The sequence below is a fragment of the Falco punctatus genome, assembly GCF_963210335.1.
Source record: "Falco punctatus genome assembly, chromosome: Z".
In the NCBI taxonomy this organism is placed as follows: Eukaryota; Metazoa; Chordata; class Aves; order Falconiformes; family Falconidae; genus Falco; species Falco punctatus.
In genome coordinates, this window is record NC_137586.1 from 80,914,856 (window position 1) to 81,059,034 (window position 144,179).

Below are 144,179 nucleotides of genomic sequence, written 5' to 3' on the forward strand. Positions count from 1 at the left end.
TATCTGCTAACTCCTGTATCTCATATTAAACTGTGAAGGTTGCAAGAAAGAGACCCCCCCTTCAATGAGGACTGTTTTCAGTTGGTAAGTTAAACACACACCCCACACACGTGCTGGCTGCTGTGAACCCAGATCTGAAACCTCCCACACTGTCCACAAACATCAGGGCAGCGTGGCTAATGGTTTTGGGGTCAGGAATGACAAATCTTACCACGGCGATGGCCAGGCAGCGCAGAGCCAGGACACAAACGTCCTACCCATGGGCTTTACCTGAGGCACCTGCTTGGCCCCACTGACTGCAGATGCTTGAGCGCTTCCTTAAGGTTAAGCAAGTCCTCACACACCGTTCCCAAAACAGGGATGCTCTCCTGAGTTGGAGTCTTAACCTATTGAAAGCAAACCTTGACAGTATTGCAAAAAAAAAAAAAATAATTTATGGGATGATGTGCATTATGTAGTTTAAATTACTTTCTGCTTCCCCAGGCATAACATATTCATGGGTCCCTTCTTTTTCTCAGATTATCTGAGGAAGGCAGACCAGACTGCAGCCTGATGGACTAGTAATTCAATTGTTTGAATATTGATTATTTCTTACATAAAGGGAAAAAAACAAACCAAAACAGTTCTGAGGATCTACACATTCCTTGTACTGCAAGGTGGGCAAAATAATATAAGGAAGCAAGGTTTCTCAAAAAAAAAAAAAAAAAAAAAGAAAAATTGTAAAAGCGTCTTCTCATAAGGAGTTGAAGATGTTTTGCCTGAAGGTACCAACCAAGGCAGGTGCAAGAACCCGGTCAGTCTCAGCTCCCTTCCACGCGTGTTCCTCCTTCGCAGTCCTACGCAGGCTCCCACAGCCACTGTCATATGCAGAAAAATCGATGGGCGGCAGGAAGGACTGAAATAACATGTTCATCTCCCTGCTAATTCAGGGTTATTGTCTACTGGCTGGCGGTCTGTTTTTTCTCCTTCTGGTTCGTTGCTTTTTAAAAGGGTATAAGAAAGTGGCCTTTTGTAGCCCTTCTTGAAAGTGGAGTAAATTCAATAGCACAGAATGCATAACTGAGAAAATATCTTTTTTTAATGGTTTCCAAGATAACTGCAAAGCAACATTCACACACACACACACACACACACAAAAAAAAAAGCTAAATGACATTTTTTTTATGTTTTGGGTATAAAATTTATGTCTTTGGTTCCTATAAAGTCAGAATGTTACTATGATTTCCATTCATCATAACTAGGAAACTGAAAAATCGAAATTTTCTGAGGGAAATTAATTGTCATTTACTTTTATCTGTTATTTTAGATGTATGCATATTTAAATATTATTTCATAATATTAATTAATATTAATATATTAATTTTATATCCAAAATCAACCAGAATTATACGCAATCACAGGTACAAAGGGGAAATATCTCCTTGCACAGCTGAAAGTCTACAAGCAGGTAACACACTCCACGATTGGTGCAGTGGCCAATGCTTTTTAAACAAGAAAAGCTTAATGAAAACTTTGATGTACTCCTAAAACAGAATGGTCCTTGGTTCCTAGGCTGGAGAAATCCCCATCATACATACACCAAAAATTCCCCAAAGTCTAAACCAACCAAGCAAAAAAACCATTTCTTTTCCATGTTGTGGAAAATGATTGGTAATAGTTGGTAATGACTGCCAACTCATTCGTAACCCGTGTCAAATCACACAGTATTTATTCGTAGCCCTCTGTTATATTAGATATGCTAACCATTCATGTAAAAGAAACAACTGCGTTCAGCTCAGCACAGGGAGTAAAATTCATGGGCCAAATTCAGGTCTGAATTACCAAGCGTGGTTATTTGGGACTGCACCCGTTTCACTCCACTGTAAATGCACGCAGCTAATCCTAACTTACACCATCTTCACCACTAGGTAACTACCAGTTTTAATTGAAACAAGCCAACCTTATGTTAACATGATGAGGATCAGACTCTGGACCAAATAATCACTGTTAGATGTAGGGTTTAGAGATAAAAATCTCCTGAATTTCCTTCACCAGAGAGGGAAAAAAGGAACCATTTTGCCATATGGTCTCCAATTACAAATTCAATTCTAGTTCCAAACAAGCAAACTGATAAACTGCATTACTCTCTTAAATAAATGTAGCCAAAAGTGGGCATTTTATCTTAAGAAGAAGGAAAGAGATAGAGAGAATAAGTTATTTCCTTTAGGAGATCAAAACATGATGTGGAAAACAAGAAGATCAACTTAAATGGTGGTGTAATCCCAAAGAAAACCTTCAGTAATACTGTGCCCACAACAGATAGCTCACAAACATGTAAATCATTTTATCTATAAATAACTGAAGATTACAAGAAACTGATTTAAATAATTTTATTCTAACCTGAACAAACAGGGTGATTGGAAAAAGAGAATTACGACAGACTCGGGGTCCAGCTTGATAAAAACTCTATTAGCTGCGCTGATGTGAAAGGATTATTTTAGGAATGAGAAAGAGGAAAGGAAGAGAGGCAGAAAGGAGAGAGAACTGCTGCTGGGTGATGGGGAAGTGGAGGTGGACAAGATGGCTGTGCACCATGCCTGCTTTCTTAGTTTCAGCCTTGTCACATTAAAGGATCGCCATATGGAAAGGGGCACATTATACACATATTCCTCAAGTCAGGTTAAGGCTCGTGAAGGCTTCTGAGCTATTTATGAGAACAATGGTTGCTGGTGCAGGTTGTCGCAATTGGACAATTGGTTGTGTGGTGATGGGAACCCTTACCGGCAAACAGCTGTGATGCTTGTAGCAGACGAGCTAGAATGTGCAGGGTAGCATGCCACCACGCTGGGCAAGGGGCCCTTATCTTGTTTGTTTATTTATTTATTGTCACGGAGATAGCAGGCTGCCCAGGTGGGCTGCAGCCTCTCCATCCCTGGAGCTGTTCTGAACCCAGCTGGAGGTGGCCCCGCACAGCCTGACCCACCTGGACGGCTCTGAGAGCACGGCTGGACGACGTGGCCTCCAGAGGTGCCTCTCGGTGTAACACAGTGTGCGATGCGGTGAATGAAGTTAACAGGAGTTGTGTGTGTGCGGCACTCTCGGGTGGCATTCGCATGTAAAAGATGTACAACCCACTGGGCAGCACCACACATGGGTTTTCCCACTTCTCCTCACGTTACAGCCCTCAACGGCTAAGCTACATCTCAGGCCATGAACAGGGCAGGGGTATCAAGCCATGAGTATTTTTTGCTTGGGAGTCAGCTGAAATTACCCTGTACCTAGGCAAAGCTGACCACTAACTACACATGCCAACCGCCCTGGCTCCTGATGCCCGCCCCACCACCGGCAGCTGCTTTACTCTGCCCCAAAGTGGCTTTTCCTTCGTGAAGCCCTCAGCAGGACAGCCTGGCAGCATGCACGGCGGTACCCAGCCTGACACCCCTGGTTATGGCCATCTGGGACACTGAACTGGGCTTTTTTTTTCCAGCCACAGAGTCCTGTAACTGCAATCGGAATTCCACGACCATTTAACTTGCCTGAGGTGCCAAGAATAAGCAGTAAATCACTCCACAGGTTTGTACAATCTTGGTTCACCAAAACCTGGAAACAAATTTCTTCTTCTTTTCTTTTGAGATCAGAGCGTAATTTTCCCCCAGGAGGAGACACTAGGATAGGCCCTGAGGGAAGGAGGAGAGCTGGGGCATCGCGGCTTGGAAAACCAGAGAAGTGGCTGTTTATCCACAGGCCAAGAACAGTGCGCCCAGTTAAGATGTAGGTGCCCTCTTGTACTTTTGCTTTCAACTTCAGAGACAGTCAGGCAGGGGGAGTGGAAAGAGGAGAAGGAGAGAAAAGGAGAGAGCAAGCAGAAAGATGGTTTTGCATGCCTTATATGAACAGCATGTATATATATAAGCACCTTACAGGGACAGGGTAACTGCTCTCAGAGACGCAGTGATGGTAATAGGAGATCACCTATTGGCTGTTATATACTGGTAATATATATATACATATATATATATAGGTAATATAAGGTTGGTGGTTGTTAGGCTCTAACCAAAGTCTCATAGGTTAATTTCAATTAACATGATTATTTTAATCTGGTGGTGCTCCATTTGCAAAAGTCAACTCACAGCTTTATTTTTCTACGAGATCTCACCAGCCCTCCACTTCCCTCCACTGACATGCATTTGGTGAGGTCACCCTTTCCGCACGCCTGCTTCCAAGCCATCTGATGCAGCTCCTGAGCCCTGCAAGGCCCTTGTCAAAAACGCCATATGAAAAGACATCTGCAGGCACATGGAGTGAGAAATGCTATGCAGCAAATGACCTTCTCTCCAGGGACGGTCGATGCTGTCGTGAAGATTTCTGTCCCTTTCCTTCTCCTTGTGCCAGGCCAAGAAGGGACGGGGCGATTCCACACCGTGACCCCCCTTCACGCAGTACTGGTTACCGGGCTTTCCACACTGCAGAGCAGAAGAGCATGCAATCCCTGGTCGTAAAACCATCACATCTCACTTCCAGGGATGCTTTAGGAGTCGCACTATCAGTTTAAGTACAGAGTGTTTCCTTGTGGCACATCTGCAAGGATGGGTGGGCTCCAAAAGCAGGTGGTCTGAACCAGTGCAGGAGGACTATGGCAAAGCCACCCTTGGCGGGAAGAGAGAGAAGTTTGCAATTAAGCGTGTTATCAAGAAGTCCATCATTATCAATGCCTCAGTCTAACCCAGATTAGAATTTTTTAAAAATATTAAAAATAACCCAAACATTTCCCCACTGAGTTTCCAATTTAAAACAGAAAGGGGAGAAATAAACAACAAAAAAAATAATGGGCACAGGCAGGTGAGCGAAAAAGGAGCCGTTGTGGCTCAGCCTCATTACCAAGGCCAAACAGAATCATCTTGGGGAGTACCTACCCATGGACTGCCGTTTTCAGATGATAAAGATGCAAACATAGAAAGTCTATAGATTTTTCCTAGACTGTGTGTGGTGCAGTTCCTCAGACTTCTTCAGCGTAGTATCTTGAGAGGTTTTGGGTTGTGTTTTTTTTTTTTTTTTGTTTTGTTTTGTTTTGTTTTTTTTTAGCAATCAGTAGCTGTTTCTGGCTGAAATGACTTCTAGCTATCTGTGGCAAAAAATCCCTTTGTGACACAGTGGCAAGATGTGTATTAATCAACAAGATACCTTCTTCTCTCTCCTAGGTTTCTGATGCTTCCTCATTCAAAAAACAAAAACAAAAACCCCACCCCAAAACAAAACAAAACAAAACCTTAAAATGGTCCTACAAGCCTTTAACACAGGTGTGATTCCAGCTCCAGTATCACCTTCAGTAAGTGAAAAGCTGAGCAGTCTGCACTACTAATTACAGTGTAAACATTTAATAAATATTCCTTCTTTTTATCCTTTGCCCTTTTCAAAAATGAAAGGCTGTAATTTACGTGTATGGTGGCCCCTAATTGCTTCTTTATAAAAACCTGCTTGTTTTAATTATTGTCTACCTCCTTTTGGAAGGGGGTGGAGCACATCAAAGGAGAAGAACCTTTCTACCCCCATCCACATGTCATCTGTAAAACAATGCTCCCTCCAAAAGCACCCACAGCTCCCTCCCCACAGAAATCTGCAGACCCCCGGCCAGGATCTCCTACGCACCCACCTGTGATCTCAAGTGATAATTCTACTGAATTGCATTTTTAATTACAGCATAGTTATCTGCAAGCATATGTCTGCCTATACGGGCACACAGCTACATATTTGGTGCAAAAGCAGAGTTTGTTTCTGATGTAGTGCGAACTAACTTTAGAATAGAATTAAATAATAACCATTATAATGTTTGTTAACCACTGTAACAATTGTAGATATCATGTACCGCCATATGTTACTCATCTACCTTCGGTGTCTGTTCTGTTATCCTTTGTTGGACATCCGCCTATCTGCTGACCTTCTATGCTAAAACTTTAGCAGAACGCTCCCGCAGAGGAGGACAGATAAGGGTAAAAGAAACAATTAAGCAAAAAAGCAGATGGCCAGCAAGGGCATAAATTACCTCAGACTGATAAGAACACTGCAAATGTGTAAGACCATCACATAATGAGCAAGAGGTGAAAAGTACACCATGAGGAAGACCTACGGCCTTCCTCCCAGAGACCACTGCCCATGTCTCGGAGACCCCTGCCCACAATTCTTGGAAGCATTTGCGCAAGCGCGAAGGACGGATAAGCTAATTAACATACGAAGCGAGAGTAGGCGGGATTAGATAATGAATATGTATAGATATTAGTTGAATAATCATTATTTCACTGTATAAATATGGAATTACTAGCAACCTTAAACATGCACGTTTGGTGGAAGGATCCCCCGTGCATCCAGCGCTGCCAATAAAGGATACTTAGTCACTAAGAAATTCTGACTTCGTTCTTTAAATCATTTGCTTCTCTCTTTTATAACTATTCTGAAAGGGACGTGTTTGCATGGTGCATTCGGCTTGAGAGGGTTTTGTTTGTTTTTTACAGCGAAGTATGGCTGCAGGAATCATTATGTTTGGGCTCCATATGCAGGTTCCAGCCATATATACAAGCTGGACAATAAAGCAGGGAAAAAACAGCTGATACACAAAAGGGACCGTCTAGACAGTGCCCCATCAGTCTGGCTAAATTTGGTGCTGGCATTCCCAATGGGGTTGTAATATAATTGTTCTGGTGTCTGTGTTCATTCCCCCTGTCAAACACCATCCCAAATATACATCCTTTTTTTCAATGCAATAGGCCCAAACTGTACCATTAGATGGAAGCAGTTTTGAAACAACCACATAAGCAAATATCTTGTAATACGCAGAAACCCTGTTTTTTAATTGCTGAAAGAAAAAGAAAACAACCCCAAACCAAAACCAAATAAAACCCACACAATTCTGAATCAGACTGGAATTAATTTGACTTTAATTTTTTTCCCTAAGAGTCTAAACATTTTTGGGGAAATATGTGAAAATACCCTTTTCTTGTAGGTGCGAATAAAAGGCATCTTTTCCTGTAAGTTTATTAATCGCTCAAAGAAAATTTAACAGAAATTCAGAGACATGAAAGTGAAATGATAGCTATGGATCATAAATTGTAATGACGGAACAGTTTAATGGAAAAAAAAAAAAGCATTAAGGATCACAAAGTAAGGAAAAAAATGCTGTCATTTTTTTACCTTCTCACAATTAGAATAAACCAGTGGTTCTTGAATTTCTGTGGAGTGACTACCTTATTTATTAGTTTTTGATTGTTCAAAAGATGTTTCACAAATATTAGAAGCACAAACTTATCTCAATTAAAACTTGTTCTATATATTTCAGAAAAACCTGTGAAAAAACTGAAATCTATCTAAATTTTACAAAGGAAATCAAGCACAAAAGAAAAAAAAAAAAAAGGAATTAAGAACATTGACTGTGTCACTGATGTCCACAGACACAATGGCAGAAGTCAAAACATGCAAATAAAATGCAAAGACATAAACCCCCTGCCTTAGGAAAGTAAACCACAGAAGATGTGTTTCTGATTTGTCCGTCTTCACTGTTATGTGCTAACACCGTTAACACACTTCAACGCTGTTTTGTCTCGAGAACAAATTAGCCCAAGGCCTTTAGATATAAGTTGGACTCTGGCATGATTTTAAACGCTTTAAGGAAACGTTACCCTGGCTAACTTTGTTTCGCAAGTGATGCTCTCAGCAGGCAGCGATATTTATTTACTTGGTGCATCAGGAGCCCATGCACACTGCAGCTCCGGCCCATGGAAGAAGCCACACCACCTCATGCCAGGCAGCGCCTGGACCATATCCTTGGCATGAGCGTGTTGCTCCCACTGCAAGCAGATGACACAGATTTCTTCCCCATCGTTTCCCCATTCTGACAAACTAGCCAGAAGTCGGAGGTATGCCAATAACCCAGACACCAGGTCAGGCTGCAAACACACAGCCAAACAGTCTTCCCGCCCAAACAAACATTGGTGCCTCTTGTTCCCTAAGTTTTCTCTGCAGAAACTTTGGTCCTAGCAACTTTTTGCAGAATGAGTGGTGAAAAGGAGAGAGAGGAAACCTCAAGTAACAGGAGGGGAATTAAATCTCCCCCATTTCTGCCCAGAAATGCTTTGAAGGAGCTGGCCAAGCTGCGGCTCACACCAGGGGGAGAAAAAACACCTAGAAACAAGAGGATGGGGAGAAAATATATAAATACAATGACAAAAGCATTAAGTAAATCAAGTGTAGGTTTAACGTCGAGGTCACCGGCTCTGCTGGAGGAGGGAGTGCAATGCCGAGGTGCTGTGAGGGGAGGGTGTTGGGTTTGGGGGTGCTGTCAGTGCTGGAGGGGGGGTGCACCTCTGGGTCGCCTCCGGCCCGTTGCCCTCTGGGCCGGGGGGATGTGGAGGGCTGGGAGGGGCAGGACTCTGCAGCTGCCCCTCTCGCACTTGAATAAAGAACATTTCTTTTGGGAGGGGGCAAGATCCCTGAATACCTTACCCAATAAGAGATGGGGCATATTGAAAACTATATTAAATTACCCTGATTAACAATTTAGCCACGAACAGGGGAGCTTTGGGAGATCTCTATAGGCAGGGCTGGGGGCTATTCATGCCAGGAGCTAAGAGGTCGAAAGGTTTCTGAAGTTCACAGGCTCAGAGCCTTTGTTATGCTAACAGACAATCTCAAATCAGCTGCCTGCTGGAGTGTGAAATATAAATGATTCCTTGAGAACTTCCAATAAGTTGTCACTCTTGTTCTCCAAATACCAGGACAGGCTGCTAATTTCTAGCAGGGCCCTTTTCTGGTGGCATGGCGAGCCCTAAGCAAACGTCTTTGGGGTCCAACCCACCTTTCTAAGGACGCTGCCCTGCTGCAACAGCCCAAGCGCGTCTTGGGTTTTGGCTGCACAACAAGTAATCGGGATTTCTCTGAACTTGACTTTCCCCGTGCCGGGGGTCTTTGGGGTGGGTGGGTGGGAGAGATGCTCGCCCAGACCCCAAGCCAGCACCGGGGAGGGGGGGGGGGGGCATCAACGAGGAGTGATAGCCTGGGAGCTGCCGGGAGCCCCCCACCCCCCCTTGTTCTGAACAAAGCTCAGGGCGAGATTTAGGGCTGCAAAGCTGCTTGACACCGCCCCACACACACCCGTCCCCCCACACCCCCAACCGTTAGGTGTGACTTAGGGCGTGCAGGCCCACCCCCCCAGCCCCGGGGCAGGGGTTGAGTTACCTGGGGCCCTCTTGCCCGGGGCAAGGCGAGGAGGGGGCTGCACCAGCAGCCCTAGGAGGTGGCGGCGGGGAGTGGGGGGGCGCGGGGGCTGGGACTGGGGTCCGGGCACAAAGAGGAATACTCATACGCTTCTGTGAGACGTCGGTGCTAATGCATTAAGAGGAGAAGAATGAGTTAATTATCTTTACCAGAAGGAAATCCATCTATTAGAGGATGTGATCTGCTCCTACCCGGGGAGGGGAAGAAAGCCTCCCCCCCGCCAGCCCCCACCGCCCCGGAGGACGCGGGGCAACTTCTCCCCACCGGAGAGCAGCCGTGGCCATTACCGCAAAACCGGCACGGATTTAGCTTGCTTGCACTGGAAATAAATGTACTGCCCTCCCCCCCCACCCCCGCTCCCCACGCAAGGAAAGCGCACACGCGAGTTATTTGGGGCTGGGGTCGGTTAGCGAAGGGGCTGCGGGTGCCACCAGCTCCGGGATTCTCTGGCACAGGCAGCGCCAAAAAATGATGCCCTTGTGCCGGCTCCTGCCCTCAGCGGGCTGGACGGTGCTTGATTTCGGGGGCGGGGAGGCGGTAATTGTTTTCCTCCTAATCAGCATTTATTTTCCCTTTTGGAAATGGATCTCTCCAACTGCCGTCTACAAAGCTTTTAGAAAAATTCTCCGGAAACAGGGGAAACAAAAGTTTGGTTTATGCTGTTTACAAGGGGACAAAGAAGAGGGGTGGGTTTTGTGGGTTTTTTGGTTTGTCTTTTTTTTTTTTTTTTTTTTTTTGGTGTGTGCGCGCATGTGAGCAGATGTACGTATGGGGGTTATAATCCTGAAACACGAGAGTCACAAACTGTCCGTATCCTCAGAGTTATTGATAACACTTAGCACTTCCAACGCGCTTTTCCTTTACAAAGAGCTGACGAAACGCACGCTGCTTAATGTTGCTATTTCATTTTGAACTTCGAGACTTTTTTTTTTTTTAGTAAGGGAAAAATTTTTTCCATTTCGCCTGCAGGTTTTCAAACAAATTAAAACCCGCTACGTACAAGCTAATATTGAAAGTTTGTTAGTAAATTGCCAATAGTGGCATAATAAATAACGTCTGTAACAGCTAATCCTAAACAGAACAGTCTGCAAGTTAATGACAGTGTTGCTGACGGCAATTATTTCGTCGACAAATAGCTTCACATCCCTATTCTCACGTTTTTGGTGGTGGGGTTTTGAATTTCAGATTTTAGCTCTCCTTTTTAAAAGCTATGACAAGGTAGGAACTGCATAATGCTCGTGGGTGCAATTATTAAGTTACAATAAGCAGATTATGGGGTTTTTTTAGGGACATTTTATTTTTGAACCGGTATCTTTAAACTGCACAATACTTTAAGTACCAAGTTAAGAATTGCATTAAATACTTCTTTTGTTGAAATAATATCTACGTATTGAAATAGAATCGACGTTGACGGGAACCAAAGCTCTTAAACCTCCCAAAGAGACCATGTGAACGATTAAAACAGTAAATAGCTCTTTCAGTAAATACCAGCAATACTAGCTAGAACGAGGTTAATTTGGGAGAGGGAGCATCCAGGAGATTTCCTATTTTATCATTCCTGAATGCTATACCTGGACGTTAGTTTGCAGACAAGTGAATCTTGTTCGCCAGAATTATATGTTGCTTACATATTTGCTTTTGGTAAATACATCTCCACAAAGAGCCATAAAATGCAAAAATTACATTTCATTCATATGTATGAATAAATATGAAGGCAGTCGTAGTTTCCTTGTAACCACTAGGCAGCGATTGCCTGAAGTGCCAAAGGGGAATGAAACTTTTCTATAGTATATGGAGTGGTGAAAATATCTTTTTGCATATCAAGTACTCTCTTGGAGGTTAATTAGGGTGGAAGGCAATAAGACAACAAAAAGAAAGACGGGGTGGAAAAGAACCAAGGAGAAAAAGTGCGGTATGACACCCACAAGATGGCTGCCTTTGCATTCTTTCTGTATGATTACAGTCCAATTTCTATAGGAAAACTAATGGAGAATGTTCTTTAGCACATCAGCCAGACGAACTACAGTTGCGTTCTCCTAACGCGTCACGCAAACGGTAGTAAAACCTATTGCACACCGCGGAGCTGGTACAAACGCAGCAGATCATCATACACGCTCGCCTGGAGCAACGCCTACCGCACATGTAGTAGTAGTCAACCCACCGATACCGACAGGTCTGGTGCCTGAGGAGGACAGCAAGGTACAGGCGAATATGTAAGGTAAAAGAGACCGCTTCAATGCCAAAGAAGGAATTGGAGTAGATGTATGCAATGGCCAAGTCGTTTTAGCAGAGGAGAAAATACGATGAGAATAATATATCTGAATATTTAAAACATCTTGAGGCTTTCTGTATGAGAGGCTTCTCAAATTCGGGTAAAAAAAGTATCTTTGTATGGTGGAATTAGCTCCTCTCCGTCGAAATTTACAATTATTTAAGACTATGGTTATAAAATAATGTTTAACATTGCATTAGAAACTTAATAAACAAGACCAAACTATATCACAAAGCATTAGTTCCATCCCAGCGAGTCTGGACAAAAACAAGGCTTCCTGTGAACTGTAAATAGTTTGGATTTTAGTCTATTCAGCAAAAATTGGTAGGTTACGAGGTTACTATGTGGGCTGAGACTACAGACGAAGAACAAAGCAAATGGTTCAGTTTCAATAGGAAATATAATAAAACCCCCTTTATCTAAAAGCCATCAGGGACAAGCATTCAATACAAGTTAACAAGCAGGAACTGATAAGATAACATTTATATGAGGTCAGAAGTCAAATGCCAGTCAAAGGCTTTTAACCTCTTGGGTCATAAACAGGAATAGTTAAAACACATAGATAGTTATTTATCGGATTTTAAAGGTATCTGATCATTGCGAGTGAATAACGCGGTGATTTAACTAATTGGGATTTATAGAAGAGGAACTTTGTCGTCGTCAACAAAAAATGCAAAGCTTCTAGCCTATAATTCTTAATTTTTAAATTTGTTACACACACACATATATATTTCTTAAAAAATACATTTTTCCTTTCTGTCCCTCTTAAATCCGTAAGACCAAAGCAGACCGGCGACCAAAACGATAAACATTGTCTTAAACCAGGCGCATACTCAGTCAATACGTGGATTGATCTGTGCAATCCGAGGCTTGTCTGAGGATTCATTAGGCTAAATATTTACAGTCAACATACATAAAAGAACAATAAACACCCTCCCTATTGTGGTGTTAATGCCACTGGAGTTTTGTTCTGTTGCTTTCCTTCGAGTCCACTAAACAAAAAAGCCATCTCGCCCCACAGTAAGAACGAAGGGATTTCCCTTCATAAAAAAACCAGCATCTGATATTGAGAAATTACCCAATTTTAAGTGCATGAATGTTGCGGGTGGATTTAGAAAAGCTTTAATTACACTTCTAACCTAGCCGAGAACACTGATTTCTCCTTTGAATAGTCTCTATTTCCTTTTGCAGATTGGGTCCCCAAATTCTGCAGCTTGCCTACGTTTCTGCCCAAACATTCATTTCGAATGTAAAGCTAAAAAAATACATATATATATATCAGAGAATAAAAGATTATATCCGTCGTCCAAGACAGAAACAGGGATTGATAGAAGGCCTTTCTAGGCCCACTGTTTCGTTAAACAGGATTCAAAACACACTAGGCGAACATTATGGATTTAAAGCGCTTTTAAATATTTATCACACGTATTTTATCACCATATTCAAATAACACCTGGAGTGCACTCACCTTTATTGACAATCTCTGTTCTGAAAGTCCATTTGCTTCACGAAAGCCCCCCAAGCAGAACAACAAGGACTAACCGTTTTCATTCAGTTAATGTTTAGTAAAAAACCAAGCAACCTTAATCAGCATGCTGATTGCATCGTCAACTAACAAATAATTTACTACTCTGAGCATTGCATTCCATTAAAAGCTCATTAAATTTTCTGTTCTCCAATGGGAGCTTTAGCTTTTGAACTGCATGCTTTTGCTCCGAATTATCACTTTTTCCTTTTTATTTGCCCCCCCCCCCCCTTTTTTTTTCCCCAAAGTATAGGCGAGAATTTCGATACCTAGATACACGAAACCCATGGGAAAATAGATTTCAGATTTTGATTTCTGTTGTAAATTCAAGACCCTTGGGTGTCAGGGGCGGGAGGTGCACAGGGAAACTACTTCGTTAGATTCTCACTCAAGTAGTTGAACTTCGGTGAAGCACCCCTCTCCCACGGAGAGGAATGGTGGGTGATTTAGTTGCGGGTATGCTTTGAACAACTGCGGGGTGGTGGTGGGGAGGGGGCAATATAGCACGGCAATATTTTGTGTTTTAAGTTGGAAGCGATCGCTTAACGAAAAAGGAAAGAAAAAAAATGTATAAAAATTCCAAGCCCCTTCTGTTTTATTTCTGTAAATGAACAAATGAAAAAAAAAAAAGAAACAAAAAACCCCACAACAACACACGCACACACACAAATCCACCACCGTTTGGGTTACGGAGTACAAAACTTCTTGCCTGTCCTAAATACCAAGGACTGTAGTTAGGATGCTTTGGGGGCTCATGGGGAAAGTAAAAAGCTCATCTTGCCCAGCCTTGCATACTAAGCTGCACATAATCGTTATATTTAATAAGTAAAACGCAGGAAAATGCCAGCCCCTAAATTAACATGCATCTTCGGATAGCTAATTGTGCTCATTGCAAATTTGGGTCATTTTGCATGAGTGACTCTAATGTAGGGCTGAGATTGCCGTATAGCGCAGTGGATTCCTGATTCCCTGTGCTAATCCTGAACTCGGTGATTGTGTCAGGTGCAGTTCTGTATGCTCCAGCAGCTGGTTCATCCTTATCAATGCAAATAAGGCAACTCCTACAATCAAAGCCCCGTGAGTATAAAGCCTGATTGCTGAGGGCAGGCTGAAGCGCTGCACGGGCTCACTTTCAAATCACAATATCTAACAAGACAACTATAATGTCCCTCCCGTTCAAAAAACAGACTTTTGGCAAGCAAAACAAACCAACGGCGAAGAAAAAAAAAATACAGGGACGTGCATCAGTTTGTTGTTTGGGGTTTTTTTGGGGCGGCGGGGAGGCCGTACAAAATGTAATCAGGTGTTCTGTGATAGGTGGGTGTAACAAAATAGGTATATATACCCGCTGAACTTGAATAAAAGTCTGCGGTGGCGGTAATTAACTAATATTTGAATACTTATGAGGAAGAGGGCAGTCAGTGATGACACGCAAAGCGCAGGCCGCCTCTTTTTCCCAGGGACGTTTCCTCAGGACTCTTCCAAAGCGCCCGTTCATTTCCAGGAGAGCAGCTGGAAGCCACCACCCACCCCCACCCACCCCGCCGCCCCCCCGGGCTCTGCCCCCACAGGGGAGGAGGGTTTGGGGTGTCCCACACCCACCCACTCACCTCTTCCTCCCGGCTGTGGAGAAAACCCTGGAGAAACCCCTCACTGAAACCTCCCCCTGCCTGCCCCCAGCTCCGGGTGTTGTCCCGGCTGCCTTTCCAGGGAGCCCCCAAACGTGAGCAAAACTTTGCCTGAAAACGATTAAGGGGCTGTAAAAACGCAAAGGCCACTCCAGGGATCCGAATCAACATATATAAATACGTGCATATGCCGTAATTACAATACATGCAATAATGAAAGTACAAGAGACGGGGGTGGGGAAAAAGCGAGGCTTTGCGGCAGGAGGGTGCAAACCCTCACGGGCAGCGGAAAGCGGCGACCTGCAGCTCCAGCAGCAACGCCCAGGGGATGGGAACCCGGCGCGGGCAGTATTTGGTGCTGGAAAACCGCTTCCAGGCAGCGGGATCCGCGCCGCATCCCGCCCGCCGAGCGGCATCAGGCGGGGATACGGGGATGGGTGCAGGGATGGATGCGGGGATGCGGGCGCCGGCAGTTCTGGCCGGAGACGGAGCTCCGAGGGAACCCCCCGACGGGGAAAGGGGGAAATCAAACGTCCCCTGCAAAGTTTGCGGAAGGAAACACCACATTTCCCTTTCCTCTTCCCTCCGCATGCCATCCCTCCTGCCGCCCGCGCTCACAGGGTTTGACGAGGGTAGGTGGGGGTGGGTGGGTGTGTGCGCAGCGCCCAAAGATGCGACACGTAAACCCGATCCCAAAATCCAGGATTCCCACAGCGGCTGCAGACATACACACAGCCCGCGCCCACTCTCCCCCTCGCTTCCCCATAGGATTAACAGACATTTTCCTAAAAGCAAACCGGAATTTGTCAAATCGTGTGTGACAGTCCATTTGCTCACAATATCCTCTTTCCTCCGGAGCGGAGGCAGCACCGGCCGCGGACAGTTTGATCCTGGCTGACACCGGGCATCTTCCAGGCAAATGTTTGACTCGGCAAAGCACCTACACCCTCCCGGATTCTGCGCATCTCCTCCAAGCACTCCGGCGGGGGGTCCCGGGGCCCCCGGCATGCTGATGAGGCAATCGTTATATACCGTGAAAGGATACTTTTAAAAATTATTATTATTTATTTGCTTTCTCCTCTGTCCCAAGTTCAATAACGCTTTTGGGGCCCCCGAGCCCTGCCGGCGGGGGGAACCCTGGGACCCTCCAACCCTTCCCTCCTGCGCTAGCCTTCGGGCACCGCGCGGCTCCCACCCGCTGCAGGTGGAAAGCAAGCTCTGCCCATCCAGAACGGGACTGAATCCTGCAAATTAAACCACCTGGAGCCCGGCTTCAGGCCGTCGCCGCTCGAAACCCCGGCCCTGGGCTAGCGGCAGGGCGGCGCGGCTCGCCACGGACCCGGCGGGCTGCTCCGCTCCCCACCGCTGCTGCAGCTGCGCCTCCATCCTCTTGCAGGGGTCTTAGAAAGAAAAACCCTGTTCCACTCCGAAATTCCCCTTACCTTAGGTGTTTCGAGTTTGTTTCTTCAGTTTTAGGGTTTCCCCCCCCTTCTTCTTCTCTCTCTCTTTTTTTTTTTTTTTTTTTTTCCCCTCCCCGAGCAGGAAGATTTTCTGGCTCTCTTTTTATAAACAGGCGTGATTAGGCAGCAGAGAACTCCCAAAGACAGCTCTCTTACACAGACACCCACGCAAAGTCTCTCACCGCTGTTGACATGACAGATAAACTTTCTTAGGTTGATCCGAGCTCTCATTTTGCTACGTGCTGTGAGGACAGAATGAGGAGTCTGTGATTCTTTCACTTCCAATATCTAAATATCTATAGGTTTGTGCTGTTTTCTCTGGTTTTTACAGGTGAGGATGTCAAGTTTGAATCAAGGGTTACTTGACATTTCAGTAACCTTATAAACGAATTAGAACTTGGTGAAAACAACTGTAAAAATATTTTAGAAGATAATTATTTTAGGTTTTCCACCAGTCTTATTATAACGTCATTCTCCCTTCTTTTCAAAGCATTTCCTTTATTTGCAACTCATGATCTTTGAAGAGTTGCAGGGGGTATGCATAATGAAAATGATACACTAACTTGATAAACAAACAGAAAAATAGAGTGAGCCACATATCCTGAGTAATTCAGAGTGACCTGATGGGAGCAGCAGCTCCACAGTTAGCTGTTGTGAAGACGCCAGCGCAAAAGCTTTAACTGTGTCCAGAGTAAACGACACTGCATATGCAAATAATCTTTACAGCCAGGGACTCCCCAGGCAGCAACAACCTGCTAAATCCATTTGACCAGACACATAAGCAGCTCTTCCCAACACAACCCGAGAGCTGTTTGGCTAACAGCTTCCCAGGACGAGGCAACAGATTGAGAATCAGATAAATTCTTCCCCTCTTAGAAAGACTAAAAGCTACCTTACACTCATTTCTACAAGACTCCTGATCGGCTTGAGAAGCTCGTTGCAGCGTGATCTAACCTCTCACCTTCTTCCCGACCACAGCAGAAATAAAGTCTCCCTGCTTTTTTTTATTTCTGACTTGTTTGACAGCAAGGGCCATACATTTCTTCTTCACCGAGGGAAAAGTTGTGACAGAGGTTCATACCATTATAAACACACAAAAATACTTCAAGAGCCTGCTCCTGATCTGTGACTGTCCTTGAAAAGGTTATTTAAGTATCTACTGTTAACTGACCTGTTCTAATATGGCTCAGCTGTTGCTTACACTCCTTAGAGCCACCCTGTGCAGGTGATTTTGTAGCAAATACTCACTATGGTATTATGGTGTCCTTACATGCCATGAGTTATCACAGCCATTACGTTTTATGAGTCAGGATGTCCATTCAGTACAGGCTGAACAAATAAACCACCTCGGTGAATAAAAAAAGCAATGTAGCTCAAAAAAAGCTAATAATGAATACATTAAGACGATATAATGTTGAAACGGCTCAGCGATACATATTAATCACACATTTTCTAGATTACAATAGCATATTCCGTGGTAAGAGTCACGGTTTTGGTTATAGAATCATAGAATGGGTTGGGTTGGAAGGGAACTTAAAGATCATCTAGTTCCAACCCCCTGCCATGTGCAGGGACACCTTCCACTAGACCAGGTTGCTCAAAGCCACATCCAACTTGCCCTTGAACCTGGTCAACACAGGCTATCGAACCGATAGTGCCTGTAGGGAGACACCAGTCCTAAAGCTAAATTTAAGAAGCCAGCCACATGGACAGAAATTGTACTAAACGCAGTTTTCCTTGTTGGTCCAGTGCAGAGAGGGATATATAGCAGGGTATACACAAGAAAAGCTAAATGGGAGGCAGGTTGCAAGACAGCAGGGAAAAGACAGAATGACCCAGGCTAGCAAACAGGTGAGAAACCTCCCAGCAGAGCTGCTGGGGACATGTGTCAGAGGGGATGTAAAGCTTGGTGCCAATGACTGCCTAAAAGCCCATGTACACGATACCACCCCTCAGCCAGCCACAAGTAACTGAGCCCTGTAGAAGACAAGAGGGAAAAAGGAGATGCCAGAACATAAAGTAATTTTAGGTACATGCTGTAACCTTCCACGTTTATAATTCCATCTTTATTCTGGGTACCAACCTTGGTTTGAAAGCACAGCCATGACCCTTACACATTCACATGACTATCATGCTGTTCCACGACTGGTTCTCTAGTGTCTTGAATTTATCTTATTTGTACACCAAAATGCCTTTGCCCATGTTCATATAAAAACTGGAAAATGATCATTTAATGTTTAAAGTGACAACTCTGACCCTAAAGGCAACACCTAAGGTACTCTGCTGGTAAACAAAGAAGAACAATTCTTGCTATGAAGGAACAATGTGCCAAACCAGAGCTATCAAATAAATTTCATTTTCCATTAGTTCCTGATTTTCCGCTCTTTCATTGCACTGACAACTAGCTAGTATTTAAAGGAACATGGGAGGGTGGAGCTGGTTCTAACATATTTACTCAAGTAAGTACTTGGGTGTAGTAATGAGTTTGTTCTAAAATATTCATATTATATAAATGTTAGTTGAAGTTGACAGTAAATATTGAATAGAGGTATCAAAAGGGCAGCATGTCATCTTCACTTCTCCTGCATTGCCTAACACTCAAGCAGCTGTTTGCTCTGTTTGTATCAATTTTCTTAGAGAAAATTAATTTTTGAAAATTATACCAAAATGATAATTGAGTATGACAGAAGAAGAAAGAAGGAGTGAGTTTAGAGATCGTGTTGCTCACAAGAGATTATAACAAAATTCCCAGGACTACTGTTTGATTTGTAATTAGTACTTAGTTATTAGTCTCTTTTTCAGGACGTTAAAATGAAAGACACATGAAGAGCAAGGTCTAAAGCTGTTGCAATTTTTCAGCACAAGGGAAGCATCAGGAAAGTACTGTTACCAAAAAAACCCTTCAGTCAGTTTTTTCTAAGTGATGCACAACAAATAACTGTCCCATAAGCATTCACGCAGCTATGGCAAAAATCAAAACCACTCCTGAGACAGGGACAGAAAGAAGAAAACAAGACTAAAAGTGGTGTGAGGGAATGTCTCAGCAACATGTTCATCATGTCTAAATGCAAAATGCTCTGATTCCCTCCTGTCTTTTACAATATAGTTTCTAAAAATGGCATTACTTACCAAAAGAACTGATACTGTTTACACACTTTTAAAGCGAAAACAATTCTCCCACACCCAAAAGGCCTTAGCGTATATGTTTCCATGATACTTGGACTCCTAAAGATGCTACATACAGGAGTCTGCAGTGGAGGATGAGTCTACTGGACTACTCAAAGTAGTGCTTGTGTGATGTGGACAGAGATTTGAAGAGGGAAGAGAAATTTCATATTGACATAATTCTGTCTGCTACTAGAGGGTTACAGGGGGTGGAGCTGACATTCCTCATGTCCTCTACAATCCTTCAGAATTTATATGGGTAGATTGTATTAAGCATATGTAAATGCAAATGTGTTCATGAGTACATTTCTATACTTTCATTACTAAAATTACATTAAATTACTAAAATACTTTTTGTTTGTCTTTTGGCCTTGTTTGCACTTGTGCATAACTGATGCTGCTATTTGCAAGGCACTTCTGCACTAATATCCTGTTATGAATGCTTCTTTATTCAGTAGCCAGACTGAGTTCAAACAACTGTGTAGAGAACTTTTAAGTGTTTGTCGTTTTTTTTTCTCTGTAGACAACCTAACCAAAATGCTTTGAAATATTTATAAAACACTCACAAAGGGGGAATAAGCCTTAATTGCTTGCAATGAATGAATCATTTTGAAAGCCAAGGAGCTATTTAAGCATTATCTTAGCTCTTCTTTTTTCCCCTCATAGTCAGCAAAGCCTTTCTGCAGAAAAAAACCCTGTAAGAATCTTTCATTGCTAAGCTGCCATGTGCAGTTTTGGTTAAAAAAATTGCTATTAACCTGTGGTTTTCCAACAGTCTTACAGCAATACAGGATATGGAAACATATATGTGCCAGGAAATGAAGACACATGAAGGAAAAAATATTTTTCTTGGGAGGCCTTTGCCACCAGCACTTTCACGATTTTTAAGTCTCAGGTTTAACCAATTTATCATTTGACATAGATTGTCATAGTCTTTGGGCTGTAATTGAGAAAATACACTTTCTTTTGCAAGTGCTTTTGTGCCACAGGTATGCTGGACTCATTCTTCCCAACTTACACAAAGGTTCCACTCCTCATAGAAGAGGTAGAAGACAAGGGGAGGGAAGGGAAGCATTTGCCTGATGCAGTCCTCTGGTCTGAAGACCAATATTTGCAGAAAAGGTACATAAACTCATTTTGATAAATTCATTTTTTGGTCATCTAAGTGGCTCACTTTTCAAAGATTCAACTCAGCAGTATCCACTGCAGTCTAAGTGCAAACTCCTCACCCAAGACACTTACTCTCAAAACCTTAACCGAGAATGTAGTGACTGCATTTTGTCTAGTTTTCTGTAAATATAAACATATATAGTATACAGACACACGTATATGTCTACATAAACACACAGATATGTATATATGTTTTGGGGCTTTTCATATACACATGGATATATACACACACATAGATATCATACATAAGATATGATACATAAAAACATAATATTTATCTCTATGTACTTCTGAGTATCTGCAAGGCTAGGTGCAGAACTGCCTTTAGCATTTGTGAAGAACACTTCACAGATTATTGTATAAAAGACAGTGCATGTAGTCAAAAAAACCCACTTCAAAACAGGCAACTTTCTTTTCCAGGGTGCTATTAAATGACAGACTCAAATTTGCCTGAGCACAAATATCACACTAGCAGTGGAGCTAATGAAGCCTGCTCCCCTTTGTATTTGTGTCTTGTGCTTGGATTTGCTAATGTCTTAATAAGATATAGCTGATGCTTTGCCTGCATGTAGTGTGCTCTTCCATGCAGATTTTAATAAGGCGTGAGTTCACACTGTAGCGCTACCCTTGATTATAGCAGTAATGAGGGTCTCCTCTTCACTCTGGCTTCACATTTTCATAAGACTTAAGAACTTAGTGTCCCTTCAGGCAGGTTTGGTAGGAAGTAGACAACAGGCTCTAGAGTATCCCAGTGAAATGACTGTGAAACTATCACACACACATCCACATGCAAACATAGAGTGATTACAAGTGGTTTAGTTCCTTAGGAAAACAGGCTGAAATATTTAAGAATGAAAAAAACCAAGCTTGCTTCCAATATGTTTGAGTTTTCCTGTGTTCCATCATATTGACAGATGTTAGAGAATTATTAAAGGAGGGGCACCAACAGCAGAGAGTTTGCCAGCAGAACTATTTTTACTTTTTGTAAATACATTTCAATTTTTATTTTCTTATTCCCTTTTAATGTCCACAAACTAAAAGAGCATGACTGAAAACATTCAGCTTTTTCAAGAAAACATGTCCCAAAACTCAAGGGTCCTGGCGTTCAGAATGGTGTATTGCTGGTTAATGCCAAAACACTCACTATTTCAGCATCATTCACCTGAAGCCACTTCATAGAACTCATTGATGTCTCCTTTGCACACTGGAGAACAGGTGCTAACTCTGGCTCTGAGACACTTCACATTACAGATGGATGGCAGAGTTCCTCATACTTTTACCTCGGGGCTGTGCTGGAATCACAGTAAGGCACATGAGGGCATAGTTGAAAACACTCAACAGATGTGTTGTCCTGTTCCACGTTTTAATTTGAGCCTTATGTCTTGACTACATTTATTTTAGACACTTTTTGATCCAGATTCATCCTTAGTGTGGCTGAGCTGAAATGAATGGATTTACACTGAGGATTAATTTGGCCTGTTATGCTAACATCCCTATTTCTTCCTAGTCAGCCTGTATCAAGATATTTTCAAGTTTTGGTTTTTTTTTTTTTTTTAATTTTAAACTGAGTGATGAATTGTTCCTATAAACAACAATCTGATAGGGTAAGAAAGAGAAAAAAAATTACAGAGGTAAGTAAGTACAAGCAACAAAACTCCTTGATAGCTTTTATTCTGTCATCACAGAGCATCATTTCTAGCTAATGCTACTGAGGCAATGCAAGACTTTACTGTTGGGTATAAACAACACATAATGAGCATCTATGGGACACTGGATAACTCCCACTAGTGAGGGAAGGCCTTCCTAACGCACACGTTGGTTTACCACTTCATTTTATTAACACTCACTTGCTCATTAGACAGCAGAGGTGCTTTCTGCTATGATGACAGGTAACTTCTTCAGGGCCCACTGTATGACAGGTTTGCTGACACTGGCCTTTAGGGGATTCTTCCAAAGAGGGGATCACACATGTGATTTGCCTGGGTGTTGTTGAAAAGGCAGCAAAAGCTGACAAATAAAAATGAAGGGCTGCTTTGTTTTCTGTGCATGCAGCCCCCTGTATATTGCTGACAGCCAGCCCTGGTCTTCCCTACCAGCATGGGGAAGTGGAAAATCTGTCACTGACCTGCATCTCCTCTTCTAGCAGAGGGCCTGCGATGGGGGAAAACTTCTCTCCTGACCCTCCTCTCCCCTTTGGCAACATGGGACTAGAACAAGGTATTGCCTGATCCCCATCCACTCACGGTAATTCCTCCTGGGACCCCTTCAACGGTTTAAAGCTCTACAAATCATCATCCTTGTGAGGAAGGCACAGGCATGCGCTCAGAGTATCAATAAGTGTGGAGGATTCTTGATCCTGATCCTTACAAACACAGCTTACTTCATGTGATTCATAGAAGTGGAGAAAAATACAAAATACTCCTGGAGTGCCAATTCTTTCTTTCTTTTCTTCCTTTCTCCCTTTCTCCCTTTCTTCCTTTCTTCCTTTCTTCCTTTCTTCCTTTCTTCCTTTCTTTCTTTCTTTCTTTCTTTCTTTTTCTTTCTTTCTTTCTTTCTTTCTTTCTTTCCTTTCTTTCTTTCTTTCTTTCTTTCTTTCTTTCTTTCTTTCTTTCTTTCTTTCTTTCTTTCTTTCTTTCTTTCTTTTTTAATTTATTTTACAAACAGAATCGGCTGCAAGGCTTGTAATAATACTTGCAAGCACTCAGAGTACATTTCTGGATGCCCAAGGAGCTGAGACACTGAACAGAGGCCTACAGCACTTTCACCAAGTGTTTGAAGAATGCTCCTGTCAGGTTGTAACTTGCTTCCAAGCTTCTAAACATACTGGAGTTACTTTGTTCATTTTGTTGCTTCCCTGTGAAGCAGAGGATTGATTTTAAAATTCTCTTTCTGACCTGCAAGAAATTCAGTGGTCCAGTTCCTGCGAACAAGCTCTTTTCCTCACTTCCACTGCAGATTTGAGTGTGCTGTTCATCATCTGCTTCTAGCTCTAATACCAAAACACCACAGAACTTCACCTTTTTTTGTGTTACACATCTGGAACACTTTGCCAATTTGTAGTCTGCTCGCTCATGGAAAGACTTTTTACAGACGAATGTTGGTCCATGAAACTGTAGTATGTACTGGCCCAAAGCTGATAAAATTACATTTCGATTGCTGCTCTTACAACTTCATTTTTCAAAAGCTTTAGTGTGTATTAAAACAGTGTAAATGAAACTTGAAGGTACAGTACAAAGAAAAAAACATCAAAACCACTCAGTGCTTTTTAAAATGAAATACGACTGTCAAAGACAATTATTTAAAAATTCTTTTAACATGTACTGGTTAAGCAAAGTCACAACACACCACAGGCCTTTCCAGCCCTACTGCAGAGCTCAGCAATAAGGCACTTGCTGCTCCGTAACTTGATTTTTTAGGAAAAACAGGAAATGTGTGCTGACTATCAGAAAGTGCATTTCAAGTTAGCTTAATTGAACAAAACAGTAACCACTCAGAATCGACACATGGTAGATAAAATGAGGAGTACTTTGTTTTAAGTGGCAAATTTGGAGCCTACAGCTTGATTAGTCTGTTGCCTATTCAGAAGGGCATGTGTTTTAGATAATACAAGTTTTCTATAAATATAAATGTACGTGTGAATGTGTGTGCCCATGGCATAGCCACAGGAACCAATATATAAAAAGACGTACTTTAATGCATAGTTAAAACAATTCACTCATAATTTCAAAATACGATAGAGAGGTTGGGGGTGGGAATTAATATCTAGAAAACTTAGGCCAGACCTAGGTCCTGTGAGGCAGCTGACCACACACGTGTGCACACACACAAAAATGAACTTCAACCTTTGTAGCTGCAACTTTCTGTCTTATGGCAAGGTGAAACAGGTGAAATGAACATGCTTCTGGCACAGATACAAGTGGATTTTTTTGGGTCTGATTCGCTATGGAAATAAGGCATATATGTTCTTCTAGTGTGGCTGTATGTAAACTCATATGGATGTGAGGATCCGTCTGCTTGTATGCCAGCAATTTTTCAGTAGTTTGGAACCTACTGGCCTGTATCAAACACATTCGTCAAGTACAGTTCTCAAGTACAATTACATTGCCTGTGTGCAGGCCAGAAACATCGTAAATGCCCCAAACAGACACACTCTTAAAACAGAAACTTGCATTTCTAATCTATGAATCATGAAATGGAAATCCACAGGAAACCAAGATTCATTAGCCCCACTATTCAAAAAAACTCATTTAAACTGAGTGACCACCTATATAATTCAAAGGAATGACCAAGCAAACCCCCTCCTATTTTGTATGCTAAATGCCAAATGCCAATGTTTTCACTTAACAATCCTGGGAAATATTTTTATTTTACTTGGAAGATTCAGAATTATTAATCTAAATGGAAACTTTCCAGTCTGGCACGCTGTTTTCCAAAAAAGAAACTAATGAGCCCTCTCTGGAACAGATTTTGATGGTTTTGTGCACCATTTTTCTTCAACATCCTCTCATGTGTCAAATTAGGCTTTTACTTTACTATGAAGTCTCTTCATAGTCTTCACCTTCCAAAAATGGAAAGCATCCCCAAAAATGGAAAGTTAAGTATAAACAGAACACATTGCAATGACATGTGTCCTCATTGTTCCCCTCATAAATAAATCTGTACTGATGTAGGACTGTATATTTTCACATCTTTACCCGCAGAGAAATCCAGTGATTTTAACAGAACGCAACATACTAGTTGGCCCTGGCTTTATCTCAGATTCCTGTCCATAAAATAATAGCAACTTCCCTTACCTCGTGGTTAAGCTCTAATGTCAAATCCATGAGAGATCCCCATACTGCGGTACTGGTAAGGGAGAGTAACTCCTATTGGTGTATTCAGGGCCTTAGCAGGACCAGAGAAAACCAGGGAAAATTTTCAGGTGGCCAAAATTGCACCCCAGTTTCAGTGGGTGAGTAGGGGACAGACTGACCGGTACCTGATTCAGATCCCTGAATGACTGTCAAAGGCAGTTAAAACTCCTCAATAATTACTCAGAGAGCATCAGGAGTTATTTAAGCTATCCAAATGTGAACATTCACAGATATACTGTAAGTGATAAACATGGTGTTACAGTTCATATTAGCTTTCAGAAGTCTTAAAGCTGGCTCTGCTACACTAAGTGGAACAAATTCTTCAGGACAAGAAAAGATGCCCTTTAATTTTTCTCATAGATTCGATGAGAGGCAGAACTTCCACAAATCTGGGAAAAGAGACAGGAACGTTCATTTCTTCATGCAGTTCTTGTTCATCCTTTGTGGATTAACAATGGTGCAGCTGGAAGAATAGGTTCCTTAAACATATATCTGTGCTTGATTCAGAACACAGAAAATTTCTATTATGTTTTATGTTTTGGCTTGTGCTAGACAACTCAAATCCCAGCATACTGTAGGAAGGGGAGCTCTTATTCTTTCCAGCAAGTTGCTCTAAAATGTTGCTAAGTAACTGTATTCTATTTTTTTTTTCATTGGGTGACTTGGCCTTTGTTGATCTAAACTTCTCTTCTGCTTACTGTCCTGTCATCTAGGGACTATAGACGGTATTATAATTAAATATTCTCTTTTAAGTTTCATTTCAGCAGCTTGGTTCCCTTGCTTTAACATTACATTGCAGACTTTTCAAGTGTCTGTAAGCGTTTCAACTCCTTCCAGGCTCATTTTCCAGAGGAAAGATTTCTTGGGCTTTTTGCCATGTGGGAAGCTGTGAGATAAAATATATCTTCAAAAACTTTTATAATATTTTATCACTTTCAAATTATAAGGATCAGACGGGAGTCATTGAAACCCCCCCAACTCCAGACAGCGAAGTACTGTTCCACAAAGAGCCACAGGATTAGATCTCCTTACCACCTCATTTGAAAAAGGAATCTCTTTGAGAGTTTTCCTCCTGTTTCCTTGAGACTCTGCCTTTGTCCAGAGGAAGACTGCTGCCGTATCAGAGAGTGCAAAGTTATTTCATACCGTAGTTATGTCGGAGATCTGAAATAACTGTGCCACAGCCCTGCTAAGCTTCCTTTCTAGCCCCAGTGATGTAAAGGTCTGCTGGATACAAAAGTGAGCACAATCCTTGACAACACATTACCTTTGACATCATGAGGAACTTTGAAGGCTGAGGACCCCATTTCAACATTTTCTCACTAAATCTGGTTAAGATGATGTTGTTTCCCTCACTGTCTTTGCTGGAAAGAAAACTTCTCTCTGGCCACAGCAGCACAGCTTCACTGCAGTCACATGCACTTAAATCTCTGATGAAACAGCTCATCTCAAATCACTGCATGAAAGCCCTCTTCATAAAGAAGGTGGGACAGTGAGCATCTCTCATACCAAGCTTCAGGAAGGAGACCAAAGAGATTGTAACGAAAACATTCTCAGAGCCCATGAGCATTGTGAGACCTGCTGCTCTCTACATGCGGTAGATTTTTCTGAACCCCTAACGATGTGGTCTGTGATGTGATCTCAGCATACATTTGGCAAAACTGGCAAGCTTATGTATGCTTAGACCTAAAGTAGAGCTTAAGTCATGCTAGTTGACATATGTTGTACATTAAGTAAAAATGGATTTTTTTCCTGTGGAGGTGAAAGAACACTTGGTGTGGGGGAAGAAACATAACCTGGAGGAAAAGAAAGTTTTGTGATGTGGAATGAAGAGAACAGAGAGGCTACTGAGACCACATTTGACAGTCTAGAAATTGCTAGGTATTTTGAGGAGCCTTGCCTGTGTCCTGAAGAGTGAGGCATACATGGTCTACTTCACTCAGCCTTGCATCCAGGCAGCACAGGCTGCAAGGCTGTGCCTGCTCTAATGGCTTTCTTAAAACTTGCTCACTGTATGAGATGAGGAGGTCTAGGAAAGCACCAGCATAGGTGAGATGGTGTTTGTATCAGCAGCACTTAATAATGCATGGGAAAATTGTTCTTGGCTTGCTCACTGCAAAGGTCCTATTCTGCCCATATAAAGCCTTCCAAAAAAATCAATTTTTGCATAGTGATTACAGCAACTTTAGCTGGTTTTGTGTGGATATTGTTTTTGCTCAACACTCTTCAAGCAATACTAGAATTAAAATACTAGGGCTCTAAACTCCTGCTTGTTAGAGTTCAAGCCAACCAATACGTAATTCTTGTTTAAATAATAACTCTGCTTGTTATCAATTTTGATTGCTTATTTTTATATAAAATGCCACTAAATTCGTATCAGTGATGAAGATCTCATGCCAAAAGTTTCCACAGGTAAGTTATTAATTTCCTTTAGAAGAGACACACTTTTCGAGATTTTACATTCAGAAGCGTTAAATGTGTCTCAAACCAGTTACTCTCCAAATGCATCTGATGTCTTTACTATTCCTACACTAACATTGGTGCTTTTCCGTTGTAACTTCAAGAACTTGCTTCAGTAGCCTCTGTATGCCAGGAATGCATGATTAATGGTGTAAACAGAATGCCTTTTTTTCCATTAACTTGACAGTGCTCTTCTCTACCATGCTACATGTGCCACAAACATTACCAAATTAGCGTTACTAAATTGGGAAGCCAAAGACTTGGCTAAAATGAAATGGTCTGAATAGATCAAAACTGCCTTGTCCTTGGTACTATAATCCCTGGGATCTCAGAGGATTTACTTTGAAGTCTGTTTGCTCTGCTATTTTTGTGATGTTGAGCGGGTTTTGTCGTGTTTGTCTTTTACCCACCACATATGTCACAGGAACAATTAAAAATGTCAGAATGCCAGAGTTCATAAATCTCCATGACAGTCGTTGAGATGCTACTCAACCTTTTCCAAGGTATTTCAGGGTGGAGCGAGATTTAGGTTTCACTGTGAATGCCTGTCTTGGGATCCTCTGAGAGGCAGGTGAAGTTTGTCAAAGTACCAACAGATGTAGGGAAGTATTTTCGACAAAAACGCCATTTACCCGTTCAAGCAGAATGCTTACGCTTCAGTTCCAGCTCACGCATGACAGATCGCAGCTGTGCATTTAAAGCAGCAGGATTTACGAGAAAGCCGTTTTGTTATTTCAGTTAGGGATAGGACAATTTGCTGTCGCTCCTTTGGGACGACAGCGGGGCCGGCTGTCGAGGCATGTCCTCTTATGACAGGAACTACGCGGTGAGCGGCCCAGAGACCAAAGGGCGAACGCCGTTTTGCCACGGAGGAGCTGCGGGAAGGCAGGCGCGGGGAACATTTACCTCAGATGAAACGGCTCCGCGCCGCTTCCCGCCTCCGCAGCACGGCGGCAGGCCCGTGAGGAGGCGGTAGGCCCCGCTCCCCCCAGGGCCACCTACGGGTCCCTCCAGGAAGGGAGAGCTGTTCAGATGGCCTCACTAACATCTTCCCACCCCTCAGCGACCACTGTTAACCGCCGCTCCTTCACGGACCAGCGACTCCATGGCCGCGCAAGGAGGTGACATCCCCCCTGCCCCACTTCCGGCTTAAGCTCCCAGCTCTGCGCATGCGCCTCGCCACTGCCAGCCGGCGGGGGGGAAGGGCCTGTGCGCATGCGCAAGTGAGCCGCCGGCCTAGCTCCCCGCCGCCGCCGAACCACCTCCCTGCGCCGCCCCCCGTCCCTGTGTCTCCCCCGGTGCCCAGCGACCGCCCCGCCCTGCGCCGCAGGGCCCCCCTCCGCGGCGCCAGGCAGGGCAGCCGGCCCTCGGGGCGACCTCTCCCGTCATGCGGGCTGGGGTCGCGCCGGTGCCCTGCCTGGGGCCGGCTGCCCTCGCAGCGCCTGACGGGACCCGCGCAAAGAGGCCGGGCGGGCGCCGTGCCGCAGGCGGGCGCCTCCGCCGCCGCTTTCCTCTCCGCCCGCCGGGGCGGAACGGCAGGCGCGGGAGTGTGCGCGGAGGCGCGGGTGGGCGCGGCGCGGCGCCGTTCGCGCAGGCAGTCGTGCGGCCACCTCAGGCGGGCCTCGGGCTGGCGGGGTCCTGACGTGGTCCTGGCGTGACCTCCGCGGCGAGGCGTGCGCCGGGCGGGAGCCGGCGCGGCGGGGCCTGGCGGGGCGGCGGGAGCGGCGGATTTATGAGCTGGGAGCGGGGCCAGGCCGGGCGGCTGGAGCGGCGGCGGGCGGGGCCGGCTCAAGCACCATGGTGAGCGGAGGGCCTGCGGGGGGCTGCGGGTGAGGCCGCCCTGGCGCTCCCTCCCGGGGCTGGGGGCCTGCCGGCCCGGCCTGCCTGGCCGTGGGGGCAGCTCCTGGGCTTGGGGACGGTGGGGCGGGGAGGAAGCGGGGGCGGGGTGCAGGGATATTGTTCTCTCTTGCTGGTACTCGTTAAGAACATACTGTGCCGCTTGTTGCCTTGCTGCGATTTTACATCGACGCATTTTTACTTCCTGGTGGTTGTTTCCCTCTTTGGTGTTTCTGCACAGAGGGGTGAGCCACTGCAGTTTACTGTGGTTTGCATCGGTCTGAAGATGTATTTTTATAGCTATGTAGAGCTGCTTATTCACTTCTTCCGTAGGCCCCCTGTAAATAGATCATTTAATTAGCAGTGGTCTTGAATGTGTCTAGGAACCTTGATCGGATGCTTTGGTTTACATTACCACTAGTTACATCGCAGTTGTAGTATATGCTGTGGCAGTGTGCAGATACGTTGGTGTCACATAAAGGAGAGGGGTTTCCTTGAACCGTTTATACATGATTGGCCTGTCAGTTTGCCATGCTGGGACTCTGTTCACCTGCCAGTTGTTGGCTGCCCAGTGCCCTGTCCACTCAGTGGCTTCTTTGGAAACAGCGTATGCAACTGTGTAGATATGGTTAGCCCCGTGTTGCGCAGCTAGTAAAACTGCTCCGAGTTCTCCTACTTGCGCACTCCCTTTGCCTGTTTCACTTAACCTTTCCCCTGTGCCCACTTATAATGCCATAGCTTTATAATGCCATTCATTGTCCTGTCTGTAAGACTATGCATCCATATTGATCAAGCCATATTGATCAGAAAGCCTTGAGATTACCAGCGTCTTTTAGTGAAGGTGCCTCCAGGATCAGGGAGGGCTTACTTGGTGTTGGTTGGAATGCCAGTGTACTCCTTATGTCCTATTGTAATTTAGATTCTTTAACATTACCTTCAGTCATTGGCATAATTTAATTGATACCTTCCAGATAGGCACGATACTTTTGGGCTGTAGGTTTCTGAGCAATACCTGCAGGTGGTGTCATACCCTATGGACTGCACCTAGGAGGTGGAGGGTCCCTGAACAACCATACTGTGCCCTCTCCTTATCAGCTCCACTTGTTTCACCACTTGCACCAGGTGAACAAACTTTTCTCAAGGTCTGAGTATCTCATCTCCCTGTCACTGAAGGAATGGGAGCTAAATTCCAGTGGTCTTTCTGGCCCTCCTGGTGTTTTCTCCTCCTCCTGCTCCTTTCTGCCATGAGTTGCAATGGGAGCTGTGCTTGTTAAGCTCCAATTCTATGTGGATAGGATTGGTTGGGTGCATAGATCAAAGCCATTGGAATAATCTTAATTCTTTTGTCAATAAGTCTTATGTGTTGCTATGTTGTTCTGTCCATTCACATGATTTCCACTTTTTTTTTCTTGTACAAAGGACAAGCAATGGTGGAATATGGTTATGCCAGTAATTCAGAGTTCAGGGATTTTTGTGGTTCCTTTGTACTAGTTGGATTCTGCCCAGATTCTATGCTTTGCAGTGTGTCTGGGGGGACAGAAGCAGCTCCTTTAACCCACCAGACTCCTAGGAGTTTAACTTCTTGTGCTGGCCCTTGGCACTTTGATTCCAAGACTTCCAATCCCAATTTGATTAGTGTTTTCCAAATGGTTTTCATTGTATCTCTAGTGCTTTGTGGCTTTTCTCCCCCAGTCAGGATGTGATTGATGTAATAATACACTGTGATGCCATGTGGGATGGGGACCTCTGCTAAGACTTTAGCCCGGGCATTATGAGCAATAGTAGGGGTGTGTCTGTGTCCTTGTGGAATATGAAAACGTACTGAGTCCCTCCCCAGGTAAAGGCAAACTACACTTTATCTTGTTTGTGGAGCAGAATCATGAAGAACATATCTCTTAACATCTAAAGCAGCCATCCAAATGTGGGAGGCTCCCTGTATTTGTGTCACCAGTTTGGCAAAGTTGGGCACTGCCACAGTCAAAGGGAAAGTATTGGCATTTAATTTTCTGTAATCAATAGTTAGGCTCCATTGCCCATAGGCTTTTTGACTGGCCAAACAGGAGAATTGTGTGGAGAGTGGGCTCAAGTGAGGATACCTCTCTTTTCTAAATCTGCCACCACCCTGTCAATACTCAAGTTTGCCGCTGCTGACAAGGGGTGTTGTTTTATGTTGGTAACTTGAGAGTGAGGAAGAGGTGTGGATGGTTTTTAAAGACCAATTAATTTCACCGGTCCCATTTTTCTCCACATCGCTCAGAAGTTATGTGGGGGTCCCCATAATCTTTCTCATCTCCTGTCCCTGGAGCGGCAAAACTCCGTACAGTCTCATCCGGCATTTCCCAAAGCTGACTATATAGCAGATCAAATATCAAAATGTTAGATTCAGCTACTCTGACCAATACTTCAGCGTAGGTAATTTGTTTTCCCTTGGGTAGTCATAAATTAATTTTTGCCACTGGGCTTTCCTTAATCACTCCCTCTATTCTGGTGTATTTTACTTTGCGCTTGGCATGTCATATATTTAATGCTTTGGCCATTTCAGCAGTGGTTACTGACATTTGGGCTTCTGTGTTCATTACAAAGTCCACACAAATTCTTTTAGGTCCAGTTGGAATACTGAGAAGGGGTTCGGGACATTTATCAGAGAACCAGTATACTGGTAGTATCCACCAGCTAGGGTGGCTCACTGTTCTACCCGGCAATATGAGTTTTTTGCTGAGGATTCTGTCAGATCAGTTAAGTTCTATCTTGGTGCAGAAGGTATGCACCCTTTCAGAGGCAGAGACTTTTCCTGGGGTTGTTTTTCCTCATTCCCACTATTTTTCTTTGCCTTAACTAAGGATTGAACTAGCTTGTGGAGATCATTAATGGTAACACTATTTAGCCAATAGTAAATCACTAATTTTTTAATAAATAAATAGGTACTCCCAGTTCTCTGGCTTGATGCCATAGGTCAGTCTGCTCTTTGCTAAATTTGGATTTTTAATCGCTTTTAGATTGCATGGGATATTAAGTTGGCAGTCTCACTGTGGGCAGTGTGGAGACTTCTGTGAATGAATTGGTCCAGCCCATGCAGCACCCGTAATTAACTATTTCTTGTATGAACTCACACCAAGTGGTTATGTGGTCAGGGGCTCACTGACCCCATCTATTGCAATTACCCTGATTGTGAACCTCTCGCAAATGATTTTTAATATTGACTATGGACATTTTAAGACAATCAGGAAGCCCACAAAAAAGAGGGGACAACTGTGCTGGCTCAATAGGAGCTAGCATTGGGGATATCCTTGTCAGACCTCTCTTACATTGCTTGTAAGCATGCCACCTTCTGTGCGGACTCCTAAGTCTGATAAGCCTGCAGTTCTAATTACAAGCAGGTCTTCTCTCTCCAGAGGATCTGTGCTACTGCCCTGTATGCACCCGTGCTGTTAGAGGGTAATTTTGATCTGGCATGGTGGTTAGAAATACTCCTGGTCCCCAACAGCCTCTTGCTTCCTCCCCATTTAACAAAATTCAGCCTCCCCCTGTGAGCGAAACTCACCATACAAACTTCACTTCAAATTCGCCTGGTCATCTCAAATACTTTTCCTGTAATTTTATCGGTTTTGCTCGTGACCAGAGGACTGTATGGGCAACAGTTTGAATTTCCTCATCACTATCAACAGCAGCCTCAGTCTTAACCTGCAGTTGCAAGGAAACTGGCCGAGGGTCTCCCATGATTTCATCATTACTGTCACACCAAATGTCCCTGTCTTGGGTCTCAGGGTCTGCATAATGCACTGACTCCTGAATCTGCTTGATGGAAACAGAGGTTTGCAGAAGAATGGCTGCAGAAGCATGGCTTTAGAATCTCTGAAGATCTGCACAATCCAGGCCTGGTATTAGAATAGGCCTGTAATCAGAATTGTACTGAAGTTGCTGTGCTGAAGTTAACAAGAAAGGTAGCCTTGAGCTATTCTTGAATCCTGAGACCAAGTAATTATGTTGTGCCAACAGGCCGTGGCTGTAACAAGCTACAGCTGCTGGGAAAGCAGGTGCAGGGCCAAGAAAGAGTAACAAACTACAAGGCTGAAGCACAGCAACACAATTAGCTACATGGATAGAATGCTTATTTTAGTCATGATAATTAGGGGTGTGAGAACCACGTGTGTTTAGAGACTACTAACAAATTATATTTCTGCTTTATGAATATGCATGTGTATCGGTTCTATATAAGTAGTGTTAGAAACTAATAAAGTTGAGCAAGATGCATAACTCATGTTGAGCGTCTTCTTGACTCTGGCGAACCCTTCTTCCAACAGAGGTTTGCTTTTCCAACAGCTGTTTGTGCTCTGCTAAATCAAGCAGCATTTTAAGGTGGGGTATAGCTCAGTTTTAAGGTGGTTATTCTCAATCACAATTTTATCTCTTGTCTCCCTCTCAGAGGCCAATGACTTCAAGACATCATCCTCTGATTTCAAAGAAGCATATTCTACATTTGCAGCCTCTTTGGGAGCAAGGCTTTAGCTTCTTCTTCTTTAGCTTCTTTCTGTGCACAGGATAAATGGGCTCCTAACAGTACACAAATGGCACCTTTACCTTTTCCTTCTTTAAATCTCTGCTCAGCCTGACACTGCTTAAAGCATTCTACCACTTTCTCTTTGTCTTTCCAAAACTTTTGAGCCCACCCCTTCTCAATATGGGAAAGGGCACATTTATGTTTTTGCAGTAGCTTATCCATTGACATTGATAATCCTGTTGACTATACCAATTTTTCTATCACGTTAAGAAGGGGGGGGTGTCTCCAACACTTTATATTTAATTGGCTCAGTTTCCCAGGAAAGATGAGACCCTTGTATCCAACCAGCCCATCCACTACCTGCCTTTTGACAGCTTACTGTATGGGAGGGTGATTTGACTAAACTAGTCAGGGATCCCCACTGACAGTGTCACTGAGTCAAATCTCTTGTAACAACTACTCAAATCTCTGGAGATTTATACAAAATGAACTTAAGCTGAAGACTTTTATTATACAAAATGCAAGTTTGTGATGGGGTAAGGTTCAAAGATTTCTTATGCGAAGATAATACACTGATGGCAAAGTAAGCTTAGAACAGTACACAGTAACAGCTAGCATGAGTTAGTCACAGAATAAAGTTCTTCCCCAGTAGGCATCCTTATGGGGGAGAGGACAGGTTGAGCCCGTAGACCGGTCCCAGAAGTTACGATGGAGCCTTCCCTAACTTCTCCATTCCTTTGCTTACTTTTTGTTCTTCATAGTAAGTTGCATATTCATTATCATACACAGGATTAGTTACAGGTTTCTCGCTTCTAATGCAAATTCATGCGCATCCTCAGATAGCACCACTGAAGTTCTTTACTAACTACTCATGTTCCTCAAGCAGGGGTTTGCCCTCTCCTGGGGTGGCTATTTGAGTAAGAGGTTGCAATCTCCCATTACCACAATCATCTTTGTCCTATTTTCAATGAAGTTTCTGTTGACATCTGTGGATTGCAACGTCTTATGAGCCCGTCTCCTCTTCTAGCCAGAACTTTCCTCACTTGAAGGCATCTTTCTGTGTAACTTAGACAATGGTTCTCTTTTCACTACCTGTTTCTCATCCTCCCCAAGGCTGACTCCCTTGATTACAAGTCCTTTAATTCATAACAACTTTAGGTACTGGGTCAGCTTGACCTAACTTTATGCACAGTTTGCATATAGTTAAAACACTAAATCAGAGTGTGGTGGTAATTTGGGAGTTTGCACAACAATTCCTGCCCCTCCTCCCCCGTTGTACTTATTTCAGTCCAAGACCAGTCTGTTTTCTTTACATTTAGGTGGAGCTTGGGTGACTCCAGTCAGGCAGGTAACTTTGAGATGGAGCTGTGCGTTAGTGTTACGATGAGTTTTTTTCACCTGAGGAAAGTAATTTTGCCGCAATGGTTGGCTCAGCCACAGACATCTCATGGATCCTTTGTGTGACAACCACTGTGCAGCTGATCAGCTGTGTGGTGCCATCGAGTTCCTGTTCCTGCAGGGAGCACAACAGAGCCTGGCCGTGGGGTCTCCACTCTGCTCTGCTCCATCCTCCATTACCGCTGTCAGCAGGTGCTGACTTGGCTTAAAGAGCTGTGGTAAAGTAGCTTCTGTGCATACCAACCATCCTGAAAATTGTATTTGTGTTTTACCCTAAAAAAGCTTTCTGTAATACTGTTCTCCTTTATGTCCCAGTTTTTTTCTAATCCTCCACCCCAAGTAATTTTTCCACAGTTGGGTTTATGAAAAATCCTGGCTCAGATTAATTTTCTCAACAGATGTTTTAGCACAGACACAACTTGCAACGCACAGTAAATGGACATGTAATATAGATAGTAGTGGAAGGGTGAAGCTTGACTGGTGTAATTGCTGTTAATGGCATCAGCTTGCTGGATATATGTAGCCTGAATAGTGGTGGCTATGTTGTGACTGGACCTCCATCACTATGAAGACAAGTTGAATTTTGTATTTAGGTCTTAGTTATCGATTAAAGCACCAGAGTTGATTGGTTCTGCTTTTAACCTACTTACTTTACAGAGATGAGATACATGGGGCACTGTAGGGATACATGAGTGCAGGTATAAAACCATTGTATGTGCCATTAATACATGTATTTCTCTTCTATATGGATATAAATGTCATGTCATTTTAACTGTGGTGACATAGTGTTTGTTCAAATGATGGAAGTCTTGCTTAGGGAATACAGTTTATACTTTCAGTAAAATCTGACTTTTAACACTTCTAATACTTGAAGATATAATCACCTGATTCTACCAAGGTATTTTTGAATAGCGATATGTATTGAAATCTGAAAGGAGCTGTGTAGTTTTTTTTCTCATGTCTTTTCCTCCATTCTTTTTTTTTTCCTTTTTCTTTTCTGTAGAGGTTAGAATATTAATCAAGAGGTCTTGAAAGACTCCTGTCATTTGTAGGAGTGCATGGGTGGTGATGTCTAGGTCTGTATTTGAAGATAGTTTTGGAAAGTTGCAAGCAAATACAGCCATTCCTCTCAGTGTAGGTCCTTATTTAAATAAACTGAGTCTTTGCCTGATGGGGTTGAAAAATCAGGTCCAATTTCCTTTGCTGCTTGCTGGCAGTGTGGACAAATAATCTTTGTGTGTGATTCCATGACGTAAGCAAAGTGAAGAGATGATAGTCTACTTCTGTGCTGCTTGGAAGCTGTATCCTCCAGTTCCAAAGCAACAGGAGAATTAAATGTTCATCAGTTTCTTTTGCTTGTAAATCAAGTTGTCAAAACAATTTACTGGCAGCATTCTGCCAAGTTGGTACTGCCAGGACTCGTGTATGTAGTTGCAATGCCAGTTATGCTCACAAGTTTAAACTTTGCACAGATATCTGTAGGGCTGTGGTGTTTTAGACTGTTCAGCAGAGGCATTAAAGACTTTTAGCTTTTTATACTTGGAAAGATTCCTGTAATGGAAAACTCTGCGATTTAAAAAGCAAATGTCCTGGAGATTGAGAGCTTCCATAGTTCCTACTTGTGTTAATTGAGGAAGTATGGGTAAACTAGATTTTAAAAATCTTGAATAGCAATAATAGAATACGACCTTGTTCTTCCCTTTGTAGTAAATTAGTCATCTGAACTAGTTTTACTTGTAATTTAATAATACGTTGGATATGTGTCAATGTTCTGTACAACAGATACTCTATTGTTTTCTTCAGTAATAATGATAATTCTGCGATTTTATAAATGCTTTTGTTCTGGTCACGAGATTTGTGTGGCAGTAACTTGGTTTGCCTAATGATAACTAGTTCTGTAATTTTTGTGCTTAGAGAGTGTTGGTGGAAAAAGAAGCAGAACTGCCAGGTAAAATGCAGTGTGGCTGACTGGAACGTACTGTTGGTTTTAAACAAAACATATGTTTCAGAGTGTTGTGCTGCTGGTGACTGCTTCCATCTAGCAGTTTATGGCTGTCCTTTAAGTATATTGAAAGACACTGGTCAGGAGAGAAGTGACCTTTGGGTGGGAAAGATCTGCAAAGGTGAGCAGTTTGGTGGTAGTCCCAGACTCTTTGTATGTTCTTTGTGCCACTCTGCATCTTTTGTTGTCTGTGCTATGTTGTAAACAGTGGCAGGTGTAGGAAAATACAAATTCAGGGAAAACTCGGTGTGGAAAAAGAAACAAAAAATCTGCTTTTTGAAGAAGTCTCTTTGCACAGATTTCTTTCCCAAAAGTAGCTTTATGAATGTGTGATTTTTACAAGTCATAAGATTTGAACTTGCTCAGATTGCTGACAATACTGGATAACAGCCTCAAGTTACATGGGAGGTTTAGATTGGACATTAGGAAAACTTTCTTCGCTGAAAGGGTGGTGAAGCATGGAAACAGGCTGCCCAGGGAGGTGGCCTCACCATGGAGGTTTTTAAAGACCTTGGAGGCCTTTAAAAAAAGGCATAGATGTGGTGCTTAGAGGCATGGTTTAGTGATAGTCTTGGCAGTCCTGGGTTATGTTTGATGATCTCAAAGCTCTTTTCCAACCTAAATGTTTCTATGATTCTATCATTCTGAGTACGGGAATTTTGTGAAAGTAGTCTTTTCACAGGAAGCATTCATTTTAAGATGTTGCACAGTAAGCTCATTTTTCTTTGGCCATCCTGTATAATGTTTTGTACTGTTTAGCAAACAAATCTGAATTGCATTTCTGTTTCAGGAGAGCACTGTCTTGCTTTTACAAGCTGCAGCTTGAACATGGATGTATACATATGGAAAAAATTTTGCATATGGAAAAGTCTCATCTAATAGCAAGAGCAATAACCTGTCACTGATGCAATGGCATTTCTAACAGGTTGTATTGATTTAGCGCCTAGGTTTCACAAGTATCACTACACTTTTGAAATTGTGGAAGATAAGAGTATTTGCTATATTCTCCTACAGATCTTGCTGTTAGCTGATAATACAAAAGCTTTTCAATTTCTTACTTGAAAATTCTCAACCCTGTTAGTATGGTTGTGTGCTACCATTGAAAGAGATTGATATGCCCTGAATTAACATCTATATAATATTCCAGTGCACTTGTGTAAAACTCTTGTTTTTACAAGACTTGCCACTTCAGAAAGTAAGTAGCTGGCATTGCATTTCTGAAGGTGAAGTTATAAATTGGATTCTACTAGCTGCTTTTTCAGGCATGCAGTTGTAGTGCTACTGCAGTCCTGGTGTGTACAGCAGCTGGCTTCAGCTCAAGGCCCTTGTCTTGCGATGGAGGAGACAATTATTGTTAGAGAACAGGTAGTTTCAGAGTCCCCTGTAAGGCTAAGTTTTGAATGATCTGTGATGTCTAGGTATGTGGCAAAGCAAAAAAGGGGAAAACCCTGACCTGTTACTACAGGCATGGGAGAATAACCTTGGGCAAGGTTAAAATGGGGAGACTGGAATGGTGTCTTGGCATAACATTATTAACCTTGGCTATCTTTGCTATGCATGTTCTGTAAATCAATTCACAGTGAAAAGAAAAATATCCTTTCATCAGAAGTACTTCTAAATTTTTTTTTGTTGTTACTATTCCAAGATAGCTGTCAGTGTATTATAAGTACATTGAACTTGTAGATAAGAGTATCGTTACTTTATCTTAATTGCTTATTCTTACTTTGTTCTCCTAATTATCAGCAACTGTGTCTCCAAATATGTACTATAAAAGGTATAGACTGTGAAAACTAAAGTTAGGTTGTACTCTATTCAAGCTTATACTCTTGCCTTTTGGACCTGTCGCCTTTCTTTTCCAGATTTCTTAAAATCATGAATTGATGTAGCTGCTAACACATTTTTTGTAGAGCACTTACTCATTCTCCTCTATGTTTTATTAAAAGTTTCCTTGTATGAAACATGTGCAGTGTTGCACAAGCAAAAGTAAGAATGCTGTACTTACTGAAGGACCTGGAACTGAGCACGGTGCTCAAGACACCTCTAACAAAAGACCTTCCTCTGTCACAGAAACACAGATGGACTGCAGTTTATTAGCATAGTCCCTACCTCGTTGTATTATTTCAGTATCTTCTTTGACTGCGAGGTTTCTTGCCAGCCTCTGTTTTGCAGAGAAACTGACTGAACTGTCTTACGCAGTCATCTTTCCTTTGGGCAGAGTGCTTCTCAGTGTTACACAGGCTGACAGAAATGTCTCTGATCAGCAAGGTACTGGCTTCTCTTTCCAGTGTCTTGAATTTGGATTTCAAATTCCAAGCTGTGAAGCTGAAGCGTGTAGGTATGTGGGATCAGAGAGTGCCAAAGGTCTTATGAAATGGATTCAAATAATGTCATTTTCCACAAACTGTTCTGTAACTGCAGACACTTATTTGATCTGTGTAGCCGTTCCTCATCTCGAAGAGGTGAATAATGCTTCTGTTACTTTTGAGTCAAGCCTGTCAATGATTACGTGCTCAGTTACTCTACCAAAGATCATATGATTTGATGGGTTGCAGGTTTTCCTCACCAGAGGCTCTCAAAACCCCCATAGTGGACTTTGGCCTTGAGCATCTCCTTCAAACGCGTATCATGCTCTGTTAAGCATGGCTATGTTTTTTATGTTGTGGATTTCTGGCTAATTTCTAAACTCTTGTGTTTTGTACATGAGAGTATGGCTAGTAGAAGATATAAGATATTGGTGGGAACCAACACATAATCTTTATTGAGGTTTCTGAAATGAGTGGTTTTGAATTTAAACTGATATTAATGGTAACGGGAAGACTAAAAGTATATAGGAGACTTGATCTAGAGAGAGTCTGAATCGGAATGAACCCTGTATTTTGTGGCTTGGGGGCTGGGGGGTGTGGAGAGATGTGTTTGAGTGCAATAATATGAGGTGTTCTGGGTTTTTGTAGATTCTTCCAGAGTGTATTAATAGATGTGTAAGTAGCGTGTAATCACGTACAGTAGCAAAAGAGTGGAGTTGGCAAAATGTGCTTTGCACATAGCATGTAGTTTTGAGTGGGCATATTACCTACTGTATTCCTGTGCCATGTGTTCTTGGCTGATTGTGAGAAGGTTAATGCAGTGGAATATTTAAATCTCATGTGGCAGCTTTACGCTGTTAATGTATTGCTCGTGATTGATTACTAACCTTCAGAAGTCAAGAGAAAAATGCCCTGATCAAGTGAGTGGGTATATCCGTTTTTTAATTGCTTGAAGTGTAGAAAAATGCCAGAAGGATATTTCCACCACAGTCATGTTTAAAATTATGATTAGAGATACCATTGTTGTTTTTTAAAATTTTTTAAATGACTTAAAATTTCCTAAGTTGTTTTCAGTTGTAAGCTTACATGTTTTTGTAGATGTTTCTGTGTTTAAGAAGTATAGCAGTAACCTTTGTGGGAGTGAGTACGGTGAATTTCTGCTGAAAGAGAGCAAGGAGGATGCAGGGCATTCAGTGGCTTAAGACCAAATGACCAAAATGATTGTGATGGGTTCAGTTACAGCTTGCACCCTTCACGTGAGTAAGGAAATGGGTTTCTGTAGGTGCACTTTTAAATGGTCTGCTGAATTGTAAGTATTTTAGTTCAGCTAGTGGACCTGCTGCCCTGTATTAAAAATAAAAATATTGCCTTGATTTGCATAATTTTCCCTCTTGTTGTCTTGAATTGAAAAGGCATTTTCTTTCCTTTACAAATAGGAAGCCCTAGGAGTAATTGCATCATAGAATCACAGAATGGTTTGGGTTGGAAGGGACCTTCAGGATCACCTGGTCCCAACCCCCCTGCCATGGGCAGTGTTTGCATATGCTGAAAGGTAATTTATGCTACCTTAGTCTCCCTCAATCATGTTACCTTAAGGATAATACTGGTCATCACCTGTGACACTTCATCTGCCTGTAATTTTTCATAAAAGCAGTATTGACCCAATTTTTGATTTATTTAAATGAAAAAAAAAAAGCAGCATTCAAGGGAGAAAAGAGAACTTTTCCCTTAGTACAATATTTAAGACTAACAAAGCTACTGCTGGCGAGGAGGGGAAAGATTGACAAAGGGTAGTGGATCCTGTAGGTTAACAGCTGGTTGCATAGCAGGTGTTGACAGCAAGGACTCTGCTTTTATGACCATAGGACCCTCTCAGAGGTGCAAGGACTGCTAGGAAGGGACAGCATCCACCTGACAAAGTGGGGTAGAAGCATCTTTGCCAACAAGCTGGCCAAACTGGTGTGGAGAGCTTTATGTTAGGACTAAGGGAGGAGGGAGGTAACTCACAAATTGAGAGGAAAATGTCATGGACTGAGTTGGTAAGCAAAGGATGCAGGGTGACATGTAGAGGAGTCCTTGAAAACAACTAGGTGGGACGGAGGGAGGCATACACAAATATATGAACACAAACAAGGGAATGCCTGTACACAGATAATGAGGCCAGCATTTTGAGGGAGAAGGTCTTACACCTTTGCTGAGAAACTGGTGCACATGGATGCATCTCTGACCTGCCTGTACTCTAATGCATGCAGCATGGGGAAAAATGGGAAAGTAGGAGGCTGTATGAAGTTGCAGAGCAATGATTTCATTGGGATAACAAAGATGTGATGGGGTAGCTGGTACAACTGGAGTGCTGCCATGGATGGATACAGGCCCTTCAGAAGGACTGGCTGAGATAGTGTGTAGGGAGACTTGCTCTTAAGTGAGAGCACAGCAGGGATGCATGGAAGTCTGCCATAAGGTGCATAATGAACCATCTGTGAGCTTATGGGTAAAGGATAGAGGGCATAGCAACGTGGGTGATGTTGCAGGTGTCTGCTATAGATAGGCTTAATCATGAAGAAGTAGAAGATAAGGCCTTCTTCAGACAGGGGGAAGGATCTTCAGATTTCCAGGCACTGGTCCTATAGGGTACTTCAGCTTTCCCAGTATCTTCTGAAGAGACATCAAGCAATCCAGGAATTTTTTTGTGTGCTTTTGATGGCCATTTTGTAACACAGGTGATTGAGGACCTGATGAGGAGAAGTGCTCTGCTGGACCTGAGACTTGCAAACAAGACAGAACTGGCTGGTGATGTGAAAGTTGTGCAGCCTTTGTCGCAGTGACAGTCAGGTGGTATAGTGCAGGATCCTGAGAGAAGGAAATGAGGCAAGTAGCAGGTTCATAATTCTAGACTTTTAAGACAGCAGGCTTTGGCACGAACAAGCCTCAGCTTGGAAGATTCCCATGGGATGTGCACTTGTAGAGAAGAGGGGTCTGGGAAGACTAGTTGACTTTCAAGGATCACCTCCTCCAAGCTCAAGAGCAATCCACACTGATGTGCATGGATGAGCATGGAGCTCATGACAAAGCTCAGATGTAGAAAGGAAGTATGCAGGAGGTGGAAAATGAATATGGAGAAACTGTCTGAGCCTGCAGAGGGAGGGTTAGGGAAGCCAAAGAAGCCCACCTGGAATTCAGTTTGACACAGAACATGAATGACAACAAGAAGACCTTTTACAAATACATCAGCAGCAAGGTATTGTGACAGAAAATGTGGGCCTGCTGCTGGCTGAGGCAGGAGACCTGATGGCAAAGGACAAGGGAAGAATAAAGAAGATGGAGCAAGACTTCTCAGTAGTGCCCAATTAAAGAACAAGAGGCAGTGGGCACAATACAGAATATTCCATTTAAACATAAGAAAGAAACTATTTAAGGTGAGGATGGTCCAACACTGGCACAAGTTGCCCAGAGAGGTTGTGGAGTCTCTGTCCTTCAGGACACACAAAACCTGACTGAACACGTGGCTCTGGTCCAGCTGCTTTAATTGACCCTCCTCTTAGCAGGGAAAGTTGGACTAGTTTATCTCCAGAGGACCCTTCCAACATCAGCTCTTTCACCATTCTATAAGAATTGCTCTTTGCTTTTCCAGATTATCTTTATATTGAGAGAAACTTCTGGGAAAAATAACGCATGGTTAACTTTCCTTCAAGAGAACAGGTATGCTATGTGGGAGAGGACGTATTTGAACAGTGCCAGTACTGCATGCTGTGCTGCTAGTGGGGTGTTCTTGAGGGATGAATCTTACCTCTTCCTTTGGAGGATATTGGAGAAAATGTTTATCAAGTGTATGAGATGATCTGTGTTTTATCTGCCAATGGTTAATTGCACACTGCTTCTGTATGCAGAAATACTTTTGTTTCCTGACCTTCTATAGCACATTGCGTTAGTGCAAAGCTAGTCAAGTGCAGTTCCCAACTTCTACAACTATAGAGGGAAATGTTTTATCTTCAAAATCTTGTTACTAACTAGCAGTATCAAAAATTTTACATCTCAGAGAGAAAGTGAATATGAAGTTTTATATGCCACTACTTGAATGAGGCATTTTTGTGCTGATTGAAAAAGTGCCTGTATTCCTTTCCATGAGAGAGTGTTCTGAAAAACAGTTAAAAGAGTGGAAATAGCTATTTGGTTGGTTTTTGGTGTCTTTTCACTGACATGTTTATCTAAGCTTCCCTTGCATGTCTGTGTTTGATACTTTTTACTATTGCTTGTGATATTTTAAGCATGAAAATCTTGCCTCTAAACAGAGCAAGTACAGTGCGTATATGGTGTGTTCTTTAACATGGTGTTAGTACTAGCTGATAGAATTTCATGTGCACAATAAAGTAATACAATGCCACGTTTCACTGGTTGTTATTTAGCTTTAGAAGCTTAAAGTTGCTTTATTAAAAATAAAAACAAACAACAGCAGCCACTGATAGTCAGAATTAAAGCTTGCTGAGTGACTGGGAATAAGGTTACTGCTGGCCGTGCTGAAGTGCCAAATCCTGATGAAGAGTTGGGCGTTCAAGTGATGCTGATTTGTGTGTGCTCTCCCTTGCCCACCTGTGCCTGGAGTTCAGCGAGGAGTAAATGCTCTGCACTAGTCAAAGGCTGAAATTTCACGATGTAGATGTTGTAAGTTATTGTAATTCCAGGGGATTTGTATGTTGACAGCTGTTAAATAGTCTCAGAACTGAAGAGACCACAAAACCCAAGATTGTAATCAGTGATGTAATTTTAAGGCAAAATGTCTTATGAAATGCCATGTCCACATGTGGCCTTAAAGTCTGTGAAACAGGGGACGTACATTACCGGCCTCATGACCTGGCAGTGCCTTTTATCTTCAGTGAAGAACCTAACTGGCTATAGCAAGTTCCAGGGGATTTCTTGAAAACTAATAAAGCAGTTCCCCCCATTGTCCACCTCTGTGGTTTAAAAAGAACCAAAAAATGTTTATCCTTACCATAAAAGTTTTAATTCTTATTTTATAAAGGTACATTACTTTTCTAAAATACATATTGACTTGTTATTAACTTATTCCTCTACAGGGTGTGATAGGTGTACAGTTGGTGGTTACCATGGTAATGGCCAGTGTCATACAGAAGATCATACCTCACTATTCTCTTGCTCGCTGGCTTCTCTGTAGTGGCAGGTAAGATAAGAAATGTTTGCTATATGGTGTGTGAACATGGTAATGCAATTATTTGTTACAGTAGTAAAAGTAAAACATACAAATTTAATTTTCTTGAAAAATAATCTTCTGTTCTTTAAATTTATTATCATAGTATTGTGACACCTGACCTACGGGCTCAAGGTATAAAGATGTTGCTACAAAAGAACAGACTTATTTGTTGCTATTAGTTGTATCAATCATAAAGTTAATTGTTGTCCATCTCTTACATTATTAAAGACACAAGCTACGTACTTTAATATTAAAAAGCTAAACTGCATACAAGACACTGAAGAACAGAAGGGTTTTTTTGTTAGCGTTGTTCTTGGTAATCCACCTGCTGATTAGCCTTGCATATAAAGAGTGCTTAGGTATTTATTAAAAATTCTATTTTTTCAAATGCTTCATAAAACAGGATTAGTATAAATTTCAATACACTACTTCCTCATAACAGTAGATCAAACAGACATAATGAGTTGCAAGGGGACCATTCCCTGTGTGGCTGTATCCATAATAACAACAAAACCAGCAGCTGTTTTGAACATAAATCGGTATCTTAAATATTAAAATAATCATAGACACTCTGTTTTTTCATTTGGGAAGAAAAACACTTTGTATGTTTAGAAGATAGTGTGCTGTCTTTTGAATTGTTAAAATTTTGAGAATACAGAATCTCCACTCCCGGTTTTCTGAAGGAGTATCCTTGAATGACAGTGTGCTCCATAGGAGTCTTAACCAGTCTTGTATAATTTTCCATTGCCTTTTTTTTCTCTGCATCTTAGCGTGACCAGCTTTTTCTTTAATTTTTCCCATTTCATCACCCAAAGAATTACTAATGAAAAATGACTGCAAATGTTGGTTAGATGCCTGTTAGGTACGTAAACCAGTAATTGTCAGGTGAATAATATGAACAGGAATCGTACTTGCAATTGTGTGAAGTTTCATTGTTGACCACATCTGCAGGGTATTGATCACCTTTTTTGTGCTCTAAAAATAATTTTACATTAATGAATATGAAACTGCATATTATTTATTTTTTGGTGTGTTACTACAATTGTGTTTATCAGTGATTCTTCAAATGACATTTTCTACTTTTTATATCTTATTTGAACTTTTGTTTCAAGATTTAGATATTTAATTGCTTTTTAAAAAAATTGTTCAATATTGTGGCTGTGTTCTTCATTCTTGTCGAGTTTTCACTTTCTGTATCCTTGTTCTAAGGCGTGGCCTGTGCCAATGATAAGGAAGGTTTTGATGTTCAAATATTCATCATTGTTGTCTCTTTTTATCTTCCCTTGCCTGCGGATTGATAAATACATAAAGCAGGATTTTTGTGCTCCTGTTTATGGAATTCTGCTCCTGCTGAAGTCAGTGGGAGTCTTATTGCCTTGTTAAGAGCCTTGAAAATCTCATTGTTGCTTTTCAGTATTCCTCTATTTATGTGCTAACTATTTTAGTGCATTGTAATTTCAGTCATTGTGAATAACTTCCGGAATACAAGAATTATGTAAAGAGCCAGAAATAACTCTGTGTTCCAGAAATAAAAACAAATCAGAAGCATCACTACAACAAGAATCTGAATTTTAATGGCAGAAAGGAAAACAGTTCTCTTCTTAGTTTAGCTGACAAACTCTTTTGTGTTGAACCCATTTTCTGCAGTACTGTCTTTTTGTCAGCAGTATTTTCTTTGACAGACCTGTGTGGGTGGGGTGGTAGAGGTTTTACACAGAAGTGGACAGGTAGAAGCAGACATAGTTTCTTGCAAGCAGTTCAGCATTCGGAGGAAAAGTCCACCTGCTTCTCCTTTCCTTTGTCAATATACTTCAACTAGTCTTTGGTTCCCAAAACTGTTTAAGTTATTTGGCTAAATGCCTTTCTTCCCAAGGGTTGGGTGGCTTTCCTGAGTGAGATAGTCTGAAATGCCTGTAGATAGCCCTTGCCGCATGGGAGGGAGGGAAAACACACTACCAGACAAGCCAGAAACCCTTAAGTGGCTAGATGGTTTAAAGATACCTGTACGTGTGTATTCAAAGCATATTGAAAGGAACATAGACATTTCAAAATGGGAAAGAATTGTTAGAATAGCTAGACATAAGATAATTATTCAATTACAGAATGTACAACCATCATTAACTTTTGAAAAACTATTTACTTAAATTGGTAAAGAAATACAAACTTTTTCAATCAATGCTATTTTCAGAGCTTGACCAAAATTTGAATATTTTTATTTATTGAAGTCAATGAATTCGCAGCTTAAGTATCGGCATAGGCCTTTGCATTTTTAACTAATAAATTCTCTACCAAAACGTTGCTTTTAAGTTGCACAGCTACTTCAGTTCTGTTTTCAGATCACTTTAGGAAGACAGGAGAAAACGAAACTTTTTGTTGTCCATTTGTTAATGACCTTCATTCATATTTACTGGGACATATCTGTGCTGCTGTGCTATGCAGACTAACTTGGGTATGTCAAAGCTACAGAATAATTGTTGTGGGATCTCAGTTTTAAGCATATATAAGCTAAAGCAGATACAAACTATTTTTTTTTCTCTCTACCTTTAGGAAAATATTTATTTAGATCTCTTGATTTTGAGATTTTAAATGCAAAGTACGTAGGATTTATTAACTAAAAATTTCCCAAACTCCTATACCTATTAGTTATAATTAGGAATCACTTGCAACATAATTCTGTAGCGTAATCAAGAGCAAGTTGTGACTGAAGCATTTCATTTGTGTTAGTGTGTTACACAGAGCAAGACTTTTGTCTTTTCTGCTGTATTAGGTACTATCTCTCCGTCTGCAGTAAAGATTTTGAAAAATTAGCTTTCCAACACAGGAAATTTTCGTCATTACAGAACTGCTTGTGGTACACTCAGCATGCCAAATTCGGATCTGGGAGATGGTGAATGACAAAGCAGATTACTATTTCTCTGCTTTCTCTTACCTTCTCTGCGTTGTGTGAAAGATAGGAAGAAGTTAGTACTTTCAGTGTAGTTTGTCTTGCATGAAAAGGTTGTCGCTCTGGTTGCTGTGTGATTCTCAGCCTTAACAGAGTCTCTTTTGCAGGGAAGTTGCAGCCATCACATGTTTCATCTGGGACCACACATGAAAAAAAGAAATTAATTAAATAACTTTCACTCCTACTGATGCCACAAAAAAAAAAACCCAAACAAAATTCAGCCCCTCTTCTGCCCCCCACCCTATCCTTGTTCATGCAAAGTCTGTATTATTTGCCATTTTTAATTTTTTAACACAGTGAATTTCTTCAAGGGAAAATCTGCATTGTGCAATGGTTTGGATCTCTGTGATGTATTACTGGCTGGTAGTGAAGTTCTTTTCTCTTGAAGAAACACCAGCATCAGCTGATTCTTTAGCACAGCAGCGCCTCCTGACAGGCTTGTGGAACCCTCTATCAACCAAATTGTATTCTTTGTAATACTGCTGGTTTGAACTCCTACGTATCCATTAGGCCAATTTTTAAGTTATTTTAGGATGATCTCTGTGAGCTCTGTGCAGCTGGCTGTTTAGTGCTTCATTATATTAGCAATTAAACTGCTGAAATTGGGAGGTCTTCCTGAAACATTCTTGGCACACCATTTTTCTTCATTCCCACCTCCCTGGCCTCAGACAAGTTTAGTGTAGTGTCAAGGACAGTGTCAGGATGGAAATGGCTGTCTGTCCTGTTTAAGGTATGCCAGGTAGGCATATGCTCAGTGGTATGTACATTTCGTTAAAATTTTACCTATTCTTTCTTGTAGTCTCTATTCAGTGTCTCGAAGCATGTGTGCACACATGAAGTGTCAGTTGTAAGGAAGGCAGAAGATGTATAATGTTTGTTTGTAATAATGTTTGTTGTGGCTGCTTGCATTCAGGACTGTTTCTCCTTTTAGCACGCATCTTGTATCAGTGGCCTTCCCTTAGTATTTGTTGTGTAGACAATATACCATGAAGAATGACAGAATATTTTCTATTTAAATGAAAGACCATGTTCTGCAAATATAAAGGTGGCGGACATCCAGTTGGGACAGGAAGCCTTTTCAAAGCAGAGCTGGGGGATCAACTTTTACCAAGTGGCTTGAAATTGTTAGGGTTTGAGGTTTGTTTTCCAAATTTGCCTTGATACTTTTCTGAAATTTGATGTAACATAATTGCTAGTTTACCAGTGTAGGTTTGAGTGGCCCTAGTGGTTTTCTTAACGTGAAAAGTACTGGTGGTTGGGGATTCCATTATTATCGCTATTACGCTATGTTAACCTGTGTCACCAATTAGTGGCCTCTTACTCCAGAAAAGGACTTCTGCATAAGTTTCCCAGGCTTGCTCCTGTTCATACTTAGGCTCCTTTGCCTTAGCATTTCAGAGTGGAGATCAGAGTGACATCCTCTGTATCTGGACAGCAGCCCTCCCTTGCTGAATGTGAAGAAGGCCTTGTTTCAGCTACCAAGGTTCTTTACATGCTCAGAGCTTGCAGTAAAACATACCATTTTAGAGACTTATCCATCTTCGGTTTTCCTCCTCAGAATTTCCTTGCCACTACTTGCCTTTCAAATGAGCAATGGATGGTGTATTGACTTGTGAAAGTGGAAAAAGTTGCAGCTCAGCTACGTGTAAATTAGTGAGTTTTTTTTAATAGCACTTTTTCTGTTAGGAGCTGAAGATGTCACTGAGGAGCTGTTTAGGAAAGGAACATTGATACTATGATCTGCTCTGCCTAAGAAAGACTGGTAGTGGTGGTTTGTGATAATAGCTGTTTTGGGTTCTGGAACATTACTGTTTTTTTGAGAGGCATAATCATACTTTCTAAAATCACTTGCAGTATGGTTCTGATGGGTAATTGTAATGGTATAATCATTCTAGTGAACTTTTCCCAATATCATTACAACCTTGCTTGCTGTATTTTATAACCTGAAAAATTGTTGTTTTGTGAATTGAAGGGCTTTCACCTGAATGACAAAGTGGCAAAGCTTTCTCATTATGATTATGTGTCTTGAACTGAATTTTGTGGTGGCTCAGTTCAGGCAGGGCTCATACTTGCACACAAGGGTGTTTTGCTTAGGTGTTGTAAATGAATGGTGTTTTAATATAAATCTATGTTTGTTTTTTTTTTAAAAACACTTTAAATTGCTAATACTGGTATTATTTTCTTTAGTTTACGGTGGTATCAGCATCCTACTGAAGAAGAACTACGCATTCTTGCAGGGAAACAAAGAGGGAAGAGCAAAAAAGATAGGTAAATACATGTTTTAAGCTTTTTTCTCCACCCCACCCCCCTTTTTTAATCAGCATGATCCATATAAGAACTTTGCTAGCCATCTTTTGTCTTTGTGTGAGTTAAAAACTGCTAGTTGCATATGACAGCCCTGCTTGCATTAATTGTTACAGCTGTGTACTGAACTGTGTTCTTTCAGTTAACATGCCCAAATTGTGCTGATCTGGATGATTTGCAGTCCACGAACTTGGTCTGTGAAGCTGCTAATTTGGTGGCAAGGTTTTTTTTTTTTGTGTGAATCTATTAATTTGGATGAAAACTGAGGAAAGCAATTCTATAGGATTGAAACTCTTCATCTTAAAGCAAGAGAAGAAAGATGTATTAGTTCAACATAGGATTACTATGAGCCACCACTCTTACACAGCTGTGAAAAATGTAAATGTGCTCCTAGGATGTATTAGGTGAGATACTTCAAGTAGAAGTGATAGGGAAATATTAATCCTCTTGGACAAGTCACTGGCGTAGAACTTCTATCTGGATTACTGTGTACAGTTCTGATCACTCATGTTCAAGTATGTGAACAGGTGAACAGAGACTGCTAGGATCATCCAGGAAACAGAATGTCTGTCTTAACTAGAGGAAGCTAAAAGAGCTTGGCTGTTTAACCTAGCAAATAGATGACTTAGTGGGATGGGATAGCTGTCTCTCAGCTGAAGCTGGAAACAGATTCCTGACATTCAGATACGAAGTTCTGGAACAGCCTTCCCCGACGTACAACTGTAGCAAGAACCAAGGCATCTTGAGGTGACGGAGCTGGCTATGTTGATGCAAGATTTCTGAATTGGCTTTGTTTAAAACAAACCCAGCTCTCTGGTTTTATTTTTGGTGACTAGGAGGTTTCCTTTGGTCCTTTTTCTTTTATTCCAGTGTGAACTCTTACAATTCTTAACACTTGTGTTAATCCACAAACTGCACATATAATCTGTTCATTGTACTATGATTTTTTTTTTAACCTGTTTCATAGTTCTTAAGCTACATGGTTAGCAACCTTACTTGCCACACTTTGGGGTAAATAATCCAGTGGTTCCTTTACTATTAAATAACTAATTTTAAATGTTTGTTGCAATATTCTTTCAAATTCAGAAACTCATTTTATGTAACAGTTTTCTGTAACAAGTTGAGGCAAAATAAATGTCAATAGCATTGCAATTTATAACTGTCCATTTAAACAGTGGTATTTATTTATATGTAAAATAACTTTAATAATGTAACTGTAAGTCCACCCATAGGAACCTTAAGCAGAAAACCACAATGGCATTGTCAAATAATAATTACATGTTTCTCTTACTGCCCTTCGCAGCCTTGCCAGTGTTTTGCCATCCAAAATATGTGTGTTCTCACTTTCACCAGAGCAGTTGCATGCTTTCAGCAGAGGTGAAGCATGTCATGTTAATGTGTACTGACATATAACCTTGAATTTTGTAATATTTGGAAAATTCACTGTGAAATTTAGTAAGAACCTGTATGACAAGATACTTTGTGCATTAAGTCCTTTTTCAGTTACTAAACCTCTACATTTAATGTTTCAAGTCTGATGCTGTTTTCAGGTCTGCACAGTCAAATTTTGTTGCTATGATTTACTTATTATATGATTGATATAATTTTCTCACAGTATTAACATGGAATCAAGAGAATACAGCTGTAATAGTTGTAGGTGGTTGTTTACACTAGGATAAATGTTAATCACAGGGGGATATAAAACTTCAAAGAAACCAAGAATGGTCATGTAGAGACTTAAATGAGACTTTGCCTTGCTGTTTTAACAACAGAATGAATACAGTTTTTAGTTAATAAATACATTTCTGTGACCTCTAAAGAAGTGGCTGTTGTTGGAGGAGAATCGTAGTTTAAAGTAGGACTTGTTCCTGTTGAGTTGGTTTGGATGTACTGTTTTAGGTTGCACAAGATGGAGCGGAGTGCTACTTTGAGCCAAGGAGATGTGAAACACGTGGTGCAGGAGAAATAAGGACACATCTATTTGATTTTCCCCTTGTCTTTTCTAGAGGAAGAATTTGCTTTGTCAAGCCCGTAGTCTTAGAAAATGTAGTACCTGCTCCTTACTTACTTTTCCAATTTGAACTAATTAAAAGAGAAATGACAGAAGGAGATCCAAGGAACTTGCATGAAAATGAGCCTTAGAAACAGCTGTAGTGTGAACTAGTAGTCAGTTTTATTCACTGCATATTACACTTCATTGTATTATGCTGTAGGTTATAATAGCACATGACTATTAGGCAGTTTTCCTATGTCAGAATCATTGTGTTATATTAAATTGTTAGGCTAATGAAAAGGTCCATAGCTACTATGAATTAAAGCTGTCAGTGATCCTGGGTGTGTTCTGGCTGTGTCTCTCAGATTATGGGTCTCCTGGGATAATTAAAATGTAGGAACACTGAAATGGCTTCAGTTATCAAAATGCTCATCTCGCTCAAGGTGATGGTACTCCTGGGTGCATGCAGTAAGAAAACATCAGAAGTACAACTAGGGGCAGGGAAGCACATAGAAGCTTGCAGAGTGTCATGTGGCTAGGCATCTGAATTTTTTGAGTAATGTTTCAGATTCCTATCCTCAATTTTCAGTGCTTTGGATAATACTAAGAATTAATATAACTTGGAAAAAAATATTTTCATTGGTGCTTTCTGTTTGCATTCTTATCTCACACATTAGCTGAGAGGACATCATTCTTTAAAAATAAGTTCACAATTGATTGTTTGGATCTCTTTTAATGCTTATGTCCCAATAGCTCATCTTTCTATGGAAAATTTACCTATCTCTTTCTGATTTCAGAGGTGCTGTGCTAAAATGTGGCAGAATTTACTGTTTCCTTCTGGCGATTTAGGGGTTTTAAGTTTTCGGGGTTTTTTTTGTTTGTTTGTTTTTTTGTAAACCTAACATTTCTGATCTGCTTTAATAATTTTTCCAATTTCATGTATCTTGACTTTGTTCAGTTTCTTCTTAAGAGCATCCTGTTTTCTTCAATTTCAAGTCTTACTAGTGTGGCTTTTTTTCAGGAAAGTGAAGATCATGGTGGTGTTATAGTTTCAAAGCTCCAGATGAAAATGCACCTGTTGTTCTACATAAGTTATCTTTTATGGTCTTTACATGTACCTTTCCTGTGAAAAATTATTCCTTAAAGATGCATTAGTTCTAAACCAATAATTTGGAAAACATGGTCCAAGTTTGTTATATGTGTAAGACATACTTTTCTTTATCCTGTATTTCCAAGATGATTCAGTAGAACTGGAAAAGGGGAGCTATGGTGGCTAGAAGAAGGGCTTCCACACAAGGATGAGAAGTGTAAGGCTTAGCTGTTCCGGGAACTGGTTGAGGGAGGGTTTTGCAACAGGTACGTATTCAGTGTGCATGAAGTGTGGCTAGGGAGTAGTAAACTTACTGCTACGTTATACAGGGAGGGAGGCACTTAATAACATTAGTAGGGTAGATTTAAGGATTTCTCCATTTGGGACCACATTGTGGAACTTGGTGCTGCAAGACACTACAGGGTTCAACCAATTGTATACTGTTTCAGAGGGGGTTTAGGCAAATTCCTGTACATTTTGAAAAATGATGGTTTCAAAAGATGCAGTCTCTGGCACAGATTGTCTTCAAGTTGCTTAATGGTGGAGGCCAGGAACGGTTTAGCAGTATGAGGATTGATCTTTGGTTACCTTACTCCTTTCATTCGTATAAGCAAGTAGCCACCTGTATGAAAGGAGCAAATGAATCTGTGTGAATATGTAAATCTGCTCTTTATGTATGCTCTGTGTATTGCTGTCATGCTCTGCAGCAATGGTTAGAAGCTGGAACACAGCTTTGAACCCTGGTGCTGTATCGTGATGATCTTAGCCTTGTCTGTCTCCCCAAAGAGAGCATGATGGATTATTTCTTTTCAAGATGTACTGGATCTCTAGGATTGCTAGTAATTCATAAATGGGGTATGAATTGAAACAAGTCTATAGTATTTCTACACATACCCTTCAAGATTAGAAAACTACCTTGAAATTGTCTTTGCCTGATGGCCAGTAGGATGGATCTTTCAAGGATCTAGGTTACTGCAGCTCACATGACATACTCTAAGCATCCTGTTGTGACGAAAAAGGCCTAATGCTTTTTTGGAAAATTTATTTCTCCTTATCAGCTATCTTCTGAGATAGGTTATTGCTTGTTATTTCCAATGAACAATCAAAAATAACACTGCCAAGTCGGTCTTTACTTGCTTTCAATCCAAGACTTTAGCACTCATGTCTTTCATCACCCTGGTCTAGACCTCAATCAAAAAGCCTCAGTTCAGCTTTGATTTTCTTCAGGGTATGTCTGTGACAGGGTGGATGTATTCTCTCTAGCTGTAGTGTAGTTTCAGTAACCTTTTGAGATTACTGTGACAGGGTGGATGTATTCTGCTCTCTAGCTGTAGTGTAGTTTCAGTAACCTTTTGAGATTGTGGGAATTTACTAGAACACCCTGTCACTCCCTGAACAGGAAGAAAATCGGTGGGCTGAATTAAGTACTGGCCACCAGATCTTGCCCTAATACATGCTCAGGATGCTATTTATAATCACAGAATTGTTTAGGCTGGAAAAGACCTTTAAGATAATAGAGTCCAACTGTTAACCCAGCACTGCCAAGTCCACTACTAAACCATGTCTCTAAATGCCACATGTACATTTCTTTTAATTACCTTTAGAGATGGAGACTCCGCCACCTCCCTGGGCGGCCTGTTGCAATGCTTGATGACCCTTTCAATGAACAAATTTTCCAAATATCCAATCGAAACCTCCCCTGGCAAAACTGGAGGCCATTTCCTCTTGTCTTATTGCTTGTATGTTGGAGCCTTACAACATGAAGCTAGGGATCATTGACATGCCTGGTTGTTTCTCAAGGTTTAAACTTGGATTAATGCTTTTAGTTAGCTAGAAAGAAATGTTTGCATTTGTCAAAAAAGTGGTCTGCACTGTTCTTAAATTTGAAATGCCATTATATATTGAAACAGTTTATTTTGTCACATCCATGTGTGTATTATCTATCTATTTATTTTTACAGAAAATATAATGGTCATATTGAAAACAAACCCCTAACCATTCCAAAAGACATCGATCTTCATCTGGAAACAAAATCTGTGACCGAAAGAGACACTATTGGTAAGAATAAGTGGATGCAGACAATAATATATTATTTATCAAGTGTTCATTTGCTATGAATTCTAGCATATCTCTTTTTTTTATAGACAAAAGTATAGAAGTATGACTGATAATAAAATTAAATAAGAAGGGAAGAATGAGAGCCACATCTTCTCTGTTCCATGGGTGACAATAGCAGTGTTATGAACAAGGATGTGTAGGTGAAATTCAGCATAAAGCACATCTGTTGTTGTATCAGGCATCCATAGCAATATGAGACAACATGGAAAGGATCACATTATAGTCTATTTGATCATAGTTTTGTACAAGAAATTGACGATTGACAGATGTTGAAACATATGCCTTCTGCTCATCTAAAATAGGAAATGTGTTGTAGCATTGAAACCTAGACCTTTCAACCACATGTATGAAATACTGAGGTACAATGCTTAGAAACAGAAAGTGACAGTACAGAAATAAACAGCGTTAAGTGTTTTGGAAGTTGCTATTTTTTTAAGTGGTAATGTTTGATTCATAACCAGTTATTCTGTTACAGAAAACTCATATATGGATATGTATGAATGTATGATACGTATTTTCTTCCTATCTGCATTTTCATATACATGTGTTTTGTGCGTAAACATAAAAGGAAAGGAAGCATAGTCCTATGCAGGAGAATTCTCAGCTTAAATTATTGGAGACAGTGTAGAAAATACCTTTAACGGAAACGCAGAGTTTCTTGAAGCTGGCACATAAAGCATTCCCAAGGTTCAGTTAGTGTTAATTGCTTGAAACTAGACCATTTAACTGTCTTCCTAAGTATTTATAGGTACTGATACAGTGTAGGGCTTAACTGTCTAAAAGAGTTATGTACACAAACTTTGGTTTAATCTAACCAGGTATTTATTTCAAAATAAATACAGGATTTGGAAATACCAGAGTTTGGCCAGTTTCCTGTGTTTAATGTCAGCTTGTAGTCAACAGACTAATAGCTCAGTAATGTTTTGTGACTTCTTAACTCTGTAGGTCCTACATCTACAGCTGTTTGGGAGGGACAGGCTGCACTTCATTGTCACAAATTATTCTTTGCAGTTCCCAGCAACTGTGGGAGTTTTCTTCATAAATCACCTGGCCTGCATGGAACCTGGTGTGATCCCCAGAATTTTTACAGTGGAATTTACACAATGATTTATTGTTATATGGGCATTACTAACAAAATCTGAAAGAACAAGCTGTCAGTATCTTAGATGCTGTTTTTTTAAAGATAAAGAGGAAGTGGTTACGTTTAGGGGTTTAAATTACTGCCAATGAGCTTGTAATTTTTAACAGAGAGTCAAGAAAACTTACCTGGAATTGCAGCTAGACTGAACTGGAGAACCTGTTTCTGTTGTGATGTTGAGATCTAAATTAAGTGTACTTTTTGAATTTAGGACATTAATGTATAAAAGCTGAGATGATAAAATAGTAAAATCTTGTAGCGTTATAAATTTGAGTAGTAATCAAGTATCAATTAACAGAAGCAAAGAGTGAGTTTCAGGTTGCTGAGTGGAAAAAATGCGGCTTTTTTGCTGTTCTTGCTCTTGGGTGATAGGGATCTACCTAGACCTCAGCTAGTTGAAAATATTTTTTAATTGTCATGCCATTCTATATATGTCAATAACTGCCTTAAAATATCAAATTTAACATCCGCAAACTTGTATTTTTCAGCATTGCATTATTTTCCGGAATATCAGTGGTTGGTGGATTTCACTGTTGCAGCTACAGTTGTGTATGTGGTGACAGAAGTCTATTACAGTATCGTGAAGCCCTCCCAAGAAATGAATATCAGCATAGTGTGGTGTCTGCTTGTCTTGGCTTTTGCAGTGTATCCTTTTCTGTTTTCTTAAGTTACTCTGTCCCAGATAGTCTACATCCTTCTGCAATTCATATAAAGCTCTGTACTGTCAATTGGTAGGTTACACAAATACTTAGCATTTGGAAGAAGGATTGCGTAAGCTAGTGTCACTGGGTAATATATTATACTATGTATATATTGTGTATATGTATGTATATATACATAAACATGCCTTTGTACATGCTGATCACTAGCTTGTTAACATTAATACTAAACCATTTACGGAAGAAATACATGTATGTGAACATACAGTTGGTGCTCATCTGTAGTATGTAGTGGTTCTGAACTAATTTGGCTTTGCCTAGTTTGGCAATCAGAAATAGATTTCTGTACAGAATGAATTTACAGCTTTTGGAGAAGTGTGTAATTTATTGCACACTTTTTGTTTTCAGTGTGTTTGATCTGATACTTCCTGAACAAAATAGTACAGTAACGTCTATACTAATTTATTGCAAAGGTACATTGTTGAAGTTTAACCCCAGCTGGTGTCTAAGCCCCATGCAGCCGCTTGCTCATGCTTCCCACAGTGGGATGGGGGAGAGAATCTGAAGGGTAAAAGTAAGAAGACTTGTGGGTTAAGATAAAGACAATTTAATAGGTAAAGCAAAAGCCGTGCATGCAAGCAGAGCAAAATAAGGAATTAATTAACTGCTTCCCATGGGCAGGCGAGTTCAGCCAACTCCAGGACAGCAGGGCTCTGACATGTGTAGTGGTTACTTGGGAAGACAAATGCCAAATACTGAATGTACCCTCTTCCTCTTTCTTAACCCAGCTTATATACTGAGCAGGACTTTCTATGGTACGGAGTATCCCTTGGGTCAGCTGTGGTCAGCTGTCCTGGCTGTGTTGCTGCCCAGCTCCTTGGACCCCTCCAGCCCTCTCCCTGGCAGGGCATGAGAAACCAAAAAGTCCTTGACTTAGTACAAAAATTACCCAGCTACAACCAAAACCATTGGTGTGCTCTCTCAGCATTGCTGTCACACCAAATCACACCCAGCACTGCACCAGCTACTAAGAAGAAAATAAACTCTATCCCAGCTGAAACCTGGATGAAAAATATGCATGATATGAAAATATGAAAAAATCATACATGCATGAATTCATAATTTTAAAATGCAGTCAAGACACTCTCACAGAGTTTAGAGAAAATAAAATATATAGAGAGTTGTAGGAGCTGAGGTGGTGTGTTTTCAAAGCTCTGTGAAAAACTAAACTCCCCTCTGAAACTGGGAGAAACAAAAGCAGAGTATTTAGGAAACGGGCCATGTCAAACCATAAGAAGCAGCATCTGTTGTGTTTGTTTTTATTGGAGAAGGCAATGTCACACATGGATGCTTGTACAGTAATTAACTGCTTTCCACAGACCAATCCAGACGTACACTTTAGGGAGGAAAACTGCCTTTTAAAGACGTGATAGGTGTTAAAGCAATGGAATTGAATAAAGGCCTGCAAGAGTGTAGGCTATGGAAAAGTGAGTTAGAAAATGAATTTCTGCAACTCCTCTGCTCCCTCAAAAGCTGAAAACCAGATAAAGTGCTAATTTAGGGTTGATACAGCACTTGAATATTCAAAATTGATGAATCTCTATAAATGCCTGGTCTTCAATAGAGATTCTTACTATGTTGAGGGTTTTTTTGGTGTGTGTTAGCAGTAGCTGGTGGTATTACGTAAAGCCTTTGAACTCTCATGTTTGGTTGTATTTGGCTAACAGTTCTGGATGTGCTTAAATACTTGTCTGCACTTGATAGGTATTAAAATGTGTGCTGCCTGTATGATAAGGTCAGGAGTTCCTTTTCTAAGTAGGCTGAAGTATAAATGATATCCAGAATTTTCCTTGTAATGAGTGAGAGCTTCCTTGGAGAGGGAGTCGAGTCATATTGGGAGGGGAGGGGGAGAAGACTGTTAGTAGCTTGCTTCCAGACCAGGTGTTTCTCCTTTGACTTGTCAGCGGACAGGTCCACAGTCCAAAAGGTGGTTTTTCTAGTCTGCTAGGTAGTGACAGGAAAGTTGATGTCTGGCTCGTGCACTTTATAATGGTATTACAGTTACATTACAGCCGTAATATAGCTGTTGCACTGCCTTCGTTTTACTTGTTTGGCTGAAGTCTGGAATTCTAGTTTAATCTTGGCAGAGGAAAGGAGACAGAGGCAGCTACTGCTTAAGAAATCAGAAATGAAAGCCAGCACCTTCGACTCCCGTTTTGAGCATGAAGGGGAGGTTAATAGAACTAATGGAAAAGCAAGCTTCAAATACTAAAGCCACAATGCACTCTTAGATTTGTGGGTGGCAGCACCCCATTTGCTTCATCTTCCAAATCTTGGGTATAGCCAACTTAAATAATACTACAGTGGTAGCTGTGGATTATATATATTGTAGGAAAATTTACTGCGATAATTTTTTCTCACAGTGGTGTTTGAATACAGTCCTAATCACTGCTTTCATTGGGTCATCAATTCAGGGCAAAGCCAAATGCAGAAATTAGGGAAGATAAGTCACCTGGCAGCACAAGCTTTTCAGTCTCAGTAGTGTGAACATGCAAGACGGTATTACGGTCTTTTTTTGATTGTTTCTTTCTCACCTGCCATTTTTATATGAATTGAGCTTAAACCAACATGCCCAGTTCTATCCTAATCTGACTGCAGTATTGGAGATCTAATTGCACTTTTGGACCTGGAGGAGATTGAAAGAGACCTACTGTATTCCCTGCATGTTAAAAGCACATTAGCTATATTTTCTCACTAGCCTTTCTACATTACTGAAAGGGAAGTAGGACCAGATAGAATAGTATTAAAAGTGAAAGATCATGTGCTAAAGCTACATTTTATTTAACAAGCTGTTAATTGCATGCTTTAGCATTTTTGTACCTAGGCATGTATTGTCTAAGGGACCAATACTGTTTTGGGTTTTGGTAATAAGTATATTTTGGTGAGGAAATTCTTGAGGACTTCTCCAACCTTTCTCTCAGCCCAACAAACCGATAGAAGTTAAAGTTTAAAATTCGTGTGGCATTTCTAAAAACATAAGGAAATTTGGGAAAGCCTAGAGAAGAATGGTCTGATAAGTAGGACCAGGCCTTCAGAAATAAAAAAAAATTCTGGGAAATAGGAAACCTGTATACAACTGTAACCTCATATAATCACTTACCTAGTACTACTTTTGAATAGTCATTTATTAATTATACAAAAGAGTCAAATAGTCAGAACTAGTTTCCTGCCACTTTTTACTTTGGAAACTTTGGTTTCCTTTTTTGTCCTGTGGTATTAAATAGATCTTGGTTTTATTGGAGGCTTCTGTATGGAGCAGGTGATTTTGTAGAAAACCTCATGGAGTCACTGCCTCCTCATATTGAACAGGGCTTTGCTTAATTACCTGTATGGTTCCTGGACTGATGGGATGAAGTAGTGTGCTTCTGTGCAGTCTGAGGGATTAGTGATAAGCAGAAGGCTGCTGTACTAGCAAGTACGGTCTAAACTTCATGTTAGAGTTAACATCTCCATAAATATGTTAACTTACATTACAGCTTTATGGGTGAAGGAGGATGGTAGGTGCAAAGAGTGATACATAGAGATACTGATAATAGTGCTTGGGATCAGTTGCAACCTAGGCAGGTGGAAAGAAATTTCAGAAGAAAACTGGTTAATTCACGTGTTGTGACATCAGGCCCCTGGGATACTTAAGACTACTTTAAAACTTACACAGTTATTTACTAATTCAGTACATCAGGACCAGAAATGATTCATCATAATCTAAATGTTAGAAAAAATTGGTTGCCTCTGTATTTTCAATTGAAAGCAGTCAATGTGATAGGTCAAGCATTAGTTCTAGAATGGTTTTGTGTTATGATGAAAGATGTTTCTTGTGTTTCATGGCTGTGTATTAAGAGGTGATAGTTTGTACTAAGGATTTGGCTGACGGAATGGCTGAAAGAAGCTTGGGGAAGTTGGAGAGGATGATTGGTGGGGTTTTTTCAGTTGCTTCAGTGCAGTAATCCGTTATTGGCATCTTTAAATGTTCTTAGTGTAGATACTCAGAAAAATTCTAGAAACTAATCTAGGCTATACATGTGTTTTAACATAAATTTAGTCTAAAAGGAATAGTACATAAATTTAGTATTTGAGTTCCAGTGTTAAGAGTATGTTGTCATTACATTGATAGTAGTAGTGCTAGGCAAACCTGTGTTTCCTGTGCTGAAATGTTTGTGCAGCTGCATGAGCAGGTACCTCAGTGACAGATGCTAGATTCCTCTTCCAGACCAGGGAGATGCTCCAGTGGCAGCTCATGCTCAGCCTACCCATGGTAAGGCTGGGTATGGCAGGGGTGTCTGCATGTGTCCCTCGTCCTGCTGAACTGAGTGTGAACCTCACAGTTTGTAGCATGGATAAGTACTTCCAGGACAAGGAACTCTGTTTTTAGCAGAACAGAAAAACAAATCTGTAAATGGCTAGATAGTTTCAGGAAGACTCAAAAGATGTTTCTTGGAGGCAGCATTTAGAAGGCTTACTGTACAACCTGCTTGATGTTTAATATTTTTGAAAGGCTGCAGGATACTACGTTTCTTGATCATTTTTTGTGCTGATAAGCCTGCAGGCACTGAAGAGTTTCCAATACCTGAAGAGGAGTAACAAAACAAAGATGTTGAGGGTTTTTTTTAAGACTGATTATTGATCATGACCTGCTGATTGTGAATTTTGGATTAAAAATTAGTTTTGCAATGTTTCTTGCAAAAGCAGTTTGTGAAAACTCATTGTGGTGCAGGCCACAATGTTTTAATTACTGTTTTTCTATTATTTGTGTACAGTTTGTTGCAGATAGTAACTATTCACAGATTGATGATTTCTGTTATTTTGGAATTTGGAAAGATGGTTTCTGTCAGAACAGATATTCAAAATTAGCAAACTGAATTGTTGATTATGAATTTAACAATTGCAGACAGCTTACTTGGCAAAGGAGTGGATTTGTAAAATAACAACATGTTTTACTGGTGGGAGGAAGAATGTGCATGAGGATGGAGTGGGACAGACTATACTGAGAAGTGATCCATCTTAACAGTAGTGTGTGTCTAAATTATGATACATATGCAGCTATTTAGAATGTATCACTGGAAACAACTAAGTTGGGTTACTTAAATTTTTTACTATAAACTTAAAACAGTGTTGTATGCGGTAAGTTCTGTTGCAAAGACAAAGTATGTAGGAAAACTAATGTGGCAAAGCAAAAGTAAGATATTTCTCAGCTGGAAAGCTATCTGTTACCTGAAAAGGTTTAAGTAAGCTGATTCATTGGTAGGTTAGTAAATTTGACTGGCTACTTCTGGAAATATATTGATGGCATAGCAAAGGCAAGTGACAGTCTTCTCTTGACTTAAGGTTGATCTAGGGAAAGTCATTCATCAAGTACCTTAAAATAACCTCAGCCTTAAACTATAATTTTTTCTACATAAGTGCAATCAGAAATAGTATAGAAGAGTTTATTTGGTTGTCAACTGTGACTCCAAAAATTTTGTGTATTTTAATAGAAACAGAACATAGGTCTCTTCAATCACATGCATAAATAGCACTGGACTATATCACTCAAAAACTCCATGATTGCAGCAATTTAAAAGACAAAATTCTTTTTGCAAAAATGTATAACATAAATTCTACAGGCAAATCACTTTTTTATGATCAAAAAAAAAAGTAATATAAGGTGGGGTGGGGAGTGGGGAGTCTGTTAACTTGGCACTATATACTTCTGAATTATTTCTTCAGTAGGTCCTGAAATGTAGGTCAAGCAGTGAAAGGAAGTGATGAAGTGAGCCATAATGCTTTGATTTTCTCTGTGCTAAAACAGGCAGCCGTGGTGATTATTCAACTAGCAGAGGATTTGAGTCAAATACAGTTTGCATAATCATTAATTTATATATCTGATTCTGAATCAGCACTATAATTGGAATTTACTGTCAGTATGCTTTCTTTTTCCTGGTTGCATTTTCCACATCCTTTAGGTACAATCCATAGTTGAAAACATGAAGTTTCTAGGGGGTTATAAATCTGTTCGTGGGTTAGGACTATTGGTCACAGACTGTTATGAAGTCCTTTGTATAACTTCAAGATTTAAAAGTAATGTGTTTTCAATTTGTGATCGATGCCCCAAGCGACAAAAAGACACTTGGTTTAAGAATGTATTATTAGAGAAGCAGAGCTTTCCAGAACACTGTATATATGACCTATTATATACATCTTAGGATGAGGTCCGTCTTCCTTTAGATATACCGGTTCTTTCTGTGAAGTATGAAGGTTCAACTGAACTTAAAGTTATTAGATGCTGTGCTTAGGCCACTTTATTGTGTGCATGTGAGTGCCTCTCTGCATATACATGCAGTACAGCAATGTGTCTATTAAATGCGCTGCCTAATGAAGTACGATATTGCATAATCATACAGTTACATTGACATCTTAAAATACTTCCAGTATTGAAGTTCAAATATGAATGAATATGTTATGCATAGTGGAAAAAAAAAAAGGGGCACAGTTTACACTTTAAATATTCTTTTTCCTTTTTCTTCTTGGTTTTTCAAAGGAGGAAGTGTCTGGAGTGATCTTCAAGTACTTTATTTAGATATGAACTATATATTGCCTGCCATCTGAAAAAAAAAAAAAAAATCAATTGTAAAGGGGGCTGTAGCTTTAAGAGTTGACAATATATCCTGAAAAATTTATTCTAATCTACTGTTTAACTTTGGAGCTAATTGTGTTTAGAAATACATTTGAAAGGAGAATACTCAATAAACATTTTAAAAACAGCTTGATAATAGAGCAGGTGCTGTCTTAGATGTTCATATTTGTGGCACTGGGGTTACATGGAAGGACTTAATGTACCACACCAGACCAAATCAGATTTTTTGAGCTGGGCTTTTTTTCCCCCCCAAGATGATCATGGGGTAGATATTTTTTTTCCTAGATGGTACTAAATGTGCTGCTGTTTTACTGTCTTTGGTAGCTGAAGATCTCACACACATGCATGTGAAAGTAGAGAAATACAAGTTTCATCTTTTCATATGTTTTCTGTTTAAGTAAACAGTCACATAAGAATTCAAGCAACAATCCCATGCCATTTGTCACAGTTTCTTGTAAGGCAAATGTACACTCCCAGTGAGCAGAAATTATCATAGTTGAGGAATTTTATCACATTATTGATAGAAGTACTTGTTGGAACATTCTGTTGTGTCTGTTTGTATGTATACCTCAGGGCTGTGCATTCAGGAAGAAAAGATATAGCTCCTCTGTGGTTAAAACCATGTTTATTCACTTCCTTGGCATTCAAAGATATTTTGGGTTTTGAAATTAAGATACACTAAATCTTGAGTTATCTAGTTTGATGGAGTATTTTCTCATTTAGTTCGGTATCTTTCATTGAAGATACAATTGTATTATTTTTTTGTTTGATTTAACTTATGTTTATATAATCATTTACATTTCAGCTGTGGTTTAGTTCTCCCAGGTTAATAGCGAATGTTGCTGCAACTGACTGTGTAAGTAAGCCTGAATCAAAACTGTACTCCAGAGAAGTGTATTCCTGGCTACCCTTTTCTGTGATGGTTATGCTTTACATATGCATTACAGTATTCTGTAATTTTAACCTGAAATTGGCTAAACACGTACTACTTTTTTAAAAAAAAAACCCCGTGCATCAGAACAGTCCTAGTGTAGATGACCAAAATACAGCTTTATAATACTTAAATATAGTTATTTTACAAACTTAATTTTCCTTGACCATTTTCTTGTGTAGTAAGGTACTGTTTTCGTTGACTACTCATTATTTCAAAGTAGAGGATGGAGGCGAAAGATCTGTCTGTGTCACCTTTGGTTTTTTCTTCTTCGTGAAAGCAATGGCGATTCTCATTGTGACAGAAAACTATCTAGAGTTTGGACTGGAATCAGGTAACTCCTTTCTTTAGTGTTGGCAAGAACTGTAGCGATCGCATAACCTGAAAACTTTATTTCCAGTCTCTGGTGTTTTTTGAGAATATTTGTGTTAAAGTGAACTCTATGTCATACACTACTAAGAAATTTTGCTTTGGAGTGCAGATTCTGATGGAGATTTTGTATATTCTCCCTGCTTTCTTTTCAATAGTGTAATTTTTGCTTAGTTTTTTTGGTTTGCTAATGATATTTGCCTTGCAGTTTTACATTTAACCCATTTTGCCTTTCATAAGTGAAGCTCCTTTACTGAAAAAAAAACAACCACCAAACCCCAAAACTTACTTTTGTAAAAAGTAATGTTACTTCTATAAATGTTCCTGAAGTGTTAACCAGAGCTGTTAATAATCAAGTTTTATTGCATTATGGTGTACTAATGAGCACACGAAAGAGGTATGCTAGACATATGAAAATTTGTTTAAAAGATGACTTGTTACCTAGCATTTTATTTTGAAAAAGGGATTCTGCATTTGTACTGTAATAAAATACATGTTTTTCTGCAGGATTCTCAAATTTCTCGGAAAGTGCTATGCAGTTTCTTGAAAAGCAGGGTTTGGAGTCCCAGTAAGTTTCTGGAAACATATTTGTCTGGTTTATGTGTGCATTTATAACTGAACCACTTGGATTTTCTTAGCAAGCATTTGTCTTGTATGTTTTGCTCTTGTAGGTGCTTATGATCTCCCCAATAATGTGAAGAGGTGGGTTAATGAAAGTAATTCATCAGTACTCACACGGAATTTAAGTTGCATTTGTGTTTTCTCTTTTTAATTTGGAGATAGTTTCTGCCCTGACATTTTGGTTCTAGTTCATAAATTACAGTTCAAAACTATAAACATTTTTTTCATAGCAATTCCCTTCAGCTTTGTAACAGTCACTTAAAACTGGTATTTTCTGCCATTCCTGTGGTACACAAGAGGATGAGTGTGCAAAAGCTGCAGATGGAGCTTGTGATGAAGTTCTCATTAGGAGTAAATTTTGGCTTTCACTCCTGTTTTCAGGTTGTAATAGTGTTTTCGTATTGTGCAAAAACATCTGCTTGCTACAGGACATCCAAGGTTTGTATAAACCGTTGGAAGAACATGCCACAGCTTTTGATGTTACATAAATATACAATTGGTGTCATAGACACCCTTTGTATATTGTGAAATGGATTTCTGTTACCATTCTTTCCTTATATGCATGTTCTAAAACGTCTTTATGGGGTATGTCATCACTGTAGGAATGCAACTTTGAATTTCTTGCTTGGAAGTTCTCAAGTATCATGCAGAAGCTATGGAATCTCTTTATCTTTGCGGAACAGACGTTTCCTCAGACTGGAAATCTGTGTGTGTCATTTACGAATAAACTCATGGGAAACTTAACTGAATCCCATGTGTTTCTCAGCCTTTCTTCACTCTGCTTTTTCTAAGCTATTGCAAGTTTACTAACTTCTGTATTAATTTTCCTGTTAAATGTTCATTTATTTTTGAACTTTTGCAGTGCTTTGGCTGTTCACAGCAGCAGTTGAGTTGGTGATGGTGTCTTTTGGTAGTTTATATGTAGTAGGTTAAGAAAGAATCTGAAACTCGTGGATCAATAGATTTGGTTTTGTTCCTCTTTAATCTGTGTTAGTTACATGTCACTAGTTTGTTTTTGCTTTTTTTGTGTGTGTAATCTGCTGTTTGTTAATTCTGTAATTCATTTGATCCTAGGTAATTTTTTCTGTATTTTTTGTAACATACTCCATAGTTCATTTAAACAAACTATATTAATCACTTGGAAGAGACATGTTAGTTGGCTACATGTATATTTTAGATATATCTCTGAAAAACTTTAAATGGATCAGGGTAGAATGTAGTATAACAAATATCCACTTTATCTTTGACTAGTTAAATTTATGATGCATCTTTTCTCTTAAGACATAATCATTGAAGTAATTCAATTTGCTATTTCTGTTATATAATTTGTTGTTAATTACAATATAAAATTTTTCTTTTTTTGTTCTTCCCTACTAACAAACTTAACATTTCATAGGCAATAGCTTAGGTTTTCTATTTTTCTAGGAAATAAATAGGTGATTTGTTGTTTGGGGTTTTTTTAATTTATTTTTTTATTTGAACTCCTGTTTGGTTTATAATAATGCTGGTATTCCAGAGTAAGACCATAGAATACTGTTTGCTTTTTTTATTAAATGTTAGATACTGTTGAGTTGAAAGTAGTCTCTGATACCCCACCCCCCCAACTTCCTCCCCAAGAAAATGCTTATTTCCTTTCTTTTCTTTTAGGGGTCCTGTGTCTAAACTAACCTTCAAATTGTTCCTGGCTATTCTGTGTTCACTTATTGGTGCTTTTTTGACATTCCCTGGCTTGCGACTGGCTCAAATGCATCTGGATGCTCTGAATTTAGCAACAGAAAAAATAACACAGTAAGAGAAACTATATACACATAGGTATATGCTACTCAGTCTTCAATCTTTAATGTCTGAAAATAAACAATACAAACTATTCAAACAGGAAGGTAGTGACCAAGACTTCTGTTGCTGCCTGCTTTTCGTATCTTGAGCAGACCTGCCACCTGCCTCTTTCTGCTCAGCCTGTGCTCTGCCAGTCTGTTACATTCTTTGCCTTGTAATTAGAGTCCCAATTAAAGGAGCTTTCCTTTCCTCCTGCAAGAGCTCCACCATGAACGTTTCTGCTTGCTGCTTCCTTTCCCCCATTATATCTTTTTGGAAGTTAAGATAACTTTCAGGAAGTAGAGGAGCAACAAAAACAGACATGTTTTTTCCACCCCCACTTCCAGGTGGGCATCATGCCTTTAACAAATTTAGGGCAAGAGATACAGAAAAGGTGCCCCAGAATAGGTCACAAGGTTCAGATGTTAATACCAGTTTAAAGGAATATTTTCATTTTCAGCCATGCTTGAGTTTGGTAATAAGATGTTACCTCTGATTTAACTATTTCTCTTCAGCATTCTTTAGTTGAGGGAGAAAGCTCCAAATATCTTTCATAGATCTTGAATTTGATGCTTGATACACATTAATGACAGATTCTACAGCATAGTCCATTGTGATCATTTAACCTGGTCACTTTCCTAAGAGAACCATTGTATTTTCTGATACGAAAATGCTTTATGTTGAGACTGCATTATTACTTTTTTTTTTTCCCCAAAAATGCCCAGCTTAAAAATTAATCTGTCTTTAAATTGCGTCCTTCACTCTTGGTAAATTTATAACCAAGTACTCTGTGTTATACTTGCACTCATTGTAGCTGAATGCATTCAGTTACAGCTGCAAGCTGTTGGCTTGTTGTATCTGCTGTAAATTTCTGTCTGTGTAGACTGTGACTGAGTCACTTCCTAATCTGTTCTTTTCAGCTAAATAAACTGCTTAGTTTTAAATTTTTATGGTTCTCAATATTTTAAAATTTCTTGTGCTTTTTCTTTAAGTATCCTCTAATTTTCCAACATCTTCCTTAATCTGTGGTCATGTGATCCTGGGCAGAAACTCTCTAAAACAGAGGTTTATTAATCAAGAACTAAAGGGGACATTAGTATCCATTAGAATAGGATTATGAAAAATAAGTCTTCTCTAACCTAATGTTTAGAGTATATTGGAACGGGTCATTGAAAATATCTTTGTGCAACACTGAACAAATTATTTTTAAAAGTCTCCCAATACTTTGACTGTTCAACTGGAACAATATAAAAATTACGTTAAGTATGTCAAAACTTGGTCAGATATCAGTGTAATTAGGTAATGCAATTATAAACAGAGAATCGTTGTCAAGTGATAGTTTCTAATTAGCTTGAAGAGATTGGTATTTGCCCTTAGTGATGTGTTTTTGTCAATGAGTAGATAATTACTGACTTTGCAGTTGTTTGACAGTCACTTAAAGGGAGTAGTAAATGAGGATGACATGTCACTGATACAAAGCTGTCTAATTTGGGTGCAGGAAAACAATGCCTTTCTCTGCAGTCAAATACATGGTCTACTTTTGAGAGAAAAACAACAACCCCAAAACAAAGAAAACTCCAAAGAAACAAAACTCAAACAAAACCCTTCAAATCCCCAAAGCTGCCCCAAAAAACCATCAGACCCCCAGGTTCTCCCAAAAACCAACCAAAAAAAATCCCTTCCAAAAAACAGAAGCAAAAAGCCAGAGAGGACAAAGCTCCCTTTCCCGTTCTATTACAGAATGGGAGACTTAACTTGCAGGGAACACTAACAGAGAAAAAAATATAAAAAAAAGTTATTAACTACTACTTCACTAATATGTTCAACATGATTAATGTGTTTTTTTATGTATATAGGGAGTAAGGTTTTTTTGGGGGTAAACAGAGTAAAAATAATCTGCTGTCCCTTTTCGTTTTGCTAGCTGGTTTGATTTTATTTCTTTAGTAGCAGTATCCTTCCCTGCATATATTTTGGAGTCTTCTTAATCAGTTTGTACCATTTTCGTACACATTCCCTCATTTCCCAGAACCTGCTTCAAGAGTCTTTCAGCCTCTCTCCCTGTACTCAAATAAACAGAAAGGGATTCTTGCTGCCCTTTGGCACATTCCAGTCCATTAACTCAGTGAGATGTCTTAACTAAATAGAAGCTCAGGTAAAATGGTTTCTCACGTTTCTGAAATGCTTCGGACTGTTCTCTGATGCTGTCATGTTCCCTAGCAACACTGAAAAACTAGTAGTGTTTGTTTCTTCATCTGAAACCAATGATTTAAATGTGTATCTGATGACATCTTCTGAAATGTACAAACATTTTAATGGTTTTGGGAAGCTTGATAGTTTGAAATCAGTAAGTTCTTGTGTTCTTTAGAATAACTTTTGATTACCTCATTTATTCTGTAGTGTAGAAGCACTCTGATTGGAGATGGAGGTATAGACAAGCTGATTGTGTTAGTGAGGAAGCACTGCACTAGCAAAACCACCAGCTCTACAGCTCTGAATTCTTTTGACTGTTTTCGTTTCATTTTAGTAATGAAAAATGATTGGGATCTGTGATTCAGAGGTGAAGAAGGATATTAATTTCAGGAAAAGCTCCAGAAACCTATCTCCACTTTTTAAGTCCTGCTGTCTGTCTTGTACTCAAAGATTTCAAGAGAGTAGTTATTTTACATTAACGGTGCAGTTTCATACAATGGTTTTAAAATGGAATAGCTGTGATGGCCTTTTTGTTTTTTCAGTGTATCTTTAACTGAATGTGAGTACCAAGTTTCATTTAGTCAAGGTTCCTAAGTAAAAAATCTTCATTAAACTGGGAAAACTGACCTCTGAGAACTGTTTCCCCTGGTCTATGTAGATAATGGAAATTAATCTGAGTAAATTTTCAATAAAGCAAAAAATAAGTAATACAGCAGCATATTTCCTTTATATAACTGAGATGCTGACGCTCTAGATTAAAACTGTAATAGCTAGTGCAGTTTGATGGTACACCATCGTATGGAAATATTCAACTGTTTGTAGTTGTGGCATCTAGCTCCTTTGGTTACGCTGTTTGGAATAAAACAAGTTTTCAGATACTCTAAAAGCACTTTTTAAAGCCACAGGCAGTGTGGTTTCACAGTATATAATATTACTGTTTTGTGGAAACGTTAAGTCATGGATTTCTCCTTTTGAACCTGTATCCCCAATTTAAAAAGTATGGTGATTGTATTTAATAACTTCCCCCCCTTTTTCTTTTCTTCTTTCAGAATATTGCTACATATAAACTTCTTGGCGCCTTTATTTATGGTTCTACTGTGGGTAAAACCAATCACTAAGGACTGCATTATGAACCCACCTTTGGGCAAAGAGAGCATCCCTTTGTAAGATTACCTTTAAAGATTTTTTTCTGGGGTATTTTTAACAGAGCCATACATCTGAGTAGTGCCCTGTGAAAATCATAGAAATGTGAAGGACTTAAAATTTAATAGCATCTGCTGTCAAAAGTATTGTGGAAGTTGCAGCTGAGCTCTAAAGAGATTCTGTTATTTTGGAAGGATGAGAATTAGTCACACAGTGTTGAATGTTAAAGTGGTGGTTCCCAGAAAGCTGCTGTCTTCTGGCACGTCCTTGGGAGGGATGGGTTGTTCTTCCTAGGGGTGGAATGCCACCTCACTGCCACCTTCTTGAACCTCATGTTTTATGTGTTGATGTAGGAGAGGTGTGGTTTCACTGCAGAGTCATGATACATTGGCATGAGAACTGACCCAAGTGATTTGTCTTAAGATCTGTGTGTAGATTAAGTGCATATGGAATTGACAGCTAACATATTTAAAACATAAAAAGGGGAGGAATTTTCAGGAAGATGGTATCTGAAATAAATATTGTGTAGGCAGCGGAGGTGATTGCCATTGTCACTATTAGTCTAGATAGTTCAAAACAGTAGTATTCAAATAGACTTGAAACATATATCATTAGCTGACACTTTTATTGCTTTCTAGGTCTAAGATAGGCTTCCGAGGTGATTCTGTGACCACTGAACTATTACATAAAACATAGCAAATACATGTATTTTGTGCTTCTGTTTTGTTCCTTAGTTTCCCTTACCCTGTTACAGCACAGCCCTCATTTATTCTGAGGCAACTGATGCACACATTTGCTATCTAGAAGCCTGTAATTAACTGAGCAAGCTTGTTTTTTAGTGTCCTGTCTCCATTACTCAGAATTTAACCATTTAAGAGCTGTTCTTGTTCACAGACAAATGGATACTAATTAGGATCTAATGCTGTAATAGGGCTACTGAGACGTAGCAGTAGAGAGAGAAGCGGGGGCAAAATGAATATTGCTTGCACATGAACTTGGTAACTGTAGATTGTGCCTTAAGTATTTTTTACAATATGCTTCAAGATTTCTTTACAGATGATACAAACAAATAACTGTAGCAGTTGGTGTCTTTTGGAAGATAGCATTATCGGTTTGTTTTTTTTTTCCCTCTCCACAGAATGTCAGAAGATACATTTGACACCTTCAGGTTGTGGATTATAATCCTGTTGTGTGCTTTAAGATTGGCTATGATGCGTCATCATTTACAGGCCTATCTGAATTTAGCCCAGAAAAGCGTGGATCAGATGAAAAAGGAAGCTGGCAGAATAAGTATGGTTGATTTACAGAAAATGGTAAGTATGATGGCACTGAGGTTACATATTTGGAGTGCTCTGTCTGTACAAATGCTTTTTTCCAGTTTGTGTCTTCTGTGGCACCAGAGCTGAGCTGAAATCTGAGTGAAGCTTCTGAAACTGTATCTTCTATAAAAATAGCACCATTACAGAGAAATTCTGCACACCAAAGTTTGCAGGGCTATATCATCCGTATTGTGCAGATGGCATGGCTTAAGTTATTCGGAAGTTACAAAAGATCCTTCATGAATTGTTCTTCACAAATAGGTACAAAAATGATGGGTTTCTGTTCAGTATGAATAGATCTTGTGGAGTGCACAGGGAGAGTGGTGATCTCTAGCTACAACGTGGGAAAAAAATAGTTGAATTTAGATAGCAGGATAAAATACTGCTGGCTAATCCTAACTATAATTTTTAAATTGAGGCAAAATTGAAGATGAGGTGGTTATATTTTGGAATAAAATGAGACAGGCTTAATTCTGTCAGACCACTCTCAAGTGCACTAGCCTAGTTATAGAACTGCCTATCTTTGTAAGTAGCAAAGGAAAATTATTTATTTTTATTTTTTTTTAAAGATGTAAAACATACCATCAACAAACTGAGGAGGCAGAAATTTGTAAGCTTGTTGTAGAATGGTATGCATGTTGCTGCAAAATAAACTTACATTTCTAAGGTTGCACGATAGTGCTGCCGGATGATCCTTCTGTGTTGGCGTGTATTGCAGGAGGAATATTGACGTATGCCATAAGACAAAGATTTCTCTCTTAGAATTGTTGCTATTACTTATAATAATCTTGGCTTCACTGAATATGTGAAGGTTGTGAGTGGACTATGCCATAGCTGTTCACAAAGTGGCTAGCAATTTTTTTCAGAAAAAAGGAAACACAGGTGGCAGCAACTGGTTAGAACAGAACTGTGCTGGTTGCTGTCGATGCACAATTTTAGTTCTGGGAGCTTTTATCCTATCTATAAAACGATAATGTCTTCTCTACGTGATGTTTTCTAAATCTGTTTATCCACTGTCTTTGTATCTTCCTTTTGAGAAGGCCACAGCCCCCAGATGAAGTCCTGTCTTGTTTTGCTAGTCATGTCTGCTTTATCTTCTTCTGGAACTTCTGCCAGTAAAGGCTTTCCTATCTGTCATCCTACAGTGATCATTACTTTCTGATTTGTTCTTTTTATCATATTCCATCAATTATCTTACAGTATTTTTTGTCTCATGCTTTTTCTTCTGCCAGTGTCTTACTGTTTTTTCTTACGTTAGTTTTTTGATGCTTGTTCATCATGAAGCCCTTTGAGGTTTTAGAGGTATTTCCAAAAAGTCATGTCTGCCTTCATCTTTTTTGCCACTCAGTATTCTGTTCTTTTCTAAAATCCAGTTATCTTTATTTCATTGCTTGCTTGCTATTGATTTTATGAATTTTTCCTCTTTATTTGGTCTAGTGGTTTAGGTTAATAGCTTATGTAAAATATGTAGTGTAACAATCTCAAGAAAGTTGGAAAAGATTGGGAGCAGGGGGAGGAATAAATCGGAGTTGATTTCAATGAACCATAATGTAGACCTGAAATAAAGAACATTTAAGTGCTGTCATGATTAGTTACTAATAAAGTGTCATCTTGTCATTGTTTTTAAAATACTGGTGTTTCACAGTTGGAAATATTAAAAATATCTCACTTTTGAAAAGGGTCTGCAATGGTAACTAAACTTTAATTTACTTTTTATGAGGCTTTGGACTCTGACTACGACTTAATTTTTGAAACAGGATTTAGTTTCTAAATAGCTGTGGACTTTAAAAATCAAACCTATATTTAGCTTGAATTCTGGTGTATTGAAATAGGAGTCTTTGAATGATATGAGATGCAGTTTGCAGAAGCAAAATCAGTTCTGTTTGTTTTAACAGTACTGATGCTTTTAATTATTTCCTTTCAGCACTTCCTCTCAGATATGTAAGTGTCCTGAAACTAGAGTTCATTATAGAGGTTTCTTCATTAGGTCTTTTGAAGATAGTATGTCACGTGCCAAGATGTGCTAGAAAACTTTTAAAACTGCTTTAATGCATAAGTAGTGGTTCTTTTCTTTAAAAAAAGAAAAAAAGAAATAAATTGCTAGTTTTTCCTAGATGTGTTCAAAAAAGTTTGCTTTGATCATCCAGAACTCATGAATTACTCTCCTCTGTTTTCCCAGGTGGCTCGAGTATTCTATTATCTTTGCGTAATTGCACTGCAGTATGTTGCACCACTGGTAATGCTCCTTCACACAACTTTGCTCTTGAAAACACTAGGTAGGCAAAATTGGATCAACAAAAATGTATTCTGTTATATTTTCAGCTTGCTAAGGAGAATTTGAAGGTACCGGTACTTGCAGTACAGAAATACATTGCAGTTTCCTGCAATTTAAAACATTCTGATGTGTGGCTTTTAAGCAGTCCTCTTCTGTCGCTGCTTTTGACATCTTTCAATTATATGCTAATTTCGTTTGATTTATTTCTGAGAAATGGTGCAATACTACCAATTAAGCTGTTTACTTCTGTTGAAGTATTTGTCTTTTAAAAAAGTATTTTAAAGGTGAGCTGTATAAAGCAATGTTGATTTAACCTTATGAGCATCTGTTTAAAAGATTTTTTTTTTTCATCTTTTCAATCTTTGGTAGGCTTTTTGAATGGAAATTATGAGATACGGGATTATTTCATTATTGGGAGATCTGATGTCACTCTGGTTTTTTTTTTCTTCTTATTTCTTTTTTGTGACGGATGTCTTTCACAGCCTGCCATGCAGTCATGGCATTCTTTTTTACAAAATGTCAGCGGAAAGAGGTAGGCTTTATTAGGCTGTGATTCACCCCGTTCTGGAGTAGACAACTACATGTGGTGAGATGAATCATACCCAGCGCTCACGGGGGTCCCAAGGCAGCTGTATCACATGTAGATGTTAGGATATGAAAAGTTAAGATGAATCCTACCCTAATAGCTTAGCAGTATGATCAGGAAGCCATGCAGATGAATAGAATTAGCATTTATTAAGTTATAAAAGCTTCCAAATTTTTTGGTTTTGTGTGTGTGAAAAATATATCTAAGATGATCTATAGAGTGATAGAGGTAACAGAACTTGCATTTAATTCTACAAAAATCTGTTACGCGTTTGTTTTTAACAGGTAATTATTCTTGGGGCATCTACCCGGAACTGAATTCTGACACTCCAGCAGAAAACAGTCTGCTTCCCAATTCAGTTTATTCTGAGTCTCCACCTGCTGATGGAAAGATGAAAGTAACTGTAGTACAAATAACAATGGCTTTGGGAAGCCTAAAGAATATTTTCACTCCTCTCCTGTTCCGGGGACTCCTGTCTTTCCTCACCTGGTGGATTGCTGCTTGCCTCTTTTCTACAAGCCTTTTTGGGCTTTTCTATCACCAGTACCTGACTGTGGCATGAACAGGTCAACTGACGAAGCAAGTGTGAGGTCAAATGCTAGATACAAACCCAGGTACCCAAGAGGAGATGAAGAGAAAAGAAGAAAACTATATATGAAGAGAAAACATATCAGAATTTTTTTTAAACACTTCCTCTGTGTTCTCAGGGTGAATATTCTTATAATGTTTAAAATTGCAGCTGGGTTTGTTATTTTTGTTATCCAAATGGTAGGTAACTTAATTGAATTATAGTATTGGGACTGACTGATATTATTGTGCGGCAGGCGGTGGCGAGTGTACTGAAAGATATGACCTCCGAGTATCTTGGTTTCCATAAATAGCAAGCCAACCTCAAAACTTTGTGTTTTAAACATCAACAGTCAGTGACTGAACTGTGTTAGAAGGGTACTGGTTATAGTGGCTGCCTATCGATTAAATCTTGAAACTGAGCCATACAACAGAAGGAGAGAGGGGATTTAAAAAAAAATATTCTGTTGGATAGCTATCGATCACTTTTCTCCGTGAAAAATGAAATAATCCAACAGGACAAAAGAAATGCTGTATATTACAGTAAGGAAAGTTGTATAAAATTTAAATTTAACCGGAACAGATATGTGGAGCTGACAGGTATTGCTGCCTAAATATTTTGCAGGAATGCTTGTGCAGTGAGAGTTATAAAATATACATTGTTTCAGTCCCTGCAGTCATTTTGAAGTAATGGCCATTTGTATTGGTGCTACTATTGATCCACAGATTCCATTTGGATCTTTTAAATTTCTTCTTTTCAGGTAATAGATAAATTTTGTTGAATTCACAGAAAATAGTAGAAGATTAGTGACACCAATCAAACATTTCAAAACAAAACAGTTTAATCCTGCTGACTGAGAGTGTATGTATCTGTGTAATGTACGTATAAATATATATTATATATTAAATATATAATATATATGAAGTTATAAAATATGGAATCTTTATTTTAAATTACTGAATGTATCTTACAGGGCCGTGGGAGAGGGATGTATGTTTGTCTAGTAATCTCAAGATCCCTTTTGGAATGAAAATTAAATTTTTTTTTGAAAGTTCAGTTGAAAGGGCTATTTGTTTTTGGTGCCTCTTCAAAGGTACTTAGCTATACTAAAGAAACTCACGCTCTTTTAGAAGAAAAGATCTACTTAAACCGTTAATCTTGATATTTCTGCTCTGTCAGATCATCTTTTGCCACTCTAATCTGGGTAACTTGGCCATATAGTAACAACTAATATCTGTTAGCTTCAGAAATAGATTTTCTGTATAAAAAACCTGCTATAATAAGGAGGAGCAAAGCATTAATTTCACAAGCTTTGCTTAACTAGAGGGATCGCAAATATAAAACCATTACAGAACAAAGTAGAACGACAGTTTTTTCAGATGTTTTGTATAATTGCAAAACAGGAATGGGAATTTATATGCAGTAGCTTTTTAAAAAAGTTAATATTACACTTTGCAGAGGTCAGTGGGTTTTTTAACTAATACTAGCTGTTTTTATGTTACTGTTCTTTTTCTCTTGAATTTGTGTACAGCTTTGGCATATAATAAGCATTTATAAATGGAAACGTGTAACTGAATATTTAATATGTAGCAAACCTACCATATGGGAAAACAAACTGAACGAATGCAGAAAGTCAAGAATTTAAGCTGGTGATAAACTGTCTTACTATATTGAATGCCTTTTTAAGTTATTTATTAGTTTATTAAATTGTATTTACTGATAGTAGGGAAAGATTTGTGTACACCAGGTAGTACCTACCGCATGCATTTTGGATGTCTGAGAACATATTGCATGGTTCTACCTGTTTCATTGCAGTGTAGTATTTCAGTGCTACTGGTGCTGCAAGCTTTTTTTCACACCAGCGTTTCATATGGGGACTAAGGCTTAACTGTGTGAACTGGCGTAAAGAAAAATATTTGACTCTAATAGCTTCACATCTCAAAACATTCCTAGGAAATTAGAATGACAAAATATGACAGGTCCAGCAATACTGGACTCACTTGCTGTTAGTTTGAGATGTATCATTACTAATAGAATTAATAAGGCCAGCTTTTAAGTTATGGTTAGGTATGTAATGTTTATGTTTTGTTCAGGACAATGAAACGATGTAGTGCAGTTTGATTCTGATTATGAACTTGGCTGAATTAGCTCACTGTACAGGAGAACGTAACCTGTTGCAATGTGAAGGACAGGAATAAGCTTTGGATACTAGAGAAGACTTCAAAATGACGTTAAGTAACGATTTCTGTTGGCATAAGTATTTATTCTGGAAGCTCTTAAGTAAAAGTGAACTGTAGTTATTATATACTGCATTCAGCAGAGGTAATTGTGTAGCTGAGCTTCACGGAGCTTTTGGTAAGAGCTCATGCTGTTTTATTCTTCAGATGTCACACTGATCGCAGTGAAAAATAGGCACCTGGACTTTGCTGGTGTTAAGATCAGCGCTTCTGGCCGTTGTTGTTTCATTGTTCCACAGAACTGAATGGTTGACCTTCTGGTCAGCAGTCTGATCTGAGTGGGAGCTGGTCTTTCTTCGGATCCATTTAATCCTTACATAAGTCTAGGAAGCTTATTAAAAACTAGAAGATAGCAATAAATGCCTTTTGAATTGTGAGGTGACAAACTAGAGGGAGCATATTGCTGCGGTTGTGAGCAGTGCTTCCTGGAACTACCTGATGTGCTAAAAAAAGGGGGCTTTTAAAGTAAAATAGCAACCCTGATAGTCCTGACTTCCATGTATATGATGTAAGCTTCAAAGGAGTATCTGCTCATTTCTTTAGTGAGTTCCTTTAAAACAGCAGCTGGCAAGTGTGCTTTTTTTTTTCCCATGCAATTCTTTATCAGCACCTGGGGGAGCAGGAAAAAGCATCTTGCAGAAATGGAAAAGCAGGTAAAACATGACTGAAAAGTTAGTAGTTTTTATTCAGGATTCTTAAACATTTTGTCTTGCATTTTACCTACTACCTACTTAATTTCTGTGAGATTTTAGAAGGAAAGGTGCCTTTGACAAAGAATCAACGTTTCTTTCTTTCTTCCTGAGTTCACATCTCTCTTTTCTCACTCCAGTAATGTGACTTGTTAACTTGACTTCTTTTTCCTATCCACAGCTTTTTCCCTACATTCCCTAAACTGACTTGGCTAAATTAGTTCAGGATTGTACTTTTTTTTTAATTTGTTGGCTTGGTTTAAATTAATCTTATTTTTGAAGGAGTAGTTCCTTTCCATAGTACAAGTAACTTTGAATTCCAGCTGAAATACAAACTTGTTAACGATTGTTTAAATACTTGCACTTTTATTATGGAAGTCCCGTTAGATGAGGTGTTAAGTTAGTGATAAATCCAAGTCTTCCAGCAAGTTCAGGGAAGTCCAAACATAACATTTGGGCTATTTCTGAGCTTAGAGAAATTGATTAGGAAAAGGAGAAGAGATTCTAACAAGCCTATGCTTCCACTTTGCAGGCAGTGTTCTCAGGCAGCAGTTGTCCTTTTTTGGTACCATCTCAAGCTAAAGGATTTGCCAGGTTTTGAGGTATTTTTAGCTGCACAGTTTTTTCCTCTTCCATATTTCTCTTGCACAAGAATCAACAGATCAAGTAATGGCAGAAAAGCAGTTAATAGCTGTATAACAGAACATCCTTGTGCGTAAGGACATGCTTTAGAAAACTGGTTTCTATGGCAGTTGTTCTCCTTTGAATTGTAAGTACTGCAAGATGTGTGAGTAGAAATGTGTGCTTACCTGGGTTGTAAAGTCAAACTCACCTACCAACACAAATGCCACAAAGATGCATCATCACAACAATTGGGTAGCATAACCTCAGTGAATGGAGTGGTTAGGGAGTACAGAAGTTTTGGCAGACTTCAAAGGAACAATTAAAAGTTTGTACTATGTCACAGTAACTACAGCTAACAGGTAATAGAGGTCTTGGATGTACCACATAGAAGATGTAAATTGTCTGGTCTTATTGCTGTTGGGAGGCTCTACAAGGTAAAAGGCCATATGCCTCTTTATTCTCAAAGCCCTGTGTTTTCCTTTTGAATGTTAGCTTGTTTCTCCAGAGAAGATTTTGAACAGTTTTTAAATGCTGTGCTTCATGCTTTGCCACGTGACACGATTTGTGCATTTGTTTGTTAGCCACAAAACCCCCAGATTTAACCCCATGGTTCATTTTGTCACTACGAGTTTAACTAGAACGTTTTAGTTAAGACTGAAGAATTAATAAGTGGTGCATGGAGGAAACAGAAATACTGAATCAGAATGAGGCCAAAGAAAATCATGTGCTCTCTTGGACAAGTTTTTTAGTATGGCTGAGCAGAACCTTAATAAAGGAAGGCAACAGCAGGTCAGTTGTATCCTAAATAAAATACAAAATGTGAATTTTTACCATTATGAGTAAACAAGACTGTTATTTTCAGCATCTGCAGCCTAAGTCCTAAATCTCAAATGGTAAATTAAGAGCAATATTTTGACCTCTCTGATATTACTCTAAAGAGCATCTAGGCAACAAGTATTGAAGCAAAATGTCAAATCTAGTTAAGTAAGCTGATGCAGAGTAGTCAGTCTGTGCTTCAGCGTGATTTTTGTGCAACTTCTTCTTTAGGAAGGTCTGCCATGCTTTGTGGCTTTGGCAGAGCACGCACTGACTGAGATGGATGGCATGTTTGATCTTCACTTGTAGTGCTAGGCTGAAAGGTCTTCCTCCTCTGTGGGTGAGATCATGAGGCCAAGATGTTATTTCAAGGCTGCTTTTACTGACATCTGTATATGCTGCGTTTAACTTTTTCCAGTCTCTCACTGTGGACTGATGGGAGAGTAATACTGCACTGGACATTGTTTTGTGTGCCAGTGTGTATGTATTTTTCTAACTTTGATTTCAATGGCATTTTAAATGGTAATTATTTTTAATCTTGATACCATGGATCATCTTTGCATTTTTTAATACCAGTGCCTGCAATTAGAGGTCAAATACTTCTGCACTACATTTTTTTTTTTCTAACTTGATGTCCAGACTAAAGTATTAACAAATGCAGTTTTATACTGAAGTGTGAAATCCACCTGTAAATACCAAACTTTTTCCATGTGTGATCACACATCAGTCAAGAGTTCTTACTTGGATTTGCAGGATTTCTCTTAACAACATGCTATCTATATGACTCTGCTATTTATAAAACAAACACCTCAGTAGGGTTTTGAGAGTAGCTTTTTACAAACTCCTTAGTAGTAGGCCATTTCTGTTTGTTTTATGATGCTGCTAAGTATTTCTTAAAACCTGGCTTAAAATATCTTCTGTTTAAAGTGAACCTTGTTCTCTTTTCCTCTGTTCATTGTAACTGCTTCCTGTATATGTTCTAAGCTTTGAGAATGCATATTTATAGTATTTTTGATAAAGACCTAGGACAATGAAAAATGCACCAGGAATTTTATTTTTAAGTACAGTTCATACACGTGTCATGATGTGCCAACAAACAGTTTTTGTTTTTCTTCTCTTCAATGATTCCTTTGTCCCGTTGATAACGATCTTGCACATTTTCAGTATGTAAAGTTTTCTAGGAGGAATACATGTGGGGAAATACTCTGTAATAGCAATTACAGGGAACTGTCTAATGTGTCAGTCTTCCCATTTATGTAAGCAAATGTTAGTGTAAAGATGCTATTAAATAATTTAAGACTAAAATTTCTCATAAGGTAGACTTGTTACGAATTGCACAGGGAATATCTGCCAAGTTGTAAATATTTTATTTTAAATAAGTCTCTGATGCTGGGAACACACATGAATTCAGTGTTGTTGTTCTGTTAATAGTCTTTTTTTTTTTTTTTTGTCTTTTTAAGTGAAAAGCACATAGTACTTCCTACTCTAGAACAAACCTAAGAAGAACAGACTTCCCTCCCTTCATTTCAGTATTTGCCAAATTGGAAAACCTCCGATGTTATTTATGTAATGTCTAACTTCATCTTATTGCTAAATTACTGCTGAAAGACAATTTTTATAGTTACAGCTTTACAAATATTAAGACCATCATGCTTCACAGTGAGGACGGTGTCAAACGGTTGTCACGTGATATTGACCTGTCCTGACTGGTATTGCATTGCTGGCTGTTCCAAAACAAATTGTCTCGTTTGCTTTATGCTTTAGAGGTTCATGGGGATCTGTGAATAGGAGATTTGGGGATTTCCTCTATTTTGGGTTGAGGTTTTGTGGGCGTTTGTTGGTTGGTTTTGGGGTGGTGTGCTTGTTTGGTTTTGTTGTTTATTTTTTTAGTCTGTATGGATAATACTTAGGTACAATTACTACAAATAATAAACAACCTACAGCTACATTGCATTCTTTTTGTACACTGTAGACTAAAGTGCCTCAACGTGGGTGGTCTCTAGAAGACATGCTTAAAATTTCTTGCGTGTACCTTTGTACTTACTTTGCTACATAATAGCAGGTTAACTTTTGGAAAGGAGATGCAAAGACTGCTAGCCCTTAAAATGGGCCTTGCTGTGAAATCGTTGTTTCCTTGCAGTTTTTGGCATATAGAGTGTCCATGTGCATTTAGGGTTATTACACATTGGAGGCAAATAAGATTTTGAAGAAATCTTTTCCATTCCTGTTAGATTATCATTGAAGTAATAGCTTTGCCCACTATCTGACTGGTAGTATAACACTCCACTGCCATCTGTGCATTCAGTTTTCTTCTTTTTTTTTTTTTTTTTTTTTATGACTGAGGGAGAGGACATACACAATTCTGAACAGGTTGACTTTAACGAAGTTTTATAGTTTCACCTTGGGTGTTGTTTTTGCCCCAGCTGTGCAGGCACATGGTGACTTCAATGACTTCAGCCAGGTAAGTGATTCTGCTTGAGGCTGCACTGAAGTTCACCACATCCACATGGATGTGGGGCACAAAGAGTATGAAAGAGCTGGATTGTAACATGGCTGGCTGGCCTCTGGCAAAGCGGCTGCACAAAAAGAAAGGCGCAAGTTACACCTTCTAATTTTTTAGAATGCTGTTAGGGTATTGAATAGCAAAACCATGCTTACCTGTTCAGCTACTTCCCCACCTCCAAGAATGGCAAGAACTGAAGGTGAAACCTGCCTGGTCTGGTCCAGTGGGGAAGTTAAAACTGAGGAAGCAGCAAGGTGCCTACTCGTGAGTTCATTATGCATTCTAAATATGAAGTGCTTGTAAGTTGAGATGGTGTTGCTGATTCAAATCCACCAAAGGAAGCCCTCCTCAGAGGAAGGCTTGCAAAAGCATTTTGAGCTTTTAGCTCTAAAAAGCAGCTGTAGCAATCTGTACTGTCTGTAGTACACTGTTGGGGAAAGTACTTGCTCCAGTAAGCTTACTGAACATTTCCTTACACTATGTGTAAGAAATTACATTGCTTTTTTTACTGTAGAGCATTAAAGAAGCTAATTTTGTCTTGCTTAATGTTACCATGTATCGAGCAGCATTTTATTAATGTGAAAATAGTAAGAATTGGTTTGTTGTCTAGGCGACTAAATTCCTTTAACTTCAGTAAATTTTGCAGAGTGAGGCAGGATTATATTTTCTTATTGCCCATTTGTTCTGTTGAAATGTTATAATTGTTTTTATAATGCATCCAGTGTTAAAACTAAATTTATATTTATTAGTTGCTAATGGTAATACCCCAGCAATTCTAAGAGAAACTGTGATATCTGCTGTATAGCAACTGCCCCATCAACTTGCTTGCCTTTGTAAAGTGTTTATCCATGTTAGACACTTAATGTCTACTGCAAGTGATGCTTATATAGTATTTTAGTACCCTACATGTACTCTGCATGCCTTGCATTTATGGACTGTAAAAGGATAGACTGTTTTACAGTACTTGCTCTAGGTTTAAAAACAGCTACCATTATTTTATATAATATTTCCCGTATCCAAAATAGGATGGTTTCTAAAGCCAAAGATCAATAAATGTTTGTTGTCTATCAGTGTGATTTTTTTATTCCTATTTTTTTTTATGATACGTCCCACTCTACCAGCTTGTGCAAAATCTCCATGTTCGCCAAAAAGCATGTGGTAGCCAGACTTTTTCTCAGTTTCTGTGCTAGCCGCAGTTGTATGTCTTCTTTAGAAATAATTGAGTAGACCATTTATCCCCTCCCTGTTTGGGGTGAGGCAGAATAAACAGTTTTCTAGTATAAATGCAGATAGTGTCTTAGTCATATGAATAGTAGTTTATCCACAAAGAACCACTTACAGATTGTATATAAATGTTTTAATTTCTAAGCATTTCAGAATTAAAATTTGGGAACAATTTAACTCCCTGGGAAAAAGATCGACTGTACGTCGTGGTAAGCAGAGGAAATGTTGAGTTTCCTAGTACAGTCATAGGATTTATCATCTTCTTGACTGTCACCCTTCCTGACAGGAAATCACTTTAAAACGGATTATATTTGCTGTCTTAAAAAAAAGAGAAGTAATGTGTTTGAAAACCCATTGCATGGTCCTTTCTATTTGTTTCATCCTAACAGCACTACGAAGGAATATACTTAAAGTAATAACATTATGTAACCCCCTTTTTTGTTTTGTTTTTTAAATTTCATTTTTGGAATATCATGTTCAGTTACGCATGGATTTTCTTTCCATTCATGCAACACATACAGATACACGATGCCAGATCTGCTCAGGTAGTTCTGCAGCGGTAAAAAAAAAAAAAAATAAAAAAAATTGAGGAAACAGCCTCCTTTAACTCACAACCACAGTGTTGCCAGAGACCCCTTTGATTATAAAGGACAGTCCTGTTACAGAGGGGAAAAATGCCTCCACAGGCATCTCCCCTAGGAAGAGCCAGTCTTGATTTTGGGGATCAGGATTTCAAAGCGCAAGGCATTTGAGCTGTGGGACCTCCACCTGAAAGTGGTCAGCCTGTCTCAGATAATAGGATGAGGTTAAAGTCACTGTTAGGAGGAAAGTGGTGAGCTGTGGTGGGAGATTTGTTTGGCTCGGAAGCCATCTCAGCCTTCTGCTTTCTCCATGCAACCTGAAGCTTGAGACTGCCTTGAGAGTCTACAGTCCCCAGGACTTTGCAGTAGAATAGCTGTTTAACCCGGTGTGTTCTCGCAGCTTATATATTCCGTGCTTATGCTTTGGGTAACGTGTTGGTGCTAGTTCGCTGCTCCAAGTTAATCAGTGGGTGCTGATGTAGTGTAGGCGCTTCTCAAGATTTTTTTTCTAGGCTAGGTGTCTGTGCCCTGCGAAATTTGTTACAGCCTTCAAAAGGACTTTGGCTGGAGCTGTACCAAACAATCAGGTTACTTGCACCATTGATTCGACAGCACCTTTTCTACGTGTGAAGTGGTCAAGTGCTGCAGAGCTCAGACAGTCCAGCAGTTGCCTGGAAAAAGCGTCCGTCCCTCTGCTAGCCACAGCACTGGCTGCCACGAAGGGGCGTGCTCTGCTCCTCCAGCTTTGCGTATTCATCAGCTCTGCAGCAAGAAGCTGCTGTGACAGCCTTGGCAGCGTGCTCCTGGGATGGAAGCAAGCCTTTGATTTCAAGGGTTGTATGACGTCTTGCTTTTGAACCCACCAGGTTCGCACTGCAAAAAGCCCCACTGATTTAAAAGGTGTTCCGTGAGGAAAACTGGCACAGCTGACCTCTGCTGTCAAGTGCGAGCGTGGGTCATCAGTGTAAGAGCCTAGGGACTATTGAACTTCTTGAAATGTTAAGTTTTAGCAGAGTTTGCTCTGTGGTAGAGCCTGGCAGCTCCAGCCAAGAGGGCAAGCATTGGGTACCTGTACAGTGCTCGCTGGTCTGGACAGGGCTGAGAAAATAGTGAAGATGTTGCTGTTTTGATTCAGATTTTATGAAGAATTTTCAAAGAAGGCATAAGACAGTTGTTGCTTGCCTGCTTAGTAGGCAGGCTGTTAATGGGTGAACTGCAAAACGGATGCAGCAGCGACTGGGAGATCACTCCTTTGGAGGAATGTTCGGTTTCCCTCTAAATCTATGTTACAAAGTAGAACATAATTTGTTACATTTGTTCTGGAGTTAATCCTGCAATGTTTTATGCTTCTTATAATTAGCTGAGTGTTTTAAGACCTCACTGGAACACTGCTTCTTGTGGATTAGCATTTTGCTTTCCTGGGGTGCAGCCCTGATGGGTCCAGGGGAGAGGCAGCTTCCCAGTCTGTGCAGTGTGGAGCCGCTTTGTAATTCTGTCTCCCTTTAAAAGCTGAAAGGAGAATAAAGCGTCCTTATGTCAGAGTTATGAGATGCACAAGCTGCTTGCAGCGATTCTGGATACCAACCCATGACTGTGTTCTTCCTGCCTGTCAGATCTGAAAGCAATCTTTCAATGAGCGTAGAACTTGCATGATTTCCCGAGATGCTCATTTTTATAGGTGTATGCTGTTGGGTATAGTGTGGAGCAGCTGTGCGTATGTCAGAAACTAAAAGAATATGGGCTGTTAGTTGGTGTTGGATGTGTCTGAGCTTTTTAGGTTCATGGGTGTCTGCTTTGCTTCCCGTTCCTTTGGGTTATATTTGGAATAGGACATACCTGCAATTTTTGGTCCTGAAATCCAGTTTTTTTCATTGCATGTATGCATGTGTTGGTATCAGCCTGATGAGAAGAGTAAAATATACAATCTTAAGCCCAAACATCTGCATCTTGTCTGGATTTCTAGCTCCCCTGTACTCTTGTTTGTTCACAGAGTGGGATTAAGCTGTTACTGGCATCTCCCAGGCAGCACGAGCTCACCAAAGTGGGAAGGGGGATGTAGGGGGTGGGTGGCCACAGCAGAGTTGTATAGCAAGGGATCTGGGCTGCAAATCACGGTACAAAGGATACAGAAAGCAGTTGATCTGGACAGGGATTTGTTGGCCACAGGAAAGCAAAACGTGGTGGTTCGATACGTGCTGCTAAAAAACATCTGGGAGGCGGGAGGGGATGTGACTCAGATTAAAAACCAAAAGGGGCGAGTTGGAGACTGTTGTGTCATGCAGGGTGAGCAGGATCGGTGCTGTAACACTGCGGGGTGAGGCGGCTTCTGCTGCTGGTTTTCGTGTGAGTACCTGGGAAAGCTGAGGAGGTTTTAAGGGCTGGAAAAATGACTTACTGTGAGAAATGTAAAAAGCACTCTGCGGAGTATCAAGGGACGATTCCAAGGTTAAAGTACCTTAATGTGGAGTAAAAGCTGCATAGAGAATGTCTCTAATCTTAGAGGAAGACAGGGCAGGAACCAGGGACTGGGACCTGACACTGGGCAGATTGCAATAGTGGAAAATGAGGTTTTAACAGAGCGAGTCACTAATTACATTGCTGCCTGGAGCGGTGAATTCTCCACTGGGTTGTCTTCAGACATCCTCTCTATGAGGTATTACAGGTGAGCAAGAACTGCTCTCAATACATGGTTAATCAACAAAAAGTGAAGGAACCAGGGAGCAAACACCTAAACTGCTGTTTAATTCAGTTTTGTTCTAAAGATGGGAATTTTGGAACTTTTGGACTGGCACTGCTGTGGCTGGATTGCCACATGACTTAGGAGGAAACGCACAGACTGAATTTCTTTAATGCAGACTATGTGTATCTGTTTTTTATATTGCAGAGGTTTTAATGCCTTTGAAAAGTTCCAAGTGGTGACAGCTTTTAAAATACGGTTTTGCTGATACCTAGAAAAAAGGTGATTTTGGAAATAAAGAAATGTAAAGTGATGAAATAGGAATGTTACGTTCTGTCTGTCTAGGGGCATAATGATATCTCAGAAAAGAAAACTTTCTCTGGAAATTATCTTTTCTAAAAGGTGACAAATTGAACATGTCAAGAGTGGAGTGAGAGCATTACTCTTACAAAGTTAGAAGCACAAGTCTTCAGCACTTGAACTTTTTGTTCTGGTGCTACAATTTTATGATTTTTATTTTGCAGCTAACAATAGAGCAGACGAGCTCCTTAGGTCAGCAGCTAGATGAGAGATCAACAACTGGCACTTAGCCTCTAGCTCACGTTTTGGCTTTCCAGGCGGCAGCAGCCGTTAGCAGGTTTGCTGTTGCACATGCTGGCTTCACGCCTGAGCTGGCAATTTGAGGTTCCACTTCTCTTAAATGTCTGGAGGCAAGAACCATTTTCTTCTTTTCCTCCATATATGGTTATCATTATTATTAATATTTTGGTGGCTCTTTTATTGAGACTGTTGTGTTGCTGTCAAGAAATTCTACTTTGGAGACCCCCTCCCCCTGTAACACCACCTTTTCATCAGAACGTTGCTTGGGAAGTGGATGCCTGATGATGGTAGTTAGGCAATCTATCGCAGTTGCTTTAGGATGTTTCAGTAGGAATTCGGGGGTTCCTTGTGTGTCACTGAAGCCTTCGTAAGCTGGGTTGGAGACTTTCTCCCTTAGTAGCATTTATGTTCTGTTAATTTTTCTTGTGTATATTGCTTGTTCACGTTTTGGTTGTCACATGGAGCCTGCTCTCTCAAGCTTGGTTTTTACCTGAGGGGTGCTGTTTGTGGCAGAGCAGCGGGTGGCCACTGTGTCCCCACCTGGGCATTTCACCCTTGGCCAGCCCAGCACACTCTTACCATCTCTCTGCATCCCGTACTCGTGTTGCTTCCTCACCCGTGAAGAGGGACACCAGGCACACTTCCCTGTGGTATCTAGTTACAAATTTAGCCAATTATCACTCACCCTTTATATACTTGTACCGCGTGCTACTGTGTTCCTAGTCTTTTTTTTCCTCCCACCCTTGACTTTCATCCCTCCCAGGCATCACCTCCCAAGTGTTAATAAGACAGCCCTATTAATATATTTCACAGTAAACTCTGTCTTTTCTTTTGCAACAGCTTTGCAACACTGATTCGTACCTTTGTTTCCTAATTCCCAGAATCTTTTATGCAGTACTTCTGCAAGGCGATTATTTCCTGGTTTTGTATATATGCTTTTTACTTCTCTAGTAAATATAGTACCTGGCACTTTGTTGTGTTTCTTTTTTTTTTTTTTTAAATACTTTGGAGAAATGGTCTAAAATAACTATCAAAGTTACTTTAAATTCACAGATCGTCACTTGATTCCATTAGATTTATCATGTGTTTTCTGTGCAAGCATACTAAGATCATACAATTGCAGAATAGTTTGGGTTGGAAGGAGCCTTTAAAGGTCATCTAGTCCAACCCCCAAGATGGTAAGGAAAATATTGAAGCATATTGTCTTCCTAGGAGTGCGCATGCACATGTACTATATGTATGTGGATTTATACACAAACACCTCCCACCCTGTTATATATTCCCTGTCTAACAGTGAGATGCTTAAGGCAGTTCTTCTGTGTCATATCCCAGGTGGCAAGTATGTGCTTTGTGCTCCTAATCCATATATTATACTCTGCTTATGAAAATTTCCTTCTCAAAATTGCCTCAGAGACCTTAATAAAGGCAAGACAGATACCGTCTCTTACTTTCCCCTTCCATACCAGGCCAGTTGTGTGAAAGAAGGAAATTATGTTGATTTGACATGATCTGTCCTTGGCAGATCTGTGTTAGCTTTCATTATCGCTTCACCCTCTCAGGGTTTACAAGTTGATTAGGAATCTGTTAGGGGTTTTTGTTTGGGTATTGAAGGTAGGTTAGGTGGTTTAAGACCCGCCATACTTTCTGTAGGTGGACATTGTATTTCCCCGTCTTCAGCCCCATGAAACTTCTTGTCCTCCACAAGCTTTTTGGGGCAGGTCAGTAATTGTGTGGTGAGACTCTTGGCCAGTACCAAAATACTCCAGTGAGCTTCCTCAAGCACTCCTGATTACATGCATCTGACTTAGTATTTGGTAGTCTTTCAGTATCCTGGCTGCCATCAGGAAAAGAAGGAACATTCCAGCAGCAAAAAAAATTTAATTTCCCTATTAAGTAATAGACAGCTATTTAATTTTCCTTCTTATTTCCGTTGTCCTTGAGATGTTCTCACCTTTCTTTGTTTTGTCCCTGTCTGCCTGCTTTAGATTGTTTTATGCTTCTTCCTACTTGTGTGCTGTTTGGCTGGTTTTGTTCTGAGTTTGGTTATGAAAGAAATCCAGCATTCTTCTTGCTCTGGTTCCTTTTGTCCTTCCACGGTACCGTTATTTATCATTTCTCCTTACTCCCGCTAGAGAAGTCACTTTTCTTACACATCTTAGAGAATGAGCTGTTGCAAGAGTTGAAACATACTCAGGTCACCTTGCAGCATGTATTTAGCCTTTTGGGAAAGCATATAAAGTCCAGCTCTGCTGCCTTTTTGTAAAAAAAGTCCATCCTCTGTCAGCTCCACAAGTTCCTGATGTTTGCATCTATACAAAACAAAATTACCCAAAACTCACAGAAAAAGAACTCATATTACAGAATTAATAGTTGCTTTCAGTTTAGCAGATTTTGATTAATACAATGCTTTCCGTCTGTGTTCTCTTAACTTCCCAGTCAACACAGCAAAACTTGCACGTATTTTTTTCTCAATCACAGAGCTTTAGCCAAGACGGAAGCAGCCTTCTGTGGAAGGCATTAAATAGAAATAAATATGCCCGAAGCAGCTGTTGACGTCTGTGATGCTGCGCTGTTTAACATAAGTCTGCTCTTCAACCGGGCGGGAAGAAGTGCCCTGAAAGTTGGCTTATTTGCTTAAGGGGATTTAGCAGTATTTCTGCTTTTTAACAAGCAAATGAGGTTGTATTAACATCACTCCAAAATACTAAGTTTTGAAGTGGTCAGGGCTTGTGCTACTTATATGAAATATCTTTCTCAATGTTTTATTTCGTCTCTACAATCCTGTTTTTACTTCCATCTTCTGTTTCTTTTGATTCAATTGCATAAAAGTGTAAAGGTTTATTTTTTGCAAGCTCTTTGCTGGGAGAGGGATATTATATCTGAGAAAATGACTACACTAAGCCTTTCACATACAAATGTTTCGTATACCTAAAAAAATAAAAGTGTCAAAACATTGAAAGAAATTTTGTCTGTTGGTTCTTATGTGTTTCAAAGCGTGTTCTGTTTAGATGAAAGTGCAACTGGTAGAGACTGAACATATTTATTTACTGGTGGTTTCATCGTTCTGTGCTCAAATCAAAACGTCAGGTGGCAGCAACAGTGTGAAAATACTGGATTTTAGAAGTGGCATCGAGGAAGCATACTTTGGTTATGCGAAAACCCAGAGACTGAAGAATACAAGCGCTTTGAGGGTAAGTTACTGGTGAAGAGGATGAGGAAGGTGGGCTTTAACTCATCTACTGAAAGTATCTGCTACCATAACCTTAGTGTCCTGGCTTTTCTGTAAAGACTCTGGCACAAGGAAAGTCCTTAGCTCAGATCTTGCCCGGACACTTGGCTTGGGACAATATGCATCCCACCCGTGTGGGACTTGCCTCCCTGTCCTCCGTGAGGCTTTTCATCTGCTTTCTCCCCAGAAGTTCCCCCTCCCCTGCCTTTCTGTGGCACGCTCACTTGTGAGGACCTTGTGTGTTTTCATACAGGGAAAGCAAGAAAAAGTAAGGCAACGCTGTGGAATTATCTGGTATTAGCTCTTAAACTCAGTTTTAAACTCTTACTTTAAAATTACTTGGCTAGATTTCATGGTTGCAGTGGCTCTTCAGCCTGTCTGCTCCTGGGTGTAAAACCAAGTGCAAGGGAGGACGGAAGGGGTAAGAGGCTGGATGCTGAAAAATGGCTGCTGCTGGTATACGTGAAAAATGGTCAGTTTGCAAATGACCTTTCCTTTAGGAAACTTTAAAATAATGAAATCACTTTAGTGTACTTCCAGCAGGTCATTCAGTTAAAAGGGTTTTAAAATTAAGTTCCCGCTGGTGAACGAACAAAACCGCGATGAATCTGAATTAGCAACGTGAACAGTTTGTTTAGTGGGTAAATACTAGGCCTCTGTGTGGTTAGACCCGTGGAGAGGGAGGGCCGCGGGGCCAGGTGTGGAACCTGCCTCCCGCAAGGTCAGCTCTGAAATCTGTGCGCAGGCCCTGGTCGCATTTTGCTGTCCCGGTAACTTTTAAGCTCGGGCATGTCCCAGACTGGCTGGGCAGAACCAAACGGCTGCTGGATTCAGGGGCAGCAGCGTCGGGGCCCAGCGCAGCTTACAGCCAAATTCCCCTTTATTTTCCCCTGTGAACAGCCACCCTTAGGTGAGGGCTGGGCATTGCCCCGAGGATGAGGAGCAATTGGGGGTGCAGCCGGTGCACCTCCTGCATCCTGAGTGGGGATGGGGTTGTGGCAGGAGCTGCACCGCATCCCGTCAGCGTTGCTGCTGGTCCCGGCGGTGCACGAGGTCCCCAGGGCTCATGTTAAACTCTTGAGATCCTGAAGGAGTGTTACGTGCTTGCTTTAGTTGGTATTTTCTTTTCCACGCCATCTTTGGCGGGATTCCTGTTCTGGTCCTGCTTCACCCCAGTGCTTTCAGTGCATCAGCCTGTGTCTCACTGGCAAGTGTACGTTTTACATGCTGTGTACGTGGGAGGTCTGTAAGGAAACCTGGTTGCTGCTGCTTATGTAGTCCCTGCTGAATCCAAAGGCGTGCATTTTGATTAATTTGAAAAAGGAAGAAACTTTAACTGAAGTTTTTGCAATTTAGCGACTAGTTTATTGTGTCATTTGATGCAAAATACAGTTCTGAAATTAGTGTGAAATACTGGGTTTAAACTCACTTGTAAAAACCAAGAGTAAGCACATTTAAAAATTGATTAGAGCTGCATGAAACTGTTCCCTAGAGATTTGAACTCAGGTGCGTATGCCCTCCCAGCTATCTTAGTCATTGCTGTTTTGCCCATTTCGTTTGCAGCTGGCTCACCTTGTTCATTCGTGCTGACCTAGTTTATCTGATTACTTTAGTTGGCCGTTGCAGAGAAGGGGGGGTGGGGGCAGGGGAAAAAAGAAAAGTTACTGCTTCCAATTCTGTTGAGGCACTTGTTTTTCCTCCCTTGCAGCATCTCTGTTGTTTCACATCTTTTAAGTGCGAGATCGCTTATACACCACACTGTGTTACTGCGTTACAACAAGCTTCAACAGTCTTCAGGCCTGTTCTCAGGGACAGAGGCAGGAGGATTTTTTGCAGTAGCTGTATGCAGGAATGGATGTACTTGGCAACATACGTTTATGCTTCAGCAGTGAGCAGCATAAGAGAAAGTGGTGTTTTAATTAAAAAAAAAAATAATCCAAAAGACCATTCTGTTCAAGGGACTAAAATATTTGTGAATTAAATAAATAACTGTGGCAAAACCAGTGTTTGCTAATTATTTTGATTTTATTTTTTCAGAGCAGAAATTGAACTATCCTGTTCCCATCCATCTCCAAGTAAGAGTTTTGGTTTTTTGTGATTGATGTTTTAATTGAGGTTGAATGTATTTTCATGTTCTTCTTGGTTATAATGGAATTTCCCCTCCCACACACAGATGTTCTTCTGGTTTAGTGGCTAAACTGAAATAGCCAGTATTCACACAACTTCCTAGTTATGCATGTCTGACCTAGACAAATCAATACTGCTCTCTGCTGTGTGGTGAGAGTTATAGGAAAAAAATGTTAAGCTTAAGATTTTTGATAACCTATTATCAGTACCTAGTGCAACATGCTTCAAGTTTCCATCTTCTGATCATAAAACACTTTTGCTGCTAAAGGAATAGATAGCTCTGGACATTATTCAGCCCCTTCGTGTGGGTTTTTTTTTTGGTTTGTTTTTTTGTTGTTCAAAAAAAAAAAACCACCTTTATGATAGCTTAGCCAGTCTTGCATAAGATAACTGTGGGTTTTTTACTCACAAAGTTTTTTGAATTTTATTACATAAAAATCCAGAAAATGGATTATTTTTTCTTTGCATCCTTATGACCATTTTTTTCCTTCTTTTTTTCTTTTTTTTTTCACTTGGTGAATAACAAAAATGGCAAAGGAAAAATACAGAACCATTTCACACCTGAGACTGAAGGAGTTGATTACCATCATTTTGATGATGTGCCTTTTATACGTCTGCAGTGGTTAAGAAAGACTTTATGGTTTGGAGCATGAGCATTTTAGAGCAATTCAAAATTATTGAAGAGCTACAAATTCTGTAAAGTGCTTCAATTTGTTAGTGACTCAAGCGGCATTGTAGTGAGTTTTGTAGGGCTTTTCGTATGGTCACACACACAACCTATAAATGTTCATGTAATCTTTCCCTAGCCTTTTTTCCCCCCTCTCTGCATGTTGGTGCTGTTGCTCATAAGGCTCCCTCAGCTAGCATCAACATTTCTGTTCAGCAGCAGCGTCCCGCGCACAGCCTCAGTCTGTCCCAGGTGTGAGGGAGGGGATCACTGCAATGATAAATGCATCATAAAAATATCTCGATGCTGCTGGTGACATTAGTCACATTAAAGGTGCGTCGCTCCCTTGCTGTGGAAAAAGAAGATGCGTTTCACTCTCACACATGTTTGGAGACTAAACAGTTTGCAAAACTGGGATCAGAAAAGGTTTGCTCTTTAAAAAAAAACACACCATCCTAGCACACCTGGGGAAAAAAAGTAAAATGCTAAGTTGTCCCTTTCATACTGACTCTTACGGACATGGAATGACATTCTTATTCAAAGTGGTCTTGGGTATTGTAGAGAAACCATCTTCTTATGCAATGACATGATTTGGTTATTCTGAGTGTAAATTACAGCTTTCACGCATGCTTTCCCTCGATTTTCCTCCTCATTTTGCAAAGCAGTGTGAGAAGAGTTCAATTTGCTTAGCAGCCTCAATTGCCCGTCCGAGTCAGGTGGGATTGCCTGAAAGTTGCGGTTTTATAATACAACCCTTCTGCCTTGAAATAACGAGGAACATTCACATATCCCATCAACAGTGTGTTCCCTGCTCAATATTGCACAGAGCAAAGTAAAATTTCCTAAGATATTTTCTGCAAAAACTTGATTCTCTTTCCAGCATTACACGTTTCGAATGACCCGTGTCTTCCCTTCTGTGTGTTGCTTTTCACTTTTGAAACCCACTATCTTTGTAGCTGTGGTACCAGTTGTGTTTTGTCTTCTGGGTAAGTATAAACCCAAGATCGTAAACCTCCTGGTCTGAACCCCAGTGAGCAAGATTTATGTTGGTCTGTTTGGGGATGGGTACTTGTTTTCCTGGGGATTGGCTGGAAGCAAGTGTCAGGATTTGATTCCCTCAATGTTGATGGGAACTTTCACCCAAGGGGAAAAAAAAAAAGAAAAAGATCACCAGTATTCACATAAAATTTGTATCGGTGTTCACCCAGCTCTACCCATAACAATGAGTCTGAAGTGTTTCCTCTTTGGAACACTTTTATTAAGGACACATTTATGAATTAGCACATGACTAGAGATACACCATACTCTGTACTGTTATAATTTTGAAATACTGGCAGTAAGGCACTGACAATTTGGGTTTTATTTGTAGCTCCTGAGACCTCTGACCTTTGTAGGGCCAGCTAGGAGAGTTCAAAGACAAAAGTGGTAGTGAGCCAAACACAGTGATGCCAAGAAGAAAAAAAAAAAAAGAAAAAAAAAAAAGGGCAGGAGGGGGGAGAAAAAACTTTCAGTCATGAAGTTGCAAGTCCCAGGAGGTTTGAGAAGTTGCAGCTTGGTGAAAGCAGTGCTGAGCTGGTGGTGAGCACCAGCTAAAACCACGCTCAGACCCCTGTGTGGAGGAGTGGGTGATCTGGCAGCTGGAAGGGAGCAAGGGCTTGGTTCCCTTTATTTTTGGTTGCAAAGTCCACCAGCCGTTCCCTCAGGAGGCCCCTACCCTGTGCTCTGGCTGCACCCTTAGCACTGGGAATTGGCATTCCCAGCAACGAAGTGTGACACGAGATCGGGAGGGTGTGAGTTCTGGTGAGAGAAGAAAGAAGCGATGTGGGGCCGGGTGAGAATTCACGTGCTATGGCACCAAGGGCAAAGGAGGAGACCTGCGCTGGAAGTGGTGGCAGAGCAAAATGCTACACTATCAGCGGTGGGTTTTTTCCCCTGAATCCATGCCATCTCTGCGGAGGATGGTGGGTGGATGCATTGCCAAGTCCTGCCCTGGCGATGTCAGGCTCTGTCTTAGAGCTTCACCCTTCCTCCAAGACGTCAGAGCAATTCCTCTTCTTCAGGGCCACTTGGGAGCCTCCAACAACACAGTTTTACAGCTTGTACCAATTACAACCTCATGTGACCTTCTCCCATCACTTTTCCACCCTTCTGTCAAAATTCTTGTCCGCTGTGTTTCTTCTCTAGGTAGTCCAGGTTGCTCCACATCACAAGGGGTATCCCTTACCCTTTGACAGCTGAAACTTTTCATCGTACGCTCCTTTCTCAGAACCTGGTGACATCTTTATTGTCTAGGATACACCTCTCCGCTCCAGTGATGTTTCCATCAGACCTTGTTCCTCCCTTTGCTGCAGTCGCTAGCATCTTCTGGCACTACGGCAAGTCACTCCTCTGCAGGTTATCACTCATCATTGCACTTGCTCTTGGGTCTTGATGCCTTCCTATATGTATGTATATATCTCTATGTGTGTAGGGTTGTGTGTATAAAGAAGAAAGAACTGCAGGGAGGAAAGCACAGTCAGAAAAATGATTTGCCTCTTGATGTAGTGCTCTCTCCTCCCATCCTGCCATCCACCTTTTCCTCCCCTCTAAAGGCAGAGACCTGCTGCCACCTCGTATATCTCCCTGCCACTTTGTCCAAGTGAGTTTGTCGCCAGATGCCTCTCTGCAAAAGAAGTCTCCTCAAGAAGTTGCTGAACCGTGGCCTCAGCAGTAGGATTTGATTGATAGATGGTTTGTTCCCCCACTGAGTTATTCGGCGATGCTTATGCGCTTGCTGGTGGTGATGCTCAGATGATGTCTCCCTGCATGAAGACCAAGCCGTCAGCTTCTGAGATGAGATAGTTTAATTCCCTGCACCTGATTTTGAGAGATCCTGAGTGCAGAGCTGGGGATGTAGATGTAGCAGATGGTGACCTTGCTCTGCATTTTAGGTGGTCTTTGGCAGCTTGAGCTCTGACTGGGCTCTGTTGCCATGGGGCTCTGTGTTTTGTTGACGAAGAAACAAAACAAATAAATGCAGGTAAGATGGAAATAAGGCGAGAAGTGTGACCTTGCGGTATTTGTTGCTAACAGCAAAGTCTTCTGGAGACCTTGTGCTGCACCTAGAACATGAAACTACATCGATTGTAGCAGCCAGTTTGTGGTGAGTGGTTTTGGGATGTACTGCTCGGGGTCAGGCTTTGGTAAGACATACTAAGCATAGACGACATCCTTTTTCGGACAGAGTCTCAGAGGTGTAAGCAGGAATAACCTCTGCCCACAGTCTAGTTTTAAAGACTATTACACTATGATGCGTGAATTAACCGTGGGACCTCTGGGTGCTTAGAGTAGACCCACACAGCCAACTTCGGTGGCCCAAAGCAGGGGGCTTTTGTGAAATGTAGAATAACTGGCTGACTGTGAATGATTTGTTTGTTTGCTTTTAAAATCACTGACATGTCACCCCAAGAAAGAACCAGAAGTACCAGTGCCAGGAACAAAATTCTGAGGTAGCTAAAAGTGGCCAAGATTTTTTTTAGCTGCTGCATTATATATGCATTATGCTACTGACTGCTCCACATTCAACAAGTTTTTATTTTGAGAGAAATAAGGCCTTTGGCCACAAGAGTAAGTATATGCCAAGAGGCCTCCAGCTGAAGGCACCCATTTGTGCTGCTGGTTTCTCCTGGAAATGGCTGGGAAATGTGGTGGCAACATCTCCCTCTTTCCCTTTGAGTGGCTTAAATATATGCATTGACGAAGGCGACAGGATTACTCATGTTTTACATTAAGCGTAATTAAGTATACTTAATTGAAAATGTTTAATTAAGCATAATTAAGTAAGCTTCATTAATAAACTGAAAATGCCTGTGCATCAGACTAATCAAAGGTATTTTGGGAGAATCAAATAATTAAGATCCTTACATTTCTGTACCTTTAATCCGCTGCTTAACCAAATAATTTCAAACAAGGTCTGACTCCTCCAAGAAAAATGTGGGGTTTTTGGGTATTTTGAATTGCATAATTCCAGGATGTTGCACACTTACAGGTTTGCAAAATGAGGAAGCAATCCCTACAGACACTTGGTAAGCCCTGCAATGAGTCAACTAAGTAACAACTGTTAGAAAAACAACTAATGGAAGCAGAGGGGGAAGTGAGCTTCCCGTTTCCTGTAGCTGTGGGTGTAATTTGCTGCTGAGTGCAGGGCTAACCCCAGTGACAGGTTGTGGTACTCCTTAGCTGACTTGAATGTTGACATTATTGACAAATCCATGGCTTTGGTTCTTTTTTTAGGCTGTGTCACGGTCACAGCACATCACATGGGGCTGCAGCCATTAACAGAGGCAGAGACATGGAGGTTTCCTCTAGTTCTTTCTCTCTGTGGCTCAAGCTCTGGCTTGTAGCATCAGTGACTCTTAAAAGGTTGAAGTGAAAGCTGGGCTTTGCAGAGAAAACATTTTAAAGCACAGGGCTCGCACCACCTCAGCAGAGGACATGGTGGCTGGGGCTCAAAGATGTAAATTCAGCTGCGGCCGTGAAGTACGCTGGTCTCATCCTCACAGTCTGCTTTCAACTAGAGACATGCCTATAGCTTGGTCAACACCATGCCTGGTGGTGGCGAGCAGACCCATCAACCCAAGCCCAGTGGTGTGGAACTGTGCCTTTATGGGACTTGAAGGCATCGCTTTCCCAGTGGGACTGCTGGGACTTGCTGGTGGGGGTTGAAATTATTTGCTCGCCTTTGAGGATGCTGTTTTAGATGCTACGGGCATGCAGAAGTGGCTGAGAGCTTGCATAGCCTCTGGTCTGCAGATGAAGGATTTCAATGTCCCTCGTTGACAATCCTGTACCTTTCTCGGGAATGAGTTTTAAATTAAAAATGTAAAAGGATCATTTTTTGTGCCTTTGCCAACTGGCAGTTTGCCTTTAACAAACGGTCCTGCATGTATGAGAAGAGCCCTTTGGAGAAAAGAGTGTCATAATAAACACTCAATATTTTAACAAGGTGATCCTACAAAATTTTTTTTTTTATCCCTTATGTCCTGTGAGAGGGCAAAATGTACTAGCTTTTGGGGAAGGTGTGCATTTGAGAAACATAAAGGTTTGTTTTCCTTTATTGATGATGATGATGGTGACAATAACAATAATAATTCATACATGTGGAAAGCAGCAAGCCCATCTGAATGACATGCACTTCCTAGACATGCTCCCACAGCCTCCCGTGTACCTTCAAACCATTCCAGTCTGAGTGGCGAAACCAGGGGTGGAGGCCAAGTGTCAGCAGTTACTCCAGAAGCAAAACATCCCTTTTGCAGTCTTTTCGTCCTTTGGCGCTGGTGCATCGTTTGCTGGAGGGGTCGTGTGGGTGACCGGCAGTGTGGGAAACTCCTGGCTGCAGGGAGGGAGCCCTGCGTGACTGGTGCTGGGGTCTTCTGCCCCGGAACCCCACCAGCCCGTGCAGGGTGACGTGGTGCTGGCTCTTCAGGGATGGCTGCTGCTCTGCCAGCACCCGCTGCAAGGAACCTGAAGTGCTTCCGCATCCAGGTCATCACGTGAACCAGAGTTTTCCGCTCCTGGAGACAAATTGTCTAGAATGACAGAAAAGTGCTTGCCTAGGAAAAGGGTGGGTTTTTTAACAGTGCTTTGCTTTTTTTCGCAGCTGCCTGTGGATTTATTCAGCAAAGCAATGAAGCATGTGCGCGGCGTTTGGATGGTTATATTAATGCTGTTAACCTGGCCTCTTTCCTTCCTCCCATTTCTGCCATTCTGCATGCATACAGCAGTGCATTGCTCTATCCAAAAACTGCCACTACTAAACCAAACAGGTTTGTACACGTGTGAGGGAGGTGGCCAGTCCCCATTCCTTCCTACGGAATAACTTTGGAAGGAAAACATGAGAAGGCTTGTGAGAAGGTAGGATTTGTGTGCCCAGCTCTATGGCAAAGCCCTTCAACCCAAACCCTGCCAGGCTTTATTCACTTTGGTCCACGGGTCATATTCCTGTTTCCCAGAGGCAGATGTGAAATGTTTTGTATTGCTGGAGGAAAGAGGGAGCATCCACAGCAGCCCATCAGGATCACCACCACACAGAGATTTTCCCAACTTAGAAAAATTTCTGCAGATAAGTTTTCCAGCTGTTGGGTTACTTATAGGGAAGGCAAAGCATCTGGAAAGAAAATAAAAAGGATCTGGTCTTCAATATTTCTACGGAGATTTTTGTTTTAATAGAATTGGTTTCCTAGCAAATTATTTGGCGGGGGAGTTGCCACTTGCCTGCCATTTAAGTGGGTCTGTCCCAGGGGCTGCTGAGGACATCGTGTGAGCCACGGTACCCCAGGCTCCACTGGCTGATGTGGAAGGCAGGTCGTAGGCTGAACGAACTCTACTTTTGCCAGAGGGTTTTCCTGAAATCATACAAAACTGCTGTAGGAGTTTCAGCAATCATTTGGGTGTTCACCTGTGTGGTGGCTACCCGCACTGCCCATGCTATTTTAGGTTAAACAAACCCTGCTGACCCACCACAGAGTTTCAGAATGCTGCTGAAGGAGTTGTCCTCCTTTGTGTTAATGTGCTTGGGTCTTATTTTTTTTTTTTTTTTAAATAAAATGTTGCAAACACATGTTGTGTAAGAATATGTGTGATTTGTTCAGAACTGAAGAAAGATTAAAATTTTGCCTGGCTTTATTTGATTTTTTTTTTTTTTTTTTTTGGCAGGGGGGTGGGGAGCAGCGAGGGAAGCTCTCACTGCAGACTTTTCCTCTCAAACCTTGAAGGACTGTAGCTGCAGCAGCTAACATCAAGTGCTGTACATTTTAGCACAATCAAGCTGCAATTAAACTTTTTTTTTTTTTTTAAACAACTTCTTTCTAAAAGTGTCACCCCAGCTGAAGGGAGGAAAGTTTCCAACCGTTGTGCAGACTGCCGACACCCACAAGGACACCTCTCACACAGCCCTTGATTGCCTAATTGATGAAACGAAGCCTTCATTCTCGAGAGAAAATTACAAAATAATGAAATGTATTAAAGCACTCGACTCCAGCAGCCACGTATCCCCCGACTGAATACTTTCAAGCCATTGCCAGGAGCGGGTGATTCTGACATGACAGACCTTTCCCATGAACTTCCCCAAGCTGCATTTTTATGGAAACAAAAAGTCTCCTATGGCCTGGAGATGCCAGCACAGCTCCTTTTAGTTCACACAGCGTTCTGTGCTCTGCAAAGCAGCTTTCTGTGAACTCTCTCCTCTCTGTGGAAAGGAGTCGCCGTACCTGCAAAAAGCCCAGGGATTTTCCCAGGCAAACTCATTGTATCTGTCTTGACAAACTCAGTGGACAAGGGCTGATTTGGAAGCCCCAGGTGCTGGGATCGGTGCACAAGAATCACACAACAGTTGGAAAAAAAATTTAAAAATAAAATCCCTGCAGAAATGTCTTAATATAAATTCAGTGTATTTTGGATTAACAATTAAAACTTTCATAAAATCAAATGACCCAGTATTCTCTGGGTTATAATAACCCAGGAGTCAGGGTGATTTTGCTAACATCTCTCTTTTTCTTTTTCTTTTTTTTTTTTTTTTTGTTGGGGGTGGGGGGTGGGGGAGGGAATTGTGCACCACCCTCCCCATTTTTAATTGGATTGGTAACCATAGGGGTAATTTTTCAAGAACTATAGTAAGTTTATTGGTACTTTGTGTCTAAAACAACAAAGTCCATGACTTTTTAAGCAGTATTCTTATTTTTGCAGATTTATTATTAGGAGATTGATTTTAAAAAATCTACCATTCTGATATGAATCTAAGCATATAGGCAACTACATTTGTTATACTAACACAATGTATCTTGCCAAAATAATTGTGTTTCTTCTGTGTTTAGAAAAGTTAGGCATCTTCTCGGCATCTTTGCAAAAGGGCTTTGGAGCTTTCAGTTCCAAAATACAGCAAAATTCTGTAATTAGATTTGAAGTGAGAGCAAATTGGATAGATCTGCAAAAATTATCATTTAATTATATTCATTGCCTGTAATTGAAGGGGCTTATGGAAAGAAAGGAACAGGTCAGTTTATGTGAGAGATTATATTTCAAGAAAAAAAAAAGAAAAAAGGATGTCTTTTCCATCTGTATTTCGTATTTAATTTTATACAGAATTCACAGTTGTGGGATAAAAATACAGGGGTCTAAGTCATGATATTTCTCACTGAAGTAACATTTTTATAATACACCCATTTAGCAGCAAGTCCCCTTTTTAACAACAACAAAGCAAATACTGGGATAATTGTGATCTGTAAACCATCCTGGATTACGAGACAGAAAGAATAATGAAAAACAAATAAGTAACTCAGAGGTGATTTAGTATGGATATGCAATATGTGCAGCAAAGCAGAGCTCTGTGCTGGCTGTGGGTCGTATCTATTGCTATTAAATTATTCAGGCAGCATAGTGTGCCTTTTTAGTCTCCAAACTATTTTAATCCGCTTGTGTAAAAAGTCTTGTGCATAGCAAAACAGAAATTTCTTTTTACCATATTTACAGCCGTTAACGTGGTACCTCACGTTAAAATAAACTTTCGTTTGCGGCTTCTTCATCTTCGAGTAAATTCAGGCCAGATAAGTGACAACACCCGCTTTAAAATAAATAAAAATAACGTGTCTGTGCTTTCGCTGTCAGGTCGATACCGACACGGCCCTCCCTTCCCTCACCGGCCCGGCGGGGGAGGATGCTCCGGAACCCCTGGGATGCTGTAGGAAAACGAGTCGGCGCCTTCACGGCATCCTCCCTCCTCCTCGATAAATAATCCCTCGATTATTTATTTACTGTTTGTTAATTTTATTTTCTTGGGGTTTACTTTTTGTGTGTGTGCGTGTATGCGCATGTGGTTTTTTCTTTTTTTTCTTTTTTTTTTTTTTTAATTTTTATTTTGTTTTGAAGGAGAGCGCTCGGCAGCCGAGCAGGCGGTCCCCAGGCGCAGCCCCACGCAGTGCGGCCGCGCTGGGGAGGCGCTCCCCTCCCGAGAGCATCCTAGTGCCTCCCCCGCCAGGAGAACTTTTTTGGGGGGACGAAAAGAAAAAAAACGGGGGGGGGGGGGAGAGAAAAATAAAAGAAAAAAGGAAACGACGAAAACCGCAATAAAAGACAAAAGAGAGAAAAAAAAAAAGGAAGGGGGGGGAAAAAAAGAGAAAGTTTCTAGGTTAATTCTCTTCCGTGTGAGAGGGAAGAAGGCATCCTCGGAGTCGGCAAAAGCTCCCTTTATTTTTCACTGGAGCGCCGCACGGCAGAAGGGATGCGCAGGGAGGGGGGGTGGGCGCCCTGGGACCACCTCGCCCCGCAGGATGGCCGGGGGTCGGGGAAGAGGGGTCTCCCCATGCCCTGCGGAGAGGGTCGGGCAAGCTCCTGGCCGCAAACAGCCTTGAAAGTTTTCCTGTTCTCAGGTGGCGGACGCGTCCTTGGGAGCGGTGCGAGGCGAGGGACGGGATCGCAAGATCAGCTACACGAACGGTGTAAAAAAACTTTTTTTTTTTTTTTCTTTTTTTCCCCTTTGCTTGGTAGGAGTTGGGTGCACTTTGCACTTTTTTTTGTCTGGGAATGCTGCGGGACCAATCCGGCAATAACTGCTTTCCAACTTCTTTGTCACCACCTGGGTTTTTCACACATCATCTTGACAAATTGCTTACTTATTATAATGACCAGAGACAGAATAATTCTTGTACACTACCAGTGCTTTTCTACAAAATGCATTTTATGCCGGGCTGTAAAAGCATTTTGCACTCCAACATGAATATAATATAATGTGGGGATTTTTTATTTTTATTTTTAAAATAAAAATTATTCAAAGTGGTCTCTTCAATAAAAGTATCCATTTCCATGCTAGGTTATTTTTGCAATTAAGCGATACTCATGTTAATATATTTTAATGGCAAAAGTAACTAATGTTTTACTACTATTCTAAATTTCATCTACAGACACAGCTGATGAAACAATGGAAGAAACGAGTTTAATACGAAGTGTGAACAATGAGTGTTCAGAAAAAAAATAAAAGAAGGGAGATTTCATTATTTTGATATCTCCCGGGAGGTGGATTTTTTTTTCTTTTCAGAAGTTAGTATCAGACTGGCTTTAAAAGATTTTCCTCCATATGGTAGCAAGATTGAATTATCGTGATAACAAATAGCTATGATATTTTACATTAACTATGCAAAAGAAATGAAACCTTATTCGAAAGAAGAAAGAACAGGTAACTGAGGCATCACTCCTTTCCACCTGCTCCATGAAACCCTCAGGCTCTCCTGAGGATGCTCCACATCCCTTTGCCCTCAAATATGTTCAGTGATTTCAAGTTTCAAATATTTGAGCAGAATGCTAAAGATGCAGGAAGGCCATAAAAATGCGGTGCTTTTAATTATTCTTTTCTGCAATATGGCCCAGACAAGCCCCCCCTACACGTGTCCTGCCTGTGTGCCCTCACCACTCAAGGGTCCCTGGTGCTGCAGTCCTGGGTCAAGGGCTCCAGGAGCAGGCAACAAACTTGGGTTAAACTCCTAAATGCATCTGGTAACTTGTCTTCTTTTCAGCTTTTCCTTCTCCAGGTTTGGTGTTCCCCATCCTGGCGCTGAAAGAAAAAAAAAAAGAAACGAAAAGAAAAAAAAAAGCCTCAAGAAGTGTCCACAGACTGATGCACAGATTCGTGCACTGTCCTTTCTTCCCACCTAACCTGCCTCCTGGGAGGGAAGCCTGGTGGGGATGCTGCACTCCATCAGGTTGATGGTCCCTTGGACCTAGTGCCCCATCTCTGGTGGTGCCCAGTTGAATTTACCTCTTGCCTAGGAAGGGTCAGACCTGGCAGGGTACAATCATACTGAGGAGCCACGTGTCCCTGTCACCACGTGATTCATACACATCTTACTATGAAAAGGGATGGGCAGAAAGGGATCTTTCACTAGAATTTATCCCAAATCTCTCAAATGCTTAAAAAATGGGCCTCAGTGATGTAGCAGGTCACACCAAAACCGATGCTGCTTTTCTCTTACTGGAGTTGAATGAAGATTTGCTTTGCATGATACTTTCAAACTAGAAAGTTTTATTCCTAAGTGTGCAGAGCACAACGGAAGGGTTCTTCCACCATGGTTTCATCAAACTTAGTTGTCACCCATCTTTATGTAGGCAATTTTACAGGCTAGAAAATTCAAGCTTATTTCAAAGTGGTAAGGCAAAACGTTAAAAATGGCTGTTTGAGTTGGGATCCACTTTCAGGGGCCATGTGAGTACACAGTGAGGCCCGTACGTTACTGAAATTTTATTGAGCTTTGTTTGAACATTTGTCCTGAGCCCCTGGAAAGGAGGAAGTGAGACCTGAGCTACCTTTTAGTGCTCTGGACCAGTGTGCTTATCCTGAGACTTTTGCACCACGTTCTTCAGAGAACCATAAACTTTTACTCAAAGATAGATGCAAAATGAAGAGAAATTGAGAGAAATAAATTCCTGAGTTAGGAAGGAAACTACCTTCACTCTCCACAATGAACTACTATTTTCAAATGTTAATGCTATGGGTGAGGAGATGTAGTAGGACTTTTTAACTGTAATGTAATGGCATCATGCACTGTTAGTGTCTGAGTTGTGGACTTGCTGTCAATGGCTTTTTTTAAAACACAAATGAGATCAACACCCATCAGGACTTGGCTCTACAAAAACCACTGAGATGGATTAGATGTCTCAAAGTCCCCCTTCCCAGTGTGTATTTTGTGATGTGGGTGATGTTCAGGGATGCACTGCCTTTGTCTCACATGGAAGTCACTGCATCAATGAAGTAGCCTACTTGGGTTGATGGGAACATATTTTTGGTATAGTTTTATCACAAACCCACTGATTCTGGCAGTTTTTTGACAGGGATTCAGCAGTATTTGACAGTAGACATTATGTTTTTCTATTTGAGTATGCATTTGAGTAGATATGATATTTCAGCAGTGCACAATTATCCTCAGGGAAGAGTAAAAGGATGGGACCAGATCCTTTTATGAGATGGAAATTATAAAGGCCATCACCCTGATACTGAACCATGTTTAAGTTGATGTAGTACCATGAATACATCCATTAAACCTTGTGTCAGTTGGGCTTTGTTTGTTCAGTTTTGGTTTTTTTTCCTTTTCCCCATGGTTCCTAGAAGCTCATCCAGAAGGTGATTTCTGTGATTATCTTCATGTTTCTGGTCTAAGTGTATTCATGCTTAATTTGTATTTGCTGTCTTCTGTGCAAAAACATTTCCTTTTGCTCCTGTGGCTTTCTTCACTCTTTTCCCCCCACCTTGCCTGTATATTTCCAGAGCGTAATTGCATTCTCCTATGATATGTGTAAGCCAAAATGTCTCTTTGAAGACATTCCTTTGGGACCTTAGCACTCTCATGTCGCTTGGGAGAAGGATGCAAGGTATGTGAGACCAGCCAGCAGAGATGGTGGAGGACCTGAAGCATTTGCAACGCATGTGTAGCTGATCTTCTGGAAGTCACGGTTTTAAAATTCTGTGGTGGTGTAAGTGTCAGTCTAACAGGCTTGACACTCTGTGTTGGCTCTGAAGAAAACAGAACTAGATTCCAATGTTTTATGAAAGTCAGTGTCTTGGAGTCCTCAGATAACCATGAGGGTGTGGTGATGTAAGTCAAGGCGGACTGAAAAAAACACTATGTGTGGCTGGGTTCAGACAAAATGGCCGTTATTGTTTATACAAACTATTAATATATCTTAGACAGTGCAGGTGTTAGACCCTGATAGGATTTTGTGTCCTTCTTGCTTGCTTTTTGCTGTTGCTGTAGGTGCCCGTATGCTGCCGTTCTAAGTTCCGATTCTCCACACCCTGTTTACACACCTGACAATTTGTGGCTGTCTTAAAGGTACGCGGCTAAGTCTTTGAAGCCAACTAACTTGTCTGCAGACGCACTGCAGACCCCAGCATGAGGGTACCTGAACCAGAGAGAAATAATATGACAGGATGAAAGAGAGAAACCACTTCTGCGAATGAGTTGGCATTTCAGGTTTGGACAGTAAACAAGAAGTTTGGACAGTAAACAAGACAGTAAACAAGAAGACATTTCTCCTAGGCTGCAGTAAACCAGCAAGAAATCTTTTTTTTATCTTTTTTTTTTTTTTTTTTTTTCCAATTCCAAAGCAGTGAAATAATGACATCTCAAGGCCTTAACAAGCAAGGAGAGTCCCAGAACTAGGCTGACTCAGCAGTACCTGAGCAGACTGCTGGATGAGCTGAGGAAATATCATTGCCTTCAGGGATTAAATACAGAGGCTCCTTTAGCTTGTGTAAAGTTCTCTGTGCCATTTGGAAAGGTACTCAGAGAAAAAGTAGGCTGGCTTTTAATTTTAATGTTTCTCTCACCTCTGTAAGTACATCTCTGGTTTGCTTTGTTAAATGTTAACAGGCACCCCAAGTGAATAACATTTAAAAACTGGTGAATTCCTCTGTTTACTCTAATATCAGCTGAAGAATGTGGATATCAATGCCTATGGTTTCATCTTTCTGCCATTAAAACAATTTCAGCCGCTATTAAAGATATGTCACTTTATATTATCTTCTAAATGTGCAACCTTTTTATTGCATCCTGATCCAACGGGATAAATGTGGAAGTGATATCCAGGTCCTGTTATTCTGCAGGCTGTTGCCATTCCGATATCCAGAGTATGTCTGCAGGTACAGAAACAGCAACGCTGAGGTTCGCAGAGGGCTTTTTGCATGTGTGTGGCTATTTTCTGCGGTCATCTTTATTCCGTTACAACTGAAGTGAGGGCCTGTGGGAGATAGCTGCACTTTCTTTGCCATCCCCACCTTCAGAAGCAGAACCTCACGCCTCTCCTCAACAGGAGCCTTTCCAAAAATCCCCCTCCCCTGCAGCAGCCCTCCTCCATGCCCCCGTTACAGCCCACTTTCTTCTTTGTGTGCTCTCTGCCATGACGAATGCTGCCAAGGTCTCTGCCCCTGCAGTCTGGATGATGCCCGTTGCTTCAGATCAGTGGGCATTTTTCCTGTCCCTGGGTGGCTCAGAAGAGGCAGAGAGATGCATCCTCACAGTCGAAAAATCTTTTGCCACCCCTGCTGTGTGAGCGCCGTTGGCTCTTTCTCCTTTCCAGCCCCCCGCAGCGCAGCTGGCGGGGGACAGTGCTCAATATGGCTTTGTCACTGCTGCCACTGCCAGATTGAGAGGAGAAGGGATTAGGGCTGGAGACAAAAATGGATAAAGACAAGGCCTCGTGAGGCCCTGAGGAACATCAGAGTGGTGGGGAAGAAGAGCAGGGACCAGCCCTTCCGTGGTGTCAACAACTGATTTTTTTCTTGGCTCTGTGTATTCCCGGCCCTTGCTCTTGCTGTGCAAGGGACGTCAGGAAGATGTCTTGCCTTCCCACATGGCACTCTCTCTGCTGCGAGGCTTTTTCTCCTTCCAACCCTATCTCCTCCCCCCCCCCGCCCCCCCTCCCCCGGCCAGGCCCTTCTACTTCTCTCTTATCTGCTCAGAGATTTCTAATCTGCAAAAGCTCTTTCCCACCTCTGACTTCTTGCTTAATATCTCATCTCCACCCCTGTGTCTCTCTTATTTTGCTCGGGGCTTTGTTAACACCCCACAAGAAGGACTGGCACCATCTAAAAGGATCTTCCTGCCTCTCATCTCATCTCCTTCTATCTGTTTTGCCTCGCTTTCTCATTTCAGCCCCTGCTGTACCTGGAGATTTCCATAAGTCCCTTATGAAGAATGGACTTTATTTTGTTCAGTTTTATAGATTTGAAGCCAAAGATGAAGTATGGGAATGTGGCACTGACTTGGCTACTATATATAGTATTTCTGCCCTTTAACTCTCATTCTTCATATAACTTTTCAGGAGATTTCCACCACTATAACTTTAAATACTTTCTGTCACCTTTTATCCCTTGAACTTTTTGGCTACAGAAAGTTGTATGAAAATAGGTATTTCTGCTTTTTATTGCAGCTAAGGGAAGGACTCTGAGCCCAGCACCTCTCTATGTTTTCGTACGGTATTTGTTGGTCAAATAAGAGATTTCAGCTTTTCAGACAAACCTTGCTTTCCTATGTTTGAAAATGCTCTTCATAGGTATCACATCACCACCTTCCAGCTGCGTTCAAGTGCACGCAGAGGTGTGGCACTGGGCTGAAGTTTCCAACGCAGTACTTGCTGCTGGTACACGTCTAACGCTGATTTGGATGAATTTTTTCCAAAGTACTTCTGAAACTCTGAACCTCTGAGCATGGAGATTTTCTGCTGCAGACGTGGAGCAGGGACTGTTCAGAACCCACAGGGTAACACCAGTTTATAATTCAGCATTTGCCATACTTGCACCTCAGGAAAATGTGACTTTTAAAGTTCAAAGCCTGAATACAACTACCTCGTTACACCAGAATGATGGGCTTTTGGGTAATTGCTGTCTATTTTGTTTCAGTTTTCATGTTTAATCTTTATGAAAACTGGATGCGTGTTTCTGAGGGCTGTCTTATGTGAACCATGTTCCTTTCTAAGGAGAGCACGGCTGTATCCATACCTACGTGCATGAACCCTGGGTCTCAATAAGACGTACTTTCGAGGCCACAACTTGTGCCTCATTCTTTTAAAAAGTGTGCCCATTATTGTCCTGCAAAAATCCATATGGCCATGAATTCTGCCTGGGATGCAGCGCACCCCTGAAAGAGCTCTGGGCTGCTCCTCCAACAAGTCCTCAGGCAGCCTGAGGATGCTCTCCACCACCAAGCAATCCTTGCCCTTCCTCTGTTTTGTGATGAGGCAGTGACACAGCAGCTTCCTTTCCCACCCTTTTTAAATACGTTGTTCTCCATTAGTAAATCATACTGTTTTATATGGAGACCTGCAACACCTAGCAGAAAAAAGAGTGCTTAGGCATGTGAAGACTTAGGCTTTTACCAGCTGCTTTGGGTGCTGTTACCGGTAGAGCTTCAGCACCATAAGTGGATGCCTACCAAAGGATTTAGGTGGATCAGCCCGTCTGGGGTCCCTTCTGCTCACTATTGCTCTAGGCTAAGTGCTATATCTACCGCAGATCCAGCCCTGAAGCTGAGGAGCACCATGAGGTCAGTCAAGTGACTCAGGCTTTGTGTCTTGCTTCAGCGTGTCTGAAGAGGTTTTCCTTCACCTACAGTAACTGAGAAGAGGTCCAGAGCTAAGATTTGCATATAATAAAACTAGAGGGGACAGCAGAACAACCTCATTCCCAATTGTTTTTTTTTTTTATCCTGATGTTGCATTTTCTTTTTTGTCATTTATTTTTTCCTGGGATAGGGAAACATCACTGGGTATAATTAGAATGGGAATCTAATCCTTGGTTTTGATCTGTGCAATTTAATTCATTCTCAATTTAAACCTCTGGAGCTGTGCTTTCACTGCTTATGACATGAGCAGAGCCCTTCACATAGATTACTGCTTTGTAGTCACTGTTGGGCCATCTATTATCCAGTATCTTCTATTGCTGTTGAAAAAATGTTAATAAACTCACCACAGGAGAGCTGCACTGTGTAACGATACATATATTTTTTCCCTACATTTTCTAGTCTTTTTTTTTTTTTAAGCCTGTTTCACAGGATCTAGTATTACTGCAGTGCTGGTGCAGTTGTGATGCTAACATATGCCTCTTAAATGGAGGAACAATGTGTGCAATCCTGACAGCAAAGGGATTAGAAATCTTTGGGAACTGATGAATAGCATTATGAAACCATCTTTCCAGCTGAAATGAAAGAACAAATTCTGCATGCACACCTGGTGTAGTCAGATGGATGCAGACAAGTATTTAGGCTCTTCTCTGTAGGAGGCTGCATTCGGGTGGTTTATGAGCAGGCACAGCTTGTGTGTCATTGCTAGGTAAGCTCATAGTTGGCTTTTGCAGGGAGAAAGCTGAGAGTTTAGAACTGCAAGCCAAATGCAATCACATTTCTAAACTGGAAATCTCCATTTTGAACCTGCTTGTGGGTTGGGTGGGGTGCTGTGCTCATTTGCTCCCTGTGGACCTGAAACTGAAGAGTGAAGCATGCTCTTGTTCATGCGTTACTGGCCAATATTGTAGATTTTTGGATTGAAAAGGTTTACCTGGCCACTGCTCTCACAGCTATCAGTAACTTCTGGCAAGGGGACAAGTATGGGTCTGCTTTGCCTGGAAGGGGACCTCTGGTGTCACCTGCTAGGTAAGGTGGGAGAGGAAGATGTAACACCTCTTGATACACAAATCCGTCTGCTCCCTCAAGTCTCTGCTTTCTGGTGGTGCTCAGAGGCTCCGTCAGCAGCGGTGTGGCCATAGGTCACTTTTGTCTGCAATATGTGTGTTTGCACAGCACACCAGAGGGGGTCTTGTGCAATTTCTCCTGAGAGAGTGGTGGAGAGCTGTCCGGAAAGGGAGGATTAACTTTTTTAGCTTGGTGTAATTGGCTTTGGGGGTAGCTGTGTTAATGTCACATTCACAGTTATGATAGGACCACTTGCAGGTTAAGGCAGAAGGAAAATTTGTCTTATAATCCTCTCGCTGCACAGGCATGCTGTGACATGTCCTAATTTTGGCTTAGTCATTTGCAGTTGTGGTGGGATAGCTGGAATCCACTTTGCACTCCTCTCATTAAACACCACATCCAGGCGTGTCCTTGTCTGGACTTTGGTACGAGGAAGATCAGTGCAGGGGATGGCTGTGGGTGAGGAGAGTCAGGGGCCAGGCTGTAAGCTTGCTCTTGAATGTTCCTGCCATGCAGGATAAAAACGCTTTCCCCATAAACAACCAGTAAAGTGCCACCAGCTTGTCTATGAGATTTGGAGACTTACGTAAAGGAAGATGAGAGGGCGGGTGAGTTAAGCATACAGCACGGAGGAGCTGACTTCCAGCCTAGTTGACATTGCGGGCTTGATCTTTGTTGTGCCAGAGGAAAACTGTGATCTGCTGCCCCTGGCAACAGCACATCAAAAGCAGTGAGGATCTGTCCCGTGGAGTGCACCTCAGAAACTTCCACCCAAGCACCACACAGGCTTTGGTTCATCTTCAGATGGTACAAATCCTTCACCTTACACCTAAGACTTCGTAGAACAAGAACATGAAGTACTGCACCTTGGCTACAAACATAGCAAAAGCTTTGTAGATGCCAAAGATTAAACTGATTCATATGGCTGCTTCACAGAACATGGATATTTAAGGAAAAAAAAAGGCAGAAAAATAAGTAGTCAACATAATGCAAGAAAATGAAGTCCTTTTACTTCAGCTGCCTTGAATAGCATCTTTCTTGCAAAGAACAAGTTGAACACTTTGCACACAAGGAACATAACAGATGAGTATAACAGGAATGAAAAAGAAATCTTTTTACTTTTAAGGTTATCAGATTAGGACCTGGAAGTCACAGATAGTTGAAAGCTCTTCTCAGAGTAGAAGGTCACTTTTAAACCATAAAAAACAAACAAACAAAATCACCCAAAAAACCCAACCAAAACAAAAAAAGCCACCCAAATCAAGCAACACAATTCCCATTTTCTGTTAAAACTTGGGGTTGTAATTCTACTATCTTATTAAAAATTTCATGTTGCAAGATAATTTTGAGTTCTTAATAAAATTATTTTAAAGTTAAAAATAATTTAATTTTCTGTTCCTCAGGCTATAATTTGATGTTCCATATTCTAGAAAATGTTTTCAAATTACCTGTTCACTGACGAATAGAAAGATCAAGCTGATGCTGGAGAAAATACAGTAAGTACTACATCAAGGGATTGGAAGTTGATATTTTCATTCTCTGTCTATTTTTGGATGGTGTCCCAGAATTACGGGACATAAATTGGCAGTCTTAACTCCCAATACTGGTATTCTTCCTTGAAGTAGGGAAGGTTTGTAGTAATGTTATTCCAAAGAATTCCAAGGAAAATGTTATTCCTCTGGCAGAGGAATGTGACTAATTCATCTTGACTATGAAAAAAAAAAAGAAAAAAGCATTTTTATTTTGTCTTGGGTGTACTAAGTGGAAGAGAACCCCCTCCACCATGGGGAAGTCACGGTCCTGTACCTGGCTGCCTTCTGGCCCCAGTGGGCAAGCTGCTGCTTTAAGGCAATGTATGGCTCTTCCTATGCACCCTGCATCAATACCACCACTTGGCATGAGCTTGGAGCTGGTTCTTCAAGTCTTGCTGCCTGTATCTAATTACCTCAGCAACGTTTTCTCCCCCAGCATGACAGCTGGGGGGCACCTGACACGCACAAGAGAAAAGGGGCATAAGGTACTATCTAATAAGAATGGGGTACAGCCAATATAGACAATACAATACAGACACACGTCATCATGTGAGCTGAGAAACAAAATGCAAAGTAAACTTAACCCAAATTAAGTCCATGTATGAGGATTTATTTTTGGTTTTGTTTTTCAATTTATTTTCACCAAGGTCTAATGACGGCTATTTGGGTTAATTCTAGAGGTGAAGTACCATGATGATGATGATTATCGACAGCAGAAAAAAAAGTAACACCTACTGTTGCAGTGCTTTCTTATCCATGTAATTCAAAGAACTTGTCAAGCACATACATATTTTTGCACCCACTTTGCAGATAATAACTGTAGAGTTGTAACTGTTGGCTCAAGTCAGCTTGGTTCCACTTGTGTAGCAACATGGATTTTCCTCAGCTGGGGAGCTGCCATTAGTAGTTAAAGGTTTGATGGAAACTGTAATTTGCAAAGTTGCATGGGAGAAAGAAGGAGTTGGTGGGAGGGGCTGTAAATGAGGAGAGGTTTAGTGAGTCTGATCAGCTCTGCAAAATGTCAGTTACAAGGAAAAGCAGAAGAAAACGAGAATTAGCTTAGTTTAATAAAGAGGTGGCTAGAAGGAAGCTTATAATATTCTTTAAATGTGCCAAAAAGCTTGGAAAACAGAGAAGAATAAACTCTCTTTTTGGTCTGCTGTAAATTAGAAGGGAGTTATGACTTCACATTAGAAAAAGTACAACTGAGTTTAAACGCCGGGAAAACCTAATGGACGGTGAGGAGAGTTAAGCACTAGAACCAAAGTTTTGTCTTGGGAAGTGCTGAAATACCAGCCATGAGCCATTTTTAAGAGCAAGCTAGGAATACTGTACCAGGAAAGTTATAGGTGAGACAGCTCTGCGTTTAGCCAGCACTATGGATCAGCGGGCGTCTTTCTGGGATTCATTTTAAAGCTTTTAATCTAGGAAGAATCCCTTCCTTAAGTAAGTTCTGATTTGTTTTAGGAATCCAGCAAGGTTTTGACAATTCAGATAATATACGCGTGGTTCTACCAAAACTGAAGGTATAACAATTCAGCAAATGAAGCTGAAGTGGTGATCACTTCGAAATTCACCCTCTGCTAATTGAAAAACGTAATTTTACCTTTGGATTGTGGTGAGGTTTTGCAAACTTTTGGGGCTCGCCCTTGTAATTTATGATGTCATCAGAACCCATCCATACAAGTGCAACCTTTATTGGTGTTCAGTTTTACAGAATATAAAAACTGCCGAAAATTTGAAAAGATGGACGTGAAAAGCGTCAACAACGAAATGAACCCTTCCTGTAGCTCAGCCGCCATGGTCTGAGCTGTCCTGCTAAATGGATAATGAGATGTTGGGGCTGTGGTTAACTGTAGCATAGCGTTATGGCAGTTTTTCTGCTTTTTCCTCCATCGTTCCCCCCCCCCTCCCAAAAGTGCTGGTAGGGCTGCAGAAGGACGTGCATGCAATGTTGGGCAGAAAGGTGAAAAGAGCCTGTGCTTTCTACAATGGCCTGTTTGCTTCGGGAGATGTTGCAGTTGATTGAAGCAAACGTGCCTCTAGCAGAGAAACATGATAGTGGCTTTTTTAAAGTTTGGGGAAGGGGGACATTGTGTCCCCACCTCTCTGATCCTTACAGAACCGCAGCCAAGCCAGTGTCTGGTGGCAGTGTGCTTATGCTTTTCTGGGTGGTGCATGTGAAAAGTTAATAAAACACTGCGTTTTGCGGAGCGGTGGAGCCCATGCCACAGGCTGACAGCTCTCCTTCCCAGCCTGACGAGCACCCATTCTCTGGCCCTGTCAGGGCAGGCTGGCAGGTACCCCTGCCTTCCCACCGTGCGGACATCATGTCTTCTTCTGCGCCAAGCACTTGTCCCAGGACAATAGGAGCACAGTGCACAGGCTCAAGGAAGTTCATCTTTCCGTCTCGAGCAGAGCATCCCAGGAAAGGCTGCCTTTATGAGGGAGTTCCCCCAGTCTTCCGCCTCCCTGCCCTGTTTCTCACTGAAGATCCATTATTAGTTCTGTAGAAAGGGTTATTCATCCCCAAGTGACATCAATCATCCAGGGTGCACAATGCCTGACTGTAAATTATGACATTATCTATGAACAGGAGAACGTCGGTAATAACAACAATGATAATAAAGCTCAAGACACAACACCAGTAAGATGAGACCTGTCAGGTTCGTTTCCATCATGAAAGCGTGGCTTATTTCCACCCTCCCCACCCCCCCACCCCCACCCCCCACCCCCAAATTTGAGGCCTATACATCACTGGAGCTGTCAGGAGTTTCTGTAGGACCAGCTGATGTGGCTGAGAGCAGCAGCTGCCCGGTGGCTTTGGGATGAGGGGCTGGGGCAGGAGTTGCTGGGGCACGGGGGCTGCAAGCATCCCCCTGCAGACGGGCACCCCGGGGAGCCGTCCCGCGCTGCCCTCTGCAAGTCACAACCAGAAGTAAACAGCTGTCACCGAGATGAAAGGCTCCTTCCGTCTGATCTCTCCACTATGAAATTACTTCAGTGCCACACTGTATTTTATGCCAATACCTATTTTATTTTTCAAAATTGAAAAAGATGTAAGTACATTGTTCCCTGAATTCCTGATGCTGGGGGTAACCTAGCAACTCCCGATGCTGCGCAGAGAACGGCCGGACCCTATCCTGCTGCACTTTCATCCCAACTGGCGAGCGGTGCAGCATTTCACTGCAGATGACTTTGCTAAACTCATGGCTCTCATCTCCATTTTAATTTCAGCAATGATAAACCTCCCTCCCTCCCCACACCCTGGCCATACTGCCATCCTCAACGTATCCGGGGGATGGGTGGGTGTGGGTAAGAAAAAAAAAAAAAGGAATTTAATCAGTAATGGTTTCATTTTCTTTCTTTTTGGCGGGTCTAATTGTCCAGGGGCTCTCAGTGTTCGCTGGAGCTGAACAGCTGAAGCTATTTGCATGGGATTTGCAGTCTACAGCACCCCGCAAGCTGATAGTCAGTGGAAAGGTGGGAATATATTCAGAAGCACATTTTAACATCATGAAAAACTTGCAAGTTCAGAATGTACCCGTGGAAACAGTCTTTTCGAAAAAGCCTTTAATGCAGATACTGCTCTTAGTGGTAGGGTGGTAGGATCTTAGGGTGCAAGCCCAGGTGACACCCCTGCGGGCGAGGCAGCCTCTGCTCTGTGCCCCAGGTGAGATGCAATCCTGCTGCAGGTGTGCAGGGCAGGCACTGCAGGGCTGGGGGCACCAGCATCGGCTCGGGGAGGGCAGGGGTGACCCTGCTGGGTGCTGGGACTCTGGGGACTGGGGAGGAAGGGGGCTGGAAGTGAGATGTGAATATCCACCAGGGATCGGCTCTACCACTTGTCTTCCATGGCTCATCATGAATCGCGGTATTCTTCACTTTTCCACTGCTGAGAGCCTTCCTCAGAGGGTGTAAGATGTCCCCAGAGTCTCTTGCCTGATACTCTGTGGATGTCATTTTGGTGCCTTGAACCCTGGGGGGGTGCTGGTGTGTGGGTCACCAGGGGTGACCTGTGTGCCCCGGGGTGGGTGAATGCATAAATCTCTGGGAAAGGGGCGAGGAGCATTTTGCACGTGTACATCCCAGGGCTCTCCTGGTGGCACAAGGTACTGTGACATTTCTCCAACTCTACAGCTATCCAGGCAGAGCTGAAAGGAGCCTCACAGGTGCTGTAAATTAAAATAGCTGACAAACCAGGGCACCGTGGTGTTGTGGATGCTGCTGGCGAGGCTACATTGGCGGAAGCCCAGAGTATTGGGGAAGATCTGGTAGCTCTGTGTTATCCAAGGAACATTACACAGGGGTACCAGCTAAGACAAATTCATGAAGCATGGTAAAACGATCCTGTAAGAAGGGATGGCTAAACCATTTTATACTGGTTTTTGGGTTTTTTTTTTTTGTTTTCTTTTTTTTTTAACAAACCATACATGTGACTCACTCTTGCTTGCTTCTTTTAACTGAGTGGCTTTGAGTATTTTTTTTTTTACTGCATTTGGCCTCATTTCATTAATTATAAAGCAAAATTAAACGTTTTCCCCAAGTCTGTTTTATATTGCTGTGCTTTCCACCCTCTCTTCCTGTCCCACCCACCCCCAAGGGAAAAGAGAGAAAGAAAAAGCACGCGAAAAAAAAAATCCCAACTAAAAAGGCCAACACACTCAGGTCATTGTTTGGTAAACATTAGAAGTTTCACTGAATTCCTCCAGCACTTTCAGAGCTGGAAACAATCCTTTGAATACCCATGCTTGGTTTATTTGTACTAGAAAAGAAAGCGGATGTGGTTTGAGAAAAGAGTATTTCATTGTTCGTGTGTCTTTCTAGATGTTAATATTCTACAAGAAAAGAAAACATTTTCCTCTCTGGTGGCATTTGTTGCCAATGCCATTCCCACAAATCTCTCTTTTCATGTTCACAACAGTATTGTGATATTATATTCACTATCTCAGCTATACAGAATTAAACTAAGTGTACTACTATGGAGGTACAACACAGCTGACCCAGATTCCTTATTTACTTTGTTCTAACAGCGTGAAAAGGACCTTAAATTGTGAATAAGCAAATTACATTCGCATCCTTTTTACCCAAGCATAATTGGGTAAGACTTCATTTGAAAGAATCAGCATAAATAGCTTTTTTTCCCCCCATCTCATGCTCACAATACGAAACCACAAGTTTTACACTTCTTTTTTTTTTTTTTTGTAAAAGCTTGTGCACATTTGGGTAATAAAAGTTCAGTAAATATGCATCTCACAGCTTGATTTTTCAATGACTGTGATTTGTGCTGAATAACAAATGACCCGTTTCATTAAGCCTGTTGCCACTGTCTGACTGACAAGATGGAAAATATTATTGCTAATACAAGCATACCACGGTGATACTAGGAGGGAAACAACATTGAAAAGCATGAATACAATGTACAGTCTGGAAAATGGCCAAGGAGTAACCTTAGCCCTGAAGTCAACTGCATTTTTTTTTTTTTGGGGGGGGGGGAGGGGAACAAAAAAGAAGGAAAAAAGTCAAAGAATACCATGCCTGGCTTTGCAAAATCCTGAGTATTTTAGGAGATGGGTGTTCCTGTGCTGATCCTTTCAGACAAGTTTGAAATCTGAAGTGGAACATGATAAAAAAAGAAGCATTTGCATTTCTGTATATAAGTACCACAAAAGTACAAATTGGAGCAAATCTGAGACCACCCGTGGGTGCAGGGTCCTCGTTCAAGTGGCTGCCAGATGACCTGTGTACCTGCTGAGACGATGGGACAGGGCCGAGCCGGGTGATCTCATCCCCCATTCTCAAGAACCCTTTGGGGTACGAGTTTCTAAAACATGATTTTCTTTTTTACCCCCTTCTCCTCCCTCTCTCCTTCCCTCCCTCCCTCCCTTCCTGGAAAGGAAAAACTTAATTGAATTCCATTTGTGATATGATATGTGATCTGACAGCGATACAAGGGAAGCAGTGGAGGGAGAATCAGGTTAGATATGGAGTCTGACCAGCACAGACCTACTTTAAGACGCTGTTCCCTCAAACACCTACAATTTCAATGATTTCCTGATGCTGCAATCTTGTTGGGAGGACGGTAATGGCAAAACCAGCCAGAGCAACATGAAACCATCCGGGAAGCAAGGCTAAACCAAAAAAAAGCTAAGCTTTACCTGAGATAGTGAATTAGGAGTCGAGGAAGTACCAGCAGTGTTTGTCATGGTCACAAATGTGGCAAACCAGACACCCTGCGGACGACACGCGCTTCCAGCGCTGCTGTCAGTGTGTCGGTGCCCGCTGGGGCCGCACACCCCCAGCCCTGCAGTTGCCAAGGCCAGCCTGGCTCTGCTCCAGCTGGCTATCCAGAAGTCTGGGTAGCAGCTAACGAACAGCCCAAGCTCAGACTTGCCCCATCCCTGCGTTCAGAGAGGGCCTTGGTTCTGCTGCTGAAATGCCCCCGGCCGCCGCCGCTGCACCACCCCCCAGGGATGGGCATGGCAAGCAGCCCAGCACGGGGATGTCAAAGGTCCTGCAGGGGGCCACGGTGTGGGCTCCCTCCTCCAGAGAGGCCCCTGGGATATGGATGTGCTGGGCATCTTTGTGAAGGCAAAAACACCCTCCACCCCCCCACCCCCCACCCCACCCCGGTATGAAATAAACAAACAAAAGAAAACAACAAAAAAACCCATAGGGCTACATTTGACCCATAACAAAGCATTTTTTTCCCACTTGAGCATTTTGTTAGACTCACAACTCCAGACCAGCTGGGGAGCCTGTAGAGAGAAAATCCCAGACAAAACAACCCTTGCCAGCTTTATGTTCCTTGGAAACAGTCACAGGTTTTCAGACGCCTTTGTAAAACTTTTGGAGCCAACCTTGTGTCGTCTTTGCCCTTCACGCTTCAAAATACTTCCAGAGCCCCCTTGAAAGTCCAGGTCACGGCGACCCTACAGCATCGGCTAAGGGATATCATCGGGGGGGACAGCTGGCAGGGAGAACCAGCAAAACCACAGATTTCATAGTCAACTGTAGCTATGATGGAGCATGGTTTGATTCAGGTCCATCGGCTGAAGCAGAATTAAACCTGCAGCTGGTGGCTGGGGGGACAGGGCTGCCAGTGCCTTGGCATGTGTGGAGAGGATCCTGCAGCAGAGCGGGGCAAGGTGTGGTGGTTTTGGCTCACCAGCACACCGAAATATGGTCAGGGAGGAGAAAAATTGTGGAGCTGGAACAGAAGGAGCCTTTCCATACACTGGGCAACACAACAAAGGCAGGAAAATCTGCTTTGGGCAGCCCCCTGTGTGTAATTCAATCTGGATGCTGATTTTTCTTCATATTATGCTATGCTATGTTTGTTAAAGAAAATTGTCATTTGTAACTGATAGGGGTAAAGTTTCATTTCTGAATTATAGAAATGAAGTCTTTTTACAGAATTAATGTACTCCTTTTCTCATGTCTTGGTCATTTTCAGTGTGCTGTTGCAGTTACCAGTGAATCCAGAAGTAATCCTTTTTGTTTGGTTGGTGTGTTTTGTTCCCCGCCCACCCCCCCCACCCCCCCCACCCCTTTTTTTTTTTATCCTACTTTAGATCAGAAAATTATAGGAAGCTCATGGAGAGATGCGCAGAAAGGCTGTGCAGGTTATATTGGAGGAAGGCTGCATGCGGATTGAGCAGCTCTGCTGCAGTCGGTAGTACTGTGGCTTTCAAGGCAAGCGGACTCTGACAGCTAAGAAACAAATGCCACTGCTGAAGCAGGCGTTCAAGTGGGCATGTGCACGAGTTATGACCCAAAGCAAGCCAGCTGCGGTGAGCTGGGTCTGCACCTGGCCAGCCGGCAGCGCCTGAGCATGGCTGGCTGCTGTACCAAGTCAGGATAAACCCTGTCCACTGTGTTGGATGGGGCAGTGACACTCCTGCAAGGAGACCTGCAGACACCTCCTGCCCCAGCCAGCTCCTCACTGCGGGAGGATTTCCATTGCTAGAGACAAATGACTACCCACGCGCACACAAAACACTCAGTTTCTTTCCTCTCATTACCACTCAATATCAATTTCCCTGTGGTTTGTGAAACGCTTTCTAAGTAACTCTCCAGCATTTTATTTCTCATTAAACATTACTTTGGGAAGAGAGGAAACTGTTCCTTGAAAAAGCAAATTTCAAAGCAGGGCCTGATGTTTCTTTTCACTTTCTTTTGACCACTCAGCAAAATACAATGAAAACAGTCTTAGGGAAGAAGCGGTTGTGCTGCAATGGAGAGCCGGGACGCTGCTTGATGCAAGCAAATGTCCATTTATTGTACACAGTCAAGAGTTTATATATGTTTTCAGAAGCTGTGTGCTTTAAACAGATTGGTTCTTTAAGCTAAGCATTACATACTAGGCAACCCCTGATTGGTGGTCAACTACAAACAAAGGACACTTTAAGTAAGGGTTTACAGTCATCCATTAACAGCAAGGTGTTACCTCTCCTTGTCGCGCCATCCATCCCCACTCCCCTATCCTCTCTCGGCATGACTCATCCTGCTAATTGTTGTGTCTGTTCACACGCCATGTCCTCCCGGGGTTCGTGACCTACAAGCTCGAGCACATTCCCCTCAGCTGATTGCCATGCATGGTCCTGATTTCCAGGCCCGCTCCTGCATGGTTGGACCCATTTTCAAAACTTGTGGCAGGAAGCGACTGCTGACTGTATGACAGGTAGGTGTATCTTTCTTCAGCCTATTAATTTGTTCGAGATAAGGATGGCAACCTGCTCTTGTGTTTCTGTGCCTTCAGATCTGGGGAGCGAGCTGGGTAATGAGCCATTGCAGGGCTGACACTGGTTGCCTGCCATACCACTGTTTCTGCAGTGAAAAGCAAGCAGATGTATAAGGACTTTCTCCTCCAAAAGGAGTGCTTTTCCTCCTGCTAGATGCAGACATCAGTTATGGTCATCCACCTATTTGTAACCTCCAGCCTCAGTTATTGTAGTTCATTGTACCTGGGCATGGAACCTCAACCCTTCAGAAAGCCACGGCCAGCTCAGCAGCAGGTTAATCATCAGCAGGAGCGTTGGCCAGCCTGTTGCCCATTCCCAGGTTTCCCCCTTGGTCCCCATGGGGAGGGCTCGAGCAGCACCCACCGACCAGCCAGCACCCCACCATCACATTGTGCTCTGCTGGGACAGCGCAGGCACAAGCCCCGTCTTCATGAAAGGAGAGTTAAATATCATCTCTATATGTATTTTTTACAAGTTTTGAAACACGTATCCAACCTGACACCATAAAACGGTTGTGGGAGGTGGGAGACACAGGCACCCTTCAACTGGAAAGAAAGAACACGTTTGGATTTTTAACAAATCTGGCATTTTTTGCCCACACAAGCACTAAACAGAATGCTGCATAGAAAATAACATATGTGGCAGTTTCCTTTGCAGTTTGGCCAGTTTAAACCATTCTGCGCACTGGAAAGAGAGGTCTTGAGAAATTGCCAAGCCATTCTGCAAAACTACGTGAAGGTCTCTGTGTTTGAAACAAGGGCAAATTACGAAAACAAATACTCATCTGTTTACTGAAAAGCTGATTACCTACGAAGCAGCTGGATGTGCTCGGTCAGTTTCTGACATGTGAATCTTGGGCGTTAAAAAAATGGGTTTGTTTCTGAGATAACTCATGACTGTAGTTTTCTCATCTTTCATGCTGTAAAACAGCACGAAGCAGAATTGACTGGGTGCCAGGCTTCACAACAAGCTCACACCAGAGTATTACTACTCGTTGTAGCTCATGCTGGCATAGAGCTGTGGGAACACTAGGAAAAAACATCATTTATTAAATTGCAGCATAACGATAATGGAATAATTCTTCTCCTAAAGGAGAAAACATGAGCCAGAAAAGAAATAGTGATCTAGCTGTTCTTACCAATTCCAAAATGATTAAAGCAGCTACTCTGAAATACATACAACTGTCTCATACTTTCTATGTATGTTTTAGAAGGACATCTAAAGGAAAACACTTTTGCAATGAAGAAGATCTCAAAAACTGTGTACTTAGTAAAAGATTATGCAATAACTGCTGCAAGGCAATTCCAGTTAATGATATTACTATATTAACTTTTTAGAACAAGTGATGCATAGTTATTCTGTACAACTTTCCCTTAGAAATACAAAGCACTTCTTTGCCTACCAGAATGTATCTTTTGAATTATCCAAACTGTGCCATATGGGATTCCTGTGTATTGCTTGGGAACACTTAAATAAGACATGGGATACACAGTGCTGCAGCACAGCAGCCTTCCCCGGTAATACTCTTAAAATTTCATAGTGAGGATGCCCGATTTGAGCCTGCAAGTGCTGAGATGTGTCAGATTCACTTCAAAAATATGCATGTTTACATAGGATTTTTATGCCAAGTTTTACCACCCAGTTTCCCAGGAAGTAATCCTAAAATAACTCTTCCCTTCTCACTTTCCTCCATTTCCTTTCCTTCCCACTCACCTGTCTCTATCTGTTTCTTCAGTTCCTAAAAATATGCATTATTTCAATAATTTGGTCTGGCTTTCTGCTTTAAGTATATCTGCTGTTCTTCCATGTACTTTTTTCTGAATGCTCTTCTCCTTTTTTTCCTTTCAATGATTGCTCATGGTCTGGTATCTCCCTATCTGCACCTGTATTTACTCCTATATCACCCAGTATCTCTCAGGTTCTTTGTGATTTTTTCATTCTCTGTGCCTTTCAATCTCTCTCAGAGAGATATTTGTGTACCTTCTCAATTTTTGGGTTTTTCTTCTGCTTTTTAAAGCATCTCCTCTTGCTCCTCATGTACACTCCCTTTACGTTACTCTCCACCTACTTTTTGTGCCTCTCTAGATCCTTTTCTTTTTCTTTCTCGTCACACATTCCCAACTTTGAAACAATGCTATAGCTGCAAACTGAAGGTATCTGAGAACATCTACAAACATTTTCTTCAACTTTCTGAAAGAGCCAGCTTCTCAGGGAGATCAATATTTGAGGTGTACCCTTCGTAATAATACTAGCACTAACTGCAGGTGTTATGCACAAAATCGCTGTTTCCACTGCACAAATGAAACTCATTGAATAATTGTCTTTTTCTTCTTTTTTTTGTAAATTGCCTTGTTTTTCTTTTTTGTTTTTTTTCCTCCTTTAAAGGTTTACTGAAGATTTATGTTTTGTAAAGAGCCGTTGTCCAAATAAGTAGTAGTTGTCTGAACACCATCTTTCCTCTATCCACACTGGCTGCTTAATCTCTGCAGACTTTTATGTACTGACAACCAAGTTTTCACATGCATGTGCTGCTCTACAAACCAGTCATCTCAAGAAGCTGAGCATGACTGGGAGAATCAGTGCAGTATCTTCCCTCCCCCCTCGCTGCCCCCCCCCCCCCCCCCCCCGAATACATATTAGGCTTTTTCCTTTTAACTTCTGACATTAATAATAAATACAGCACTGGATTATCCACCCACACAGTATTATTCTCCTGATTCTGACCTTTGCCCTCGCCCTTAGTGAGAATAAGTTTTCCCTGACTGCAGCTATGCAGCCCCACAGTGCTGTGCTCCAGTGAAACTGCTTGGCTGTAAAGGAGAGCAGGACCCAGCTCAGAATTATCATTCTGCATTTTTTTTTCTCCTGTCTTGTATTTTATATCCCTTCCATGGATCCTCTGCTTTTCTGCTTTGAGTCCTACTGGACCTTCCCTTGCCATCCTGTACATCCATCTCTTTCTGCCCCATTTTGTGATGTTTCATCCAAATTGCTGTCTCTCCTGCAATTCAGAGCAAAGGAAAAAAAAAACACTAGAAGAAAAATAATAGCTTGCATCAACCTCACCTGCTTTTGCAGCTACCATGGGTATAGGATGGGTATCCACAGAGAAATACGTCTATGACAGCCCTGGACTAGATGGAATGGATAAGTTCGGTGAGACAGGGGGGCTTCAGCCATAGGGTGAACCAGGTAGAGATAGTTCAGCTCAGGTTTCCTCTACATGCAACCTAATTTAAAACTAAACTAGCCATAAGGGCCTTTTTGGCCAACAAAGAGAAGCAACTCCTCTCCAGGAGCACGTTCCAAGACGGCTGCCTAATGCAAGTACAACCTGCCATCGATGGACGTACGTGTGCCCCACGGCTTGAGCACGGCACTTTCAGGCGTTGATTTGTGGACATCTGAACTTAGGTGAATGCTGGCGCAGTGGCTAACTTTAAACAAGTCACCTTCCACATAACAGATCACTCTAACATATGTAGACATTTAAGGTACTGCTACTTTATTTTCTTCTGTCACTGAATATCCTGTGTTTTGTAGGGCACAAAAACGCTTCAAGGCTTCTCTCGTCCGAGCCAGCTCCTGGTACTGCTCTGCAGGTTTATCTTCAGCGATGCAGAAGAGGAAAAGAGCTAAGAGAAAGCCTTCCCCTCCCAGCCCTCTCCTTTTCTTCTTCCTACCAAGAAAGGTGACCTCCACGTCAAACAAGCCATGCAGATCTCAGGTCCCCAGGCAGGCTTCTGCAACCCGGGCTGCCTTACACGTGCCTAGAGGGAGCTTTCCAAGGCAATAACCCCTGTAACCCTGTGCCTCCCTCCTGTTGCCCAAACCCAACCTCCTCAATGCTCCACTTCACCCAGTCATTTTATCCACTGGGGATTTGGGGAAGTGAAACAGGTGGCTGAAGAGCGCTTTTTTTTAACCAACGGCTGCTCATATCGGGGTATGGCGTGTGCTTCTTCATCACCAGGATTCACATTATGATCAATAACATAAAACAGTAAATTGCACCAATCCAAGTCTTGCCATTGAAGCAACCGCCAGTTTGCTTAGAAGTTTTTACTCCTCTTACTTAAACAAGCAACACACAATTTTTACATTATGAGAAAAGTTTACTCAAGAGGATATACAGATACACATTTTACTATTCTATATATTGTAGTTATTACAATTTACCATAGTTTTCCAGTCATTTCAGTGTTGGAATATACTGTCAGAAACAGTGTAACATGGACGTAGCAAATACTGAAATTGAAATATTTGCCTTGAAGAAAAAGTGTCAAGAATGTACCCATCTGGGTACAGCACCCATCTGGGCTTTTATGCTCAAATATTGGTCAGTGATTAGGGGCAAAATGAAAACTCATATTTACAAAATATTTTAAAGTTATTTTAATTGTAAAAGATACTCTTCCTCCCCCCCCCCCCCCCCCCCCCCGCATATATTCATTGCACCATCAAAACTGATCCTGGAAGTGAAAATTTTACTAATGTCCTTGACATTTCTACATCAGTTCACAGAGTGAGCAAGCCTTGGGTACTGGTGATAAAAATTCTGCCTGCATATCTCCGAAACATTCAGGTGGTGCTGCAAATGTAGCCATTTTATCCGAAGTTTTACTTCACAATTTAGTGTCAGATTGCCACTCGAATTCCCTGCTTGCTTACCCTCCTCTGTAATAACTTGACCTCTAAGCAGACCCAATGTTAAAAAGCTAAGGTGTTCCCAATAGTATATGAAAATCTAAAAGACAACTGAAAGATGAGTGGTTTCAATAGTTGGAAGGTGTCAACCAGTGCTACAGCTCTTCATAAAGGCAGCATCAAAACCAAAAGCTGCAAGTAGTTTTTGAAACTTTTAATTATTTTTTGTTTTAACATTTTTAAATTTTGGATTTTTACTGAAATATTTCATGAGTTTGAAACATCTTTGCATATCTCCTACTGACAATTAATGCTCTTAGGGTGATAACACAATTTTGCCATCTTTGAAAGCCAGTTGCTCATGTTTGCTGATGCCACCAAGACAATTTCACATACATGTGGCCTACCTGACCAAGATTAGGTGGCCATTTCCATGTTTACTGGATTTAGGAAACTCAACTACTGCTTCTTGTTTGAAGGGTTTCTTCAGACAGAAGTGTGTGGTCCTCCTTCCATGAATGTGCAAATACTTCTGTTGCTGATATTCAGCTGTTAATTTTTTATTTTTTACTTTTTCTACTTTTTTTTCATAGGCAAATTCTCTCACTTAAAAAAGTAATTTTATTTTATTTTGGGATGTCCTTCATTTACGAGTAACCTTCCCCCGCCCCAGCATACACGTATTTATGCTACATGTTTTGTACTCTTCAAGCTCTTGAGACCTTTAGTTTGGTAGTTACATAGGTAGAGCAGGATTGAAAAACAGAGACAAACCCAAGAATCCTAAACTTTGCCATCCACACTAGTGTCATGTGCAATGTGTTACAGACACAATGCTTTTCCGTTTCAGGTTCTTTAAGCCTCTGTGCTGCTCGGGACTGAAACCTTTAGAGATGAGGAAGGCACTTGTAACTCTTCTTCCTCTGAGAAAGTCACTTGCCAGGATTCACATTCAAACGTGCCATTTGCCTCTGTGTATGGAGGTTACAGTTTTAGATGCCCTTATCTTATGCCTTTGTCTTTACTTTTTTTCTGAGCCCCACTTGGCATTCACCTTAAATTAGCTTTGCTTTTTAAAACAACTTTAGATCTATACCACTCAAAAGAAATGACTGGAATGCTCAAGAAGTTGCAGCTGCAGGTATGATGGAGAGCTCATTTTCTACTCTAGCACGATTGTTCTTAAATGTCACAAAGACTTAAGGGGACTCCCTACCCTCCTACGGAGCTGATGTTGGAAATAAATTTCTGGGAATGGATTGGGACATTCAGTACTGGCCTGGGCCAAAATTTAAGGTTGTCGTCCTGTTTTCCAGTTCAGTCCTAATCAAACACGTGAGCCAACTCTGCCTGAAGTTATAACTCAGGAATATAATATCTATATCTCTCTCTTTCTGTACTATATGTATATAGAATTGTAGAATAGTTTGGGTTGGAAGGGACCTTTAAAGGTCATCTAGTCCAACCCCCAATATATTAACTTCTATAGCCAGTCTTCAGTGTACTGGGCTGATGAACACCAGACCTAGACACATCAGTTTCATTTGCCCCTCACGCCCTTCACAGCAATCAAGATTGTCTTCCAAAGGCAAAATCAGGCAGAACAGCATCTCAGGAAGAAGAAAAATTTCAGAAGCCTAAAAAAAATTTTGCACATTTATGAAACAGTGTCACATTTTAATCTTTCTTCTCCAAACTAAACACTTTCAGCAAGGACCATGCAAAGTAGATGATAACGGGATGACCTTTTGCTTTAATTAAGGGCATGTCCACTGAATATGCTGGAAGAATCTACCCCTGTTTTAGTCCAGAGTTATGAGTCAGACCATCTTATTAAATTATTATAATCTATTTCCACACTATGTTTCAAAATATGAATGCTTAACATATAGAGTGAACGGAAGAGGGATTTTTGTCTTGTTGAAGACAGAAAAAGTTTTGTAATTGATTGCCATAGATTACCTCTGATATTCAATGCAGCAATTAATACAACTCCTACCAACCTTGTCAGGAACTCAGTATTACAGAAAATCAGTTCATATATTAATATGTTTTTATTTCAGCCGCTACTATTGTCTTCTGTGTTCGGAAATACGACATTTCAGGCTACTTCACAATCTACTGATAGAGCTTTTTGCCATCTGATTCCTTGCGTGATCCAAATCTTACTCTTCAGTAGGAATCTAAAGTCTAAGCCAAGAGGACATTTCCCAGCAGCCAAGTCCCTTCCAGTCCAGAGACGTAAAGCCACGTAAGAAGGCATAAACCTTCTCCAAACAGCTGAAGGTGTTTGAAGTGTTCCCATGTACACAGGGTGCTGACCGCAAGTGAATGAAATACTCAAAAGTGGGACTGTTATATTTTAACATACAGTTAAGTTTTTTATCGTGGGTTCTTAATTCCAGCTAATGGCAAGCACATACATAAAACTACAGTAAATTTATTGAGCTCAGCTTCGCTAATGTTTTTATAGCCAAGGTCATGTCACCTTCTCTTTTTCAAATAAGAGCTATTAATAACTTCAGAGTCCTTCATGTGATACTATGTATGTTTCTAAATACTTTTCTAAATGCCAGAGACTCTTACATGAGGCACAAACCCAGTGAAACCAAACTTCATCAGAAGCATTGGTCACTCTTTTTGCTGATGCTCTTGCTGTTTGCTTCACCTTCCCTTTGCTGTTTCAGCAAACATTTATGAAACCCTCACACCAGGCTGACCAAGCCCAAGCCCAAGTTTACAGCTATTTCCTAAATCGGTACAGTCAACTCCTTAAACCATGAGCTTAGAAAGGAAATCATGATTATATTTGAGCATAAGAAAACTCCTAATCCTGTAAATTTTATTTGCCCACAGCCCAGGTACCTGAACTAAAAGAGCACCAGACTTCAGCCAGCACCATTACCTCGATGCATATTGGGAATGAAAAATGCTGTGAGGGCTTTGGATCAGCAGTACTTGGTATTAGTGTCTCTGCACCTCAAAATTAGCTAATGCTGGTGTGCCAGGCATGGTTTCACGCTGGCAGCATTTATGGATGTGTTTGTGTGGCAGCCCTGACAAATTTAAAATAACCTCTAAAACTCAGTGCAGAATTTTGTGCCTATGTATGTTTGAATCAAAAAATGTACAATTATAATCCCTTGCAAATACAAAATATTAACATCAGGAACAAATGTGTCTAGATTCTGTTATTTTGCATTTGAAAACAGCGAAGTCACAATTAATTGGAGAGATAAGTCTGCAAGTGCAGTTGCTGGTGATGGATTGTGTCTAAACACTGCCTGTTTCTCCAGGTGTGTATGCCAGCTTGCGGGAAGAGACAGGGAGAGAGAAAAATTGTTAGGTTCCCACTGTTAGCAAAGCACACATGGAAGCCCTGCAGTCTGTTCCGCACTGCCTTTCTCTGCATCTTTTGATGCTGTGCAGAAACCAATAGGCACAGAGCCGTGGAATCAGATGAACAGGATCTCCTGCAACGCTGGACTTGTGGGCATGGCACACAGCAACGTATGGATTGGAGCACAGCGCAGATCAAAATATGGAGCTTGAGCAAGTCTGTGAACAGCTAGAGGATGCTCCTATTTATACCTAGCTCAGACCCCTTCGGTTTTACAGTCCTAGTTTTGTTTCAATGTTACAGACTGCTTACTTTGCTCATATCAGTAGTTTGTGTGGAAGTAACTTAACCAAATAAGCAAGAAAAGTAAGGTTCTATCACTTAGCAATAACAAATATATAAATGCAAACCAACCCCAGGAAAAACCTAGGCTAGCTCAATTTCTAACATTTAGTAAACACTGAAATACTTGCATAAAATTAAATATTCAAGAGAGTGATTTGCGAATACGTGCCAAGATGTTGTGAATATGGCTAAGAGTTATTAAATACTGCCTGTACTAGAGAAGTAAGTCACCCCGGGCCAAGTACCATGCTGAGCTACCCACCTCTGGGCTGGGCTGCATGGGGCAGCATGTGCCATGGGGCCACATCACCCCCAAAACTGTGGTGTTTACCCAGAGCCCCAAGGTGACTCATGCCAGTTGACACTGATATCCTGTGAAAGTTTAATACATTAAAACCAGGGAGGGGGGAGGGAGGGGTTTAAGCCAGGGTGATTTGCACCTCCCAGGCTAATGCTTCGCCTTCAGTGAAGCTAAGCTTTCAACCTTTGTATGGATATCAGTATGTGCCTTCTCTTGAGCAACAGGACATAAAAAAAAGTTAATGAAAAAGGTGACAGAAGAATGCATTTTCTCTGTTGTGCTGTAGCTTCCTCATATGTATTTTCTGGAAGTACATCCTGACCACTTACAGCAGAAAGCAGCTGCAAACTATCTGCAGATCTTTACGATTGTGAAGCACTATAATTTGATACCACTTTTTTTTTTTTTTTTTTACACAAACTGAGTTAAGTGGTCAATCGTCTATGAAGAATGAAACAAAAGGCACTACCCCCATAAAGGAGTGCCTCTATTTCTTTTTTCCTGTAGAATCGATTATATATGTTTTAAGAAAATACACTGTCGCAGCACTCTCCAAACTAGCCGGCTGCAGCGAGGCCTGTACCACCCCAGCCCAGGTTAACTTCAATAAGCAGTTCCCACACCTTGCCCTGGCACAGCCACCAATCCCCCACGAGGTTTCAAAGGTTCCTCTACTGTCCGGGCTGTTTCTTCATCCCCTTCAGGCCAGCCCACCTGCTTCTTGCCTCTGCTGCATCTGGATTCTCCCTTCTCTGGGCTCCTCTTCCAGCCAGCCTCTCCTCACCCAGGCCCCCTGCTTCTCCCAGGGCCTCTCCTTGTCTCTCCTACATCTGGGGTGCTCTCCTCCCTCTGCTTCTTCCAGGTCTCTCTTCACCCAGTCCGCTCTCTCCTTCAGTCCTCCCCTTCCACACCCCTCAGAGCTATTTAACTCCTTAGCAGGGACCAGCCACAGCTGCACATTGCCCACGTCAGCCAACCCACCGCCCCTGCAGCCAGCCCACAGCTGGATAGTACCGATGTTAATTAGCCCGCCTTCATTCCTCTACAATTCCCCTACAATACACTGCATTGGCTATGTACCCTGGGCATCTCCAGTTGAACAGGTGTGCTGCAGCATTAGGTATGTGACACCACGTCTTCTTTCCTTGTCTTATTCACAAAAGTGTCGGTGAGGATGGGGTGTAACCTTAAAGCTGTCACTCAGCACTCCTCTAGTTGTGCCACAGCCTTAGCGTTTAACCACCATGCGCATTGCATCTGTGAGCTTGAAACTGATCTTGCGCTTCCACCAGTCACAAGAACTACTAGAAGAGAAGTGTACAACCGCACAACACTGCGTAACAAACCCAATTAAAATGCAGGAGATGCATTGGGGTGCCTAATTCTACTACAACGTGGACAACAAGTGCATTTGTGTCAGTCAGGTTCCCACTTTGAGGTGAAACATATCAGCGTGTGGAAATGTGGGTGGCACCAGAAAGAGGTGCTACAGATGATGATGCAGGCAGACAAATGCCAGGCCAATGTTTCTGAAGCAGAACACAAAACCTGACATCTTCCCTGCCTTCCCTGTGTTCCCACTAGTTTGGAGTCTACACTTTCAATCACTCGGTGAGGAGGCTTATGTGAGGCGTTCACCTCTGCATCTGACTCTTGCAAAACACGCCTTATGTGGAGAGCAGCTGAATAAGGTCCGGTGCACTTGTCCTGCCACTTTCTGCATTGATATACCTCACTGCCACCAGAGCTGCTGACAGTGATTACCAGATTGAATAACACACTGTATTTTCTCTAGCAGCTCCACCACAGGATTTTCCCTGCTGATTTGATTAACCTATCATACCGCTATTACATTAAAACACACACCCTCCCTTTCAGATAATAATGCAACCTGAGTTTCAGGCCTTTGGCCATTGTGTCATCCATCTGTTGTTTGTAAGAACCGCTTTCCCTGAAGGGAGGTGGTGTGTCGAGGCTGAAGCTACCACCTGCCACTTTGCTTAGAAAAAAACCTCTTTCACTCCATGCTATGAATCGATACTACTGGGACACAGAAAGCTTTACAGAAAATCTAAGGATTATGTGATTAACCAGTTTGGCTTTCTGAGAACCAATCTTCATAGGTAAGGGGCTGAGATATCAGGATGTATGGAGCAGAAGAGCAAGGATATTAGTAATTTTTTGTTTCTGGTTGCCCGCAACAGTGTAATACAGATGGTCATCCTACAGCTCTGACCATGACGTTATGTCTTCATGATTGTTCCTGCTGGCTGTCAGTGCTGCTGGGATATCACACAAGTGTCAATTTCTGCACCGGTCCACCTATGAAAATCCAACCCAATGGCATATTGAAGTGCTTTAGTAAATCCTTCGCGTACAAGATGACAGTTTGGCATGGATAGACATCACAGAGGGTCAGCAGTTACTTGGAATGGGGCTGCTTTTAAGAGGAGAACTTAAATTGCTAGTATTTTGTGAGATTCCTGTAAAGTTTTAGCCATGAACCCTCCAAGGCTGAGTGCTCTGTAAGTCTTTGGGTCGGCTGGATTCATGTAAAGGAATACCTTTGATTTAGGGACTTTACCACTGAAACAAACCTGAATTTTAAATCTGTGATGACTTGACAAATCTTTGCCCATTCTTCACTAGAGTGATGTCAAAACTGGCTCTGCCTTGCCTTTGTCAACCCATTTCTTTAAAACCTTAGTTATGTGGGTGGTTAAGCATATAAAACAGAGAGATACTGAACGTTCTGAAAATTGCTACATTTACTAAAATGGTATAATCCAATGAGTCACATCTGAGGTACCATCACCTAAATGTCATTCCAGTCCATTCAGAATCACTGGGTAAATGTGTGTCTTGGAAATGCCTTGGTAAAAAATGGAATTAAATATTATTTAGCAGTTTATCACTAACATATCTGTTGAAGAGTCTGTGTTAATATGAAGTGAGATGAAAAGAGGTCCTCATTTCCTGCCCTGACATCCCAGCTTCTTCACCAGTCCACCTTAACTTCCTCATCAAAACTATTGAAAAGGAAGAAATTCACCCCATGGCAGATTTTCATTCCTCATCCTGCTGTCTGCAATTTGAGAAAACGTATTGGATTAGTCAGATTACCAGAGTGAGTTTTTTGTGTGAAAAACCCATTTTATTAATTCATTTACTGTAAGGCCTAGATTAACGACAACCAGTTTTAGCCTCCTAAATCATATAAGTTAATGATCTACATCCCAGTAGAAAGTGAGCTGAATTGCTCTCCAGAAGTGCTTATTACCTTCTGTGAAAAAAAAGTTCAGGGTTCCTGACACTAGGCCTTCATGAAGTGCCTAAAATTACTTGGGCTGAGCCGAGGCTGGAAGCCAAAGGGGGCTTATGGTGTTAATAGGATTTGAACTTTCAAGAAGGCTATGAAGTTTTCCCCAGTTGTTGGATTCAGAAGATGCAGGAAACCTGGATGTTTCGATGCCGACAAAGATTTAACATCAAGAAATCAAATGGAAATTTAAAGATAACATCTTAAATACCGTGTTCTTAATTTCATCCAAATATCCAGGCTTTGCTGGGACATGGTGCTGCCTTTCCCCTTGTAGCTCTGCCTTGATATACCTAACAAGAAACCAGCTCTTTCCAGAAGACATGACAGGACTTGCCCGACACGGGTAAAACTGTCCCATCAGAGACAATTCTCAGCCTCAGTCAAGAGACTGCACATACCGTGGTGGTACCAACCCATGCAAAATCACTTACAGAAGTCTGCTGCCTACGTATGGTGCAATTCAGGGCTGGACTCATGAAAAATTCGTGTTTGCTCTCTTGGCCAAAGAAATCGGTTTTGCTCGGTTTCAACACTGTAAATACAAGAATTGCAAAGGTGTGCTGTAAATTAATAGTTCGCTGATGTGGTCGCTTCTGCCTATAGGGAAACAGGCAAGGTCCCTTTTTCCTGCATCATATGAAAAAAATATTAAATCAGCAATATTTCAGCTGTTGAGAAATTCACACTTCAAAGTTTCTTAAAAGCTTTTTCGTAAAAATAATCCCAAAATAAAGGATTGTAATGAGTTTTTACTGCACCTATTCCGATATTCTGGGGGAAGCCATGCTGTATTTTGTAAGCGGTCATACTGAGCAGAATAATCCATCATGCTCCAGTATATTTGATGCAGACAATAATGAGATTTTATTACTTCAATTTAAATTAGTAGTTAAAAAGCAGGTACCAGAAAACCACATTAAAAGAAACACAAGTAAACAAACCTTTAACAGTATAAAATGTTAAATTGATGTTGAAAAAGTTAATGTCCAAATGAAGAGTTTGGGAAAGTATTCCTGTTTTATGTGATTGGTATATATTTATTTTAGTGCCATTTAGTATAACCCTGAAGTTAGAAGTCTTCAGTTGAGCAGATCAAAATATGTCGACTTTTCATCCAATTTTACCTGACAGCCACAGCTGTATGTAGCTGAACATACCATACAAAATCGTAGTCCATGGTGCCATCTCCTTTTGGCCACTGCCCTCATTCAAGCCTGAGTAAATGAATGGATACAATTAAAGAAAAGAAAAAGAATCACAAAAGGCACTTTCTCTAACTGAATTTTACATTTATTTTCTTCCAGTGTGTAGTAGGATTGGAAAAAGACTCTAGAAAACACAGTAAAAATAACTGACCTAGTAATATGCTGTGGCATCTACTGTTAAATCTTTCCTAGAGGCTGGAGAGACACCGTACTTCTCTGTAGAGCGTAAAATGTATGTCTGGATTATTAGTAAGGTTTTCCTGGAAAGAAATCTGTCTTAAGGATGACTTGTAAAGGGAAAGAAATATATCTGACCTCTTAATTTTCCTATTTTTTTCTTCATGGTATATAAGAAGTGTCTATGGGAAGAGTTTTAAAAGAAAATGATTAATTTGGGGCTTTATTCAGGCTAAAAGTTCAGAATCTTAGTCTCAAAATCAAAGTCTTAGCTATCCTTGTGTTAGAAGACTGCCGACTGGAAAATCCATAGCACTGTCATATCAGGAGCACAAGTAGTACCTGATTACTTAACAGAAAGAATGATTTTTACTACTCCATTTAAAGCTTTTTTTTTGTTTGTTAATGGTTATTAGATGTGTCTTAGAAACACTTAGATGTAAAGATGGTCTTTATAACGATTAATCACTCTCTGCACTTTGAATTATGTGTTGACATGCTCACAGACTATGTCTTTGAAACCTCCAAAGAGCCCTCCAGGAGAAACCAGAGAGGCAATACCTGGAGTTCTACATTTTTATTTAAGTTGTGGATGAGAGAGGGCAACGAGAAGGGGAAAGAAACAGCACTTTTTACCAAAGGACCTTGAGGGTGTTTGGCATATATAATTTAGGAGGAAATAATGTATAGGTCCAGGGACTCTTTTAAGTACTCTCTTCACGATGACAATAATGAGATGTTTTGGAGTGGTTTGGGAAGTGGTTTGAAAAACACAAGGTGCTTGTACAGGTTTTACTGTAAAACAAGGTATGTTTCACCATGTCACTCCCAAGAGTAAGGAGAATAGTGTGGAAAATAAAGTAAAGTAGTATTTCTTGCTGTTATCCTCAATATTCAGGTAGTGAAACAGCCACAATTTGGAGAATTATTCAGTGTGTTTTCAAAAGCAGCTTTCAAAAGCCATTTTTCCATTAAAAGTGTCAGTTTTCTAAACCAGTCATGATTTCAAAGCATAGCAATGCAATATTCTGGCTCAAATCAAAGAAAGATTACATATTTTGTGTTTATATGTTCTCAAGTCTTAACACTAAGGGTGGTTGCAGGGCTCTTTTTTTTAGAACTTCAATGTAATATGAAAGGAAACCATAGTAATAATGCTAAAAGGAAAACAGCAAGTGAGATGCCGCAGGAGAAGCAGTATTCTTTGGGTCTCCAGGTGAAAACTGGAGTTCTTTCCAACAGTCAGCTTTCATTTTAGCTGTAAATTTCTGGTCTGGATGTAGAAAGCATACAAGGATATGTTTTGATTTATATTATGAGGAAAGACAGCATTCATGATCCTAACAGTCAGCGTGGATCAAGTCCTCCTGGCAAATAAAAAGGCAAACATTTTTTCTTACTCTCCACACGTATATAGACAAATTAATCATCCTTTGTATAAAATCTCTATGTCTAGTCCATCACAACAGTCTAATACAGGGATATTTTAGGAGTGGGAATTATCCTGATGTTAACCACCATAACCTCCTTCTCAGGTGAGAGAGCCTAATCTTTCTACCCTTCTCATATTTGTAACTAAACTGTAGAAAAACAATTTTTAAAAATAAAAAGTTTATATATATATATATATATATATATATATATATAGTTTCTTGGCATTGAGAAAATGTCTTACCAAAATTGTGGACACCATTTATTTAAAAGGAAGCTTAACCCTGGGAAGAATAAACAGCAGGTTGTGTGATGAAATTGCCGTATGTATCTAAAATTGAGATGATAACTAGCCTCCCCATTAAAGAGACACCTACTTTCCAGAAGCAGTTGCTATCCCATCAGTAGCAAATTTCTTGTTCATTCTCCAAGCAATCATTTTTAGATAACATAATGACCTACCGCTAAGGTCCAGCCTTTGGGGTATGGGTAGCCAGGAGGCCAATCTGACATAGCATTTAGGTATTAATGTGGTAGATTATCTAAGTCATTTCCTTGGTCAAGTGAGAAGCTTCTGCAAAGACAATTTAAAAGCTCAGATGGGGAGGCAGCAGGACAGAGTGATACTATTTTTAAATTCTCCGGGAGAATGCAATACATACAAACTTGCAGCCTAATCTGGGGGTCTTTTGAAACCTGTGTGAGAACAAGCTGGATCGCACCAGTAACTTTAGATCAGACCTTTATAAGGGAATAAGTTTCTAATCTTTTCAGACTCAATAACATACCGTGGGGAGGTCCACGAGTGATTCTTAGGCTCCAGCACTTTTCAGTAGGCAAGAGACTGGCGGTGCTGTTAATTCAGAGGGGTGCAGCACTGTGCGTTGCCTGTCTTGAAGCAGAAAAGTACAAACATCATAACCCTGTGACAGGTCTGAGCAATCACACTCCTAAATTCCAGATTTTGAGTGTCAGTGAGTCAAAATCCTAGTGTTAAAATAACAGGTTGTCCCTGTGCCTGTGGCATAATAACGGAGAGTGTTCTTTTATGGGGTGGAAAAAAAAAGGACCTTCCAAACAGTGTGAGCAGGACTCTGCCATCATTACAGCACATTTGAGTAGACTGAAGTCAGCCCTCCCTCTCCCCTGCACCACATGTTTGCTAGGAAATGGACGGTGAATATGCTTACACTGAAGTGGATCTTTGTATTACCCAGGATGATGATTTTTCTAATTTATTTTTTAAACCTCAAACATGTTCTTTCCTCTGGGAGACATTTGCTTTTTCATCAGCATATAAAAAGTATCCTGTGATATTTAAAACAAATAGACATTTGAAGCTTTTACGTAGTATTATTGCTACCAAATAATTCTTAAAATTAAGTTAAGTTTCATCGCTGGTCCTAGTCTGCCATGCTTCTTATCTAGTGGCTATAGAGCCATGAGAGGGAATTGATGTTTTAAAAAGAAGATGGAAAAAGAAAGAGTTGAGTCTTATACACTGCAAGAAGTTATGTGGCCAGGCTGAAAACCACGCGTTTGTAATATTGTTCATTTTGGTTTGATAAAAGGAAAACTGTTTGAGTATCTTTAGAGAAGAACCCCTTTTCCAGCTTGCACAAACAGGTAGACTTACCGCATAGGAAAAGTTACATTTGCATTGATCTGCAAGTGTACTTACCTTTGATCTGAAAAAGTGTAGAGAGCTTCTATAGGGACTTGCTCACTAGGAAGGGATGGTGGATTTCAAAGGAGAAATTCAAGCAGGAGTCTTACAGATTCAAGGTGCTCATGGGGATGCTCCTTTTTAATGCTGACTGTGACAACACACTTTATAGGTCTATTCAGAGAGAAACTTGCTGCTCCACCAAAAGAATTTAAAAAGGACAAGCAAAATCCAGCTTTCATTAGTGATAAAAAGTCTCAAAGATCATTATATATTGAGTTGGGTGTAATTTGAATGTTTCCCTGGCCAGAAGCAGTGAGATGGAAATAAACGTTTCTAACAGTAATTTAAAGTTTTAGTACAGAAAGGTTTTGGAAAGCAGGCCACAGGGAGGGAAGTGGAGGGAGTTTTAAGGGAAGTGTGTTGCGATGAGAAAAGCCACAGTTCAGAGGTGAGTGTGCAATACTGAACTGAAATTACTCCACAAGTCAAGTGTAAAGTTAAGTGGGTCTACTTGAAGAATACGCTTGAGTTGGTAAAGAGCGTGAGACACCCCTTATCTGAGAGGTATCCATGCTCTCAGAGGAGATCAATTAAATTCCTCAAAGACTGTGCAACTAAAGCAAAGTGATCACACACCTATGTCATTTACTCTGAAAAAATATCACAAGTGTTGATGGTTGCTTGACATTCCTTGGTTTGTTTAACTAATCAATGGAGGAGCAACTGATTGAAAAGCTAATGTCACCTGTGGTGGGAATATAAAATCTTGTGTTTCCTCATTTGTTTACAATAGGGGATTTCTCTGAAGGTGAGCTTTAGAGAGCTGTAACTCTGTGGCTGTCCGTGTCTGAGAAGAGCCAGAAGTTTGATTCTGACTTTTTGAGGCAACGTCTCTCTTCCTGGAGACTTGAGAAAGTCCAAACAGTTTCAGAGAAGAACATTTGCAGCATAACTAAGTAAGCAGTCACAGTTCAGAAGAAATCCTTTGGTTGTCAAAACACCAAAATTTGTAAGATGTTGATGGATTTCTTGAATGATGAACAAACCACAGTTCTGCTGCTATGGACTTGATGTATTTCTGTTGCTGAACTACAACTATATCTTGCGTATTCCACTGTAACTATAATTTTCATGCATGGAGCTAATGTGTCTTGCAGAAAATAATGAGATAGTGTCACGATAAGGTGGCCAATGTGTAAGAAAACCAGTTAGGAAATTCTGAAATGGTGTCTACTGAAGACATGTACTCCATTTTAAAAGACAGAATTGGACATGTACTCCATTTGAAAAGTATTATGAAATTAAATATAAAGTGAAATATAATCATGTATTTAGGCAGTACAGGAACACCTGATGCATGCTGTGTAACTAGGATGCCCTTATTGCAAATGCAGAGGAGGCTGCTTACGTGTGAGGGTTAGGCTGCATGGTCCTGTCCACTGCCAGCTCCTGCTTTTGTGCATCTGCTCTGTGGGATGCATATGGACAGTGATTCTGGACAGACACTGCTGATACTACTGTCTGTTATTAATAATGAGATGATTAAACTAATACTTAATACTTAACTGTTATTATTTTCCAGTGGAGTCTAAGTGTGCAACTCCTTAAGCGTCTCTACTTAAAAAAAGTAATGTAAAAATACTAAACTTTTGTCAGTCTTCTCCTTTATATATTCTGTACGTCTATCATATAGAATAGATACACTCAAGCTGGGTTTGAAAGGATTTTCCTTGTAAATTAGCCCATAGAGAGGTCTGCATCACCTGATGCACCCCTTGGCACGTTTCACAGTGTGTTGTGGTGCCACCAAACCACTTTGTCTTCTTTGTCCATAAACAAAACCCATGTGAACACTTTCCAGCTAACCCAGTATGAGCAGAACTCCGGCTAATCACTCCATGTGTCACACAGCTCTTAATCTTTACACTCTTTCCTTCAAGCCAGCTCAATGGCTTTCCTCACCATGCAGCTTCCAGTTGTAAGTGCACACTGTGAGTGCTTTTTGTTACCAGGGTGACAGGTACAAGGCTGTAGTTATCCCAAATATCATCTTTATTAAAAGTGGCGAAACAGATTGCTCCATGGATGCGATGTTCTATCACCTTTCTTGAGCGTCTCAAGCTTTCTTGAGCAGTTAGTTCAGATGATTTTTTAACTATATTCCCATATGATTCTTTCTTATATGATTTAGATGGCTGTTCTTTTCTTGTATTTGTAGAGATCTGTGGCAGTGTGCAGGTATGAGAAAGCACGTTGTGCTTCCAGAAGGCATTCTGGGAAGTTAAGGAGGGCAACCACCTCCAATTTTCTGGTCATCTCCAGCAGATTTACATGTGAGTATAGTGGGAGGGAAGGAGAACTTGGTAATGGAGCCTCTTCTGCAAGGACAGCTTCAGAAGCAGATAGAATTTATTTTTTGCTTAGTATAGGGAGATGAGGAGAAAATAGCCTATTACACATGTAAATATGAAAATAGTCAGATGAGACAGCTTTCAGAACCTCAAGAGAGGAAACTAGGCATTTGGGTCATGTCTAAGACTGGATGCATAAAATAAGTGGGATGTTTTGGAATGATTTGTCAGGGCAAATATAGCTTCTGTGACCAAGAAGACAATCTGATGGACAGGTCCTCCATTTTGGGGGCTGAGCTTAGCATGTGGAAGTATGTTCAGAAATCTGGTCTTGAGTCCTGTTCAAATATTCTCAGAGATCTGGAGCTTAATTGTGGTAACCCAGTTTTTAGGTAAGCTTGTGTTCTTTGTACATGAAAAAAAGTGCTTGAGAGTGGTTAAATTGTTCATGCTCATACAGCTTTTTTCTCTACAAGTATTTATAATTCTATTAGTACCACTGTGCCAAAAACATTGCTGAATAATTGGTGAAATAGTTTTTGGCTGGAACATATTTTGTAAGGATCCACTTTAATCCCATGAAACTGTTGTTATGGCTGCAGAGATGTTTTAAATATTTCCTTGCCTGTAATTTGGTTCATTCTTCAAAGCAAAGCAAGCTTTGCTGATTCATTCAGACCTGTGATAAAGAATAAGTCTAGTAAGCTGAGGGAAAAAAAAAACGTTCAAGCTAAAATGCAGGAATTAGCTCACTGTCCCCTCCTCTTTTATTTCCTGCACTTATTTATTAATTATTTGTTTTAACTCCGAACATTTTCTATATGGCTCAGAACCACGCTTTTTAAAAACGCTTTCCATTTATGACTCTCTGGAGCCATACATTCACATGCTGGCTACATCTTGTGGTCCCATCAAGTGAGAAAGGGTCTAATTCTGACCCACCCAGCACAGCTTTCGCTCCCCACTGTGGGGTCCCTGCTGTGTCCAGGCCATAAACCTGCTTTTTGGTCTGCCACAGTGGTTCCCGATGGGTCTGAATTTTGGGGTTGCTCAAGTGGGCTCTTCTTACCACTTGTACATCCAGCCATTGTCCAGCCCTGTGTCCTGATGGCACTCCTGGGTTATGGTCTCTTGGTGTGATTTGAAAAGATCCTTAAAAAAGCTGGCACCTTGAAAATTACAGCAGATATTTGGTTTACAGACAGACATTGTTATTTATATGTTATACGTGTTCAGTTATTTATTTATCTGCTTTATTATTCTGAACATTGATCAAAAAAATGCTTCTTGAGAGATCTAGTCTAATTTGAATCCTCGTCTAAAACTTGGTGGCAGCAGCAGCGCTTTCTAGTCTTGGAAGCAGAATGAAAACTGCTTTTTAACTCCTGTACGTACAACTATAGGTGTTTGTGCTGTAAATGTCTAAGCAAGGTACATAAATGATGATGATTAGTCCCGAGGATTAGAAAAGCCCTTGTCTTTTTCATGTTAGGTTCTTAAGTAGACTAATATTAATAGCCTTACACAAATAGGCAAAGCTGAAACTCTTTGCTTGATTTAGGAACAGGATGGGAAAACCCAGTTAATTATTTTCATAGCAAAGTATTAAATAGATAATGTTAAGGAAAAAAAAAGGGAAAAAAAGCGTGCTTAAAACAACATTGACAGCAGCAGCTAAGCCACCAGACACCAGTCTTTTTGTTCCCAAGAACAAGATTTGGTAGCTCTGTTTCTTTTTCAGTAAAAGTTACTTTGGTGGACAATTGGTGTATTAACAACAGAGGGAAGGTTCTGGTTTGGTTGGGAGGCTAGGCCTTTTGAAAAACATATTCAGATGGAAAATTGCTGGTGAGGTTCTTTTGGACAAGTTAACATGAATTAACCATTGTGATATCATAATCTTTAATAAATAATAACATTTTTTGTTTGTTTGTTTGTTGGGTTTTTTAAGGTGTTTTTGGAAAAGCAGTTGTCCTGGTCATAGCAAGTGATTAGTCTGTATATTGCCTCTTCATGGCAATAATTCTCTGCTTTTGTGTGGTATCATCTTTTGTGTGCCTGAACGCCTTCTGGGAAAGCATGTCCCCCATGATCTGAAAAATCTTTCCTTCCCTTCTCTCTCCTGTTCTCTCTGTCTGATGTGTATGTATGTACATACAATCATACATGTCTACAACAAAGGTACGAAATCTAAATAAAAATACACTAATGGAACTCTTGGCTCCTGAGACTACTGGGATTTAAATGGAGCTTAAATGTAAAGCAGTCTTGCAAAACTGCCATGGAAATTTACCATCCAAGGCACAACTACTACTCATCATCCTTGCCACAGTGATGATGAGCATACACCATCCAGAGGAGGAAATGGTGAGAAAGCATGAGTTGATGGACATATTCCTTTAATGAAATGAATGCATAGTAAAGCAGATTGAAATAGTTATGGAATAATTGATATAACGGATATAAATAAGGTTGATGAAGCTTTTGGCTTCTGTAAAAACAAAGGTCCAAGTCTGTGGAAAGCATATGCCTTACATTTAATACATTGAGTGTAGACAATTGATGCTTTCCAAATACAGACTGCCAAGTGCACAAAGAGCAAAATTTAGTCAAAGTTCATTCTCAGGTCATACACTCAGTGCAACCATCAATCTGGACAACCTCTCAGTAACCTCCACATACTTCCAGACGAGATCTGCGATCCTTTGTGTCCTGATTACAGCATGCAACAGTTAATTTGTTTTAAATAGGAAATTAAACAGTCATGTGAAGTGTTATATGAGGGTCATAAGATGGTTCTTGAGGTGCATTGATGAAGGCTGTTTGGGATTCCTACTCCACATCTTGGTACGGCAAAGAGAAAGAGGAGCAGAATGACTGGAGAAAATAATTGCAAACTCTTTGTGATGAAAAATCATGAAAGAAAAAGTCTTGACTGAGTGCTAAAATGGAAGATCCTTAAACAGTTTTATTCTTAGACACGCTGTCTTTCCATCCCACTGTCAGAAGGCAACATAGAACTTGTGTGCTTCTTGCACCACAGAAAGCAAGCTGCCTGCTGGTGGGCAGGAGCACTGCAGGGTTAGGATTCTGGTGGAAAACAGCAAAAGAAAGAAAAAGAAAGAAAGGAGAACTGTAAAAAATCAGCTGAATGTGTGCCCCACGCTAGGATTGGAAACAGGGTGCTAGCCCCTGTGATAAAGGGGATAAAGGGGCACTGCCTGGCTTTTCAGAGAAGCTGCATGTTCAAGAAGCGATGGTGTCCAGACTTTGGAGGACGGTCAGTGCTGGCTGAGTGAGGAGGGTGAGAAGGATGAGAGAGGCAGGAGGCCAGTGGAGAGCATGGACAGGCTGGTGACATGCGTGACATAGGACTGCAGCCCAGGTGAGGCAGCGGAGAGGATCTTCATTGTGAATTCTAGAATAAAGACAGCTATTACTGAAGGGAATGGCCTCTCCTGAGTAGAGTTAATGTCTTTACGCTTCTATTTATGAGCCCAGTTTCGTCTATCACCGTCAAGACTAATAATGTTTTAATAATAATTTTCTAGCTCTTTCCTTTCTTCATCAGTGAAGTTATTGAAATCATTCCAGCCCAGCGCTTCCTGAGGAGGTGGCCTCCTGGCACACGTCTTATCATCCAAAAAACAAACAAGAAAAGGTATTTAATGGGTTTAATCCAATTTTAGAAGGTAAAGAATAGACTCAAACTCAGGCTGCTTCATTTCAGCAAGATGAGATTTACAACTGTTGAAATATTAACCCTGAAAATAATGATTTATGAATGATAATGGAAACATTGACAAGGCCCCTTGGTGTACTTACTAGTGTTATAGAATCCTGATATATGCAAACCTGATGAGATAAAAGAAAACTAGTAAAGGAAAAAATAAAGCACTATTGTGGAAGAAAAAGGGTTTTAATCTGTTTTGATATCAAATAACACCAAAGGCCTGATTTCCATACCTTGAAAAAGGAAAGTGGAATAGAAGCAGGGTAAGATGAAACAAAAATAAGTCAAATACTGATAATAGGTGACAAGCAAGCCTCTGAAGATATGGTGATGTGATTCAGGGAAGCACCCAAAAGTTTGCAGATTTATTCTTTAAACCTCTCTTACCTAGATGTTGGCTTTTCTCGGGAGGTTTCACTGCAGTCAGATTCCTGTGAATTTTTTTTTTCTGGTTT

The 144,179-nt window shown here is 41.0% G+C and overlaps 1 protein-coding gene across 3 annotated transcripts; it reads left to right on the top strand.

Annotated features, from left to right (window-relative positions):
• Positions 1–17,137: 17,137 nt before the first annotated feature.
• TMEM161B (transmembrane protein 161B) lies at positions 17,138–100,297 on the top strand. 3 transcript variants are annotated; one of them, XR_013925065.1, is made up of 13 exons: positions 17,138–29,573; positions 44,883–44,986; positions 50,148–50,228; positions 55,308–55,405; positions 57,092–57,248; positions 65,046–65,197; positions 65,740–65,800; positions 67,501–67,641; positions 70,908–71,021; positions 72,140–72,314; positions 74,500–74,596; positions 75,466–90,891; positions 92,638–100,297. XR_013925065.1 is itself a non-coding variant. In XM_080373051.1 (12 exons), the coding sequence occupies exons 1-12, from the start codon at positions 29,571–29,573 to the stop codon at positions 75,741–75,743; spliced, it is 1,461 nt and encodes a 486-aa protein (XP_080229177.1). In that variant the 5' UTR covers positions 17,138–29,570; the 3' UTR covers positions 75,744–100,297. The 3 variants fall into 3 exon arrangements, 2 of the variants coding, with proteins under 2 accessions (XP_080229177.1, XP_080229178.1); XM_080373051.1 differs by having other exon boundaries at positions 75,466–100,297; XM_080373052.1 differs by lacking the exon at positions 67,501–67,641 and having other exon boundaries at positions 75,466–100,297.
• Positions 100,298–144,179: the final 43,882 nt, after the last annotated feature.

Coding starts and splice junctions, on each gene's coding strand:
- TMEM161B (XM_080373051.1), top strand. Junction 50,229..55,307: donor GGGAAGAGCAAAAAAGATAG/GTAAATACATGT, acceptor TTATTTTTACAG/AAAATATAATGGTCATATTG. Junction 74,597..75,465: donor TTTGCTCTTGAAAACACTAG/GTAGGCAAAATT, acceptor TGTTTTTAACAG/GTAATTATTCTTGGGGCATC.